The sequence below is a fragment of the Bufo bufo genome, chromosome 2, assembly GCF_905171765.1.
Source record: "Bufo bufo chromosome 2, aBufBuf1.1, whole genome shotgun sequence".
Taxonomy (NCBI): Eukaryota; Metazoa; Chordata; class Amphibia; order Anura; family Bufonidae; genus Bufo; species Bufo bufo.
The window spans coordinates 42,454,830-42,582,834 of NC_053390.1; the positions used below are offsets into that span (position 1 = coordinate 42,454,830).

At 44.0% G+C, this 128,005-nt stretch overlaps 1 protein-coding gene across 1 annotated transcript; it reads left to right on the forward strand.

Annotated features, from left to right (window-relative positions):
* The first annotated feature begins 537 nt into the window (after window positions 1–537).
* Window positions 538–78,247, forward strand: SLC45A2 (solute carrier family 45 member 2). Its single transcript, XM_040420142.1, has 5 exons — window positions 538–1,000; window positions 4,927–5,109; window positions 62,600–62,743; window positions 64,571–64,694; window positions 78,111–78,247. Exons 1-4 carry the CDS (start codon window positions 556–558, stop codon window positions 64,603–64,605), a joined length of 807 nt encoding a protein of 268 aa, XP_040276076.1. The 5' UTR covers window positions 538–555; the 3' UTR covers window positions 64,606–64,694; window positions 78,111–78,247.
* Window positions 78,248–128,005: the final 49,758 nt, after the last annotated feature.

The following is a 128,005-nucleotide window of genomic DNA, read 5'->3' on the forward strand; positions in this document are numbered from 1 at the left end:
GGAGACACATGGACAAAATGCTTATAGTAATGTGCATGAGGTCCAACTATGAGGGTTTTTTTCCGGCTGCGGGGGCAGATACTCTGTGGATTTTCCACCAGGCTATTGCGTATTTCGCAAAGGTAGAATAAATTGACGTACAGTGCTGATTGTAAATCTGCGGCATGTCCATGTTTGCTGGGAATCACCTCAGTGGAAATTTACCCTATCATGCGGTGAAATTTCCGGAAATCTGCAACAATATCCGTCCCGTGTGACGTCTTAATCCCATATGACGCGCATTCATTATGAAAACCTCCAGGAGGTTCAGTAACGAGGCATCATGGAGACGAGGCACTTTACACATGATACCTCGTCAGAACCTAAGCCAGTGAACTGTGTGGAGTTAAGACGTCTCGGCCTTCACATGACTTTTTTTTTTTTTTTTCTTCCCTCCTTTCTCCTAAAACTTGTGATCTTCCAGCTCAAAAAGGGAGTCACTCCTTCCTCCAGCCTGGAAGCTGAGAGCTGCCCCACCGCAAAGGAAATACCATCTGACTCCCTGACCATACAATAATGACTCTCTCCAAGGATGTGGAGTATCAGGCCCCTACTACTACTCCCAGCACCGGGAAGGTGCCCGCTCTGGATGGCATGGATTACAGTAGCAGTAGCAGTCTTGAGCAGATGGAGGGGGTCTTCAAGTCGGTGGAGCCCCCCAGAAGGTCCACTGGCAGGCTGCTTATGCATGGCATGGCCATGTTTGGGAGGGAGTTTTGTTACGCGGTGGAAGCTGCTTATGTCACCCCTGTCCTACTGAGCGTTGGACTCCCTAAGAGCTTGTACAGCCTGGTCTGGCTCATCAGCCCCATCTTGGGTTTCGTTCTGCAGCCGGTGGTAGGATCTGCCAGTGACTACTGTCGGTCTCGCTGGGGCAGACGGAGACCCTACATCCTGGCGTTGGGGATTCTGATGGTTTTGGGTATGACGCTCTACCTCAATGGCGACACTGTGATAACCGGTAAGTAGGATGTCTGCTTTATGATACTGGGTGAAGTTTGGGGGAGGTGAGATTTATTGAAATCGGCGCTGTTGCCAATAGCAACCAGTTGGCTCCGCTCTCATTTCAAGGGCCCTTTGGAGAATGAGAGTTGGAAGTTCATTGGTTGCCATGGGCAACACTGCCGCTCCAATTCTCTCCCAATTTGTGTTATAGGGCCAGGGACCGCTACCAATAAACCGATGCAGCAAATCTGAATTTGTCATGTAAAGGGCCAATTTGTAAGTGTCTCAGATGGCAGGGGTCTGACCACTGGGTTCCCTCCCATTTAAATGTAGCGCATGCTGCACGCCACCGGAGAGAGGTGAACCTCCCATAAGGTGGAGCGGAGCAAGAGAGTCTGCTACTCTATTCAAATGGTGAACACGGGCCCCCGTTCTTGTGTTCAGCTGGGGCCCCAGTGGTTTGACCACCACCTATTCTGTGGATACGGGATAAGTTGTCTTAATGGGACTACCCCTTAAAGTCACCGGGAAACGCTTACAGCCTTGTCTAAAAACAAAACTGTCTTTGTTGCCCCTAGCAACCAATCACAGCTCAGCTTTCATTTTGTATTCCGCTCTTGAAAAATGAAAGCCGCACTGTGATTGGTTGCTATGGGTGACCAGGACAGGCTCAGAAATCTCCCCTAATTGCTCCTACAGGTGTAGCCCGGGCCCTCAGCTCTGACTGTCTGGTTGCTATAGATACACTTGCCTGACAACGACTACACACAACTCTAGCAACCAGGGTCAGATTACCCAGCTTGACACAAAAATGCGTAAGGAGACTTGGCAGCGCTCCATTGTTTTTATTGGCTTGTCGTTTTTTTTTTTTTTTCTACTCAGAAGTCCTAATTTGTGGCAAATTTATTATTGCCGTTTATACAGCGTGCGCCAGTGTGATTTAGATTTGGCGTGTCTTTCCGATTTAGGGAGTGTGGGCCAATGTGTTGTGTGAAATGACAAACTCAGCTCTGCTACATTTAACAGATGAGCTGTTGATCTGCTGCAGGTGCAGTGGGATTGTGATTGTCATATAACCACATGGGGCATTAGGCAGCACGTGCTCAAACCGTGACCCCCTGTGGCAGCCAATAACCATGAATTTTCCCAACATTTTTTTTGAACCCAGCCGTGTCATAGCTTTGAGGTATGACCTAGCGGTGCCACCGCCTGCATGCGACGAAGCCATGACCACCCCGGGCAGCCATAAAATCGTATGGCTGTTGGCCGCCTCAGGTTGGAGTAGTTTGGCCACCTACGATTAGGAATGGACCCATTGGGTCCATTCCTAATTGCTATGAACCAAATGAAAGATTAGCTCTGCTACATCAGGTACAGAGGAGCTGAATTTGTAATCTGTTTCTTTTTCATATAGACATAATTTAATTAAAGCGGTCTCTGCTTGCTGTCAGTGAATGAGGTTTTTAGAAATACTCAGATAATGAAACTCTATACAGACCCCCAGTTTAGAAGGTTATTCTCTGAGCTAAACACAAGAATCTCCTCTGTCCTGATAGTTTGTTACAATGGATCAGTGCAGGTAAATGCATCAGTCTGGAGTCCGGGCTGTTTAGCTCAGGGCTCATGCACATGAACGTATATTCTTTCCGTGTCCGTTCTGTTTTATTTGCGGACCATATGCGGAACTATTCATTTCAGTGGGTCCGCAAAAAAAAACAGAAGTTACTCCGTGTGCATTCTGTTTCCGTTCTGCAAAAAAATAGAACGTGTCTTTTTTAAAACTATGTCCTATTATTGTCCGCATTACGGACAAGGATAGGACTGTTCTATTAGGGGCCGGCTGATCCGTTCCTCAAAACACAGAATGCACACGGATGTCATCCTTATTTTTTGCAGATCTGTTTTTTGCGGACCGCAAAAACTGGAAAAGCCATACGGTCGTGTGCATGAGGCCTCAGTCTGAGACCAGAAAGAAATTTTTTATTTTTTCCTCCTTTATATTCTCTTTATCCTTTCAAGACCTCCGTTTGCTGACAATTTAGGGCTGTATTTAATAAAATAAATAAAATCTGCAGATTCCTCACCATAGGTGCATAATTTGACAGTTGTTTTTATTTTTTTTATTCTTCAGAAGTGGTGTGTCACTTCTTTTGAATCACATTTTAGCAGAGTTCCCCATTGAAGTGCGCTAAAATACGTTGCGTATTTGGTGCATATTGGCGACCTTTACGCAGCCAAAAATGAACCGTTCTTAGATAATTTTCTGATCTGCCACTTTTTTTTTTCTGCACACGTGTGATCGTAGCCTTTGGGGGACAGTTACTAAGATGGCTTTTACGCTGGTCTTAGTTGTCCCCCTTGCGCTGTTGTAGCGTATGGCTAATTTTGATAAATTAGGCACATCTACAGCACTAGTCTTTGCGCCTGTCTTAGAAAGTACACCAGCTCCTACCTGGAATCGTTTTTCGTCTTTTTTGCATGTTTCCAGGTGAAAAAGTAGTAAATTTGCCGGGGCTGGAGTTCTGACACACCCCCATCCCGCCCATCTATGGAACTTACCATAAAAACTCCTGTGCGTCTAAATATTGTTGCATGGCCCTTTAAAATAGTCAAAAAATTGCGACTTTTAAGGCTAGACAAACATAAATGATGTGTTTTTTTTTTTTAAAAACAAGAAAATGTGTGATTTTAGTTTTTTTTATGTTGCGGATGTTACCTTTTGGCAACAGGGGGTGATAAAATGCTCTACTTGTGCTACGTTCACATATAGGCTTTTTAAATGGCGTATTTCTTTTATTTTTGGTGTGTTTTAGTGAAAACACTGCAAACTGAAGGGAATTATGACGCGCTGGAAACATAAGTGTTTTTTACTACTGGCGTTTTTGTTCATTAGGCGGTGTTATTTGGGTCTATTGCAGTTTTATAAAAATGCAGCAACTTGAAGCTTTTGTTTTTCTGCCATTTTTACGTTTTTCTCTATAGGGAAAAAAATTCGGTTCACACAGCTATTTAGAAGAAAATGCTGTTAAAAAAAAAAAAAGCGTGCGGTATAAAAATCTGTGGGCGTTTTGTTAGTAGTAGTAGTAGTAGTAATAATAATAAAATGAAAATAAAAAAAAATGCCAGTACAAAATCATGTGTAAGGACCTTGTGGGTGTGTTCTGAAGAAAACTATGCGGAAGATGCACTTCAATGTGTCCGCCAAAAATCCCTGAATTGACTCTGTGTGCATTCCGTTTCTGTAAGTCCGTTCCAGAAAAAAAAAAAAATAAACATTTTCTTTGTAACAATGCCTGTCCATGTGTTTTTGTTTTTTTTTGTTTTTTTTTTTTGCATGTTCCTTTTCATCCTGCCCATTTCTATGGGAACTTTTGTCGCTGAATCTGAATGAGGGTTCACAAGTCGTTCAGCCGTTACGTGCATTGGGGGCCGCAATTTGTGGTCTCCAATGCATGGGCACCATACGTGCGGCGGCTGCGATGGATCCAGACCCATAGAACTTGAATGGGTCTGTGATCCGTCCGCACCGCAAAAAAATAGAACATGTTCTATATTTTTTCTCGGGTGCGGAGGCATGGAGAGAAACCCCACGTTACCGTGCCTCCATTTCGCACTAAACTTCCGGATTGCGGACCCAATCAAGTGAATGGGTCCACATCCGTCATGCTGAGTCCACACGGCCGGTGGCGGCATATCGTGGACCCGCTGTTTGCGGGCCGCAATACGGGCACGGCCGGGCATGAGACCTTATTTAGGAACCTTCACCAGTAGGACATCAACATGGTAGGACAAATAGTAGATAAACCGGACTAGCAGAGCTGACTTGCGCCTGCTATTACAAAACATAAAAAAATCTGTTCCATAACACATTTAGCTCTACTACATCTTGATAAAAGCCGTCATGCGGTTTCCCCATTTGTAATTCCCTTTCTTCTGTTGCAGCTATATTTAGGAACCGCAACAGCCCGGAGAAGAGGACGTGGGCCATCGTCATCACAATGCTGGGGGTTGTGGCTTTTGACTTTGCTGCGGACTTCATTGACGGGCCGATCAAAGCCTATCTGTTTGATGTGTGCTCGCACCAGGACAAGGAGAGAGGCCTGCACTACCACGCGCTGCTCACTGGTAAGAGCTTCCCTCAGGCCAGTACTTATTCCCGGGAAGGAATGGGCTTTGATCATGTGAGCCGGTCACACGTGTGAAACCCATGACTGTACGAACACCGGCTGGCCTCACTGACTCTGCACCGCGAAGCCGCAACATGTGAACTTGGCCTCAGCCTTTATCATAATGCAAAGCAAGGGATGAATCGGCAGCAAATTCACAGCCTAATCCGTGGCACGGTCCGCATGTAACCCATGCCAATTTTGCCAGGGATTTGTCATGAATTTTGTAACGGATTTTCCCTGTGTGAACATACCCTAGAAAAGGATTTTCCGGTTATGTAATGTCACCACTAGGGGGCGCTAAGGAGCATATGGCATACGGTTTATACATTGAAGTCAATAGTACATCACCTTGCAGTGGGCTCCAAAGCTCCCCCTAGAGGTGGTGTCGTGTGACCATCCAGAATATCTGATAAAAACCGACTCTGTTTGCTGACAGTCTGTCTACACTGACCTACGTGTCCGATTGTGCACTGACATCCGAGTCGAATCCGATGACAATCAGCATGTAATGAGGTCTCTGCAAATTTTGATAAGGTTTTTTTTTCCCCATGGAAAAATCCAAGTGTCAGCCTTGTAGCTCAGTGGCAGAAATAATCTACACGTACATGTTAGATTTAATGCTGACCTGTGGATGCATCTGAATATTGCACCTTGAATCAATAAGGTTTTATGGATCTGTTTTGCGCAGATGGTAATGGGGCTACCATAGAATTACACGGGGTCTCTACTCTATCGCCTGATTTTATATGGAGGCATTCAGAATTTTTTTTCTGCTAGATTCTGTACAAATACCACAAATCAAAATGTGACATGCCCCGTCGGGCACTATATGGAGGTATATGGGAGCAAAGTAAGGACAAGCCCCATGCCCTGTCATACAGTTCAGTATATGGCCGCACAGGCTCCATGCTGTACTGCATAGGCTCCATGCATTGCTCTAGGGCAGGGATGCTCAACCTATGGCCCTCCAGCTGTTGCAAAACTATAACTCCCAGCATGCCCTAATAGCTGTAGGCTGTCCAGGCATACTGGGAGTTGTAGTTTTGCAACAGCTGGAGGGCCGCAGGATGGGCTTCCCTGCTCTAGGGGCTCCATGCCTTTCCATATGGGCTCCATGCCCTACTGCATACTCTGCCGTATGGGCTCCATACATTGTCGTACAGATTCCATGCTCTGGCATATGAGCGTCTTGCATTGCCATACAATGTATGGGCTCCATGCATTGATGCACGGGCTCCATGCCCTTTCATATGGGCTCCATAATTTGCTATAGGGGCTCCATGCCCTTCCAGATGGGCTTTATGCATTGATATATAGGCTTCATGCTCTTCAGGCTTAATGCATTGTCATAAAAGCCCCCCCTCCCCGCCGTGCAGTTCGGTGCACAGGACTCTGCTGTGGGCATTTGCCCTAATAAAAAACAGTGTGAACCAGGACTGACTGACCGTTCAGGATCCCAGCCTTAAATACCGTGAAGCATTATCTCATTGATGGATTTATAATTACCCAGCCGCTTGTTTTAGATTTAATTCATGTTGTCATTTGCATAATGCAGGGTAACAGTCATTTGCACCTGAACCTGTGATTAATGCTGCGCACCTTCCATCTCCCAGAGGCCGAGTAATACAAGGAATATGCACTAGACAAATGAGGCTTAATAGGACGATAGTATAGAAGTAATTGTATAATGTTTAATGGTGGCTGCTTATTCTCTGCCTGCGGTGCTGAATTGTAAGAAGTAGCAAGGGGCGCAGATTAAAGGGAATAAATGTGAGATTTGAAGCTAAATACAGTACAGACCAAAAGTTTGGACACACCTTCTCATTCAAAGAGTTTTCTTTATTTTCATGACTATGAAAATTGTAGATTCACACTGAAGGCATCAAAACTATGAATTAACACATGTGGAATTATTTACATAACAAACAAGTGTGAAACAACTGAAAATATGTCATATTCTAGGTTCTTCAAAGTAGCCACCTTTTGCTTTGATTACTGCTTTGCACACTCTTGGCATTCTCTTGATGAGCTTCAAGAGGTAGTCCCCTGAAATGGTTTTCACTTCACAGGTGTGCCCTGTCAGGTTTAATAAGTGGGATTTCTTGCCTTATAAATGGGGTTGGGACCATCAGTTGCGTTGAGGAGAAGTCAGGTGGATACACAGCTGATAGTCCTACTGAATAGACTGTTAGAATTTGTATTATGGCAAGAAAAAAGCAGCTAAGTAAAGAAAAACGAGTGGCCATCATTACTTTAAGAAATGAAGGTCAGTCAGTCAGCCGAAAATTGTGAAAACTTTGAAAGTAAGGGCTATTTGACCATGAAGGAGAGTGATGGGGTGCTGCGCCAGATGACCTGGCCTCCACAGTCACCGGACCTGAACCCAATCGAGATGGTTTGGGGTGAGCTGGACCGCAGAGTGAAGGCAAAAGGCCAACAAGTGCTAAGCATCTCTGGGAACTCCTTCAAGACTGTTGGAAGACCATTTCAGGGGACTACCTCTGGAAGCTCATCAAGAGAATGCCAAGAGTGTGCAAAGCAGTAATCAAAGCAGTAATTTGTTATGTATATAATTCCACATGTGTTAATTCATAGTTTTGATGCCTTCATAGTCATGAAAATAAAGAAAACTCTTTGAATGAGAAGGTGTGTCCAAACTTTTGGTCTGTACTGTATATGTGAATACATTGTAATACCATGTACGTCTGTATAAAAGGCTTCCTTAACGTGAATCTCTCAACCTCTCTCGCCTTATCTTTAGGTTTGCAATTCTGTGCTGTTTTCATTTTATAGTATATCCTCAGCTGGAGTTTTGATTTTTCTATTGGCTTACTACATACAAATATATACAGCCACCACTAGAGGGAGCTCAGGAGAATACTGCATACAGATGTATACAGTCACCACTAGGGGGAGCTCAGGAAATTACTGCATATAGATGTATACAATTATCAATATGGGGAACTAAAAAGATGTGTGTGTAATATATAGATTAAGTATATTATGCTGTTACTGAGTTCAGTGGGTCAACAGTTTGCTTTGGGCTCCTGCTTTAAGCTCCTGATCTCCCCCTAGTGGTCACTGCTCTAATTTTACATTTTTTTATTTTTTTTTTACATTTGTTCAATGAATTGTGCATATTCTCCTATTGGACTTGTCTTTTAATTAGTATGTAACTTAATTATTATGCAGTGAAGTTCGTGATCTGGCATCTTCTTTTTCCAGTTTATTTTAGTATTTTTCTCCCCCAGCTCTCTAGTGCATTTTCACAATGTATAATTTCAGAGAAGCCGGCTCACTACGTAATCAAACATTGCGCAGCCTTGAAACGTAAAGATAAATATCATCATTAAATCCAGTATAATTCCCTTGGAGACTTTCTTTAAACTTTTGAAAAAGCTATTTTCATGAATCATATTACATCCTTTCATAGGTGCCTTGTGAAGGAAATTAAAGCCCATATCTACTGTACTTTTGCAACTTTCCTTTTTATCTCTCCAATGCATCTAAAATATAAATGAATAAACTCTGCAAAAAGTCCTCAACCGCTTCGTATCTAGAACTCCTCTGCAGACCAATGTGTCTCCATGATAAATCCTCTTTTGAAGTTCCAACCCATAGCCCCAGTTCCTCATAGCCCTATTCCATATGCCCTACTTGGGTATGAGGTGAGTTCCTCACTTGAGGCTCTTTGAAACAGAACAAGCAATGGCCATCACTCCTGGCGGAGCATCCCATTTATCTATGAGAGCATGTGTGAGAGAGAGAGCTCATGTTTAAAAAAGACATTCAAACCAGTTTCCTTCCAAAAGGACAAGAAAACTGACTGTTCCACACCAGCAAATTAACTATCCAAAATTAAAAGGGTTTTCTGAGACTATACAATTGATGGCCTATCCAGAGTATAGGTCATCAGTATCTGATCGGTGGGGACCCACCCATTAGCTATTTTAGAAGGCACCTGCGCTTAAAGTAGCACCACAGTGTTTTCCTGCTCATTAAGCACAGCGCCCTCCATTTGATAGAGGCTCAGCTCCATATACTTCAATGTGGTTGAGCTGCGCCTTGGCCATGTGACCAATGAACTTGATGTCACGTGGCCTAGGGAAAGCTAAGAGATGGCAGCACGGTGAGCACCACTGCTTTCTCAAACAGCTGATCAGTGGGTGTCCCTGGTGTCAGACCCCCACAGATCAGATACTGATGAGCTATCTTGAGGTCAGCATCTCATCTGCACACAGCTCTCTCCAGATGATTACCCTTTATCAAAACAGACAAAATTGGTTTAATCACATTATGTTTGGAGGGGTACTCTTTCTCACTTTAAGGCCTCATATACACAACAGTTTTTTTTGCGGTCCGCAAATTGCGCATCTGCAAAACACGGAAGCCGCCTGTGTGCCTTCCGCAATTTGCGTAACGGAACAGGCGGCCCATTGTAGAAATGCCTATTCTTGTCCGCAAAACGGACAAGAATAGGATATGTTATTTTTATTTTTTTGCTGCGCCACGCAACGGATGCGGACAGCACACGGAGTGCTGTCTGCATCTTTTGCGGCCCCATTGAAGTGAATGGGTCCGCGTCCGAGCCACAAAAACTGCGGTTCGGATGCAGACCAGAACAACGGTCGTGTGCATGAGGCCTAAGGAGTGTGAAAAATGTGTATATATGAATTTAAATGTCTTGCTTCTTAGAGAGGCTTAGATTTCTTTTCCTTTTGGAAGGAAAGCTACATTGGACATCTTTGGGTTTATCGGAAAGATATTCAAACTAGCATCCCTGAAAAAAATCTATTATATAGTGGTATCAGAGATGTACACAGATCTCATAGGGCCTCTTAACAAAACTTAGTATGGGGCCCCTGCACCTCAGGAAATGCAGAACATCTGCAACGCCCCTGATTTCTGATAAATTTACATTTATTTTTATTTTTTTTAAGTTAAATACAAATTATAATTTTAAAAAGATTCTTTGGCCTAACCCACTTTAACTGACTTTTATGGGACAGATGATTCAAATATATGACGCTCATTCTGAACACCATATTTCTCAATGTATTTACATCAGAAAACTGGTAAAAAATACATTGATAAATCTCCTGCTTCTCTTATAGTACAAAGCCTGCAGCCACCACTAGAGGGGGAGGGGGGGGGGGGGGCCTGTGAATAGGAATTAATACAACTACCATGGAATCTGTAATAATCTCTTTGCATTGAGCTCCCCCTAGTGGTGGCTGTGTGAAAATGCAGTGTTTTCAGTTGGGCTTCCCCTACCCCCTGGAGCCATAGCGGTGGCATGGTATGCCTCTACTGCAAGTATGCCACCGCTGAGGGCTATTCATTTGAATGGCAGCTTATAACACCTACATTTCCCCAGTACACAGTGTCAGGTGTAGCCTATATAATTGCATTTTCGGTACAGGGTGATGGAATATGATGGTGCTACATAGGCAATTTTCACCATGTAAACATAACCTACCACCTATCTCTGCATTTGTCCTGCAGGACTAGGAGGAGCGTTGGGTTATCTCACTGGAGCCATGGACTGGGGGTCCACATTTCTTGGAAGATTGATGGGTTCAGAATTTCAAGTCATGTTTTTCTTCTCCTCTTCCGTTTTCCTGCTGTTCCTTGTGGTACATCTGTGCAGCATTCCGGAGACTCCTCTAAAGGTCGAAACATCTGAAACCAAACTTCTCCTCAGACATGAAGGGCTTAAGGCTTATGGGTCTATAGACCCAACACAGAATAATAACTTCAAGAAGAATGAACCCCGAATAAGATCTCTGTCTTACGTAGAAGGCGAGGAAGAAGACGTCACAAAGGTATGAAGGACACAATGTATCCCTTTTATTATCTGGTGTCACTTGTATCTCCTGTTTCTGTTTAACAGGGGTATGGTTGACTGTAGTGCATAGTTACCAACCAAGTTTGTCCTTATTTTCCGAGATGGCCCTCTCAAATTCTGGGCCAAAAGTGAATGGGGCAAATGTAATCACCGCCCTAAGTGGTCATTCCCGCGTGAGTCTGGGACATTCCTAGGAGCATTACTTACATCCCTTGAATTTACCAACTAAAATGTTGGTAGCGTTCTCAATGGGATGACTGACTGGAAGTCCAAAGAACCCAAATGTACCTCCTCCCCCTGCCCATAAGACTATTACTTGACTGCTTAAAAGGGTTGTCTGGTGAGATAAATTATATAAAAAAAATGGTATAATTGTTTAAAAAAGAATTTATAGGGGGTTTTCTAAGATTTTGATGACCTGTCCTCAGGATAGATCATCAGTATCTGATCGATGGGGGTCTGACACCCGGGATTTCCGCTGATCAGCTATTTGAGAGGACATCGGCGCTCCTGTGACCGCCGCAACCTTCTCTCAGCTTACCAAGTGCAGCGCCGTACACCGTATAGCGGCTGTGCTTGGTATCACAGTTCAGCCCTATTCACTTGAATGGGGCTGAGAGTGATACAAGGCACAGCCGCTATACAATGTATGGCGCTGTGCTTGGTAAGCACAGAAGGCCGCGGCGCTCACAGGAGCTCTGATGCCTTCTCAAACAGATGATCAGCGGGGGTCCCGGTTGTCAGACCCCCCATGGAACAGATAATGATGACCAATCCTGAGGACAGGTGATCAGTCGGGATGAGCGAATCGACTTCGGATGAAACAACCAAAGTCAATTCGGATAAAACTTCGTTCAAATGCTGTACGGAGCAGGAGCTACGTGCAGTATTAGAATGTATTGGCTCCGATGAGCCGAAGTTATTGCTTTGCGAAGTCTTGCGAGACTTCGCGCAGTAACTTCATAAATGAATTTATACTGTAAAAAATAATTTCCCGAACCAGAGTCTGGGAAATGTGTTGTGTTTTTTTTTTTTTTTACAGTACAAATTAATTTTATGAAGTTATTGCGAGAAGTCTCAAAGCAAAACCTTTGGCTTATCAGAGCCAATACATTCTAATACTGTATGGAGCTCCTGCTCCGTACAGTATTAGAACGAAGTTTTATGTGAATCGACTTCGGATGTTTCATCCGAAGTCGATTCGCTCATCCGTATAAAAATCTCAGAAAATCTCTTTAATGAAGCGTGACTTATCTCACCGATTCCCTGTCAATTCTGTTCCAAGATTTACTGCCCCCTGCTGGTCTATGCTTCCTGTTCCTGAAAATACACAGGCAACCAGCGGGTGAACGCTGCAGCCGGTGATGGGCTTGGCAGGCATCTCTTGCCATTTCCTGTATATTGAGCGGGGACCAGGAAGTTGAAATCAGTAGGGATCTGGTAAGCATCAGAATGGCAGCAGCGAGGGATGAGTGAGGTCACCATATTGTTTCCATACATGGCTGCAGTGGTTATCAGGGGACTCGGGACTCAAGTTCTCCATATTGGTAAGAGTCCCAGAGATTGGATATTTGGTGGGGTAACGATAGCCGTATTGTTTACATAAATGGTGCGGCACCTGAGGGGTTAATTGTGCGGATCACAGCCCCCTGTAAGAGATCAGGTGCTGCCAGGCAGCAGGGGGCAGTCATGTACACAGTTCTTAGTATATTGTAACTTGAAGCGTCCCCATCACTATGGGAACGCCTCTGTGTTAGAATATACTGTCGGATCTGAGTTTTCACGATATAACTCAAATCCGATGGTATATTTTAACAGAGGCGTTCCAATGGTGATGGGGACGCTTCAAGTTAAAATATACCATCGGATTGGAAAAAAATCAGATCCGATGGTATAATAGGGACTCCTGACTTTACATTATAAGTCAATGAGAGACGGATCCGTTTGCAATTGCACCATATTGTGTCAACGTCAAACTGATCCGTCCCCATTGACATGCATTGTAAGTCAGGACGGATCCGTTTGGCTCCGCACGGCCAGGCAGAGACCAAAATGACTTTTTTCCTTCATGTCCGTGGATCCTCCAAAAATCAAGGAAGACCCACGGAAGAAAAAAACTGACACGGATCACGGAACTACGGAACCCATATTTGCGGACCTCAAAAAAAAAAAACGGTCATGTGCATGAGGCCTTTGCCTGTAGTTTCTGCTTTCTTCATCCAGCAGAGTTAAAGGTGCTCAGACTGGGTATATGGACACGTCTCAGCCGAGACTAGGTCCTTGCTGTCTTCCCTATGCAGGGGGTAACTAAATCTGGCTCTAACAGGTTTTTTTTTCACTCCCTTGCTGCAGGAAGAGGGACTAGCCCAACCCTCTATAGGAGAGGTTGGAGCAGAATAGAATAGAACAGAACAGGATTGTTCCATTCTGAACTGCCATAACATTAAGACTATCTCTGTCAATGATGCTGCCACCTGCTGGTAACAAGGCTAATTACATGAACCATTACATTTAACATAGGTTTATATGCACATTTGTGGAGGACATGAGCAAAATCATATCTGATGACAGTATAAAAGCTCTTAGGAGATAGTAGTGGGGTAGAGGAGTGTAGTAACACAACTCTGGGGTGTTACATGATCATTGACCAATCACCACTAGCTGTTTATTCTTGGCCAATTTCAGCTCCATTATGTTCTTTTTCCATTTTCTGGTAATGTAATTCTGTTTAATTGATTTATGTGATAGAGCTCAATTACCAAAATGTCTACTTTTCAATATCTTGCTTCTTCTGAGGATGATAAACTTAAAGGGACTTTCGAAGATATTTTTATTGATGACCTATCCTCAGGATGGGTCATCAATATCAGATTGCGGGGGTCTGACACTCTGCGCCCCCGCCAATCTGTTAGTTGAGGAGAAGGCTGCTCGCTGTCAACATCGCAGTGGTGAGCAGGTGTAATTACAAGAAGCCATCCCATTTACTTCAATAAGATGCTTGTTCATTTCCAGTGGACCTATGAGGATAGGAAATGGTCCAATGGGATTGGTCCAATTATCATGGGAAGGGGGAAAAATTACAAACTCTTAGGCCTAGATTGGAAAACCCAAGCACCGTAATTGGCGGGCCCATTCTGTTGTGAAGCTTTAGGGTATGTGCACACTGGACGGGCCTGCAGGAAATATGCAGCATGTCTGCCGGAATTCCTCAGAAGCAGAATCTGCTCCAGGGTTGAACTAGCCCACCAGAGTACCAGAGGATCCTCCAGTGGGCCCAAGCTCTGACAATAATGGACCCCTGCAGTGGCTATGCTGGGTCTTCCAGAATCCATCAAGGTATCGCCATATGTTGTTGCTCTCTCGAAGGGATGTTAAGCCGTGGTGTACCGCAATGGGAAATAAGTCCAGAGAGTCAGGGTCTGCAGTAAACCAGTGCACTTCTTTACTAGAGAAACTAAAGTGTAAAACAATACAGGCAATGCACTGAGCTGGCTTATCCAGTGTCCTCCCAAGCAGAAGAAGGTTTCATGCTAAAAAAAAAGGCCTGAGCTATCCACATCTTAGCGTCTTCTACTGGTCATGCATGCAGTCTGCCAGAGTCTCCCCTACTATGCACGGGTCCCTATCTACAGACAACTAAGGGATCTAACTGCTCTACTTATATGCAGTTTCTAGTTCTACTAAAACCTTCTAGTGGGAAGGGTGGAGTGGAGAATCACAGCCTAAACAGAAACATTGTTGCAATTTCTGTCTATCATAGACTTGTATAAAGCTCCAATGCAAGTCAATGGGAATGAATGAGCGGTTTTTCCTAACATAAACAAGTCTACAGACAAACAACAGAGCTAAACCAGTCAGATGGTTAGTTTGTCTTTTCTCTTCAAAACTTTGCTTAGGTAGAAAGTCATACATTCTTTCAGTATTAGATGGCTGTGAATTAACCTTTTACAGAGTGCAGCACTGCTATAGTGTAATAACAGTGCAATTGAACCAGATATAGAGGAGGAAAATAAGAAAAAAAAAAATCGGCAGACCCCCCCCCCCCTCCCCATTCCACCTTGGATCAGACCACCAAGCTCTATTTGACCATAGATCAGATGCCCATCGGAGCTTTTTATCGGACCCCCCCCCCATTCCTCCTCAGATCTTAGATCAGACCCCCCATGCTCCATTTGACCTTAGATCAGACCCCCATCAGATCTCTGCATCAGAATCTCATTCCTTCTCAGACCTCAGATCAAATTGACATGCTTAATAAAAATCTTACGCCCTTTGCTGCTACTGTATAGGCTGCGGATTTTCCACACGCAGTTCTGCTAAAATGTGAACAGGAGAATGTAGTCAATTCAAGTTAATAGAAAAATAAAACTCTTAACATAATTGTAGACTTCAAAGCTTTGTGTTTTTAGACATAGCGTGACTCATGGAAGTACCGTCGTCAGGCTTGCGTCTTGGAGACGAGGTGTGCTGTTGTGGCCATTGTCAGTTCTTTTCACCATAATAGATTTTCTTAGGTTTTGTCTTAGTCTTTTTCTAAGAGGAGCATATTGAACGGTACAATGGATAGGTGGACTATTGTCACCTCGGCCCCTGGAGGGGCCCCAACGCAGTACTCCCATGTTGATGTTTATTACCATTTTAACAACCTTTCACAGTGTAAATTTACATAAAATTTTGTTTAGGGCTCATGCACACGACCGTATCTATTTTGCGGTCCGCAAAAAATACAGCTGACTTCCACGTGCATTCTGTATTTTGCTGACCCCCTAGTAGAACAGTACTATCCTTGTCCGTAATGCGGACAATAATAGGACGTGTTCTATTTTTTTTACAGAACGGACATACGGAAACGGAATGCACACTGAATAACTTCCGTTTTTTTTTGCAGACCCATTGAACTAAATGGTTCCGTATACGGTCTGCAAAAAAAGAAAACGGAACAGACATGGAAAAAAAATACATTCGTGTGCATGAGCCCTTAGAGTGAGGTAAGTGCTGACCTGGGGCTAGATAGAGGAGTAGGTGGCATAGGGGACCATTTTGGCTACCATTAAGGTGGGAGCACGATGACTGTATGCACCAAGAATATAGAGGAAAGAAACTTATTAACCCCTTCATGACCCAGCAATTTTTTTTTATTTTATTTTTTTTCATTTTTCATTTTTTTACTCCCAGCATTCCCAAAGCCATAATGTTTTTATTTATTTTTATTTTATTTTTCCAGTCACATAGTCTTATGAGGGTTTGCTCTTTGCAGGACAAGTTGTACTTTTGTAATGGCACCATTTACGGCTGCATACAATGTAGTGGGAACGAGGGGAAAAAAAATCCAAATTGGGTGGAATTCTAAAAACTGACCTGTTAATTTCATTCTCCGGGTCAATAGGATTACAAAGATGCCAAATGTATAGTTTTTCTTGCATTTTAATACTGGAAAAAAAAAAAAAAGGAAAACTTTGGGGAAATTTTTTTTTTCTTTGCGTCTCTATAGTCTGACCCCCCCCCCTTCTTCTCTTTTTTTTTTTGTGTGTACGGAGCTGTGTTGGCTCATTTTTTGACAGGTAACTGTTTAAGTGTAATGTGCCTGGTACACCAGCAGATGGCGGCAACAATGGCATACCTATTATATCTAGAGTGGAACCCTTCTTTCCATTCTAACTCCCTCAAGGGAGAAGTTTAGTCTAGTTAGGAGTCTAGTTCAGCTTACCCCCTGCTAAGGGAGGGTGTGAAGCAGGAGCCTGTCCCTCCTGGACGCGCCTTGCCTAGGACAGAGCACCTTTAGCTCAGCTGCATCTGGAGGTCACAGTACAGAGCCTCAGAAACCAGGAGTAAAGTTCCCTGGACAAAGTTAGAGATAGACCAGATTACCAAGCAAAGTACAGCCTACAGCTAAATTCTACAGTTATCTTGTTAGCACAGCAGAGCTAGAGAGCAGCAGATGTAGCAGGGGGGAGTTTGCCTGCCACAGTTAATGCCAATGCCTGGTGGAAACCAAGACAAGGCCCGTAAATCGTTTGGAGAAGCGTTTATTCAAGTAAAGCTGTTGTCAACTTAATCACAAGATGGATCTGAATTTATTCTTCATCCCTTCATCAACAACCCCCTTTTCATTTGCTGCGGAGCCAACGCCTAGGGTCCAGCATATCCAGGTAGGAGCACCGTGACAAGTAAAACATCATTAAGGGACATTTAGGCCACCCACCACCACTGGCATTCCTACCCTGGGTACCATCCATATCACTAAAAGGGGCCCTGTGCCCTTGTTGCTTCACTGCAACTGGCGTCACAACAAACACTTATCCCAACTTAAAGGGCCCTGGTGGGTGCCCGCTGCAACAGTCTCAGGGGAAAGAAGGATTGCACATGTCAGATTTCCACATGCCCAGTCCTTTTGTTCTTACAGAAGGTGAGGCTTGCTCCCCTCTCTCCATTGAAAAGCATGCATGTGTATGGGAGGTTGGAAAGAATGTGCATGTTTGCCTGGCAGCCATTGAAGGTGTATGGGAAGCTTTAGGAGTATCAATTCACGCAAGGATACAGCAACCTTTTCCAGATCAAGAAGTCCTATCCTTTATCCCTTGAACAGTAGTAGTCTTGTAATGTCCGTGAACCGTGGAGATCCCTTCATCCCATCCTGTGTGCTCAAATTTTCATCACTTTAGCGTGTCCGCACTTGATAAATCGCTCGTCCTTCTTCCAGAACTTCAAAAAAGGCCAAGATATAACATGAGGCCAAAGAGACGCGTGATGGTGACACACGAGAGGATTCGGAATTAGAAATGCCTGGAGATGAGCTCTTCTCCACGACCCTGTAACATTGGAGGATGGTGTTTCATGGTGGGATGATGTATTATGCGTTTGTGGTGTTAGCACGTGGTTGATGATACTAGATGGTTGTGTATATACCTTTCCCCATCCACTACATACAGATGTAGCAATCTTTAACCTATTGGAGCAGACTTGGAATTGCTACTTAATACAACAAAGCCATTGAAAAGTCAAGTTAAATGGGTTGTCTGGGTTCAGAGCTGAACCTGTACCTAATCCCTTCTTCCCCCAGGCACCCCCTCTGAGTTGAGCATCAGAGTATTTCATGCTCCTCTGGTCTCCCTTGCCCTGTGCCGATTCTTGCAGGACAAGGGCTTTTTCAGCAGATCCTGTAACATACCAAGTCTCTGTATGGGAATGCTAGGTGGAGGCTTCCACCTAGCAGTGAGCATGGTGACGTCACCAGCACTAATGGGCGGGCTTTAGCGCTGCCCTAGCCTGTGAAACGTGCTAGGGTAGCGCTAAAACCTGTCCATTAGTGGCGGTGAAGTTGCCAGCAACACTGCTAGGTGGAAGCCTCTGCCCAGCAGTGTAGAAAAAATGTAAACAAAAAAGCCCTTGCCCTGCGCGATCCAGCACAGGGCAAGGGAGAGCATCAGAGCATGAAATATTCCTATGCTCGACTCAGAGGGGCTGGGTGGGGGAAGGAGATATGTCTGGGTTCAGCTCTGAACCCAGACAACCCCTTTAAGGTTTAGGAGCTATGAACACCTTCGGGGCAATTTGTTTTTGTGATTTCATTTTACTAATTTTGGGCTAAAAAAAATCATTTTTCCAATTGGACTTTATTAAAAATGTTTAGCCTTTTCTGAGATACAAGAGAGATATGTCTACTTTTAGGTTTTAGACCATTTTGTAAATGCCATTTTATTATTTTGGGACGTTAAGAGGTTTAGAAGCAAATCTTGAAATTTTTAAGAAAATTTCCCAAATCCAATTTTTTTTAAGGACCAGTTAAGTTATGAAGTCACTTTGTGGGGCTTACATATTGGAAACCTACCATAAATCACCCCATTTTAGAAACGACACCCCTCAAGCTATTCAAAACTGATTTTACAAACTTAGTTAACCCTTCAGGTGTCCCACAAGAATAAAAGGAAAATGGGAATGAAATTTCAAAATTTCACAATTATTATTTTTTTTTTTAGCAGATTTTCCATTTTAATCCATTTTTCCAGCAACACATCAAGGGTTACCAGCCAAACAAAACTCAAAACCTATTACCCTAATTCTGGAGTTTACAGAAACACCCCATATGTGCTCAAAAACGGATGTATTGGCACACAGCAGGCTTCAGAGTGGAATGAGCACCATATGGCTTTTGGAGAGCGGATTTACTGTAGCTGGAATGGTAATTGGGAGCTATGTCGCATATGAAGACGCCCTGAGGTGGCCCTACAGTGGAAACCCCCATTTTGTAAACTACACCCCTCAAGGAATCGTTCAAGGTGTGTAGTGAGCACTTTGACCTCAAAGGTATTTCCTAGAATTACAAAACACCTGGCAGTGAAAATGAAAAATAGCAAATTTTATTTCTAGAAAAAGTTGCTTTACACCCACATTTTTCACTTTCTCAAAGGGTAACAGGACAAAATGCATACCACAATTAGTTCCTCATTTTCCCCCCGAATACGGCAACACCCCATATGTACTCAAAAATTTATGTATGGGCTTGACATGAGCGAATCGAAGCTGACTAAGTGGAATTCGCTCCGAATTTTCTCACTTTGTGGTAACGAATTGCATTTTTTCCTAAAATGGCTGCTGCATGTGTGAGGAGATGGAGCAAGGAACTCTGGGAACGAGGTATTGCCCATAATGCCATGCATGCAGTCAATCCGCAGCAAGCCAGCACTGTGATGTCACAGCCCTATAAATAGCCTCAGCCATCTTGGATTCAGCTATTTTCCAGTGTACTTGGTGCAGGGAGAGACGTCAGCAGGCGGTAGGGACAGTGCTAGGAAAAACTTGAAAACTTATATATTTTGCTCAATAGAAGTTCAGGGAAAGAGCATTAGAAATGTAGGGAAAGGATAGGGAGGAAATATTCCACAGTATTGAAGCAGAACAGGGTTCAGTAGGGGAGTTTACAGCCTGGGTGATAGGAACATTCCTATTACACCTTTCTGCACTGACTGGGGATCCAAATTGCCATTATACTGCTGCTCATTTCAGCAACAACCGTTCTTGTTATTGGGGTCTTATTAGCCCTTGTGCGGTGCAGTTATATATGTTCTAAAGCCTTTTTTCCCTACGCCTCCACAACGGCAGTAAACATGGAGATTATCCCGCCTTCTCAGGGACAGGAAACAGCTTTGTGGATCAGCCCATATAAGGCCCCCTCCCTCTTACCTCTCCAGTTGTTTTCCTGTCCCTCAGAAGGTCAGGACTTGCCGGATGGATCAGTCACGCGCCCAGCCTTTTCGGTTTGTTATCCCGGCTCTGGCCGGAGGGCTGAGGCAGGGGATAGGGTCGCGGAACTCTGCAAGAAGTTCCTCCTTCCCTGTGGTTTAAGCCCAGCGTTGCTGGCCACCCCGGGCTTTTGGACCCGCGTCCAGTGCGGACCGGCCCTGTTTCTGCGAGCCGGGGGAGCGTTCCTGGGCCTGGGAGCGCTCCCCACACATTTCCCCTATGCGCGCGCGCCGGCAGTTGAATTCTATGTGACGTCGGAGGCCGGCGCGTGACGCGAGGGGGGGCGGAGCATAATGTCGTCATCGGTGGGAACCAGGAAGTAAAAGAGCGCGGCTGCCGGCGTTCCATGCAGCTCCTGCGCTCTTCTCCTGAGAATGTCCCAGCAAGCTGACGATTCGCCCAGGCGGCCCACAGATTCCTCCAGGCCCTCTAGCCCGGTAAGCCTCCTCCCATTACTAAATAACAGGGTGCCTTATCCTGTATGGGGGTCTCCTTGGTGGTGGTTCTTTACCCTTCTCTTTAGAGACTAAGGATAAAACTTTCCTCTCCAATTTTGTGTCTCTCAGGGTAAAGAATCCTCAAAAAAGGATCCACCTTTGAAGAAAAAATGCGTAATGTGCAAGAAATCGCTGTCTGGTACATACAAGAAATCATTGTGCCAAAAGTGTTGTGACAAGGTTGTGTCAGAAGAGACCCCATCTTTAATTGAGAGTCTGAAAACCATAATCAGAGAAGAAGTGGGTGCAGCTGTAGAAGCTAAGTTATCTACATTGTCTCCCAGACCATCTACCTCAGGAGCCATAGTCCCTAATGTGCAGGACTCTGACCTGGATGAAGGTGAAATTTCCTCTGGGTCTGACTCTGATATTTCAGATCAAGCAGGCGGTAAACCTCTCTGTTCAGTTGAGGAAACGAATTCCCTACTGAAAACCATTAGGGCTACAATAAGCCTGGAAGAGCCCAGAGAACCCCTTTCAGTTCAGGACCAATTGTTTGCTGGATTAGGGGACAAGAAAAAACGAGTCTTTCCCGTCCACCCTAACATCCGAGCTTTAATACACTCAGAATGGAGAGACCCTGAGAAAAAACAATCCGCCTCTAAGTGGTTAAAGAGAAAATACCCTTTCGCGGAAGAAGATTCTGTGGCCTGGGATAAGACCCCTAAAGTAGATGCCCCAGTAGCAAGAATCTCCAAAAAAACTGCCCTTCCATTTGAAGACCTCGGCCTTCTTAAAGATCCGATGGACAAAAGATGTGAAAACCTCCTTAAAAAGATGTGGGAATCCTCTACGGCCACTCTAAGACCAGGGATCTCTGCAACTTATACGGCGAGAACCCTGGGCCTTTGGTTGGGACAGTTGGAGGAACATCTAGAGTCAGGCACTCCACGAGATGAAATCCTAGCTTCTATACCTATGCTAAAACAGGCCGCTAATTTTATGGCAGACGCGTCAGCAGACATAGTGAAGCTTTCAGCCAGATCTGCTGCCCTCTCTAACTCTGCTAGAAGAGCAGTATGGTTACGCACCTGGTCCGGTGACACAGCCTCCAAGAACAAGCTGTGCACTCTGCCATGTGAGGGAGATAGGGTGTTCGGTACGGCCTTGGACGACATTCTAGAGAAAGCTTCAGATAGAAAAAAGGGCTTTCCTACAGAATCAAAATTTTTTCAACAAAGGCGGTCCTTTCGGTCTCAGAACCGGGGTAGGCCGGACCAAAAAAGAAGGGACACTAGACCAGCCTGGCAGTCCAATAGGGGTAAAGGCAGAGGGTTCCTGTTTAACCCTGACAAATCGGCCCACACCTCTACTCAATGACGCCAAAAGCGTAGTGGGAGGAAGGCTGTCCCAATTCTATCCTGCCTGGGTAAATATCCAGGCCTCTCCATGGGTTCTGTCAGTCATAAAAAACGGGTACAGTCTAGAGTTAAAAACCTGCCCACCAGACAGATATATGGAGAACCCTCGTCCGGGGGAGATAAGCCAACAAGGATGGGGAGCCCACATGGAAGGGAAACTAGCTCAAGGCCAGTGGAGTCTTGTTCTGAAAAAAGCCTCCTCCAACAAGAGAGAATTGTCCGCGGTTTGGGAAGCCCTGAAAACATTTACACCCTCCCTCCTGCAGAGGAATGTAAAGATCTTGTCGGGCAACTCTACAACAGTGGAGTACCTGAACAAACAGGGCGGCACAAGAAGCCTATCGCTAGCCCTGGTGGTGAGAAAAATCTTCAGTTGGGCAGAAAAGAATATTCAGTCCCTTTCAGCAGCCCATGTGAGAGGAAAAGAGAGTCAGGTGGCGGATTTCCTCAGCCGGGACCAGCTAAACGCAAGAGAGTGGATGCTAAACCCTCAGGTATTCAAGCAGATCTGTTCCAGGTGGGGAACGCCGAAGATCGACCTGTTCGCCAGAAGAAAAAACAAACAGGTTCCGAATTTCTACTCTCTGGCAGTAGAAGATCAACCCTTAAAGGTGGATGCGCTCTCGGTACCCTGGCCACCAGTCCTGTTATATGCAGTCCCACCATTCTCCCTCATACAGCGGGTCATAGCAAAGATTTTGGAAGAAAGAGTACGAATCATTCTGATCACTCCATTTTGGCCCCGCAGATCATGGTTTCCGATCCTGAAGATTCTAGCAGGAGAAGAATTCTGGATCCTCCCTCCTCGCCCAGACCTTCTATTTCAGGGTCCGGTTTCTCATCCTCAAGTCACCCAACTCCGTCTGACGGCCTGGAGGCTGAAAGAAACATCCTGAGGAAAAAAGGTTTCTCCGGGAAAGTGATCTCCACCTTACTTCTTAGTAGGAAACCGGTCACCTCGAAAATATATCTAAGGGCCTGGAAATCCTTTCTGCTCTTCGGGAAGGATAAATACGACCCGTCAGGAGAACCTCAGATGTCCCTCATACTGGACTTTCTCCAAGCAGGGTTGGATAAAGGCCTCGCAGTAAGTACACTAAAAGTTCAGATAGCAGCCTTGAGTGTATTTATGGACTGCAAACTGGCTAACATGGAAATAATAAAAAGGTTTTTTAAGGCGGCCGTCAGGATTCGCCCTAGGTTAAGATCCCTAGTGCCTCCTTGGAACTTAAACTTGGTACTGTCCAAGCTTATGTACCCTCCATTTGAGCCAATTACAGATATACCCTTAAGAATTCTTACTCTTAAGACATCATTCCTGCTAGCCATCACTACGGCCAGAAGAGTAGGCGAAATACAAGCCTTTTCTATCCTGCCTCCATACCTTTCCATTTCAGACGACAGGATCACGCTAAAACATGCTCCAGAATTCCTTCCGAAGGTAGTCTCAAAATTTCACTGCCAACAGGAAATTATCCTTCCCTCCTTTTGTTCTCAGGCAAAGAACGAAAAAGAGAGACTTCTTCATAACCTGGACGTCAGGAGATGTGTCCTCCAATACCTGGAAGCCACTAAGGAGATTAGGAAGACTAATCAACTTCTAATTCAATACCTGGGCATGTTGAAGGGAAAAGCGGCCAGCAAGACTTCAATATCAAGATGGATCAAGTCCTGTATCTATCTAGCCTACCAGACAGAAGGTGTTCCTCCTCCACCGTTTCTCAAAGCTCACTCTACCAGGGCCCTAGCCACATCCTGGGCCGAGGGTGCTTCAGCTTCCTTAGAGGACATTTGCCGTGCAGCCACATGGTCCAATCCATGTACTTTTTTTAGACATTACAGATTAGATGTTTCTGCAAATAGGGATTTAGCCTTTGGGCGGAGGGTCCTATCTGCAGTTGTCCCACCCTAGGCTGTTATCCTATGTTACTTCCTCCATGTTTACTGCCGTTGTGGAGGCGTAGGGAAAAGACTTACATTACTCTTACCGGTAATCGTTTTTTCCCTTTAGCCTCCACAACGGCAGGAGGAATTCCCCCCCCCCCCCCAAAAAAAAAATAAAAAAAAAAATACTATATATAGATATACATTATTTAATACGTATAAATACTTATGTGTATATTCTATTGATGAAATATATGTTCTTCTAAGTTAGAGCAGACTGGCTCTGATATTTGTTACTTTTGATCTTTATTAAACCTTCCTTGCATTTATCTCTGAGTACTAGGTTACTAACTGGAGAGGTAAGAGGGAGGGGGCCTTATATGGGCTGATCCACAAAGCTGTTTCCTGTCCCTGAGAAGGCGGGATAATCTCCATGTTTACTGCCGTTGTGGAGGCTAAAGGGAAAAAACGATTACCGGTAAGAGTAATGTAAGTCTTTTTGGTGCGTATTAGTGGGGAAAAAGAAAAAGGGCTTATTAGCCGTTGTGTGGTGAAGTGAGAAAATTACAGCCCTTTTTGGCGTGTAAGTCAGACAGAGGAGTGCCAGGCCCTGCACAGGGGAGTGGCAGAGGCCCAAATGTTTCTGGCGCAGGCACAGGTCGCAGCAGAGTAAGGGGCCGTGGCAGCAGGAGCTAGCGGTCGTGTCTTGACCAGCAACCCTGCGGTTTTTGAATGGTTGACTCCATCTTCGACTTCGTCGCAAGTAACATCAGACACCCCCAGCCAAGAGTCTGTGGGTTTGTCAGACACAACCATTAGTTGGCATGGCCTGGGAGCAGGCCCTGTGCCCTCACCTGTCCTCAACCTGCTTCTGTCCTTTTCTGTTCCCTCAGTCAGAGAGGTATTGTATGCTGTAGACTCAGCTCCTTATACAGTGAGGACGAGCTACTTGAGGATAGTCAGCAGCGACTGCCCAGCCAAAATCCGGAGGAGACATCCACCGCTTCCTCCGGTAGACGGCAAGTAATGATGAGGAGAGTGGCGTGGGCGCTGGTGTTGCGAGCGGTCAGGCTCCTGGCTCAGACACCGTTGAGGAGGACATCATAAATGTGTAGACAGTACTCGATGATGATGTAGCCGATCGCAATTGGGAGCCGGGTGATGAAGGGGCTTCATCATCATCATCATCATCATCATCATCATCATCATCGGGAGAAGAGGGTGGCAGCTTGCGCGTGAGGCAGCAGCGGAGCCAGCAAGTCGGTAGCGTGGTCTGGAGTCAGCAGGGTGGCAGCAGTGGGAGGTCGGGAGCCAAATGTGCCCGGGGTATAGCACCCGCTTCGCAGGAACCTACCGGCCCGGAAAGAAGTGGTGCAGGGGTTCACAGAGGCAGTGGTGGTAGAAGTTAATCAGTGCAGAGTGTTGGGGGTAAAATCACCTACTTGGCGGTGTGTCCGTTTTTTGTTAAGCCACCGGAGGAGGTGAACATGGCCATTTGTTGGATCTGTGGGCAGAAGGTGAAGCGTAGCCAGGGTGCCAATGTTGGCACCATGGCCCTGCGTCAACATATGCAGCGTGACCATAAAGTGGCCTAGGAGAACTGTGGCTCCGATGTGGTGGTCCAGCCTGCCGAAGCAACAGCAGTGGCACGCACCCGATTTCAGGCAGTCAAGGCTCCACCGCCTCAGCCAAAGGAAGCTGTCTGTCCTTCCCATCATCTGCTGGTCCTGCTCCTCCTCCTCCTAGTCAGTCATTCCGTCAGCAATTGATCACAAAGCGATTGCCAAGAGACAACAGTATGCGTGCACTTATCCAACGGCGCAAAAGCTGAGTGTGCTCCTGGCCAAGTTGCTGGTGCTGCAGCCCCTCCCTTTCCAAGTGGTTGACTCTGCACCTTTCAGAGAACTGATGGCTTGTGCCAAGCCGCGGTGGAGAGTCCCAAGCCGTCATTTCTTTGCCAAAAAGGCAGTACCAGCCCTGCACACGTGAAACAGAACGTGGGCCAGTCCTTAAGCCTGTCTGTGTCTGCCAAAGTGCACGGCAGCACTGACGTGTGGAGCTTTAACTACGTTCAGGGACAATATATGTCCTTTACGGCCCAATGGGTAAATGTGGTTCCTGCCCAGCCAAACCAGCAACTTGGCCAGGTGATGCAGCTTCCGCCTCCACGTTCTCATGTCGTTGGTCCTGCGACAATGTCCGCCTCTGCCTCCTCATCCTCCACCTTGTCCTCAGCCTCCACAGCATAGACAATTCACAGTGCCCCTCCAGCATAACACATGTGCAGGGCACTGCGGTGTCGCGCTGTTCTGCACCTAGTTTGCCTAGGCGAATGGAGTCGCACAGGGGTGGAAGTGCTCTGCGTCCTTCATCAAGAAATTCAATCCTGGCTTTCTCTGCGACAACTCAAAATTGGAACCATGGTGACCGACAACATGGTGTCGGCGCTGTGTCAGGGAGGGCTGAGCCATGTGCCCTGCATGGCGCACGTGTTCAATCTAGTTCTCAAACATTTCCTGAAGTCTTCCACCCAACTGCAAGACATCCTGACAATGGCAAGGAAACTTTGCATGTACTTCAGCCACTCGTACACCGTTAACCACACCCTCCTTGAGCTACAGTGGCAGAACGGTGTCCCCCCAACATAGGCTGATATGTGACGTTTCCAACCGTTGGAATTCCACCCTCCATATGTTGGACCGACTATACGAACAGAGAGAGGCCATAAACAATTTCTTGACGATACAGGCGGACAGAGGTACTCCCCTGTGTAACTTCGATGTTAGCCAGTGGCAGCTCATGCGTGATACCTGCCCTTTGCTCGGCCCCTTTCATATCCTGGAAAAGATGCTGGTAAATCTGGTTGGTCAGGGGACTGGAGACATGGGGCCAGATTTATCATTACTCTGACAGCACACTCCACTTTAACATATGGCTAAAGTCAGTTTTAGCCAAGTCAGATTTATGATCGGCCCTTTAAGACTGTAATAAATGTGGTTTGACGGTAGCAGTTTATCCGTCAGTAAGCAGCTTTACAAAAGTCGCACATCTTTACGAAAAAGTCGCACGTTTTTATGAAAAAGTCGCGTGTTCGATTAAAAAGTCTCATAAGATAAGCATGGTCCTCACTGGAGTGAAATTGCGACTTTTTTGCGACTTTTTAAATGGTCCCAATAGTAAATCTGTCTAGAGATTCATTTACATAAGAAAACACACCCACTTTCAGAAAACTGGCGTGCATAGTGCAGAGCAGAAAAAAGTCGCAAATTTGTGCGCAGTTTTAGCGTCTGGGACTTTTTTTGGGACTTTTTCACTCCATTATTCTGACCTGAGCTAATGATAAATCTGGCCCATGGTGTCTACATCTCACGGACACGTGAGCCCTGTGGGGGCTGAACTGGAGGAGAAGGACTTTGGAGCACAAGCAATGTGTAGCAATTTATTTAATTTATTTATTTTTTTAAAATTTTTGAGAGATAGATATATATATATATCTATCTCTCAAAATTTAAAAAAAAATAAATAATAGGAAAAAGGGCAGCACTCCACTGGATTAAAATAAAATAAACTTTATTTACCCAAAGGCTGTAGCGACGTTTCGGCTCTTACACAGGAGCCTTCCTCAAGCAGTGTGTACACATCAAAACTCTGAGTATATATAGTGTTACAACCAATCCAAGACAATTACATATTAAGTGGACATAATTAATAAAAAATCAAAATACATGATACATTATAAATATATAAAGCAATGAAATCAAACATACAGAGACATTGAATCGTGATACATACAATTGTGAAATAATATAGTGAATATAAATAGTACAATACATTTGTATTCCATAAATCACATAACGAGTGCCAGCTGTAGATAATTACATAAAGTGCAAAGTGCTTACTGTTACAGGTGATACATATGATGGATGCAGGAGGGAGAGCGGCTGTAGTCCATGTAGACATGTGCGATCCGGCGTACCTGAATCGCCAATGCGCATGCCCCTATGACGCATAAACTGTGCTTCCGTCTGGCATTAGCCTCGTCACGTGACGCGTGCGCTCTTGGGCTGTAACGCTAACGCCGCCATTTTGGATAAGGGCAGAACGCCCACTGAATTACGCTGCTACTGAGAACAACTAGTAATCCCGATATACCGCAGGCTCAGGGTGAAAAAAAGACAAATAACAATGTCCGAGTGTCGCAGTGGCTAAGTGGACTAGGGAGAGGGCCACACCTACAAATTGAAGTGGAGCACCCTACTATGACCATAGAGCGGTAGCGCATCCGCATGTAAATGCAGAGTCGCACCGCTACACCGGTCAAAAATCCATCCATCGCCACCTCACTCTGAGGGTTCTCCTCATCACACCCCGCCATACTAGTAACGGAATCCAAATAAGAAGATACAGAAATAGTTATTTGAGGAAATACACAAGTCTAAACGACCGTATAGTGCATGAGCAGACGTGTCCAGATATCGTGATTGCACAGCCCCAATGGACATAACGCCACTTCCCCATATCCCGAATCCAGTGAAAAATTATCTGAAAGAAAAAAATAGGAATGCATAAAAGTTAAAAATCAAAAAACTTGTTTTTGACCAGAGAAAACTTGCGGAATAAACCTAGGATATATGTTTTGTGTACACAAATCACATACTTTACAACAAGACAGTCGACATTTAGAATGCAAAGAGAGAGGGCAAACCACACAGCTAACCCACTCCAACCCTGTAGTCCACATTGAGACCACATGGCTGCAGGGAATTGAGCGTATAAATCCATTTGAGCTCTCTCTTTTTTAGGAGTCCGATTCTGTTACCACCTCTCCTTGGCATTGGTATATGGTCAATAATATAACACTTCAGATCTTTCTCAGTATGTTTGTAATTGGCAAAGTGTTTAGAGACTGGTAAGTCCAGTCGTTTCTTCCTGACACTAAGTCGATGATTATTGAATCGTGTCTTGAAATCAGTTGATGTTTCTCCAACGTATAGCAAATTACACGGACAAACAATCACGTAAATAACGTGATTGGAGTCACAGGTCAGATAATGTCTTATCTGATATGAGACTCCGGTTTGTGGGTGTACAAAGGACCTACCCTTTGATATATTTGCAATTTACGCAGGACAAACATGGGAAACAGCCAACACTGGCAACAGTCAGTGTACGTTGTCTTGTCACTTTTGAGGTTCCTACGTCTGCCCTAACCAATTGGTCCTTAAGACTCTTGGATCTACGGTAGGACATAATAGGGGGAGAATGGAATTCCTTAACGGTGTTGAGACAGCCACCCAGTATGCCCCAGTGACGTCGAATAATGTTGTTAATGTCGACGCTCTGTTCACAATGGGTGGAAATAAAAGGAATCCTACTGGTTTTCACTTGTTGCACTTTCCTTTTAAGGATATCATCCCTATTGAGTTGACCGACCAGTTTCTTTTTCTCATGCAGCAATTTGGTTGGGTAACCTCGTTGCTCAAATTTATGCAATACTACATCAAGCGTGCTACTCGATGTGGTGGGGTCAGAGACTATACGTTTGACTCTCAGAAACTGAGAGTATGGGAGAGATTTTACCATTGATCTAGGATGATTACTGTTGTAAGTCAGTAGTGTGTTCCTGTCGGTAGGTTTCGTGAACAGCTCTGTCTCTATTTTACCCGCCGACAGGATCACGCGAGTATCGAGGAACTGCATCTCAACAGGAGAATGAACCAAGGTGAACTGCAGTGCCTCATCAACTCCATTAAGGTAACCATGGAAATCAAAAAGTTTCTGCAGATCGCCCGTCCAGATGAGGAAGATGTCGTCTATGTACCGCCACCACGCCCTGATATGTTGGAAGTGGTGGTTTCCATAGACGACATCTTCCTCAAACTGACGCATAAAAATATTTGCGTAAGTTGGGGCCACATTGGACCCCATCGCTACGCCCTGTTCTTGTACATAATATGAGTCCTGAAATAAGAAGTAATTCTGTCTGAGTACAATTTCAAGTAGAGATAATATAAACTGTTGAGCGCCATCTGTAAATGTGGATTTATCCAACATAGAAGAAACCGCTGTCAAACCCTTATGATGATCTATTGATGTATAGAGTGAGGTCACATCAAATGATGCTAATGTCACATCAGATACATCAACCAGATCAATCTCCTGCAGTTTAAGCAAAAAATCGCTGGTATCGCGAATGTATGAACTGCCTCCACATGCAAAGCTGCACAGAATTTTATCAAGGAAAATGGATATGTGACTAAATATTGAATCGGAGCCCGAAACGATGGGGCGGCCAGGTGGATCAACGAGGGACTTGTGGATCTTAGGCAGCACATAGAGCACCGGAGTGACAGGATGTGCCACCGTAAGATACTCCACAAGCCCCTCGTCAATGACCCCCTGCATGAAGGGCTTCCGTCAATACACTGTCAATCAACCCTGCAATTTTAAATCTTGGGTCAGAGTCAATGTGTCTATAGATGGTTCTATCACCCAATTGCCGCTTAATTTCGGCGATATACTTATGGGTGTCAAGCACGACCACCGCACCGCCTTTATCCGCGGCCTTAATGGTAAGTTCGTGGTCGAGCTTGAGTTCTTTAAGAGCTACCATCTCTTCTGTTGTCACATTGGGATGACTAAAGGGTTGAGAAGAATATACAGCTTTCAAATTCTGAATGTCAGATTTAACAGCAGCCATATATGCCTCAACTGCAGGCTCATTGATGACTGGGTTAAAACTACTTTTGGGTGAGAGATCGAGCATGCCAAGAGAGAGTTCACTCATCTTGGCATGCTCGATCCGCTCCCTACCATGAAACCAAATTTTCAACTTGATTGCACGAAAAAAAAGTACACAAATCAAAATCAAGTTCGAACCAATCTGCATTGGCTCGAGGGCAAAATGAAAGCCCCTTACTCAGCACTGTTGCACCCTTCTCTTCCAAGTTCCATTGTGACGGTGCTGCCATCCCCCTTTTTTTCTATATATATATATATATATATATATATCAGGAGAGGAGGAGCAAGAGGGAGATGAGGAAAGCGAGGCAGATAGCCCATACACACCATGGCAGTATGCAGTGGAGATGGAGGCGTTATACCTGACGCTAACATCGACCTGTAAGGCTGAGTTCACACTTGAGTTATTTGGTCAGTTTTAGCCCTGTAACTGCCCAAAGAAGTGAAGTGTGCAGTGATTCTAAGAGCGACGCCTGTCATCTGCATGTCATACTGACTCACAGCATTGTTTCACTACCACAGCAGACTCCCTATGCATGTTGCTGCAAGGCACAGTGTTCTACACCACTATACAGGCTCTCTGCAGCCAGGAAATAGCTGTTTTTTAACGCGATTCACCACAAATTAATTTGAATCGAATCGTTTCGGTAAATTCGGCGAACCAACCGAATCAAATTTTTTTGAAATTCGCTCATCTCTAGTATGGGCGTACAGCAGGGCTCTAGAGATAAACGGTAAAATATGAATTTTGCTGGCAGGCCTGAATTGGCAGACATGGATTTTAGGTGCCATGTCGCATTTAAAGAATTTCTAAGGTTCCCAGAAATTAAAAACCCCAAGAAGTGACCCCATTTTGGAAAGTGCACCCCCGTTCCAACATTTTAAGGGGTGGAAAGGGCACTTCTGACCTAACAGGTGTTTCACAGAAACGAATATGTAGTGGTTCGTAAAAAGTGGATCTGTAAGCTCTTCAGACTAAATCGGATATAAAAGGTGGTAAAACAGGGTACATCAAGGATGAAATTCAATTAATACTCTATGGATCAGTGGTAGATTTTAAAACACTCCTGCATGCAGAGGCCAGGTTTTTCAGGGCATGTTTCGCAGTGGTAAATGGTGTCTTTCCTTACCCCCCTTTTGGAACACACCCTGCATCTTTTTTGGGTCCTTTCCTTCCTCACTGTTTGGGGGACTTGACCTGGAAAATATATAAATAACAGTGGCTCAACCAGCACGAACTCGCAGAATAGGTGCATTCTCCCTTGCCAACACCCTCTGCCAATAGATGACCGTATTAAGGAAAATAGTGTGGAGGGTACTCAACTATCTGGCTGTTGCATGGATTCAAAAATGATGAAATCCATTTGGACCTAAAAAAGTGTGTGTGTGTGTGTATGTATATATGTATGTGTATATACAGTACAGACCAAAAGTTTGGACACACCTTCTCATTCAAAGAGTTTTCTTTTATTTTCATGACTATGAAGGCATCAAAACTATGAATTGACACATGTGGAATTATATACATAACAAACAAGTGTGAAACAACTGAAAATATGTCATATTCTAGGTTCTTCAAAGTAGCCATCTTTTTGCTTTGATTACTGCTTTGCACACTCTTGGCATTCTCTTGATGAGCTTCAAGAGGTAGTCCCCTGAAATGGTCTTCCAACAGTCTTGAAGGAGTTCCCAGAGATGCTTAGCACTTGTTGGCCCTTTTGCCTTCACTCTGCGGTCCAGCTCACCCCAAACCATCTCAATTGGTTTTAGGTCCGGTGACTGTGGAGGCCAGGTCATCTGGCGCAGCACCCCATCACTCTCCTTCATGGTCAAATAGCCCTTACTTTCAAAGTTTTCCCAATTTTTCGGCTGACTGACTGACCTTCATTTCTTAAAGTAATGATGGCCACTCGTTTTTCTTTACTTAGCTGCTTTTTTCTTGCCATAATACAAATTCTAACAGTCTATTCAGTAGGACTATCAGCTGTGTATCCACCTGACTTCTCCTCAACGCCACTGATGGTCCCAACCCCATTTATAAGGCAAGAAATCCCACTTATTAAACCTGACAGGGCACACCTGTGAAGTGAAGACCATTTCAGGGGACTACATCTTGAAGCTCATCAAGAGAATGCCAAGAGTGTGCAAAGCAGTAATCAAAGCAAAAGGTGGCTACTTTGAAGAACCTAGAATATGACATATTTTCAGTTGTTTCACACTTGTTTGTTATGTATATATTTCCACATGTGTTAATTCATAGTTTTGATGCCTTCAGTGTGAATCTACAATTTTCATAGTCATGAAAATAAAGAAAACTCTTTGAATGAGAAGGTGTGTCCAAACTTTTGGTCTGTACTGTATGTGTGTGTGTATATGTATATAATATATATATATATATATATCTATCTCTATCTATATCTCTCTCTCAAAAGTAAAAAAAATAATAATTTAAAACTAATAGATCAAATATATGGATAATGTGTGTATGTACACCTTATCACAACATGTTCCTATTTCTTTAAAATAGTCATAGTAGGTACATAATAATTCCACAGCAAACTATTTCACACATAGAAACACAAATTACTAGTTATTAAGGTAAACGAATAACCAGCAGTGCTCTATATAAAAATATTATATTGCCTTATGATTGCAAAATATCCAGTTTCTGTTAAAACAATGTCCTTACACCTCGCTCAATTTCACCTGCTACTTTGTATCGGTGTTGTATTCTGAATGGTAAGTATCCATTTTATGAGAGTACAGTTAGTCGATGGTGCAATTAGTTAATAATTGATACTTCACTGGATTATAGTTATTGCAATCACCGCTTTAGTAGATATTACTACTCAGATGGTTACATTATCAGTGCATTCCTGTGACCCCGGAGCCTGGATGCAGAGAAAAGGCGTTCGCTGCAGCCGCTATACCTTTGATACCTCCGCTGTTCTCGTCTTCCCACGTTTTTTTTTTTTTTTTTTATTTATATATTTTTTTTAATATATTTTTTTTTTTCCTGCTCCAGAGTACTTGACTGGTCAATGAAGATTACGGAGCGCTCCTATTTAGGGCTTGTTCACATGACCGTGCCGTGTTTTGCGGTCTGCAAATTGCGGATCTGCCAAACACGGATGCTGCCGTGGTGAGCGAGGTGTAAGGACAGAGTTTCAACAGGAAACTGGATATTTTGTGATCATAAGGCAATATAATAACCTTTTTAAATAGAGCACTTCTGGTTATTCGTTTACCTTACTAACTATTGATTTGTGTTTCTATGTGTGGTCAATCATATATTGCTACAAACTGAAATAGTTTGCTGTGGAATTATTATGTACCTACTATGACTATTTTAAAGAAATAGGAACATGTTGTGAAGGTGTACATACACACATTATCCATATATTTGATCTATTAGTTTTAAGTTTTTTTGTTTGTTTTTTGTTTTTATACTTTGTGTGCGTATGTGTGTGAAAAAAAAATAAAAAAAATAAAATATATATATATATATATATATATATATATATAGGGGCAGCACTCCAGAATAGCGTGAAAGGGTGAAGACCCCAAACTTTAATCCCCCAGCAACGTTTCGGCCTACTCAATGAGGCCTTTTTCAAGCTATACAACAGTGTAATCACAGGGTGTATGTATATATATATACCCCAAAACAGGTGCAATCAAATCGCATGATACAAATTAGTAAAACCACATGATGCAAAAAGTGCTCCATCAAGTGACATCACAATCAATTATAATAAATACATTTGGTCACAAAAATACATAAAAAACATAAGTAGTTGAATAAAGCGTGAAACAAATGTGCTGTAAGTATACATTAATCCTCTCCTATCCCAATTATGGATTCAAAGGCCTGTATAAAAATGTAAATGTGCAAAAGGGCTTGGTTCAAGTAATTAAAGGGTTAAAAGACATGATCTATAACAAAAAGGATACAGTCGTATCCCATTAATATATTAAAATAGCATCGCATACCATTAGTGGTTCAGTGTAGCCGCAAATATCTGGCGTCTCCATCCGCACTGTGCGCATGCGCCGAGCCCGACGGTCAGTCCCGTCCTCCCCGCTGAGTCACATGGTCCGCTCCCTCCTCTCCTCACGATACGAGCGTTGCGTTCCACGTCACTACGCCGCAGATCGGGTGAGCGTGTGAACGTGGTAACGCAACCAGGGCTGAGGAGGACTGGACTGACTGTCGGGCTCGGCGCATGCGCACAGTGCGGATGGAGACGCCAGATATTTGCGGCTACACTGAACCACTAATGGTATGCGATGCTATTTTAATATATTAATGGGATGCGGCTGTATCCTTTTTGTTATAGATTATGTCTTTTAACCCTTTAATTATGTGCACTTTTAACCCTTTAATTACTTATGTGCACTTTTGCACATTTACATTTTTATACAGGCCTTTGAATCCATAATTGGGATATGAGAGGATTAATGTATACTTACAGCACTTTTGTTTTACACTTTATTCAACTACTTTATTCAACTACTGATGTTTTTTATGTATTTTTGTGACCAAATGTATTTATTGTAATTGATTGTGATGTCACGTGATGGAGCACTTTTTGCATCATGTGGTTTTACTAATTTGTATCGTGATTTGATTGCACCTGTTTTTGTGTATATACACCCTGTGATTACACTGTTGTATAGCTTGACAAAGGCCTCATTGAGTAGGCCGAAACGTTGCTGGGGGATTAAAGTTTGGGGTCTTCACCCTTTCACGCTATTCTGGAGTGCTACCTCGTTTTTTGGGATATTTTATATATATTTTTTTTTTATACACTCCCTTAGGTCCAAATGGATTTTTATAATTTTTGAATAAATTATCTTATTTTTACTTTTATATTTGTTACGTTTCCCTGCAACAGCCAGATAGTTGAGTGCCCTCCACACTATTTATTGACCTGGAAAATGTTGCCCTGATACAACACGGGCACCATGACTTCCTGAAGTACTGGGACCCTCCCCGCAGTGGCAAGTATTGGGCCCCCCCCCAACATGTGACCACGCCCCCTTTTTTTAAAAACAAATAATGCAGTAGATGTCACCTGCAGTCCTACGTAACACCACAGATAACACTGTGATAACTCTCTGAGTACAGATAATGCAGTAGATGGGTGTGAGGCTACAGAATTCAGAACACGTACAGTGTGACCTGAAGTCTGGGGCCAGGATGTGGCAGGGTGGGCCAAATTCTATATCCACCCCACCCCCCCAAAACAGATATTTGGATGGACATAACGTACATTGCTATGAAATACACAGGTATTATTATACCTGTTACATCCAGTGACCTCTCCTGTGATGTAGACTTTCCTCAGCGTCTTCATTCGGAGATAAGACCGCCATGACACCTTCTTTCAGCCGCGTTTTATCTCTGCAGAGTTTTCACAGAAATGTTTTAGATTTTTCACTTTACTATTCTCCTCAGATAACAGACCTCCCCTCCCCCCGTAGTGCCCATAAAGTATTATGCCCTCTGTATAATTATAATATATACTGGCCCCTCATTATTATTATTATTATTATTATTATTATTATTATTATTATTATTATTATTAATAATATTGTAATACTACTACTAATACAGAGGGGGAGATATTAATAATAATAATAATAATATTAACAGCCCCCTCTGTAGTATTAGTATAGTAATAATTATGCCCCTTCAGCATACAGTCCCATGTAAATATCACACTCCCTCTCTTTGCCGTCTGCCTTCAGCCCCTCCAGCATACAGTCCCTTGTAAGGTACATCACACCACTGCCTTCCAGCCCTTCTTGCAAACAGTCCCATGTACAATGCATCACTCATCCTGCCTTCAGCCCCTCCAACATACAGTCCCATGTAAGATACTACCCCCACCTTCAGCCCCTCCAGCATACAGTCGAGGGTGTTTCATTTTTCCAAAGATGTGATTTTCATATGACTTTGCTTACGCCCTGAGTCTCAGTGATGTAAAAGATATATATGCCAGATTTCAAAAAGATTGGATAATATTTAGAGGTTGCACACATTGATCAATTATTACTACTCTCACTCCTGTACCTAAGAGGTTGGTCTAATAACGACTTCAGTTTCAGGCTCCCAGGGGCTCTGCATCCAGCAAGGTGGATGGCAAAGGCAATATATGCACTTAAAATTGTCCTCTTCACTAAACAGTCTAATATTCCTCAACGAGAATTGATAGGAATGAAACAGGTTGCACATTTTGTCAGCCTCATATATGTTCGCTTTTTGCACGAGGCAATTGTAAGTCGATGGGCTCCAAAGAATGATTTGGATATGCTCCAGCTCCTGAGCACTTACCCAGATGCAGACGTCAAAAGAAGTGCTCTCACAGTTGCTAAGAGACTCCTTTTGGTATCTGTCAGAAACAAACGTAGGATTGGCTTTTTGGACGAACGTATAACTCAGGCTGTTAAGGAAAATAGGACTAAAAATTTAGAAACCAAACCTGCAAAGAAAAAGGAAATTAAACGATTAGAGGGTGAAAACCTAGTTTTTGAAGGAAAAAGATCTGAGCCATTTCGTTACTAATAAAACAAAGACGTTCTTTGAATTGTTTGGGATCCACGACGTGACAGAATACTGCAGTGATTCTCTAAGAAGCCATGTGAACGCTCTTAAGGTGGTAAATGATACCGCAGAAAGAGGAATCGCTCTGATAAAAAAGTTTAATGAATCGGTCAGGGACGATTCTATGTTGAGGATAGTCTAGCATCACAGAAAAGTCGTCACCAAGCTAACAAAAGAAGGGATTGCATCGTTCAAAATTGATAGGCAAAACATGTGTTATATTAATCATACTGCCTATTAATCTTAGTGTCTAGTTTAATATTATTTTAAGTTTGTGATTTCTAGTTTTCCCTATAAAAGTAATTAACATCGAAAAATCTTATTTTTTGCCTACTTTTACAAAACTGATCAAGTGTGCAACTTCTAAATATTATCCAATCTTCTAGAAATTTGGCATATACAGTGCTGCCCATAATTATTCATACCCCTGGCAAATTTTGACTTAAAATTACTTTTATTCAACCAGCAAGTAATTTTTTTCACGGGAAATGACATAGGTGTCTCCCAAAAGATAATAAGACGATGTACAAGAGGCATTATTGTGGGAAAAAAAAACCATTTCCCAGTTTTTATTTACATTTGAGCAAACTTGCTGGTTGAATAAAAGTAACTAAGTCAAAATTTGCCTGGGGTATGAATAATTATGGGTGCGTGCCAGAACCGCAGGGGCTACACTTGAGGTGCACGGTGGGCCGATGAGGGGCCAATAATAACAGTTCATTGGTTTACTCACGGTTAGCAGAAAGCCTCCCTGGGCCAGCAGCACAGTGATGAGGAAGACAGCACGAAATCCTCCGGGGCACGCTCTGTGGTAGGGAAGCACCAGCCTAGATGGAGGTTGAGGTGCACTTGATGGCAGTGGTGTTTAGGGTGCTTGTGGCAGCTGGGTCCCTTGGTGGTATTTGTCGTGACGCCAGTACTAATTATGCCCCCCCCCCAGCCCCCACATATCTATCGGGCCTCCCACCACCCCTTCCAGAGCTCCCACCCAAACACCCATCCTAGATCTCCCACTGCTCAATGGGGACGGAGCAGCGGTCCAGCAAAATAGCGGCAGGACGGATCCGACAGGCTGAACACCCTGCCGGATCCATCCTGCCACAAGTGTAAAAGTACCCTTAGTCTGTCATATAAGGAAGGGGGGAAGAAACCCCAGAACTAGAGTGTGCCACCCAAAAGAAGGAAGGGGCGCCCTCCTTATCACTGCTGGCATCTCTTTTTAACTTCAGATCATCAGACTCTCACTTACTAATTACAGCACACACCCCTGTAGTGTCCACCATCAGACAGGGGAGGGAAGAAAAGAAACCCCAGAACTAGAGTGTCAGTGTGCCCCCCAAGTTGGGGGGCACACTCTAGTTCTGGGGTTTCTTCCCTCCCCTGTCTGATGGTGGACACTAGAGGGTGTGTGTGCTGTAAATTAGTAATTAGTGAGAGTCTGATGATCTGAATTCTGAAGTTAAAAAGAGCTGCCTGCAGACCTGCAATGATGAGGAGGGCGCCCCTTGCTTCTCTTGGGGGCCCCACTCTGTCTTTTTAACTTCAGAATTCAGATCAAGTAACTCATAAATCATAAGTTCTCACTTTATTTCACTTACTTTTATTTAGGGCACACTAGTCACAGCAGGCATCAGGCACAGACTGGCAGGACTGGAGACTGGAGACCAGTTAAGGAGGAGGCAGGAGCACCGAGCAGAGAGAGGAGGACCGGTCCAGTACAGCGCAGGCAGGCACAGGCTGGTAGCAGTAGCAGTGCGAGACTGAGACTGTGACACTCTCACTCAGTCAATCTCAGTCAGACACTGCTGAGCTGCTCAGACTGGTTTCCGGCAGTCAGAGAGCGGGAATCTGACTGGCGCCAGTGCAGCCGGCGGGACCACGCCCGACTCCCTCCACCGCCTGAGTCCGCCTGCCTCTGCTGATTTTCCAACCTGGTGGCTGGCTGGCTCCAGTCCCTCCTCGCTCCCTCCACTTAGGTATGCCCCCACTCTGGCCCCCTCCACTGCCTACCTCTATCTGTGCTGCTCGCCTGCTCTGACTGCTCCTGACTCCTCCCCAGACAGGCCCGAGCCGGCCTGGGCCACGGACGGACCGCCTACTAATTGTGCCAGCCCTCGGCCCTCCCCTAGCCTGCCCTGCCACAGGCCTCACCCCCCCCCCCCCCACACACGCCCGCCGCGGCTTCAACTGAAGATCCGGAGTTTAGGATTCCTGCGCTGCGGACCTGCGGCGCTGGTGGCTGGCTCCGTCCCTCAGGTACGCCCCCGTCCCGGCCCCCTCCACTGCCTACCTCATCTGCTGCGCGTGCGCCCTGCTCCAGTCCTGACTCCTGGCAGCCTGTGTGTTGTGTGTGTAAATAAAAAAAATCAACAGAAGGCGGCCCGGACGGGCCCCCAGTGGCGTAGGGCCCCATAGCCACTGCTATGGTTGCTATGGCGATCCCTACGCCACTGATCCAGACAGAATACAGTCTTTTGTTCTTTAGAGGAATTCTGTTGATCCACTGTTAAAAGGTTTGGCTGGGTTTTAACTTGGCTTCAAGTATAATTTGTGAGGTTGCCTGTGGCTAAGTATCCTTCACCTGGATTCCCAAAGGTCTTTGATGCCTGGGTAGTGGCTTTTATCCTTTTGGTTTTTTAGTCTCTTTTCTTTGTCCCTTTCTGGACTAGACTTTTACCTAAGCAGTTTGGTGCTTGATCTGCACTCTCTCTCAAACCTAAAGGGAACCTGTCATGTGGATATTTGATTATAATCGAACTAATTATATACAATCATTAACTAACTACTAAAAAGTACCTTTAGATGTATTCACTTACTGGTGTGACAGATGGTTACCTCATAATATACACACAAAGATGCCGCATGCTAATGAGCTGATTTGAGTCCAGCGTATATTTAATTCAGAGCTATGGCCACTCCCCTGCCCACCTGCTGCTGATTCATATGGAAAATAACTGTCAATCAGCAGCAGGTGGGCGGGGAGAGTCAGGAGCTCATGAATATTCAGGACTCATCATTATCAGCTGGAGCTTTTCAATACAAGATGTTGGCAGATTGACTGGGTCAATTAAAGAAAGTGATCCAGCATTTTGCTAAGAGAATCAATCACTTATTTTTGTTGCCCTTAGTTAGGACACCATAAAACTGGTGACAGGTTCCCTTTAAAGGGGTTCTGCACTTTCATTTAACTGATCTATCCTATGGATAGATCATCAACTTCTGATCGGTGGGGGTCCGACACCCGGGACCCCCACCGATCAGCTGTTTGAGAAGGCAGCGGCGGTCCAGTAGCGCTGCGGCCTTCTCACTGTTTACCGTCGGCCCACTGACGTCACGACTAGTATCAACTAGCGTGGGCGCGGCTAAGCTCCATTCAAGTGATCAGAGCTTAGCCCCAGGACCCCCGCTGATCAGAAGCTGATGATCTATCCAGAGGATAGATCATCAGTTAAATGAAAGTGCAGAACCCCTTTAACAACAGACTGACTACAGATCAGACCTGAGCTGGGCTGGATATCCCAGAGTAGTGCTATCCCCATCTAGTGGTGGGATGTATAAACTACACCTAGCCAGCCTATGAACAGGGATACAACAGGTGATATAATGCAAATAACATGCAACATGGTTACATTAATTTTGCAGTTCCCATGTGTCCTGAGTGGGACGCTGCATGGGCAGCACTGTATATCTTTTACATCACTGAGACTCGGGGCGTAAGCAAAGTCTGCAAAAATGTTACATTTTATTTTTTTCCATTACAAAATGAAACACTAATTCAGCCCCCAGCATACAGTCCCATGTAAATAATATCACACTCCCTCTCTTTGCCGTCTGCCTTTAGCCCCTCCAGCATACAGTCCCATGTAAGATGCATCGCACCCCTGCCTTCCAGCCCTTTTTGCAAACAGTCCCATGTAAAATGCATCACTCGTCCTGCCTTCAGCCCCTCCAGCATACAGTCCCATGTAAAATACATTACTCCCCGCTAAACACAAGATGGACAACATTGTGTACGCAGTCCAGTGCAATGTGGAATGCTCAGAACTGTATATCGGCGAAACAAAACAACAACTACATCAGCGTATGGCTCAGCATAGAAGAGCCAAAACCTCTGGTCAAGATTCAGCCGTGTACTTACATCTAAAAGAAACAGGTCACACCTTTGAAGACAGTCAAGTACGTGTTTTGGATAAGGAGGCCGATTGGTACAAACGAGGTGTGAAGGAGGCCATCTACGGGGGGGTGGGGGGGGTTAGACATCTATTGTCTGCCACATACAATGCTGTCTTGACACCTTTTTCTGGGAAGTCTTTATCACCTACTGACTCCAATTAGGATAATGGAATCAAGACCTTTGACCCCATGCTGGGTATAATTACCAGATGTTGATTCAGTTACATATTTATTCCCAGGGAATTCTTGTACAGTCACTCAGAATTGAGAAAGCTCGTTGGAAGAACGAGTGAAACGTTTTCAAGAAATCTACAGTACGTCCAGTTGCCTTGATTTATTCTTTACAGATATTTACTCCCCGGCTTCAGCCCATGTAAATAATATCACCCTCCCTCTCTTCGCCGCTGGCCTTCAGCCCCTCCAGCATACAGTCTCATGTAAGATACATCACTCCCCCTGCCTTCCAGCCCTTCTTGCAAACAGTCCCATGTAAAATTCACCACTCTTCCTGCCTTCAGCCCCTCCAGCATACAGTCCCATGTAAAATATTATCACCCCCACTACCCTCTCTTCAGACCCCTCTAACATACAGTCTCCAGTACAAGGATTATTCCTCCTTCCTTCAGCCCCTGCAAAAAGCCCCCTAAGTAAACCTACCAGTCATATTCTCCTCCACACACCGACCTGCTTCCTCTGCTCCTCTCTCCAACAACCTGCTCTGTAGAATCTCCTGCAAATATTAAGGCCCTGCCCCCTGGATGATGAGACTCCGCCTCTTCCCCAACATCATACCTCCTAGGAGCAACTCCATTCTAGTCACTACGGTCGCTCTACTGCCTCATAGGCTTCAGGCCACTAGCCTGAAGCCTATGAGAAAGAACGGAGGGGACGGGAGCCATAGGCTCCCGTGGCCCTCTTTGAAGTGCTTGCTAACTGGCGCACCCCCACGCTACGCCACTGCCTCCCCGGCCTGGCTTTGAAAAATTAGGGCCTTGATAACCACCTCTTGGAACTGAAGGAAAGTTCCTCTGTGGCCTGCAGAATGAAATGGCACATTCGCATTGCACATTGCCATCTGTACAATGTGTACGGCCAGCTTTTTGTACCACACTTTTTTTTGTTTTTCGTGTGGCACTGTAGGGCTTCAGAAGTTGATCTGAAAGATCCACCCCTCCCATGTGCCTGTTGTAATCAAGGATGCTAACTGGTTTGGCGACAGTGGCAGTGGTACTACAGCCCGTCACCCGACTGTAAATATGGATTTGGGGTGTTGATGCTTAGATGCTCGTGGCCACTGCTTGCTTTAATAGTGCAGATATGTCAGTGGGGGAGGCCCATAGCAAAAAATCTAACCTGGCCCTTCTATTATAGAGACTTTTGCAGAAGAGCCTGTTGTTAGTCCCCAGGTTTGCTAGCAATAAGTCCTGAACCCAACGGCAAAAGGGATCGGGCCATTTGGGGCTAGACAGTAGATACCATCCCTCCTGAGATAGCAGACACCGGGTCTGCTGCTATGGTATGTAGGTCCTTGCCTCAGTGAGTGCAGCTCTGGAGTATAGCTCAAGAACAGTACAGGTTAAGTAATGTAATGTATGTACACACTGACTTCACCAGCAGAATAGTGAGTGCAGCTCTGGAGTATAATACAGGATGTAACTCAGGATCAGTACAGGATAAGTAATGTATGTACACAGTGACTCCACCAGCAGAATAGTGAGTGCAGCTCTGGAGTATAACTCGAGAACAGTACAGGATAAGTAATGTAAGTGTAACACCCCAGAGTTGTGTTACTACACGCCTCTACCCCGCTACTATCTTCTAAGAGCTTTATACTGTCATAAGATATAATTTACATTATGTCTTCCACAAATCTGCATATAAATCTGTTAAATGAAATTGTTCATGTAATTTGCCTGGTTACCAGTAGGTGGCAGCAACTCATTGGCAAGTACAGCTTAGTGTTTAGTGAATCTAGGCTGGAATGGATTATTCCAGCTTGGCTCCCCCTCTGTGAGCGAAGTGGGGTTTTCCCACATCCTGCAGCATGGGTGTAGAAGGAAGTTAGAGTGAGTGTAGCCCATCCCCTGCTAGGGGTAGTGTGTGTGTGTTTGTGAGGAGTTCCCCTGCATAGGGGCTTGGCTGAGACTTGGCCATATTACCAATCTGAGCACCTTCAGCCTCAGCTGGATGAGAAAAGCAGAAAACTACAGACAACCTCCAGAGTTCCAGGAAGAAAGCATCCCCTGAGAATCCATCTGAGAGATAAGTCCAGAGGCCTAGGAGAAGCTATTTCCTCCTCAGCTAGTCTGTCTACACACAGCAGAGGTCACATTTAAAGCAGAAGCACTCATTCCTGCCAATGATTGCCAAGAGACCAAAGCTGTATACTGCTTGGATGAAAGTTATTTCAAGTAAAGAAACGCTTGCACTTCATCTAAAGGTCTGGACATCATTTACTCTGCAAAATTCCTCTATTACTCCTACTATCACTACACTCAAATTTATTGCAAGTGAGCCAGGAGTCTGGTAGGAGACATCGTGACACAACTACCACCAAACTATAGAGACATTATAGGCCGCTACACCACTCTGGCATTCCTAATTTGGGACGTACGTCATAACACCTTGGAAGGGCCCTGGGATAGTACCCTGCGCACGCTGCAATTGGCGTCACAAAAAAATACAGATTATTTCCCCGTTCCTGGTCGCTGCATTAAAGAGGCGTCACGAACAGGATAAAGAATATTATCCACCTGATCTGGCCACTGCATTAAATTGGCGTCAACGTCCCGTATCCTGGCCATTGCATTTTTGGCGTGTAGTAACACAACTATGGTGTGTTGCATAAGTACACAGTGACTCCAACAGCAGAATAGTGAGTGCAGCTCTAGAGTATAATACAGGATGTAACTCAGGATCAGTACAGGATCAGTAATGTAATTTATATACAGAGTGACTCCACCAGCATAATAGTGAGAGTGGAAAAGTTGCAGATTTTGCCTAAAACATACCTTGCGAAAAAATCTGGGATTTTAATATGCCAATAAGTGGTGTATATTACGTAATAAATGTCCCCTATATCGGTATATACTGTGTACTGCTATGGGTTTCATGAACATTATTTTCTACAGCCTTCACGTTGTGACATGGCAGAGCACTGGAGGGTATAGTGAGACAAGTACAATGCCTTCTCCTCTGAGATCAGGTCACATTTCTGAGCAGATATTGATCTTCCAGCACGATTTCTAGCAATGTCCCTGCTGTAAAGAGCTACAACCATTATTTCAAGCATTGTTCATACACAGAGAAATGGAAGAGCGAAAATTGCCTAAAAAGTCATTACATTTAGCCAACCGCAGTCTGGAAAATTTAGTTCAGTCATCGGTAATGACCCCCAGTCATACAACCCAAAAAATAAATATCATAAAAGGGCTCATGTACACGGCCTTCTCCCTTTTTGCGGAACCACAAAACACGGATACCTGCCGTGTGCGTTCAGCATTCTGCAAAAGGAAACGTCCTGACCTCTGTAGAGCTGTCCTATCCTTGTCTGCAAAACGGACAAGAATAGGACATGTTCTGTGTTTTTGTGGGGCAGCGGAACAGACATGTGGATGCGGACAGCACACGGAGCGCTGTCTGCATCTTTTGCGGTCCCATTGAAGTGAATCGGTTCACATGCGACCAGCAAAAAAAAAATGCAAATCGAACACTTAATAAAACCACGGTCGTGTGCATGAGCCCAACAAAGGTTCTTATATACTCAAGAAACGGGGACTTTTCCCTGTTCCCCCAAAATTATAGTGGGATTAAATGAGGAGATGTCTGATAGGGCCATCAGATCCCTAGTAAAGGGTTAAAAAATAGTTGTTTTTTTTGTTTTTTCTTGTATGAGCCGAAATGTGATTTATATGATCGTGTCCCTGTGGACTAGTTTATGTTGTACAAACCACTCTGTGCGTTCGCATGCGGATCAATGAGAATCGACCTGCCATAAGGGCAGCCATACAAGCGTTCGAGAATAAAGATGTCCAGAGAACAATGACTGATGATGATAGTGCTAGAAAGCAATATGGTGAGACAAAGATAACCCTTGAACGTTCTTGAAGAGTTTGATAGGGTTGATGGTCATCATATGAAGATTAAAGGGCATCTGTCAGCAGTTTTGTCCCTATGACACTGGCTGACCTGTTACATGTGCGCTTGGCAGCTGAAGGCATCTGTGTTGGTCCCATGTTCATATGTGCCCGCATTGCTGAGAAAAATGATGTTTTAATATATGCAAATGAGCCTCTAGGAGCAACGGGGGCGTTGTCATTACACCTAGAGGCTCAGCTTTCTTTGCAATTGCCACGTCCTCTGCACTTTGATAGGGCCAGTGGTGATGATGAACTTTGTCACTGCATAGCCCTGTCAAAGTGCAGAGGGTGCGACAACTGCAGAGAGAGCTGAGCCTCTAGGTGTAACGACAACGCCCCCGTTGCTCCTAGAGGCTCATTTGCATATATTAAAACCTCATTTTTCTCAGCAATGCGGGCACATATGAACATGGGACCAACACAGATGCCTTCAGCTGCCAAGTGCACATGTAACAGGTCAGCCAGTGTCATGGGTACAAAACTGCTGACAGATGCCCTTTAATAGAAACAAATACTGGATCGTAACTTTAAATGGCAACCATCTGAACGGCCTGAATGAGTTATGCAGTTTCTGCTCCTTCTTATAGTATGGAGGGCGCTGGTTAACTTTGTGGTCACACTTGAGTGTTATCAGGCTTAAAGGGGTTATCCTATCATAATGATCACTGAAAATTTTTGTAAATATATTTGATTAACCCATTCCCACCGTTTACGAGAAAATTCACCTCTACTTACCTCCATTGTTGTCATTCGGTCTGCCCTGGTTACGGCCACCGCTCTTCTCCGGAATCCCGGTGGCCGTGCTTGCGCAGAAGACTCCTTCTTTTCTCCCGGCCGGGCCGCTTGCTGTCCTGAACGCGCACACCGCCGCGAATGCGCGATGGTGACTTCTTCCTGGCCAGAATAGTACAGAGCCGCGAACGCGCACGCCGGCTCTGTACTATACTGGCCAGGAATATACTGTACTATACTGGCGCATGCGGCGTTCAGTCCAGAGCGCGGCCCGGCTGGGAGAAGACTTCAATCAAGATGAAGCCCGCCCCCGGCCAGAATCCAGGAAGTGAACGGCGCGGTGGCAGCAGGTAAGTATGAAAATGCAAAGTGGGATAAACAAGGGGGCATGATGTGGGCAAGGAAGGGGGCGGGCCGGGAGGCCCATCTCATGTTTTGGGTGTAGAAAATGTTCTAAATCTATGCCGGCAAGGGAGCTCACGTGGATTTAGACAGGCAGTGGATACACAGAAGTCATGTAAAGTCCAGTACCTCTACTCGGCGGATCCACCACCAGTTAAAAGGTATTAAGATCGGCATCTTAAAGGGAACCGGTCACCTCAAAAATGCATCTACACCCCCCAGCAGTACCTCATAGTAGCCCGCAGTCTATTAATAATCATATGTTTCATCCTGTTGTCCGATGCTGCATAAGCTCAAAAAACACAGATTTATTCTCCATCAGCGCTATAGTGCCGGCCAGCTTGAAGTCAAGGGGGCAGCAGCTTCCTTGCTTCAAGTCAAGGTAACGACGACCCCTAACCGTCCCCTCTTGTCTGAGAGTGACAGCCTGCAGTGCGGCCGCGACTCCCCAAGTCTCGCGCAGGCGCGGTGCGCCCTGCAATAATGAGCTATTCCATCTCCTGCTGCCGCTGTTAGCTGGCTTTTAGCGGCGCAATGCGCATGCGCGAGACTTGGGGAATCGCGGCCGCACTGCAGGCTGTCACTCTCAGACAAGAGGGGACGGTTAGGGGTCGTGGTTACTGTAACGGACCGTTTCAGCAGACAAGGGGTTAAAATCCGTTTAGGCGATGTGCCCCTTTCTGAGAGACAGGCACAGCTACTGCAGAACACCAACTCCCGAACTGGATACAAAGTAGCACTCCAAACTGGAACCTCACGAATAGCTGCTAGCAGACGAACAGGAATCAGCTTACACCTCTGGCAATCGGTCCTCTAACAGCATACAGTGAATCCCCCCAATAACGAGACAAGGCTCCGTGTTGAGGGTCAAGCAGTGGACTGACTGTACTTGAAGTACAGCCTCTTTTATTCACAAAAAACAAACATAGTACTGCCCACAGGGGTTTGAAATACAACCAATCAGTATATTACAAGACATACAATGTAACTACAGCAACCAATCGTTCACGCCCCCAGAGGACCAGAATGAAGATTGTGACATAGGACAACATATCCCCACAATGCATCATGGTTTCCTCCTCTCTGTCCAGACAACCTGAAGAGCAATCCAATTATCTCTGAGGACAAAGGGAGATCGCCAATACACATGTGCAGACAACAGAACAGACATCACCATTTTAAACACACAATGGGACAATAGAAACACACCCAGCATATTCCCTCCCCTTATCCTGAGAGGAGACTCAATTATACATACAGTTAAACATACTTTCTACCCAACTTTCATAACTCTAAAACCATACATCACAATTACATATTCGCAATCAATCCATTCAGGGGAACAACATATTAAAAAATGGCATGAATCAGACCAGGGGTTCAAAAGTTAGTAAAATATCTTTTGGGCCCTGGCTGGCACATGGCTATTTGGCTCAAACCAGTTTTACAGAGCCCTCTTTCCTGGAGACAATGGGAAATAATCAAATTATATCCAGGGATAGAGGCAGATTCCATTGAGCACATGGTTGCAAAAAGACATAAAATACAATAAAATACACAAGGTTACATTTACTACATAAAATAAAGACATGCAACATATCCCCAGATAGCTTAGGTCTGAGCCCATATTATTGAATGGCGCTCAGACCACACACATACAGTTCAATTGTCATGGAGCTAAAGTCTTTCCCATAGTCTTTCATTATATGAATGGGCTCCATGGCATAGCTATCTGGGGTATCAGCGCTCACACAGGGCAAGTACCGAATGACCCCTCTGTATTTAAAGGGCCAGAATGAGTGACATGCACTCTGTTAGGGCTGAATATGGTTTTTAAGGGACCCAATCTTCCAGGGCCATAGTCCAAAGGCAAGAGGCTGATAAACAGGCCTCTCCAAAACCCAGTGGCGAGGTTGGTTTCGCCACAGTTACCTTGACTTGAAGCAAGGAAGCCGCTGCCCCCTAGACTTCAAGCTGGCCGGCAAATTGTAGCTGTGGGCTCCCTGCCTGATGGTGGTTCAGGGGGTGCCCATGGCGTTAGTATCCATGTGGGTGCAAAGCAGGGCACGTGTAGGAGATGCAAAGGCCAGAATGTGGCGTTAAGAGAGTCAGAGACCAGGTCAGATTGACCTTAGGCTCTCTTTACTGTGCGCAGGATTGGAGTTGTAGTACTTCCAGCAGTAGATTGTATACAATACAAAGTCCTCCCAAATGTCCATGACTTATATGGGGTAACCCAGAACTTGTGGGATTCCTCCGCCTTCCCCTGGTTGGACGGGTGTCATTTTTCATCTGATCTGTAACTTTAGATGCAGCAATCTTTAACTTGACACTTAAAACACATTAAACACTATTAGGTAATTTATTGAATAAAAATACACCTAAATTAGGCCTATTTCTGGCGCAGATTTCGGCAATCTGTGCTTTCTCCCCGCTCATGCCAGGTCTAAAAAAAGTGGGCGTGGTGTGGATGGGGAAGGGGAGGGGCCAGCAGACCCATCTCATTCAGCATTTTCTACACCTGTTTTGGGCTCGCGCACAGAAACGTGCCGTGTTTTGCAAAACACGGATGCTGCCCGTGTGCGTTCCCCAATTTGGGGAACAGAACGGGCCACCCATAATCGAAATGCCTATTCTTGTCCACAAAACATTGAAGTGAATGGGTCGGCATTCGAGCCGCAAAAAATGTGCCAAACCACGATCATGTGCGTGAACCCTTAGGCGTAGAAAATGGTCTAAATATAACACAGCAAAGAAGCGGTAAATCTGCAGAAGTAACTTCAGCATTCGATCCGAATTTCAGGATAAATTCGATTTGCCTAGAAGCCGAATTTCCTCGTGCTTCGTGTCAGCGAATCGATTTAACCTGAAATAATATAAAAAACTAAAAAATTCAAACATCTCCTCGATTTTGCTCGCGACTGGACGCCAGCCTCCATCTTGCTTAAAGATCTCGCCTGAAATCCTGTGCGGCGAGAGATTACATCCTGTATGAATGTGGCATCTAAGTGGTACAATGACGGGGGCGGCGCTATCGCAGCTCCCTGTCATTGCACCTGCTACTTACAAAAAAATGCGCTTTGTGATGAAGTAATTCGTCACAAAGCGAATTTTTTTTGTGAAATTCGGCGAATCAACTGAATCGAACTTTTAAAAAATTCGCTCATCTATTACTAATTTTAGGCTTAAAATCATGTTTCCACTTGGTCTTTATTAAAAATGTTCAGCCTGTTTGCAAGCTGTCAGTTTTTTTTTGAATCTCATCACCTGAGGCTCAGGTGTAGCTCTTATCTCTGATCTCCTGACCTCATAGACACTTACTTATTCAAGCCATAGTCGGGAGATCAGAGATAAGAGCTACACATAAGCCGTCAGATGAGATTTAACCCCTTAAGGACCCGCGCTGTACATATACGGCACAGCTGGACGTGACTTAAGGACCAGCGCCGTTGCAAGGTCTGCCGGGTTCTGGGGGAAGATTTTGGGGAAAACTGGGCGCGATAGCTGCTCTTACTGGCTCTTGCCGGGTAAGGGCAGCATCATGTATTTCCGCCCCCCTGCAGCTCCAAGCACTGCGATTTGCCCGTCAATGAAGACCGACACATCGCAATGCCGTAAGCAGCATGGAACTGCAGGGGGGGGGGGGGGGGGGGTGGTCATGTGGAGGTGACCAGTGCTGAAGTAGTCAGCACCTGTCTCCTCTGAGGTCAGGCAGTGGACTCCAGTGTTTGGCGTCCCCTGCCAGCACCTGCAATTGGCTGGAACAACGCTCCAGCCAATGGAAAGCGCTACAGCACCAGAGGGAACCGGAAGAATTGCTCTGCATGCAGGCATTCTAGCTGGAGACTGCATGCAGAGTGGACCTGTGCCCCTCTGTGCTGTATCTGCCCAGCTGGGACTTGTGGTTCTCCACCACAGTTTACTTCAACCTGTGAAAAGAAGAACATCTGGAACATCTGCTGCAGTGATTATATATTTAATTTTTTGCAGAAGTTCCAGATCCCTAATCCCTGTTCCTATGCCCCCCCTCCCCCCCCCTCCCGTCCGATTTTGCCCATGGCAAAAAAATTGTGACTTTTTTTTTTTTTTGTCACTTTTATCTGGCTTATTTTAATTTTTTTTTTTTTTCCTGCTCTGCACCACTTTTTCTGCGTGCGAGCTGTGAACGCCAAGCGCTGATCAGTTTGTACTTCACTGTTCAGCACCTGGGCTCCTTTTTTTTGGTGCAGATATTTTTTTTTTTCATCTGTGACTTTCTTATTAGTTTTTTCACAAAAAATAAATAAAAATCTAGTGTTCCATAGAAATTTTAGGTGGTGTTAGTGTAGATTTTTGAACGCACACGCGTCCTGCACCTGCTGAGCGCTGATCAGAAACATCAATTTTTCTGACCGGTCTGCTCAGTTTACTGTGCAGATAATTTTTTTTGGATGCATCTATATATCCATGAGGAAAATCTGGCAGCAAGCGGTGGTCCCTCGATTCAGGACGGAAGATATAGAAGAAACTCTGCAGCACTCCTTGAAAAATTAAATGTGCTCTTTATTCACGCATATCAAAAGTTGACAACGTTTCGGTTCTCTCACAGAACTTTTCTCAAGTCAGCACATTTTATTTTTCAAGGAGTGCTGCAGAGTTTCATATATATATATATATATATATATATATATATATATATATACACACGCGTTCATAAATATTGGGACATCGACACAATTCTAACATTTTTGGCTCTATACACCACCACAATGGATTTGAAATGAAACAAACAAGATGTGCTTTACCTGCAGACTGTCAGCTTTAATTTGAGGGTATTTACATCCAAATCAGGTGAACGGTGCAGGAATTACAACAGTTTGCATATGTGCCTCCCACTTGTTAAGGGACCAAAAGTAATCGGACAATTGGCTTCTCAGCTGTTCCATGGCCAGGTGTGTGTTATTCCCTCATTATCCCAATTACAATGAGCAGATAAAAGGTCCAGAGTTCATTTCAAGTGTGTTATTTGCATTCGGAATCTGTTGCTGTCAACTCTCAAGATGAGATCCAAAGAGCTGTCACTATCATTAGGCTGAAAAAACACAACAAACCCATCAGAGAGATAGCAAAACATTAGGCGTGGCCAAAACAACTGTTTGGAACATTCTTAAAAAGAAGGAACGCACCAGTGAGCTCAGCAACACCAAAAGACCCGGAAGACCACAGAAAACAACTGTGGTGGATGAGCGAAGAATTCTTTCCCTGGTGAAGAAAACCAGTTGGCCAGATCAAGAACACTCTCCAGGAGGTATGTGTATGTGTGTCAAAGTCAACAATCAAGAGAAGACTTCACCAGAGTGAATACAAAGGGTTCACCACAAGATGTAAACCATTGGTGAGCCTCAAAAACAGGAAGGCCAGATTAGAGTTTGCCAAACGACATCTAAAAAATCCTTCACAGTTCTGGAACAACATCCTATGGACAGATGAGACCAAGATCAACTTGTACCATAGTGATGGGAAGAGAAGAGTATGGAGAAGGAAAGGAACTGCTAATGATCCTAAGCATACCACCTCATCAGTGAAGCATGGTGGTGGTAGTGTCATGGCGTGGGCATGTATGGCTGCCAATGGAACTGGTTCTCTTGTATTTATTGATGATGTGACTGCTGACAAAAGCAGCAGGATGAATTCTGAAGTGTTTCGGGCAATATTATCTGCTCCTATTCAGCCAAATGCTTCAGAACTCATTGGACGGCGCTTCACAGTGCAGATGGACAATGACCCAAAGCATACTGCAAAAGCAACTAAATAGTTTTTTTAAGGGAAAGAAGTGGAATGTTATGCACTGGCCAAGTCAATCACCGGACCTGAATCCGATTGAGCATGCATTTCACTTTCTGAAGACAAAACTGAAGGGAAAATGCCCCAAGAACAAGCAGGAACTGAAGACAGTTGCAGTAGAGGCCTGGCAGAGCATCACCAGGGATGAAACCCAGCGTCTGGTGATGTCTATGCGTTCCAGACTTCAGGCTGTAATTGACTGCAAATAATTTTCAACCAAGTATTAAAAAGTGAAAGTTTTGATTTATGATTATTATGTCCCATTACTTTTGGTCCCTTAACAAGTGGGAGGCACATATGCAAACTGTTGTAATTCCTATACCGTTCACCTGATTTCGATGTAAATACCCTCAAATTAAAGCTGACAGTCTGCAGGTAAAGCACATCTTGTTCGTTTCATTTCAAATCCGATTGTGGTGGTGTATATAGCCAAAAATGTTAGAATTGTGTCGATGTCCCAATATTTATGAAGATAGAGATATATATATATATATATATATATATATATATATATATATATATATTAGAAAAAAGTGGCAGCACCGTCTCTAATGCAAACAAGGGGGTGCAACTGGCCCAATATGGATATTAGCAAATCCAATGTATAAAAGTCAAAAAAGTGGGCAGCACTTTTTTATCTCATGGAGTGCTGCATACTTTTTTGATATAGATGCGAAAGTTTGGGCAACCTTGTTAACCGCCATGATTTTCCTGTATAAATCGTTGGTTGTTACGATAAAAAATGTCAGTTTAATATATCATATAGGAGACACACACAGTGATATTTGAGAAGTGAAATGACGTTTATTGGATTTACAGAAAGTGTGCTATAATTGTTTAAACAAATTAGGCAGATGCATAAATTTGGGCACTGTTGTCATTTTATTGATTCCAAAACCTGTAGAACTAATTATTGGAACTCAAATTGGCTTGGTAAGCTCAGTGACCCCTGACCTACATACACAGGTGAATCCAATTATGAGAAAGAGTATTTAAGGGGGTCAATTGTAAGTTTCCGTCCTCTTTTTTAATTTTCTCTGAAGAGTAACAACATGGGGGTCTCAAAACAACTCTCAAATGACCTGAAGACAAAGATTGTTCCCCATCATGGTTTAGGGGAAGGATACAGAAAGCTGTCTCAGAGATTTCAGCTGTCTGTTTCCACAGTTAGGAACATATTGAGGAAATGGAAGACCACAGGCTCAGTTCAAGTTAAGGCTCGAAGTGGCAGACCAAGAAAAATCTCGGATAGACAGAAGCGACGAATGGTGAGAACAGTCAGAGTCAACCCACAGACCAGCACCAAAGACCTACAACATCATCTTGCTGCAGATGGAGTCACTGTGCATCGTTCAACCATTCGGCGCACTTTACACAAGGAGATGCTGGATGCGAGACTGATGCAGAGGAAGCCTTTTCTCCACTTGAGGTGGGCTAAAGCACATTTGGACAAGCCAGCTTCATTTTGGAATAAGGTGCTGTGGACTGATGAAACTAAACTGGAGTTATTTGGCCATAACAAGGGGCGTTATGCATGGAGGAAAAAGAACACAGCATTCCAAGAAAAACACCTGCTACCTACAGTAAAATATAGTGGTGGTTCCATCATGCTGTGGGGCTGTGTGGCCAGTGCAGGGACTGGGAATCTTGTCAAAGTTGAGGGACGCATGGATTCCACTCAGTATCAGCAGATTCTGGAGACCAATGTCCAGGAATCAGTGACAAAGCTGAAGCTGCGCCGGGGCTGGATCTTTCAACAAGACAATGACCCTAAACACTGCTCAAAATCCACTAAGGCATTTATGCAGAGGAACAAGTACAACGTTCTGGAATGGCCATCTCAGTCCCCAGACCTGAATATAATGGGAAATCTGTGGTGTGACTTAAAGAGAGCTGTCCATGCTCGGAAGCCATCAAACCTGAATGAACTAAAGATGTTTTAAAGAAGAATGGTCCAAAATACCTTCAACCAGAATCCAGACTTTCATTGGAACCTACAGGAAGCGTTTAGAGGCTGTAATTTCTGCAAAAGGAGGATCTACTAAATATTGATTTCATTTTTTTTGTGGTGCCCAAATTTATGCACCTGCCTAATTTTGTTTAAACAATTATAGCACACTTTCTGTAAATCCAATAAACTTCATTTCACTTCTCAAATATCACTGTGTGTGTCTCCTATATAATATATTTAACTGACATTTTTTATCGTAACAACCAACGATTTATACAGGAAAATCATGACGATTAACAAGGTTGCCCAAACTTTTGCATCCCACTGTATGTATGTATGTATATGTGTGTATATATATATATATATATATATATATATATATATATATATATATATATACATACATACATATACACATATATATATATATATATATATATATATATATATATGTGTATATGTATGTATGTATATATATATATATATATATATATATATATATATATGAGAGAGAAATCAAATTTAGGTAGTGTTAGTGTAGATTTTTGCACGCACATAACATTTTTGTGTGCGTGCGTCCTGCATTTTTTTTTTATTTTTTACTTCTTTTTTTTTTCTACTCCCTTTTCTCAATTTCAAATTTATTATTTATTACAAGCCCCTTCACGTGTGAAAACACAATATACACACCCCTCACAATAAATAAAGGTTTACACAATTCACACGTCGCACCCCAATAAAATAAAAATGGCCAGTCCGTCCCAATGAGTTTACTCAGCTGAAGAGGCATACGCGTATCTTGCCTCCGATACTGAGTCTGCCAATGAGAGAGGAAAGTGGCATCCTCTTCTCCACTCCTCTACCGCCTCCTCATCATTCGCTGATGAGGGACCCTTTAGAAGGCGCCCCAGAACAGCTGAGGCAGCCACCTAGAGTGAGCCCATATGGACCCCACCCCCTGACGATTATCAGCCCCAAATTCTGGATTTTGAGGGCAGCTCCAGAATACAGATAGATTGTGCGGGCTTCAGTGAACTAGATTTTTTTCAAAATCTTCTTCTCTGAAGATTTTGTAAATTTAATGGTGACCCAAACAATTCATTGATTAGAACCCTACATCGGCATACACTAGACCCGCAAGGCTGGACCCCAGTAAATGCAGCAGAGATGATGACGTTTTGGGGACTCGTGCTGCATATGGGCGTTGTTAAGAAGTCAAACGTTAGGCAATATTGGAGTTCGGACATTTTCTACCAGACTCCAATTTACAGTAAGACCATGACCCGGAAACGATTGCGTCAATTCGGAAATTCCTACACTACAACGATAATGCACAGTGCCCACCCCATAACGACCCAACATTTGACAGTCTGTTCAAGGTTAGGCCTGTCCTTGACCACTTTAACACCAGGTTTGCTGAGGTGTACACCCTAGATAAAAATGTCAGTGTAGATGAGTCCCTATTACTTTTCAAGGGGAGGATTAAATTTTGCCAGTACTTATCTAGCAAATGGGCAAGGTATGGCCTAAAGATTTACTAACTTTTGTGAGAGTAGCTCCGGGTACACCCACAAGTTCCGCATTTACGAAGGGAAAGATTCCAGGATAGAACCCCCAGAATGCCCCCCTCATCCTAGGAGTTAGTGGGAAGATTGCGTGTGACTTACTGCACCCACTGCTGGATAAGGGTTACCACCTCTATGTGGATAACTATTATACCAGCATACCCCTATTCATGTCCCTAACTGCCAGAGGCACTGTGACTTGCTGCACAGTGCGCAAAAATCACAGAGGCCTAGATCCCTGGTAGGGCAACCACTGAGACTGGGCGAAAGTAGGGCTCTCCTCCGTGAGAACATGCTGGTGGTTAAGTACAAGAACAAGAGGGACGTCCTTGTACTGACCACCATTCACGTTAACACCAGCTCCCCTGCTCCTGTACGAGGTACCACGGCACACTGAAGCACAGGACAGACTCTGCTACATCTGGCAAGGTCAGCTTTGCTACTTCTGCAATTGCTAATCTCAGTCCACGTTCCCCCGCGCTTAGGGAACAGAGATGTATTTATAAAAAATCACAAGGGGAAAGCAGATGGATGGACCGAACAAGCGCGCTGATGACAGATTATCAGGGGCTCATTTACTTTCAGGCCTGAGGTGTGAGACTCCGAGAGCACATTTTATTCGAAGCGTGCAGGCAAATCCCCTGGTACAGGAGAGCTAAATGAAAAAAAACAACCCCAAGGCTGCGAAAACTTCCAGAAAGTGTAAAAAGCCAGACTTGTTCTTTAGTCACAGCCTCCGCTGTTCCCTAGCATCGACTCCCTCCCCCGTCTATTCTGCAGGTTGTCAAGAAATCAATCCTCCCGAATAGTAATAGCTGAGTCTATGAGAACATTTCACGAACCTCAGACACCACCACCACCACCTTTAAGATTTATATGGTGAGACGATCACTTAAAGGGGTTGTCAGAATTGGACAACCCCTTTTAAGGAATTTGCTTTGCAGACCCAGTAGCAGGGTTGCAGTGGCAGCAGTTAGTTCCAGACCCTGCAACATGAGGGTGACCAAAGGACCCTCTTTTACATAAGAAGACCCCAATATTGTAAAGGGCCTATGGTAGGTGGGGGCCCGCGTGTACAAACTTTGCATTGGGGCCCAGAAGCTTCAAGTTACACCTACAGGCATGAACTTGGGCACTTGAATTTTCTCTTCTTGCCAAAACCTGGATGGCATCAGGACAGTTCAGATAATATTGACCTCAGGGCTCAGGCAAATTTGAATGAAATTGCACGGGAAAATAGAATTTTTTTTCTTACCTATTGCTACCACTAGGGGGAGCTTGCTCCCTATTGTTTTCTGTAGCTAGCATTGAGTTGAATGGTAACTGTATGAATTTGAATGGAGTGAGCTCCCCCTAGTGGTGTCAGCGAAAGGACAGCTAATTCTATCTTTCTATAGAGAAGATTTGGAGCTGTGTATCTGAAAATCTTGCAAATTGTGCACATTCACACAACCGCGCCATGTTTTGCCGTCCGCAATTTGTGGAACGGAACGGACGGCCCATTATAGAAATTCACAGACAAGAATAGGACATGTGTAACGCCCCAGAGTGGCATTACCACCTTTGCACCTCGCTACTGTCTTTATTGATTAAAGGGGTTGTCCGGGGTCAGAGCTGAACCCGGACATATTCCTATTTTCACCCAGGCAGCCACCCTGACTTGAGCATTGGGGCAGTTCTTGCTCCGATGCTCTCCTTTGCCCTGCCCTAAATCGCGCAGGGCAAAGGCATTTTTTGGAGATCCGGGGACGTACCGGGCTCTCCATGGTGCTGCCAGGAAGCCTGGTGACCTCACCGGCACTGATGGGCGGGATTTAGCGCTGCCCTAGCCAGTAAAACGGCTAGGGCAGTGCTAAAGCCCACCCATCAGAGCCGGTGACGTCACCAAACACACTTTCCCCTGGCAGTGTGTTATGATAAACAAAAGAGCCCATGCCCTGCGCGATGGAGCGCATAGGAGCATGAGATTCTCCGATGCTAGCCTCAGGGTGGCTGCCTGGGTGAAAATAATGGTATGTCCGGGTTCAGCTCTGAACCCGGGCAACCCCTTTAACCTAATGTCGTCATTTTGTATTTATTCCAGGTCCAAACACTATGCATTCCTATTTCTAATGTAACTGTTATGTTCAAAGGTAATGTGCCTGGTTCACCAGCAGGTGGCAGCAAACAAGGCAGAGCTATAGTTACATAGAATGGAGCTTTCCATTTCATTCTAACCGCCCTCTGTGGAGGAGTGGGCGAGTCCCACTTCCTGCAGGAAGGGTGGGGACCACTTTCTAGTGCAGTCTAGCTTACCCCCTGCTAGGTGAAGGAAGCAAGAGCTGGGCATGTCGCCGTTTGACGTGCCCCAGCTAAGCAAGGCAAGCCAGCTAGAGCACCTTCAGCTCTGCTGGATATGGAGGCCACAGCTTAAAGCCTCAGAAGCCAGGAGGAGTTTTCCCTGGACAAATCTAGAGACAGACCAGACTACAAAATGAATTTGTCACGGACACTTCCGTGACAGGGGCCAGGAGATCAGAGAGACTGGCAACACGTGGGTTAATCTGAATGGTTCCTTGTGGATCTGTTGTGTCTGTGTTGTTTTGGTAATGACCACACCTCTGGCAGGTGTTGGTTTGGTCATTTAACTTCCCCTATTTATTACTGCTTACCCCTTCTAGGGGTGCGGTTTATAGCTTCAGTTTATGGACTCTGGGCTTGCTGGTTGTTGGATCTCGGTTGTGCTTCTGGCGCTGCCTTTGCTCCTCGTGAAGTTAATTGTCATCTTTTCCTATTTGTATTTATTTTGTTGTATTCCCCTGTCTGTTGTATCCAGGTCTGAGGGAGACTCCTGTTCATCCTTCTGGTGGAGGAATAGGTTGTCTCAAGGCCCTATAGGGTGTGTTAGGGCTCTAGGTTTGTGTATGAACTTTCCAACCATCAAGGTCAGTTCATACTTATGAGTCAGGACTTGGATTAGGGTTGTTCTAGGAGGTGACCTTCTCCCCTACCCTAGTTTCCAGGCCTCCTTCCTATCCCCTTCCTTCCTGTGCTCTGTGTGGAGTGTTCCCCCACACTCCATCCGTGACAGAAGTACAGCATAAAGAAGAAGCTGAGTTCTATAGCCAGTCTGTCAGTACAGCAGAGCCAGAGAGCAACCGATGTAGCAGAGAGGAGTTTGCCTGCCAGAGGTTTAATGCTAAAGCCTGCTGGAACCAAGACAAAGTCTGCAACCCATTTGGAGAAACGTTTATGCCAAGTAAAGCTGTTATTGAACCTCATCACAAGGTCTGGACTCAATTTATTCTTCATCCCCAAGTTAACTACCCCCCTTATTTGCTGCTTCGGAAGACAATGCCTGGGGTCCAGCGTATCCAGGTAGGAGAACCGTGACACATACGAAACAGTAAGGGATATTGTAGGCCACCCTATACCACTGGGCCATTCCTACACCTGGGTACCACCACCAACACCATTTCTTAAAGGGACTCTGTCCCATTGTTGAGTCACTGCAACTGGTGTTACGAATATTTCTTAAAGGGACCCTTTGCCGCTGTTGGACGTCGCACATGCTCTATATTTTTTGCAGGGCCACGGAACGAAACAACGGATGGGGACGGCACATGGTGTACTGTCTGCATTTTTTTGTGGCCCCATTGAAACAAATCGGTCCGCACCCGTTCTGCAAAATTATGGAACGGATGCCGGCTCATTCATACGGTCGTGTGAATGAGCCCGTAAAAATATATTACGGTAAATTCATCAATGGAAAGAAGGACAATTAAAGGGGTTCTCTGGGAATTAAGAAAATGAAAATACTTAAATATTACTTTGTTATAAATATATTCCCAAATATATTAGTATAATGGCTCGTTTTGTCTAGGGAGCAATTATCAGGGGGAACAAAATGGCCGCCGTCCTATTAGTTAACGCAAAACCTGTCCTAATCACACAGCAGGACAAGTTACTTCATAACACTAAACTAAAGAGTTGCTGCCTCCTCTCTGCTCTGAGAGGAGGGAGGGGTGTGGATAATGTGAAGCAGCTCTTGTATGCAGTCTCCATTACCACTGTCTGTCCTGTCCCTCCTCTCTGTAATTCATGTCTCCTCATGAACTCCATTCCTACAGAGATTGAGCTGAACATCTTATCTGTATTCAGGATCATAATCCCTGACAAGTAGAGCAGAGAGGAGGATGAGGCAGATCTTTACCTCAGTGTCCTGAAGTAACTTGCCCTGTTGTGCGATTAGGACAGGTTTTCTGTGTACTAATAGGATGGCGGCCATTTTGTTTATCCTAATTGTTGCTCCCCAGACAAAACAAGCCGTTCTAACAAATAAAAAAGGTATTTGGGAATATATTTATAGTAAGTATTTTAATTTTCTTAATTCCCGGAGAACCCCTTTAAACTCGAGCTACAATTACCCCTCGAAGGCCCTAGACCACCACCGGAATTTTAACCCCTTAACACCCCAAACCACAGGGATATTCCTCTCTGAGGGACATTTATCAGAGCAATAATGTATACCTACAGGCATGTCTCCCATTTAAAAAAATATATAACTGGCCGGTCAGATCTGATTGGCTGCTGCGCTTTTCCTCTATAGCGCTGTAATATATAAAGCCTCCTATACATGCAGTGCGCTGTGTCCATTTATAGCTATGCATTTGGGTTTAGAGATGTCCCGAACTATCCGCCGGCGAACAGTTCCCGGCGAACATAGCTTGTTCGCCGCGGCGGGCGAACATATGCAATGTTCGGTCCGCCCCCTATACATCATCATTGAGCAAACTTTGACCCTGTACCTCACAGTCAGCAGACACATTCCAGCCAATCAGCATACCCTCCCTCCCAGACCCTCCCACCTCCTATCAAAAAGCAAGGACAGCATCCATCTTAGATTCATTCTGAAGCTGCAGTGTCACAAATTTGACTAAGTTGTAATCGCAATGCGAATTCAACTTAGAGCTGGGTTCCTAACGGTTGTATTGCTAGAATATAACAAAGATTGAGACTATAGTGCTATATTCGTTATATTCGTCAATTCTAGCAATACAACCATTAGGAACTTAGCTCTAAGTTGTAATCGCAATGCGATTTAATGCAGGTTATATTAATCGCATTGCGAATTCAACTTGCCACACTCTGCGTCAACTACGTAATTTTCCATGGGAGTTTTGCCATGGATCCCCCTCCGGCATGCCACAGTCCAGGTGTTAGTCCCCTTGAAACAACTTTTCCATCACTATTGTGGCCAGAAAGAGTCCCTGTGGGTTTTAAAATTCGCCTGTCTATTGAAGTCTATGGCGGTTCGCCTGTTCGCGAACCTTCGCGGAAGTTCGCCGTCCGCGAACGGAAAATTTTATGTTCGAGATCTCTATTTGGGTTTAGCTGCACACCCAAGTGTTCTGTTTACCGTACGGATCTGAATGGAACTGACAGTCCTGATAATTGATGCCATACAATATGCACTGAGAGTGGCAAATGGCTATTATTCAAACATACAGAATGCTAGTAAAATGTAATCTCTGCAAGACGTGGTCAGTAAAAGCTACGGAGCATAGAGAGGAGCTGACTCCCCCCCCCCCCCCCCCCCCCCCCCCCTTCTCCTGACATGGCTGTCTTAGTAAATACTTGTATTCCCCCATGTAATAGTTCTGGAGCATCTTTTCTTATGACCCTATGCTGTCCTTCCTCTATTATTCCTACTAGAAGTTTATAAATAAAGGTCCATCTGGGTTTTTCCAGTTGGCGGGTGTGTCCCTGCACAGTCTGTATAGCGTTAAACAATGCAGGGATACACCCCCAATTGGTTTGTTTTATATCCTTGTAGCAGGAATAATAGAGGAATGGCATCGTCATGAGAACAGATGCTCCAGAATTCCCGTTACACAAGAAATGCAAGTAGTTACAAAAATACACACAGCAGGGAAGATGACAGGTCCTCTTTAAAAATGACACAGGAAGTGGATTATTGTATAGACACCGACATGGTGTACGCTGATGTACTCTGGTGATGGTGGATGATGGGGGCTGTAGTACAGCTGGAAGAATAGTACAGAATATTAATGCATGCTAGTTTGTATCAGGATCTTTGGGTATGTCCCTACAGGTGATGCGTCCCAGTTATTTCATAAACTGTGGTGCATGTTTTTTCCTTCAGTGGATTCAAAAGCCGAAAAATTGTTGTTACCTGTTGGGGGATGACGACGACGACACCATACAGACGGTGACAACATACAGACGTACTACAGTGCATTTTTACATTTTTATAAAGGCATTCTGGTAAAAACAAAAAGTGCTGTAGGACGTCTGCATGTTGGTGTCTCTGTCTCTGCCACTTGTATTTATTTTCCATTGTGTTTGATCCTAAAGAAGGAGTCAGTTATCTCTTGATTTCTGTTATAACCAGCGGGAGGCCATGATAGGACAATACGACTCTTGGTGGTAGATGCTGTTACATCATATTTTAGCTTTGTATTGTGTTGTGTTTTTCAGGTGCAGAAGCGAATGACTCTGAAGTCTCTGGTCCGCGCCCTCCTAACCATGCCGTCTCATTATCGTTACCTGTGTGTGAGCCACCTCATCGGATGGACGGCCTTCCTCGCAAACATGCTTTTCTTTACCGATTATATGGGGCAGGTGAGTTATGAAGACCAAAGCTTGGACATGAATGTGCCCCCTTGAGTACCATTTAATCTAAATTGATCCCAACTTCTGTGCTAAGGAACTTCTTAACCCCTTCTTGTCCACGTCATGTAAATGAATGGGCTAACAGGCTGGTCCCTGCGCCTTCAGCCCTGCAATTTACATGGACAATGCTGTTGGCAGGATAAGGCAGCCACATTGGCAGCCCAGTCCTGTACTATATTTCAGTTCCTTGCCCCCCCCCCCCCCCCAAAAAAATAAAAAATAAAAATAAAAAAATATATAAAAATAAAACCACTTATATTTATCTATGATCTCAAAAGCTGAGGCACTGCTTCTGCTTTGGGGTAGGTGCTGGTGCTAGGGAACCCTGTGACATACATCAGTGATGACATCACAGGGATTCCCAGTGCAGAGGGGGCTTGAAGGCATGCAGAGAAGACAGGATCTGTACTTGGATGATTATCCTCAATGTCCAGAGGCTGCAGCTAAAGCTAAGGGAAGGGGATGGTAAGGTTTTTGTTTTTGGCCCTGTAGTGATGTCATAGTTACGCCACAGATGTCAAACTCCTGGCCCTCCAGCTGTTGCAAAACTACAACTCCCAGCATTCCCTTATAACTGTAGGATGTCCAGGCATGATGAGAGTTGTAGTTTTGCAACAGCCGGAGGGCTATGAGTTTGGCATCTCTGGCTTACACCATGTGCACATTACTATGCATGGGAGAATTACAAGAGCCATTTTCAGGGTAAATTGGATTCATTGAACAAAAACATGACATAACATTTTGAAAAACAGTTTTTGATTTGGACCATTCTTCCCCTTAAAAAAAAAATTACAAAATTACAAAATGAATTGATGCCAACTTTAAAGAATAATCTCTGTTGGAGATCTCTGAGCTACTAGAAGAAGTATTGTACCTAATTCAGGACCCTTATCTAGTAGCCAGGGTGGACATCGGGAACAAAAAATAATCTCTGTCTCTCCAGACATTTCATTCACAGGTCATTGGTAATAATGCAGTACTTCTTTTCACCTGTGGTGGCACTGCAGGAAAATTGAACACTTCCTCCCTAGTAGATTTCAGCTGATCGCTGGGGTACAGACAATGAGACTCTTTAAGATCAGCTGGTTTTTGGGGACCTTTTCTGACAAAAGCGGACAACCTCTTTAAGGGAAACTCATTTTTTTGAAACAAGGAGCAGAAAAGTAATTTTGTTTAACCCCTTAGTGACCACCAATATGCCTTTTTATGGCGGTCACTAAAAGGCCTTAGGCTGGGCCACTTTTTCTCTGTGGTACTGTCTAAGCACTATTCGGGTCAGCCCCCTGTGCAGCGGAGAACAGGGGCTCGGCTCCTGCTCTAACAGCCCAGACTGGCTGGAGTGCCGATCCGGGCTGTTTAACCCCTTACATGCCACGGGCAATGGTGCTCGCCGCATGTAAGCGGTGACAGAGGGAGCAGACATCGCAGGGGGTACCTATGTGTGTAAAGGCTGGCTGGGGCGTGGTGTAGGCCCCAAGTCAGCCTTGAGTGCTTCCCAGGAGGCTGTGCCTGTGCAGCCTGCTGGTCAATGTCAGTATAGCAATGACATTAAAAAGCAATGCACTATATGGATAAAATATTACCTGGCATAGTCCCCTTGTTGGACTATTAGGTAGTAAAAAAAACAAAAAAACAAACGTATTAAATTTAAAAAATCCAATAAAAATAAATACTTTTTTTTTTTTCCAGGAAGAAAAACGCTTGCTCAATAAGGCCCAAAACAGGCCGGTCACTAAGGGGTTAAACTTTTCTTCTTTTTTTTTTTTCAATCTGCAGATTGTTTACCATGGAAATCCATATGCACCTCATAACTCTACCGCGTACCTTATCTATGAGCGAGGGGTGGAAGTAGGATGCTGGGGCATGTGTATTAATGCCATCTCTTCATCCTTGTACTCCTGTAAGTAATGGATCTGTTGTCAAGTCTGTGATTTCTAGAAATCTGAAGATGTCTTAAGCTGATCACAAAGTGTCCTCCTGCTGGGACCTCCAGCGATCAGCTGTAATGTGTGAGGAACCTGGCAGTAAGTGTTCAGTTTCCCTACAGCGCCACCCCAGGGAAAATAAAGTATTACATAGTGTCCATTCATGTCAATGTGTTGCCTGCATAATGCAGGACAGGACAAGTCCTCCACAGTGAGAGACGCTCTATGTAACCACTCTTCTATTGGGACAAGAGATGATGGCCCTGAACAGACGACCTCTTTCCCCCAAAAAAAGAAAATCTATTAGGACATCCTGAGTGGAGAGAGGAGGTGGGTGGCAAATCTTTCTCTGTGGTTTATATTGATTTCAACAGGCAACCTAATAATACTTAAAGGGGTATTCCGGCTACCATAAATATAACCTCTGTTTCAGACTTATTCATCATCAATAATTACCTAATATAATGTAAATTTCACATATTTACCATTCAGTAGCTATAAAAGTAGTTTTCTTCCTCTGCTACCCACTGTGTTTCCGAATATATTACCATGGCATCGACCTGTAGTTCTGAGCCTTTGTTAGGTCGAGCATGCTCAGTGTGTTGCTATCAATCCTCTAGCTAAATGTCTTGTGAAACAAAGGGTGTGTCAGTGTGCTGCTGATTACTGAGTAGAGGGGGCGTGACCACACTGTATATCAGGCAGCCAATCAAGCATCAACACTCAGGAACCAGCACAAACTCACAGCAGGAAAGCTCGGCATTGTGGGGATTGTAGTTTTGTGAGGGAAGATCAGACGCCATGACACTCTCACACAGCAGCTACACAAATGTAGCTACGCAAGGTAATTTAGAACTCTGGTTATATGTATAGATGTGGGTTCTGGTTGGGTCACAGCTTGCAACCTTAAGGCCCCTTTCACACGGGGCGTTGCGGGAAAATGTGCGGGTGCGTTGTGGGAACACGCGCAAATTTTCCGCGCGAGTGCAAAACATTGTAATGCGTTTTGCACTCGCGTGAGAAAAATCGCGCGTGTTTGGTACCCAAACCCGAACTTCTTCACAGAAGCTCGGGCTTGGGATCGGTGTTCTGTAGATTGTATTATTTTCCCTTATAACATGGTTATAAGGGGAAAAAATAGCATTCTGAATACAGAATGCATAGTAAAACAGCGCTGGAGGGGTTAAAAAAATAAATAAAATTTAACTCCCCTTAGTCCACTTGATCGCACTGCCCAGCTTCTCGTCTGTCTCCTTTGTTGAACAGGACCTGTGGTGAGCATTCATTACAGGAACAGGACCTGTGGTGACGTCACTCAGGTCATCACATGATCCATTCAATGATCTTTTACCGTGTGAAAGGGGCCTAATGCAGTTTTAAAAAAAAATAAGTCACTTAAGGAATACCACTTTTAATAGTAATATTTCATTCCTTCTCTGGTGGCGCCATAGGAAAACTGAACACTTGTTGGGTTCAATCACAAATTATAGCTAATTTTTGGGGAACTTAATAGCGGGGTGCTCTGTCACAAATTTATTTTAGGGGATCCTTGAACAAAATGGGACTGTCCAAAACTCTGCTTTAAAAGAACATATAGACTTGAACCAATATAGACAAGATTGTTGTAATTCACTGGGAGCAAGCAAAGATCTTGTAAAAACCAAAATCGGCCATTTTTTATACTGTTATAATGTTCACAGGGCGTGATATATATGTTTGTTTATGGACATGTAACCATTTATTTTTTGAGACTCGTAGCACATGAAATAAATGTTGCAGCACGTTACACCATGCTTTTCAAAGGCTTAATGAAGCTAGAAATGGCTCCATCTGTATTTTAATAAGTTTGGATGCCAATGATGTTTACATCTTCATTGTTCATTTTTATATGCAAAATTGGGAGAGGGGTGATTTGATTTTTCAATATATATTATTATTTTTTCCTTTTTTTTTTTTTTTTTTTTTTAAAGGGGTTAGGGTACTTTCACACTTGCGGCAGAGGATTCCGGTAGGCAGTTCCGTCGCCGGAACTGCCTGTCGGATCCGGCAATCCGGACGCAAACTGATGGCATTTGAAATACCAGATCTGTCTCTCCAGTGTCATCCGGAAAAACAGATCCAGTATTAATTTTTCTTTTTTGCATTTTTAAAGGTCTGTGCATGCGCAGACCAGAAAGCCGGATTCGTTTTGCCGATACACTTAGTACCGGATCCGGCATTAATACATTTCAATGGAAATTAATGCCGGATCCGGCAAGTGATCAGTATTTTTGGCCGGAGAGAAAATGGCAGCATGCTGCGGTATTTTCTCCGGCCAAACAACGTAAGAGGGACTGAACTGATGCATCCTGAACGGATTGCTCTCCATTCAGAATGCATTAGGATAAAACTAATGAGTTCTTTTCCGGTATTGAGCCCCTAGGACGGAACTCAGCGCCGGAAAAGAAAAACGCTAGTGTGAAAGTACCCTTAGCCTGAAATTTACATTGATGACCTATCCTCAGGACAGGTCATTAATATCAGATCGGCGGGAGTCCAACACATGGGTGCCGTGGCCTCTTCCTAGGCCATGTGAGGTCACTGTACATGATTTGGTTTAGATATTGTGTCAACTTTATTCTATGGGCTACCACCATAAAATGTTTAAAGTTTAAACTTAATTGATCTTGATTTAATTTGTTTTTGTTCAATGGAGACAGATTGACGCTGAATTAATTGATTACTAAAGTATCCCAAAGCATTATGATCAGCGACAGGCAATCTGAGACCTCAGAGTATGGGCTGACAATGTGGCTAAGCCACACACATCCACGTCAACCAACTGGGGCACAATTTTGAAATAAGATTTTGTACCCAAGATTTTGTGGATGGCTATGGCTTGGTCACATGCGGCCAGCCATGCTGTTTGGGCATACCCTACCGGGTATGCCACATGAAGTTTTTGTTAACCCCCTGACAGCAATGGTAACCCATTGGCACCCTGGAATTGTGTTGCAGAGTGCCAATGTCCTGACAGTTTGCTGGACGTCCTAGATGCCATGGTTGCTATTGACTGAAGCATCTAAGGAGCTGTATGGCTGTCCAAGTGGGATGTTGGCTGCATATTACACCCTCTACTACAGTTCCTGGGTGAAATTTGGCCAGTGCCAATGAAATATAAAACTTCACTTTTATTGTATACTATTAAAATCCATAGAGCGTAACTTCAGGCTTGCGCGTTTCAAGAGCCCAAGCTCTTGTATACACTATTCAAGGGGAAGTCAAAAAATTGTAATGTGTGTGTCCTCTCCATACGATAGAGAATAATTGTCTGATGATGATCATGAGACTTGTGGTCTTGTGTTATCCCCCTCCTTGGTATGAATTGAATGAAGATCAAGCATGCACACTGCCACACCATTCATCTCTGTAGGACTGTGGAAGACAGAGTCCAACGCAGTCCCATAGAGATGAATGGGCTGGCAGTGTGCATGGTCATCCACCACTCCCATCATACAGGGGGCAAAAACCAGCGATCAGACCCACAAAATAGCCAGCAGCTCATCCTCCACCAGGCATGGTAACAAACATGGCTGACCTCCTTTTTCAGAGCAAATTTTGGATGTTTTTGGTTTCTGGAAATGAAGGATGATTGGTTTTCACCATAAATTTTTATCATTTTGCTGGTTATGAGCTACAAACCTTCTCATTGCAGTTTAATTGTGTCACACAGCATTTTACAAGTGAAGATGTTCTATTCGATGCCCTTCATTTGCTCTTCTTGATTATATACACTGTATATATTTTTTTCATCCCTCCACAAGTCAATTTAATGTAGCCTCATGGGAACTGACATGTCTCAGAAGCTTTGATCTTGACTATAGCTGAAGGAGAGCTTTTAATCTCTGCTGGAGCAGTGTTCTATCCTGACTGAGGTGGAAGGTTTGATGGACTCGAAGTAAAGTTTACTTAAGATGTCTTCTTCACAGTAAATGACTGTTTTATAAGCACTCCGGGATTTTTTTTTTCCCTTTTATAGAGCAGAATAGGCTATTATTAACCCTTTCAGTACCTGGCCACTTTTCACCTTAAATCCCAGGCCGATTTTTGCAAATCTGACGTGTCCCTTTTCAGGGGTGCACAACCTTTTCTGGTTGGGGGCCACATTGTCAACGTGAACCAATTCCAAGGCCCGAAAATAAACTTTAAAGGGGTATTACCAAGTGAAATACTATATTTATGGTATATTGAACATACAGTATATATCATAAATGTCAAGTTATACAATAAATCATAAATGTCTAGTTACTCCCATCTAATGGGACAATACATGAAAGATTCATGTGAGCAGCCACAAGACATAGACATACATGTCTGCTACCAGATGATTGGGGGCCACATAGAATGGTATTGAGGGCCTCATGTGGCCCACGGGCCGCAGGTTGTGCATCCCTGCTTTATGTGGTAATAACTTTGGACCGCTTTTACTTATCCAAGCCATTCTGAGACTGTTTTCTCGTGACACATTGTACTTCACGACAGTGGTACATTTGAGTCGATATACACTCACCTAAAGAATAATTAGGAACACCATACTAATACGGTGTTGGATCCCCTTTTGCCTTCAGAACTGCCTTAATTCTACGTGGCATTGATTCAACAAGGTGCTGATAGCATTCTTTAGAAATGTTGGCCCATATTGATAGGATAGCATCTTGCAGTTGATGGAGATTTGAGGGATGCACATCCAGGGCACGAAGCTCCCGTTCCACCACATCCCAAAGATGCTCTATTGGGTTGAGATCTGGTGACTGTGGGGGCCATTTTAGTACAGTGAACTCATTGTCATGTTCAAGAAACCAATTTGAAATGTTTCGAGCTTTGTGACATGGTGCATTATCCTGCTGGAAGTAGCCATCAGAGGATGGATACATGTTCTCATTCTGTTTACGCCAAATTCGGACTCTACCATTTGAATGTCTCAACAGAAATCGAGACTCATCAGACCAGGCAACATTTTTCCAGTCTTCAACAGTCCAATTTTGGTGAGCTCGTGCAAATTGTAGCCTCTTTTTCCTATTTGTAGTGGAGATGAGTGGTACCCGGTGGGGTCTTCTGCTGTTGTAGCCCATCTGCCTCAAGGTTGTGCGTGTTGTGGCTTCACAAATGCTTTGCTGCATACCTCGGTTGTAACGAGTGGTTATTTCAGTCAACGTTGCTCTTCTATCAGCTTGAATCAGTCGGCCCATTCTCCTCTGACCTCTAGCATCCACAAGGCATTTTTGCCCACAGGACTGCCGCATACTGGATGTTTTTCCCTTTTCACACCATTCTTTGTAAACCCTAGAAATGGTTGTGCGTGAAAATCCCAGTAACTGAGCAGATTGTGAAATACTCAGACCGGCCCGTCTGGCACCAACAACCATGCCAAGCTCAAAGTTGCTTAAATCACCTTTCTTTCCCATTCTGACATTCAGTTTGGAGTTCAGGAGATTGTCTTGACCAGGACCACCCCCCTAAATGCATTGAAGCAACTGCCATGTGATTGGTTGACTAGATAATTTCATTAATGAGAAATAGAACAGGTGTTCCTAATAATTCTTTAGGTGAGTGTATTTCACCTTTATTTATAAAATTAATCCAAAATTTACCAATAATTTTCTAAATTTTTAATTCTCTACTTTTAAGACAGATATTAATACCTCATAAAATGGTTATCGATCAACATTCCCCATATGCCTGCTTTATGTTCGCATAATTTTGTAAATGTCATTTTATTTTTTTAGGACGTTATAAGGCTTAGAAGTTTAGAAGCAATTTTAAAAATTTTCAACAAAATTTCCAAAACCATTTTTTTAAGCACCAATTCAGTTATAAAGTGATTTTTAGGGGCTTACGTAATGGAAACCACCCATAAATGACCCAATTTTTAGAAACTTCACCCCTCAAATTGTTCAAAACTGATGTTACAAACTTTGTTAACCCTTGAGGTGTTCCACAAGAATTAAAGGTAAATGGAGGGGACCTTTTAAAATTTAACTTTTTTGGTAGATTTTTTTTTTTCTTGCTGCACAGCAAGGGTTAACAGCAAAATAAACCTCAATATATATTACCGGTACTCTGATTCTGCAGTTTACATAAATACCCCATATGTGACGGTAAATTGCTCTAGTGGTCAGAAGGAAAGGAGCGCCATATGGATTTTGCTACAGTGGAAACCCTCAAAAAGTGACCCATATTGGAAACTACACCCTTTAAGAATATATTAAGGGGGGTACTGGGCACTTTGACCCCCTAAGCGTTTTACGCTTTGACCCCCTTGGCTGTAAAAATGAAAAGTTTCGTTTCTTCCAATAAAATGTTGCTTTAGCCCCAATTTTTTTATTTTCAAAAGGGGCAACAGGAGAAAAAGCACCCCATCATTTGTTACCCATTTTCTCCTGAATACAGTAACACCCCATATGTTGTGGTGAACTGCTGTGAGGTTACATGGCCATATGGCTTTTGCAGCACAGATTTTGATGGATAGGTTTATGGGTGCCATTGGCTTTTATTTTTTTAAGTGATTATCTTATGTGGGGGCTCATTTTTTGTGGGATGAGGTGATTTAATTGGAACCATTTTGGGGTACATATGACTTTTTGTGATCGCTTGGTATTAAACTTTTTGTGAGGCAAGGTGAAAAAAAAAGGCTGTTTTGTTATAGTTATATAGTTTTATATATATTTATACACTTATCTAAAGAATTATTAGGAACACCTGTTCTATTTCTCATTAATGCAATTATCTAGTCAACCAATCACATGGCAGTTGCTTCAATGCATTTTAAGGGGGTGCTCCTGGTCAAGACAATCTCCTGAACTCCAAACTGAATGTCAGAATGGGAAAGAAAGGTGATTTAAGCAACTTTGAGCGTGGCATGGTTGTTGGTGCCAGACGGGCCGGTCTGAGTATTTCACAATCTGCTCAGTTACTGGGATTTTCACGCACAACCATTTCTAGGGTTTACAAAGAATGGTGTGAAAAGGAAAAAACATCCAGTATGCGGCAGTCCTGTGGGCAAAAATGCCTTGTGGATGCTAGAGGTCAGAGGAGAATGGGCCGACTGATTCAAGCTGATAGAAGAGCAACGCCGGGTACCACTCATCTCCACTACAAATAGGAAAAAGAGGCTACAATTTGCACGAGCTCACCAAAATTGGACTGTTGAAGACTGGAAAAATGTTGCCTGGTCTGATGAGTCTCTATTTCTGTTGAGACATTCATATGGTAGAGTCCGAATTTGGCGTAAACAGAATGAGAACATGTATCCATCCTCTGATGGCTACTTCCAGCAGGATAATGCACCATGTCACAAAGCTCGAATCATTTCAAATTGGTTTCTTGAACATGACAACGAGTTCACTGTACTAAAATGGCCCCCACAGTCACCAGATCTCAACCCAATAGAGCATCTTTGGGATGTGGTGGAACGGGATCTTCGTGCCCTGGATGTGCATCCCTCAAATCTCCATCAACTGCAAGATGCTATCCTATCAATATGGGCCAACATTTCTAAAGAATGCTATCAGCACCTTGTTGAATCAATGCCACATAGAATTAAGGCAGTTCTGAAGGCAAAAGGAGCTCCAACACCGTATTAGTATGGTGTTCCTAATAATTCTTTAGGTGAGTGTGTGTGTGTGTGTGTGTATATGTGTATATATATATATATATATATATATATATATATATATATATATATATATATACAGGGAGTGCAGAATTATTAGGCAAGTTGTATTTTTGAGGATAAATTTTATTATTGACCAACAACCATGTTCTCAATGAACCCAAAAAACTCATTAATATCAAAGCTGAATATTTTTGGAAGTAGTTTTTAGTTTGTTTTTAGTTTAAGCTATTTTAGGGGGATATCTGTGTGTGCAGGTGACTATTACTGTGCATAATTATTAGGCAACTTAACAAAAAACAAATATATACCCATTTCAATTATTTATTTTTACCAGTGAAACCAATATAACATCTCAACATTCACAAATATACATTTCTGACATTCAAAAACAAAACAAAAACAAATCAGTGACCAATATAGCCACCTTTCTTTGCAAGGACACTCAAAAGCCTGCCATCCATGGATTCTGTCAGTGTTTTGATCTGTTCACCATCAACATTGCGTGCAGCAGCAACCACAGCCTCCCAGACACTGTTCAGAGAGGTGTACTGTTTTCCCTCCTTGTAAATCTCACATTTGATGATGGACCACAGGTTCTCAATGGGGTTCAGATCAGGTGAACAAGGAGGCCATGTCATTAGATTTTCTTCTTTTATACCCTTTCTTGCCAGCCATGCTGTGGAGTACTTGGACGTGTGTGATGGAGCATTGTCCTGCATGAAAATCATGTTTTTCTTGAAGGATGCAGACTTCTTCCTGTACCACTGCTTGAAGAAGGTGTCTTCCAGAAACTGGCAGTAGGACTGGGAGTTGAGCTTGACTCCATCCTCAACCCGAAAAGGCCCCACAAGCTCATCTTTGATGATACCAGCCCAAACCAGTACTCCACCTCCACCTTGCTGCCGTCTGAGTCGGACTGGAGCTCTCTGCCCTTTACCAATCCAGCCACGGGCCCATCCATCTGGCCCATCAAGACTCACTCTCATTTCATCAGTCCATAAAACCTTAGAAAAATCAGTCTTGAGATATTTCTTGGCCCAGTCTTGACGTTTCAGCTTGTGTGTCTTGTTCAGTGGTGGTCGTCTTTCAGCCTTTCTTACCTTGGCCATGTCTCTGAGTATTGCACACCTTGTGCTTTTGGGCACTCCAGTGATGTTGCAGCTCTGAAATATGGCCAAACTGGTGGCAAGTGGCATCTTGGCAGCTGCACGCTTGACTTTTCTCAGTTCATGGGCAGTTATTTTGCGCCTTGGTTTTTCCACACGCTTCTTGCGACCCTGTTGACTATTTTGAATGAAACGCTTGATTGTTCGATGATCACGCTTCAGAAGCTTTGCAATTTTAAGAGTGCTGCATCCCTCTGCAAGATATCTCACTATTTTTGACTTTTCTGAGCCTGTCAAGTCCTTCTTTTGACCCATTTTGCCAAAGGAAAGGAAGTTGCCTAATAATTATGCACACCTAATATAGGGTGTTGATGTCATTAGACCACACCCCTTTTCATTACAGAGATGCACATCACCTAATATGCTTAATTGGTAGTAGGCTTTCGAACCTATACAGCTTGGAGTAAGACAACATGCATAAAGAGGATGATGTGGTCAAAATACTCATTTGCCTAATAATTCTGCACGCAGTATATATATATATATATATATATATATATATATATATATATATATATATATATATTTTTTTTTATTTTATTTTATGTTTTTACAGCATTCACCTGAGGGGGCATATAATGATATTTTTATAGAGCAGGTTGTTATAGATACCTAATATGTCTATCATTTATTTTTGTTAAGTTTTACACAGTGAAATCCTTTTTGAACAGAATAGAATCTTGTTTTTGTGTTGCCATTTTCTGAAAACCCTTTTTTATTTTTTTTTGCGATTGTCTTAGGTAGGGGCTCATTTTTTGCAGGATGAGATGACTGGTACTATTTTGGGGTACAAAAGATTTTTTGATCACTTGGTATTATACTTTTTGTGAGGCAAGGTGACCAGAAAATAGCTTTTTTTTACACAGTTTTTCTTAATTTAAAAAAAAAATGTTTTACTTTATTTTGTGAAAAGGAAATTATTATTATTTTTTTACTTTAAACTTTTTTTGTAAAACTCTATTTTTTTTTTAGCTTTTTTTCACTCTAGGACTTCAACTTTTGGGGGTCTGATCCCCTTTACAATGCATTACAATACATTGTAATGCATTGGCTGTAAGTGTATTACTCACTGTAATACACTTATAGCTAACTGCCTGTGAGATCCAGGGGGCTGGATCTCACAGGCTCTCACGGAAGGCAGCCACAATGCATCCCTGCCATCGGGTCCCTTTCACAGCAGTGCGGGGACCCGATGGACACCCTGCACCCGGCAGGATACCGCACATGCTGCAGTCAGCACTGACCGTGGCAGCGCAAGGGTTAATGCGCCCGCATCAGTGTTTTCACCGATGCATATAGCAGGGTTACGGCTATTAGTGACTGCAACTGAGTTAGTGCGTTACAAATCACACAGCTTAAATACTGGTGGTGAGTTAGTAATATACATAAAATATAAAAAAAAAAAAAACTTGCCTCATATTGTGTAGTTACCCCTTGTCATGGCACACATGACAAATGCCCCCTTCACCCCTTGGCGAAGTCTATATGCTTGCTTCCCTGTGGGTTGATATACTGAAGAAGGCTGTCCCCAGAATACCCCAAGCTACACAGAACCAGATATCATGCTCTATCCTATGCGACCCCACCCTTTTCTGCTTGGACTCCTGACTATATGTTTTATAACATGAATTCAAAATATGTGAGAATAAATAAGCTTACGCAGGATGTAACGGATCTCCTAGCACCCCGACCGGGTACCTCCGTTGATAAATGCTCCCAGTGCCTCCCGAGGACTCCAAGCACTCCGCTCGACACCGATACCACCACGGGAACCAGGAACAGGAACAGCTTTTACAAGAGCTAGGAGTAATAGCCAGGGGAGTATACAAGTATAGCAATCCCCACACACATGAGACGGGGCTCTATGTTGAGTGTAAAACAGGAACTCTTTATTGAGGGCTACCCGCCCGTATTTATGCAGGTCCCCATCTGGTGGACACACCCCTAGGGGACCAGAAGGAAGACTGTGACACAGGACAGATATGCAGCAATTCAGGATACACAGACACAAGACATCCCCACAATGCATCATGGTTTCCTCCTCTCTGCCCTGGAGACACCTGAGGAGTAATTCAATTATCTCTCAGGACAAAGGGAAATCGACAATACACATGTGGGGACAACAGGACAGGAATCACCATTTAAACATAAAATGTCACAACCCTTACAGTAAACACAGACATTTAACATATCTCAGACAGCTCAAGTCTGAGTGCATATTATTAGCTATCTGGGTACCCTCACATAACATACAAATCAAATTCCAAAGACAGATGGTTCTGTCGCACCTCAAAACCCCACATATCCCCATATGGCTTGGATCTGAGTGCTCAGATGCCACAAACACAGTCAAATCGCCATGGGGTTTAAGTTTTGCATGGGCTGATGAGAGGGCCCATAATCCTGGGGCAAGAGGCTGGCAACCAGGGCCCTCCAAAACCCAGGGGCGAGGTTATTTTCGCCACACAGGATAAGTGAATAATAATAATAACTAATAAAAAAAAATATATAAAAACAGACCACATACAAAGTAGTAAAAGTAAATAAATAGCAATCACTGGCCTGCAACACAATACAATATTGGAGAAACTCCTGCCACTATAGCACATGGCTGACACCCCATGATTATACAAGAGATTGGGATAGGGTTACAACATCCTACCTGGATATTGTTCCTCAATGTAATTCCCAGTCTGTGTGCACCAGGTTTCTACCTTTCTTCCACCTTCTTCTAAGGATGTCCAGTGTACAGCATGCATGTTTGTGACACACAACCCACATTGTAGGTTAACCATATGATACCACAGTGCAGAACAATATATTGCCCTAAAAGCTGTCCCTCTGTAGTGGCCATCAATGGCTGCCATTTCCTGTCCTCCTCCTTCAGTTGTCTCTGATTAAAATATGGAGCACGGGGCTTAGGAGGTGAGATGTGGACTGAACAGTCACTGGGCCTGCTGGAGAAGCCTGAGGGCCAGTCTCCTTCCTAGCGACTACGGACCTAGGATTTTGATGATCCCCCTTGTTTGGTTGAACCGTGTGTCCGGGGCACATGGACGGCTGTTGCAGTGGAGTCTGTCCCTACAGCCGTTCACTTTCACAATCTAAGATCGGCCTGGGAAACAGAATGTGAATGCTGATGGACTATCTCTCCAAACAGAACTGGAAGGGTGACTAACATGGACATCCCCAAGTGGACCCGTAGAGGGTCTCACCGGGTCTGCCATCCTTTAACTTGGGGGAGCTATTTGATGACATGGTCATCAGTTTGAGTTAAATGTGTATTGTTGTTGGATATGTGTAATTATGTTATACTGTGTAACTTGTGTGGGGTTTCGCTCTGGTAGATGGGGTAAGCGGGCGCAGTACAGAGGCAAAATACAAGTTCTTAACTCAAAACGTCAGTGTTTATTCACACTTGAGGCAATTGCACAAAACAGAACGTAACTTTGCAGTCTTGGTGTTAATTCAAACACAATGGAAAGTTCATACAACACAAGTCACCTTGCTGGCAGTTCTGTCTCCAGTAGCCCACAGCAGGCTTTAGGGGGCCTGTTTCCCCAGCATGCGTCTATCAGCCCTCCAGCATGGCACAAAGCCTCAGATCCCAAAAACAGAGACCTCTCTGCCGAGCCCTGCTGCCTATTTAAGGACAGCCAGGTGCTGCCAAAACCCGGACCGGCACTTAAACTCCGCTTCGGTATTTGACCTCATCTGGCTGGAAACCAGCCCAGCCGCACATGCTGGGAGGAAAATACCTGCCTTGCCAGACACAACCCCTCACTGTGTCACACTTGTTATCAATAGACTGTCAGGACCCCCCTTTCGTTATCTCCCATTGTACTCTGAAAGAGCTCGGGACAATGACATTTTGGCCAGGCTCCTGCTGGGGCTATCTGGAGCTATTTTAGCAGATAGACCCCTGTGGTGTGGTGCAGACAGAATGTCCGGGGAGGGGAAGGGGGATGTGATGGGATGGGATTGCAGTTTCATCTGAACAATTTCTGTATATAAGTTTGTGCAGTTGCTCAATAAAGCAAACTTTATTTCACCTACACCAGTGACTGGGGAAAACTGGGAGCTACAGATAAGCGGTTTGCAATATTTCCTGACTAAGGAAGAATACAGAGGCGGACATACTCTTCCTGAGTACTGAGGGGTCTGTCACATGGGCCACAGCAGTTGAATTCAGGAGGACATGTGCGGCCGCTGGCCGGGTACACGAGTACCTGATTCTCACAGCGTTAATTACTGCTGAGAGATCATTTCCCTGTAAGGTCTGTGGCCAGTCCACTCCTGCTGAGCAGACACATTATTATAAAGCTCCAGATCTGTAAAATAAAAGTAAAGCAACGTGACTAAAAATTTGCTCAATACATTTTATAAATTTGAACTCCTAAACATCGAAGATTGATAAGAAGCAACTAAATTTTAGAAAAAATGTAAGTGACCAATTACAGAAAGTTTTTAGGCACATTTTTGGAGAAATGTTATTGGACTAAATGCAAATATTTTGTGGCATTACCAGTCCTAATGAGTTTAAATTATTTCTTCAACTTTTTTCTTTGCAGACTTACAGAAGGCTCTTCTACCCTACATTGGATTAAAGGGCCTTTACTTTGTTGGCTACCTCCTTTTTGGATTAGGAACCGGCTTCATAGGGTTGTTCCCCAACGTTTATTCTACACTGGCCCTGTGTTCGCTCTTTGGGGTGATGTCTAGTACGCTGTATACTGTGCCTTTCAATCTGATCTCCGAATACCATAGAGAAGAAGAGGTAAGTTACAACATAATGTATTTACTTCCTTGAACCTTGTCTCAATCTTAGGGCTCATGCACACAAACGTATTTTCTTTCTGTGTCCGTTCCATTTATTTGCAGATCGTATGCGGAACCATTCACTTCAATGGGTCCGCAAAAAAAAACAGAAGTTACTCCGTGTGCATTCCTTTCCGTATGTCTGTATTTCCCTTCCGCAAAAAAATAGAACATGTCCTATTATTGTCCGCATTACGGACAAGGATATTACTGTTCTATGAAGAGCCAGCTGTTCAGTTCCGCAAAATACGGAATGCACACAGATCTGTATTATTTGCAAATCTGTTTTTTACAGACCGCAAAATACATACGGTCGTGTGCATCAGGCCTTAGTGAAGATTATGCCTTAAAAGCATTGTCTTTTTTTTTTTTTTTTACATACAGTCACAACTTAAGTAGATCACAATGTCTTCTCCTGCCTGGACCCAGTGGCGTAGCTATAGGGGTCGCAGCGGTCGCAATTGCGACCGGGCTCCTAAGTCAGGGGCCCCCCAGGAGATAAGGAGTAAAGCCCTGGCCCGGGTAGTTTACAATACTTGTGCGCTGCAGGCGGCGCCGGCAGCTAAGTTCAGAGAGGCGGAGGCAGAGCAGTGTATGCAGGTGCAGGCTCAGTCAGAGGAGGGAGTATTCCCGCTCCCGTGGCAGTAATGGCCAGAAGTGGAGGAGAAGATGCGACTCGTGAGTGAGGGAGGTGAGGGTGGTGGCGTGACGAGCAGAGACTTGGAGATCACGGTCAGCAACCTGTGTATGAGGAGCTGTCTGAATATGAGGAGGGGTCTCTGTGTGTGAGGAGCTGTCTCTGTATGGGGAGCAGCACATGGTTACATCCGTTCCCTGGATAGCTGACACCTATTTGGCTGGGACTGGACTGTGACTTCATATGTGCTCACCAGTTCAGTGGGAGGCTTTGATGCAACTTGATCCTGCATGTTCTGTCCTTGTTAATGCTGGAAGTATTGCCCTATTAACACATTGCTGTGCCCCACACATTTTATAAGTGCTGCTCACAGTAAGGATGACTCAGTAGTGCCCTCCTCACAATTTCGCTTCCTTTAAGGCTACTTTCACACTTGCGGCAGGACGGATCCGACAGGCTGTTCACCCTGTCGGATCCGTCCTTCCGCTATTTCGCCGGACCGCCACTCCGTCCCCATTGACTATAATGGGGACGGGGGCGGAGCTTCGGCGCAGCACGGCGAAAGGCCGCCGGACTAAAAGTACTGCATGTCCAACTTTTTAGTCCGGCGGCCTCTCACCGCAAACTGCCGTAGCGGACGGATCCGACTGGGTGAACAGCCTGTCGGATCCGTCCTGCCGCAAGTGTGAAAGTACCCTTAGTGACCGTCTTGCAATAATGTTGCCCCTTTAATGCCCCTTAGAATAGTATTGGCCCTTTGTGCAGCCTTACAAGGCCACCTATACAATAGTGTGGCACCCTTAGTGCCCCCCTTACAGTAGTGGTGCCCCCCTTAGTGTCCCCCACAATAGTGCTGCCCTGTAGTTTTAATAAAATAAAAAAGTAATACTCACCTATCCCAGTCCCCAAGATGATTGGAGCTTCATAAGAAGACACCGGTATTATAGAAGGCGCATGCTGGTCAAGTTACACCTCTGGCTAGAGAGAAGGGGTTAGGTCAAGATTTGGCTTGGGTGGTGCCGTTTCAATTTTCTCCTCCCCTGCCACTGGCCTCAAAGCACAGAGGGAAGGGGGGCCCAAGCTGAATTCTTGCACCAGGGCCCATGAGCCTTTAGCTACGCCCCTGCCTGGACCTCCAGTGATCAGCTGTGATCTGTGGGGAAATCTGGCAGTAGGTCTTCAGTTTCCCTGCAGCGCCACCACAGAAGAAATGAAGTATGACGCAGTGTTCATTCACGTCCTGTTTCCGTTATGCAGGGGAGGACTCCTTTGGATCCGTTTTGCAGCCCATAGACTTTTATTATGATGGAATTAATAACGGAATGTCTCTAAAGGCATTCCGTTATGCATTCAGTCATAATTGCGTTAAGGTCCGTGGTACTGGAATCCATAACGCAATTCACCTTTAACCAACAAACGAAGTGTGAACAAGTTTCATAAGCAGAAATTCGCTCATCTCTACTTGCATGTAATGACAATTCAGGGGCATCTATTTTTATGGCTATGGGTTGTGCCATTCCTATATTATTCCTGCTAAAAATTACAATATGAATAAATTACCAGCAGTTATCAGTGACGGTCCAGTTGGGTGTTACCAGTTGGGGTTGTCGCCCTGCACAGTCTGGCACTATCCAAATAGGGCTACCAGAATCAGACTGTGCAGAGACACATCCCCAACTGGTAACACCCATCTGGACCTTTATTGCAAACTGCTAGCAATTCAAAACATAGAGTCATAAGAATAGATGCTCCAGAATTGTTATTACATGGGGAATGAAAGTAGTTACTAAAACGGACCTGTCAGGAGAAGGGACGGGTGCTCTTTAAAACAACTGGATAGGGAATAAGTGTCTGATCAGCGGAGGGCCCCCTGCAGATCAGGAGAACAGGGGCTCCATGTTCCCCCATTTGAATGGTGCGGTGGTCATGTATGTGTCCTGCCATTCATTTCTATGGGACTGCCAGAGATGGTAGAGCGCTGTACTCGGCTGTCACCAGCTGTCTAGTGAGAATTAATGGATCGGTACTGCATATACATGACCACTCTTCCACTTATTTCGGGGTACAGGGCTGCCGTTCTTGTGAACGGTGGGGGTCATAATGCTCGGACACCCATGGATCTAATAGTCCTTCCAGTAATCCCCCTAACCTACCCTTTTCATGAAACCTTTTAAATAGTGATGAGCAAAGTATCGTCTGCTTTGCCGAATTTTACAAAAAAGTTTGCTTTGTGACTAATTACTTTGTCACGAAGCGCATTTTTTTGTAAATAGTGGGTGCAATAAAGGGAGCGGTGATTGCGCCGTTCCCTGTCATTGTACCCCTCAGGTGCTGCTTTCATCGCTGATCGCAGAATCTGACATTAACATTAAAGTGTGAAATAAAAAATAAATAAAACAAAATCCTACTTGCCTGATCCATTTGATTGCGAAGAGCCGGCCACCGCCTTCTTGATTGAAGGTCTAGCACAAAGTCCTGCGCGGCCCGTGATGACGTCATCGCGTCAGCCTGCGTGGTGATGTCATATGTCACCTCACACAGGATTTCATGCGAGATCTTCAATCAAGATGGCGGCGGCCAGCTCTTCACGCTCAGAAGCATGATTTCAGGGGAAAAACGATTTGTTACCACGAAGCACGTGGAAATTCGGCTTCACGGCAAATCTAATTTTCCTTGAAATTCGGATCTAAATGATTTGCTCAACACTACTAAATACCAGATGATCAGACTGCCATAAAAAAGTATATAAAACTCGAGAAGCAACAATATAATGTTGTTTGTGCCTTGTCAAGTATATAATTGATGAGCGTCCAACCGCTGGGACCTCCACTGGTCATGAGAAGGTGGGTCCTCGAATAAATGGATTCATGGCTGACCATGCATGCTACTGCTCATTTCCTTCTCTATGGGACTCCCGGCTATCGTTTTCTGATTTATACGATTTTTATACTATTTTCTGAATGGTCTGTGTTACAAACAAGTGCCAGGCTTTCGGGGTTTCTGGACTACTGGATGCCAGATGATGGGAATGTTAATGGATTTTGCATATTGTTCTGCACTGCCCGGTCCATTTTACTACTCAGTACGGGTTCAATCTATAAGCTGGCTATACTATGTATATTTCATAAGAAGCAGACGGCTGTCTACTTACATTACCATTGCTTCTTCTCCTGCCTTTCATCTCCAGTCTCACAGGACAGGCCGAGCTATGAGACTACAGACAGGTCCAGAGAAGAGATTAGCATTTAGAGTAGAGAACATAAAATAATTCTCTTTAATCCGTCATCCAGTTTTTACATCTACCGATATCATTGACCAGAAGTCAGCGGCTGCTGAAGCCCTGCAAAACTCAATGAATGCAAGAGTGTGGTGGAAAAAAGGGTGCCTAGTACAGCATCCTGAAGTATATGGATGGGTATTTTGCATGGTATACTGTATGTCTGTATGGACAGAACCATGACGACTCACTGTTGCCTTTGGATCCTGGGTTTGAGGCCACCAAGGGTAACATTTGCATGATGTTTGTATGCTTTCCCATGTTTGTATGGGTTTCCACTTCCAGTTTCCTCCCACACTCCAAAAACAACCAGATAGGTTACTTTAGAATTTAGATTGTGAGCCCCATATTGTAACACAATCGAGTGTGGATCTACTGTGTCACTGAATGGATTTGGCTTGGGGCTACTGCGAATGGCATTATCTAAGTCATACTCCTGGTCTTTGCCCTTCCACCTCAATACAGGGTCCTGGACTTTGCTGCAGGGCAACCACCAGGCCTCTACCGATTTGGAGTCTGCTCCGTTAAATGACAGCTGACTCAGGCGGGTCAAGAGACACTGCACCGAGTGGACACACTAGAGTGTAGTCTGTGGGCAGGCTTAGGTCAGGGCAGGGAAAGTTTGTTCAATCCTTAAACAGGCCAACGGTCAGGGCAGGCAGCACAGGGTCAATACGACAAACAGGCAGAGGTGAGGTGTGGGAGCTCAGAAGACACAAACACCTTTGCCGGTACTAGCAAGCTAAGAACCTTATTGCTTGGGTACCTTTTCATAGGGGAAGGCGCCCTAAATAACCCAGGGACAGCAGCCATCGGCTGAGGACTAATTAGGCTGCACACTGGCTCTTTAAGAGCCGAGGAGAGAGCGTGTGCTCTAAGGGAGCAGGCAGGAGGTGAGAATGGCCCGAAAAGGCCTACAAAGTGGGACCAGCAAGTCAACACACACTCCAGTACATTGCATGGTTACACCCCAAGTTGGTGCATGCATTCAAATTCATTAACTTTGTGATGCCCCGGTAATATGAGGTCAAGCCAGGTCTGGTTTCAGAATTGGACATTCAAGCTTCCACCAGATGTTTTGCCAAGGGCCCTCCACTAACCTTGGTCCAGCCATGTATACGAATGTCATAGAAGGGGTCCCCTGTTTTGCTTATATGGACCAGGCCTGTCCATGTACTTCCTATTCATTTGGTTTATCGTCATGGTAGGGAACATATACACAGCCGAGTAACCTTTATAAGCACCAGCTAATATCCATGTAGTAATGTGCAGCACGGACAGCAGCTAGACGGGTTGGGAGGGACTCAATAATGTCTTGGTAGGTTGTCATAGATGTCTGGAGCCATGGTGACTGCAGTGCATCCCACAACTGCTGGAGGGGGCATGGGAAGGATCCATGGAGAGAACATGACCATCGAGGTGGTCCTACAGATGCTCAATTGTGTTCAAGTCTGGGGAATTAGGGGGCCAGGGTAGGACTTAGAGGTCTTGGTCATGTTCTTCCCACCAGTGTCAGACATTTCTAATCGTCTTTATTTTATTTTTTTCTGACGTATTTCCAAAACAATTAAAAAAAATATCAACAAAAATGTCTAAAAAGCCACAAAACCACGTATGGTATGAAAAAAAAAAACGAAAGCATGTTTTATGGCATTTTTTTAACTGATAAGTGAACCCCAGTCCAAATTTGTGTGTCTAGGGACCCTTAAGCATCCAAACTCATGTGAAACCAAGGGAACACAAAGAAATATGACTGAATAACCTATCTGACCGCAGTACTATTTTGGACCAATATATTGACTCCTTTATTCATCTGGGATATTGTTTATCCTTCTGGTGAGCTCCAGAACTGGCATAGGGAGCGTTATAGACCCTGCAATGCTCCCTGGGAAAAAGGAAATGCAGATTATCTCTACATAGAGAAAGAAAGCTTTCTCTGTATCGCCACCTAGTGGAGGTAGCCAAGTATCTTCCACTAGGTGGCACTGCTGAGGCCGATTTTTCTCTCTTGGAAGAGCTCTAATCTGCATTGACTTCTTTAGAGACAAATCTGCAATGCTGGAAAATATAGAAAAAAATGATTTAATATCAGACCACAAGAAGGAAGCAAAAGCTGCTGACGCACAATATTATGCTGGACCCAATGAGGAAGCTGAGATGGACACAACTGCAGTGACCGGTCCGCAGGGGCAATATGTAAGTTATGGTGGGCCGATGGGGGTAGTAGCAGAGCTCCCTGGGCCGGCGTGCAGTGAATGGAAGGACAGCGCCAGTTCCTTCGGGTCACACTCTGTTGTCCAGGGACTCCTGCCAGAGATGGTGGTTGAGGTGCCCATGGTGGAATGGGTTTAAGGTGCCGTGGAGGCAGGGTCCCTGGTGTTCGTGACGCCAGCACCATAAGGTGCAAATAGGTGATAAGTTCGCACAATGAGACCAGTTCTCTTAACAAATTCCCAGTACTTTACTGAAGCTGATCCAAAGGTTATCAATGTGCGCAAAAGTCATTTACAGCAAGGCGGCTTCTACAATGGTTCAGGTTAGTTCCCAAAAGTTGCATAAGGGGTAGTTTTCCTCTATAACAATCAATTCCTTGTTTCTCCAGGCTGGAGGGATCACTTTAATGGAGGCGAACCTGAAAAACATTCAGGTCATATTTGCAGCCACCAAATATTTACTAGAAGTGCACAAATAGTCCCACAACATGGACAGTGACATACCAGAGGGGGATCAATGCCAAAAATTCCCACAAAAAATATGTATTTTAATCAGGGGCCATTTTTATGCATCTTAAAGGGAAACTATAAAAAATGTGCCCTGCTGGAGCCTAGAAAATTAGTATTTTAGGCCACGGGAGTACAGGATCAAAAAATTAGGCATTCACCTGACAGAAAAGAACAAGTGATTATGTGGCTGGAGGTACATTAGGCGGTCACTGTGGCAGGCGCAGCACTATGAAGTGCTTTTTGCGCTGTGGCATTGGAAGAATTTTGATAGCTCTAACTTTTAGTCTAACCAGACTGTCTATTACTCTGTAATTCCTCTAGCGCCGTTCTTTGGAAACTGCTTCAAATGCTTCAAATAACTTCTTAATTAACTTTAACTTTTCTTCATATATAACACTGCCACCTCCGCAGCAGATAGTCCATGTACAAAACACGTGTTGAAAAGATATCACAAAATGGCGGTATAATTAAGATGGTGGTTCAACTGTTCAATCTTGTCATTCAACATAAAATGGTTGATATATTTCTCTTGAGTATCTCTAGTCTCACTTTAAGTTATTTAAGCACTTTATGATCTCTCTGAGAGGTATATCTGAGGTCTAACTAATAGTTCACTTGCAGTTAGCAGTGACTATTTGCAGATTGGTTGAGTATGATCTGGTATGGTTGTATGCAATTTGGATTGCAATATGGAATCTGAATGCTTGCAATTGTATGCTTGCAATTGAATTTGTATGGTTGCAATTGGTGGAACTGTAAGTAAACACATATATATATATATATATATATATATATATATATAGTTTAGTATACAGTTCTAAACACAATACTAACAATATGAACACTTTATAACTGTTTTAAATAGCTATATTGGCCTCTTGTTCCCATAAAAATTTAGCTCTCAGTGGAGTGAATGTCTCTTCAACTCCTGTCTCTGGTGAATAATGATTATAGCAGCAGGAGCTGGGGGAATTCCCAGACAGGCTGTGTGTGAGGCTGGCTGTGATTGGTGAAAACTCTTGCTGTGTGAGAAGCTAGCTGTGATTTGGTCTAGACTTCTGTCCAGCAAGAACAGATTAACACTATACTTTCTGTTGTTTCTGCTGTCACTGAGCTTACCTTACATTACAAAATTAATTTTAAAGGCATATTATCTTTTTCTGCTTCTGTGAACACAAAATATAACAGTAATATGACATCCAAAACATGATGTCACAGTAAATAACTCTGCTTTTTTCTTTAACACATAAACATAGGAACTGTATTAAGGTTATTAGCGGGTTTAGCTGTTTACACATATAAGGCTATGCTAGCAACCTAGGACAGGTCCTAGCTGGCCAGCTACAGTCACTGAATAACAATTTTACTGTAGGCCAGTGGAGTACAGGCCCCAAAAATTAGGCATTCACCTGACAGAAAAGAACAAGTGATTATGTGGCTGGAGGTACATTAGGCAGTCACTGAATACAAATTTTACTGTAGCCCACTGGAGTAGAGGCCCCAAAAATTAGGCATTTACCTGACAGAAAAGGCATTTTATGCTGCTGTATAAACAAAAGACAGTGGTGGCGGATATGTGTGGGCTAGCATGAGGAAATTCAATTGCAAGTGGTCGTCACAGGTGTTGAATTCCTCAGAGATCCATGCCTCATTCATTTTTGGAAATGTGAGGTAGTCCACATTGTCGTGAGCTAGGCGAGTGCGCTTTTCGGTCATGACCCCCCCCCCCCCCCCTTTCCCTGCTGCGCCGAACGTACTTCGGACAGGACACTCTCTACGAGGGGCAAGCCAAGAGTTCCATGGCAAATTGTGCCAGCTCTGGCCACAGGTCAAGCCTGCACACCCAGTAGTCCAGGGGTTCCTCGCTTCTTAAAGCGTCCACATCAGCCGTTAACCCGATGTAGTCGGACACCTGTTGGTCTAGGCATTCCCTGAGGCTGGATACAGAGGGGGGCTGTCGATGAGTTGGCTGCAAGAATGATCTCAAATCTGAAGTGACCAACACATCTTCAAACCGCCCTCTTCTTGCAGGCGTGGTAGGATTGGTACCCACACCTGTTTCGCTGTGGGTGGAAATTCCTCTGCCAGCGCCCACAACAGCAGAATGCAGCATCTCTTGCAGCAAGGCCTGGAAATGCTGCATTCTGCCAGCCCTCTGTGATGCTGGCAACATGTCCACCATTTTGTGTTTGTACCGGGGGTCTAAGTACGTTGCCACCTAGTACTGGTCCTTGCCCTTTATGCTTTTTATACGGGGGTCCCTCTTCAAACACTGGAGCATGAAGGCCCCCATTTGCACTAAATTGGAAGCTGTGGAGCGCCCTGGCTCCTGCTCATCGCCCAGGAGAATGTCGTCCTCGGTCTTCTCCCCCCAGCCACTGACAACACCAGGGTTCCCCGAAAATTTTAAAGTCCCCCTAAAAGCCTGCTCTTCTTGCTCCTCCCCCCCAGTCACCATCCTCATCTGCCTCCTCTTCACACTCCTGCTGACTTGTCTCAGATGGAGTAGGCTGCGACTTCCTTATCGTCCCGCTCCTGCTCCTTGAATGCTTGATCAATGACATGACGCAATGCACACTCCAGAAAGAAGACATAAGGTACGATGTCACGAATGGCGCCCTGGCTGCAACTGACCAGTTTGGTCATCTCATCAATTGGCCGCAGAAGTCTGCATGAGTCGCACCTGAGCAGCCACTGGCGCGGTGAAAAGAAATCAAGCTCCCCAGAACCTGTCCTGCTGCAGAGTTCGTACAAGTAGTTGTTAATGGCACGTTGCTGCTGAAGCAGCCTATCAAGCCTATACGTCGGGCTGTCACAAATCAGACGTCTGGCGGGCAGGTGGTGTCGCCACTGAACGTCAGCAGAGCCATGGCCGTGTAAGATCATCTAAAATGGCCAGAGATTTTCCTGGCCTGCCGCAAGACGTCCTGGACCCCGAGGTATTTGGCAATAAATCGCTGAACAACTGAGTTCAGGACGTGTGCCATGCATGAGATGGTGTGCTTGATTACACTGACCTGTCCATAATCTGAAGGATGTTTACTGAAAGCTTGATGATTATCCTTCACGACTTTTCAGACTCCTTTAATTTATTATTCAGGTGTAGAAGTATCTCCCACGTGCAGTTATTTCGACCGTAATGTATTTGGAGTGTGATCTTGATTATTTAGCTTCTGAGTAGAATGTCCAGCCATAGCTGCTGTTACACTGATAACATCTTGAAAAGTAACTTGGAACAGTTGAGCAACAGGGTAGTGCTTGGTCAACGTTATACTGCTACTACTTAAGTTCAGGAGATGAATTGGCACTTCACTTTGCGAAACGATCACTAGGCTTCTTGCATCTCGGACCAGAGGATGGTCTTCCAGGTTGATGGGTTCTACCAGGGCCTGATATTCTTGACCTTGGATTCCAAGAGCAGATCAGCACCATAGGAGTGTTTCAGTATTGGGTTTCAGGATCACTGGTTGGTTACCTTTAATGTGAGCACGGCAAATCTCTACTTTCTCATTAGCAAATTTCTGTTGTGCACTTAATACACAGATGGTCTGTTGTATCACCTTTTTGGAGGCCGGTGAAGTGGTAGGCATGGACTTGTGTAAAGCTTCAAACATTTCAGTATAACAGTTCCTAAGGACTTTTATTCCTAGGACTACTGGAGGGTTGTTATCTTCCCTGACTTGCACGACATTAATACCTTGTTGGGGTAGGGTGGTTCCTCCCACTTGAAGAGTTGGCTCCCAGTACTCACGCACTGGCACGGGTTTGCTGTTGCTGGCTATAATGCTCAGCCAGGATTCTGGTGGCTGTGTCAGCTGGTCATGGTCCCAGTAATACTCAAATGCAGTCTGTCGGATAGTTGTGACTTGAGACCCGGTGTCCAATAAGTCAACAAAGGGAATCCCATTGATTCGAAGAACCACTTCTGGGTCCTACATATCTGGGCATCCAGCTGGGATCTTCTGGACCTACTGCTCTACCTCCCGAGGGGCGGTCCTTGGCCTTGGAGGTCGACCTTTTAACTGCCAGCACATCTATTCTGTATGGCCTGGCTTGTGACCGTATCTACAAATGGGTAGCTTTTGCTCGTTAAAGTGGTCAGTGGGTCGTCAACCAGGGTTTCTGGGGTAAGTCTTTATCATCCGGAGGGAAACGTTTCCTTGGTAACAGTGTCTCATCCTCCAGCAATAGGGGTTTCTTTCACTGTTCCAGTTTTCAGCATACTTTCTCCAGACTTTTGTTTAGGAAGTTGACTTGACCTGTCAGGGCAGCAACTGCATCGTGAACTGGAGCTTGGGCTTCCTGGCTAACTATAGGGTGGTGTTTTGGAGATGTAGAAGGCTTATTCACAGACATATCAGCAGGCCTAGCTGGTTGTGGGTCTTTCCCCAGAATACTGATGGCTAGCTCTTTGAAGTCTAGGAAACTAGAACTTGGGTGATGTGCAGCTAACCTCTTTAACTGGCTCTTTAAGGTTTCTGTCCTAACACCTTCAATTAATTGTTCTCTCAGCGTTTTATTTTGATTCTCTGCTTCACGGGGGTCTACCTGTATAACAGCTCACAGGGCTTCCTGTAGGATAATGCATAGTCTCTGAGTGACTCACCAGGCTGCTGTCTCTTGCTGAAGAATCTCCTCTTGACCTCTGACACATTCCTGGGTTCAAAAGTGGCGTACAGTCGTTCAAATATCTGCTCAACTGTTCTTTTCTCTGAGCTTGGCCAGGATTTCACTTCTCTGAGGGCAGCACCTTCCAATTGTGCAATGAGGATTTCAATTTGTTGTTCTGCTTACAGAGTACATTCTGAATAGAGGCAATTTTTTTAATTTAAATTCTCTTAAAATATGAGCTTCCCCAGCGTATCGTGGGAACCAGGGTGTTCCTAAAAAATAAGGCATTGTTAAGAGCATCATTATTGGAGCTGCGGTGGTTGGTGATGGGCCGAGACTAGCTGCGGCTGTTGCAGGGAACCTGCTAGGGTCAACCTGCTCACTATCTCCTTGTTCAGATATGGCAATGACGACAGTTTCAATATAATGCAAGTTAAATGCAGTTTTATACACTTTTTATGTTGTGTTGCTATAGGCAACTGCCGTTATATAGGAATCTGGCCCTTTAAGGCTGGGTTCACACGGGCGTTGCGGGAAAAGGTGCGGGTGCGTTGCGGGAACATGCGTGATTTTTCTGCGCGAGTGCAAAACATTGTAATGCGTTTTGCACGCGCGTGAGAAAAATCGGCATGTTTGGTACCCAAACCCAAAGAAGACGACAGAAGAGATGCCGGCTGCGTGAACAAGTGGATTAAGGTGAGTTAAATTATTTTTTTAACCCCTCCAGCGCTATTGTACTATGCATTCTGTATTAAGAATGTAATTATTTTCCCTTATAACCATGTTATAAGGGAAAATAATAATGATCGGGTCTCCATCCCGATCGTCTCCTAGCAACCGTGCGTGAAAATCGCACCGCATCCGCACTTGCTTGCGGATGCTTGCGATTTTCACTCAGCCCCATTCACTTCTATGGGGCCTGCGTGGCGTGATAAACGCACAATATAGAGCATGCTGCGATTTTCACGCAACGCATAAATGATGCGTGAAAATCACTGCTCATGTGCACAGCCCCATAGAAATGAATGGGTCCGGATTCAGTGCGGGTGCAATGCGTTCAACTCAGCCTAAGAGTTACTGTGACAGCCTGATATAGAGGAGTATGGTGCTCTGTATGGCAGATTTTGGCCCCAAACAGTCATTAGTAAGGTTAATTTCCCCAACTGTACTCACTCAGACCTTCTGGGCTGATTCTCAAGATCCAGTGAAGCTTTTTTTCCTTTCTCTAACATGGCTTCAGCTTCCGTTTCCTGTAGGGGTACAGTTGGTTTCTTTGTACTCCTGGGAACTTGCACTCAGCACTTTGTTTCCTCCTGCTGCAAGGATGGTTCCTCTGTCGAGGCGGGCCGCTTGTTTCCTGCCCCTCTGCTTTGTGGAACAATCCTTTCCCGCAGCATGTGAGGAAATCCAAGATGGCTGATTAACCCCTATTTTGCCACAGTGCTGCAATTGCTGCATATTCACACTTTCTAGAAGCAAATAATTGCAATAAAGTCACTTGTATGGGGTTTTACAGATGCTGTGGCCTTCAGCAATGTTCTGAGAGCACATATATATTGTCTATGATAAGGCACAGAGGATATTAATATCCTGTTTACATAAGGCGCAAGGGATATTGGTCCTATTCACACAAGGAGCAGAGGATTTTGATCCTGTTAATGACGCCAATTTATGCAGTGACTGGGGAGTTATGGTGGGTCGATGGGGGCACAACTGCCTGAGGATCCAAGAATTGGAATATTCTCGGCTGATATGAGATAATTTGCTTACTTTTTCCCATGGATCATTGCCTGAAAAATACATCTCTATATGCCATTGTCTCTTCAATGATGAATAATACCAACCTCCCTTCGAGCTATGTGCTTCCCAAAATACACATGGGGAGGCCAATCGTCTCACACATGGAAACCCTCACTGAATAGGTACTTTCAATTTAACATGTTACACATATCCATTTTCTAATCTGTTTTTATTTTTTGATTGTAGATTTTTTATATTTTTTTTATTTCTGTGTTCTGTACTTAATTATGGGGGCTGCCATCTTGACAAATCACTGCAAAAAATGCACCAAAATGATACGCAACTGACAATACTAGCTAATTCCTCAGGCCGATGTTAAAAGCTGAGAACTTTACCAATATCTTCCAGTCAGGAACATATCGGAGCCCCTCATGCACCACGTCACGGTCTCTCAGCACGCATGGGGTCCTACCACTAAACCGCCTGTGGTGTGTGTGTGAACAGGGTCTGAACAGTGCAAGAAACCAACTCACATTCGGACTCTCATGCCTCCATAGTGGTATCACCAATGCACTGTGAGGTAGGATAAGGCCTCTTTCACACGACCGTTTCCCCCCCCCCCCCCCCCCCCCCCCCCCCCCCCCCCCCGTTTACGGGCCGTTTTTTGTGTTCCGTATACGGAACCATTGATTTCAATGGTTCCGCAAAAAAAACGGAATGTACTCCGTATGCATTCCGTTTCCGTTTTTCCGTTCCGTTAAAAGATAGAACATGTCATATTATTGCCCGCAAATCACGTTCCGTGGCTCCATTCAAGTCTATGGGTCCGCAAAAAAAAACGGAACACATATGGAAATGCATCCGTATGTCTTCCGTATCCGTTCCGTTTTTTGCGGAACCATCTATTGAAAATGTTATGCCCAGCCCAATTTTTTTCTATGAAATTACTGTATACTGTATATGCCATACGGAAAAACGGAACGGAAAAACGAAACTGAAACACAACGGAAACAAAAAAACGGAACAACGGATCCGTTTAAAACGGACCGCAAAACACTGAAAAAGCCATACGGTCGTGTGAAAGAGGCCTAAAGCTGTGAGCCGCACCCACAACAGACCATGTGACAGAAGCGACCAGGTGCAAAAGAATGTTACCAACAAAAATAAATTGGCACATTCCATACACATAAAGACAAAAACTCACTGAAAAAAGTGGCCTAAACGGGTAAAAATGCTCCAAACCCAGACACTGTAGCGCGTCTATAACCGGGGGAGCAATTACTCTGCATGTGGTCCGCAGACAATGGCAATCTCCAGCAAAAAATGCGTACAATAGAGGATGACGCCACAAAAAATGCGTACAATGGTTCCGTATACGGAACACAAAAAACGGCCCGTAAACGGGGGGGGGGGGGGAAACGGTCGTGTGAAAGAGGCCTTATCCTACCTCACAGTGCATTGGTGATACCACTATGGAGGCATGAGAGTCCGAATGTGAGGATTTTGATCCTGTTAATGACGCCAATTTATGCAGTGACTGGGGAGTTATGGTGGGTCGATGGGGGCACAACTGCCTGAGGATCCAAGAATTGGAATATTCTCGGCTGATATGAGATAATTTGCTTACTTTTTCCCATGGATCATTGCCTGAAAATACATCTCTATATGCCATTGTCTCTTCAATGATGAATAATACCAACCTCCCTTCGAGCTATGTGCTTCCCAAAATACACATGGGGAGGCCAATCGTCTCACACATGGAAACCCTCACTGAATAGGTACTTTCAATTTAACATGTTAACATATCCATTTTCTAATCTGTTTTTTATTTTTTGATTGTAGATTTTTTATATTTTTTTATTTCTGTGTTCTGTACTTAATTATGGGGGCTGCCATCTTGACAATCACTGCAAAAAATGCACCAAAATGATACGCAACTGACAATACTAGCTAATTCCTCAGGCCGATGTTAAAGCTGAGAACTTTACCAATATCTTCCAGTCAGGAACATATCGGAGCCCCTCATGCACCACGTCACGGTCTCTCAGCACGCATGGGGTCTACCACTAAACCGCCTGTGGTGTGTGTGTGAACAGGGTCTGAACAGTGCAAGAAACCAACTCACATTCGGACTCTCATGCCTCCATAGTGGTATCACCAATGCACTGTGAGGTAGGATAAGGCCTCTTTCACACGACCGTTTCCCCCCCCCCCCCCCCCCCCCCCCCCCCCCCCCCCCCCCCCCCCCCCCCCCCCCCCCCCCCCCCCCGTTTACGGGCCGTTTTTTGTGTTCCGTATACGGAACCATTGATTTCAATGGTTCCGCAAAAAAAACGGAATGTACTCCGTATGCATTCCGTTTCCGTTTTTCCGTTCCGTTAAAAGATAGAACATGTCATATTATTGCCCGCAAATCACGTTCCGTGGCTCCATTCAAGTCTATGGGTCCGCAAAAAAAAACGGAACACATATGGAAATGCATCCGTATGTCTTCCGTATCCGTTCCGTTTTTTGCGGAACCATCTATTGAAAATGTTATGCCCAGCCCAATTTTTTTCTATGAAATTACTGTATACTGTATATGCCATACGGAAAAACGGAACGGAAAAACGAAACTGAAACACAACGGAAACAAAAACGGAACAACGGATCCGTTTAAAACGGACCGCAAAACACTGAAAAAGCCATACGGGTCGTGTGAAAGAGGCCTAAAGCTGTGAGCCGCACCCACAACAGACCATGTGACAGAAGCGACCAGGTGCAAAAGAATGTTACCAACAAAAATAAATTGGCACATTCCATACACATAAAGACAAAAACTCACTGAAAAAAGTGGCCTAAACGGGTAAAAATGCTCCAAACCCAGACACTGTAGCGCGTCTATAACCGGGGGAGCAATTACTCTGCATGTGGTCCGCAGACAATGGCAATCTCCAGCAAAAAATGCGTACAATAGAGGATGCCGGGGCGGACCGCATGCACCACAAGAACATCTTACACAAAATGATACATTGTGCAGATGAAAAAATATACATACACAAATCACACAAATATTTAGACAGCACTCCGTGATGATGATAAATAGTGGTTTATTTCAGATTATTTCAGCCGGAGACAGTGGTATATCAGTTGCGTGCAACGTTTCGGGCTAACATGCGCTCTTCATCAGGCACTGTTGGGACCACAGTAGGTGTGCAGCCGGGGAAAACGGCCTGCAAAAAACTGTAAAAGACATACGGTCATGTGAACGAGCCCTTAGTGTGAAAAAAAGGGCTTATTAGCCGTTGTGTGGTGAAGTGAGAACATTACAGACTTTTTTTGAGGTGTTTTAATTTGCTTTTTATCTATTTATTTGATCTAACAGTATGTCAGACAGAGACAGGCCCTGCACAGGGGAGTCGCAGCGAGAGGTCTGAGTTCCCAGTGTCGGCTAGCGGTCGTGTCTTGACCAGCAACTCAGTGGTTCTTGAATGGTTGATTCGATCTTCGACATTGTCGCAAGTGACATCAGACACCCCCAGCCAAGAGTCGGTGGGTTCGTCAGACACAACCCTTAGTTGGCATGGCCCGGGAGCAGGCCCTGTGCCCTCACCTGTCCTCAACCTGCCTCTGTCCTTTTCTGTTCCCTCAGCCAGAGAGGTATTGTATGCAGTGGGCTCAGCTCCTTATACAGTGAGGACGAGCTACTAGAAGACAGTCAGCAGCTACTGGCAAGCCAAGATGTGGAGGAGACATCCGCTGCTTCCTCCACAAGGCGGAAGTAATCACGTCTTAACCCCCTCTGACGAAGGGGCTTCATCATCGGGAGAAAAGGGTGGCAGCTTGACCGCGAGGCAGCGGCGGAGCCAGCAAGTCGCTACCGTGGCTGGGAGTCAGCAGGGTGGCAGCAGTGGGAGGTCGGTAGCCAAACGTGCCCGGGGTAGACCACCCGCTTCGCAGGAGCCTACCTGCCTGGGAAGTAGCGGTGTACGGGTTCAAGGAGGCAGCAGCGGTAGCAGTCAGTCAGTGCGTAGTGTTGGGGGTAAAATCGCCTACTCGGCAGTGTGGCAGTTTTTTGTTAAGCCACCGGAGGAGGTGAACATGGCCATATGTATAATCTATGGGCAGAAGGTAAAGTGTGGCCAGGGTGCCAATGTTGTCACCACAGCCCTGCGTCAACATATGTAACGTCACCATAAAGTGGCCTTGGAGAACCGTGGCTCCGATGTGGTGGTCCAGCCTGCCACAGCAACTGCTGCATCACCAAGTGGCACGCAGCCGATTTCAGGCAGTCAAGGCTCCACCACCTCAGCCGAAGGGAGTTGTCTGTCCTTCCCATCATCTGCTGGTCCTGATGCTCCTGCTCCTCGTCACTCATTCCATCAGCAATCAATCACCAAAACGATGCTCCTGGCCAAGTTGCTGGTGCTGCAGTCCCTCCCTTTCCAAGTGGTGGACTCTGCACCTTTCAGAGAACTGATGACTTGTGCCGAGCCGAGGTGAAGAGTCCCAAGCCGTCATTTCTTTGCCCAAAAGGCAGTACCACAGAACAGAACAGAAGGTGGGCCAGTCCTTGAGCCTGTCGGTGTCTGCCAAAGTGCACGGCAGGGCCGACATGTGGAGCTGTAACTATGGTCAGGGACAATACATGTACTTTATGGCCCACTAGGTGAATGTGGCTCCTGCACAACCACACCAGCCACTTGGCCAGGTCAAGCTGCTTCTGCCTCCACGTTCTCACACCGTTGGTCCTGTGACAATGTGCACCTCTGCCTCCTCATCCTCCACCTTGTCCTCAGCCTCCACTGCAGGAACAATTCACATTGCCCCTCCAGCATACCACATGTGCAGGGCACGGCAGTGTCACGCTGTTCTGCACCTCGTTTGCTCCACAGACTGGATCCGTTTCTTGGGCAAAATAATCAGTGACGTCAACACAAACTTACTGCTGACACCCTCTCCACTCTGTCGGGGGGCTCTACTGTATAAGCGTTTATTAGAACATGTTCTGTAGACATCTATGTGGAATCAGCTGATGAGGGTGTAAAAGGAGTGCGCTTCTTCTTGACGCTAACATTGACCTGTAAGGCTGGGTTCACACTTGAGTTATTTGGTCAGTTTTGGCCCAGTGACTGCCCAAATAAGTGAAGTGTGCAGTGATTCTAAAAGCGACGCCTGTCATCTACATGTCATACTGACTCTCACAGTATAATTTCACTACCACAGCAGACTCCCTATATGTGTTACTACAAGGCACAGTGTTCTACACCACTATACAGGCTCTCTGCAGCCCGGAAATAGCCATTTTGTAACGCGATTCGCCGCAAATAAATTCAAATGTTTTCGAAAACTTCTGCGAACCGGCCCCAATCGAATTTTTTTTAAATTCACTCATCTCGAATTGTAATCCTTCCTGTGATAATGAGATGACTGCTGAAAAGTGATTTGTATAGAACAGGAATTGGCGCCTATCACTAAAGGGGTTGTGTCACTTCAGCAAATAGCATTTATTATGTAGACAAAGTTAATACAAGCCAATGTATTGTGATAGTCCATATTGCCTCCTTTGCTGGGTGGATTCATTTTTCCATCACATTATACACTGCTCATTTCTATGGTTACAACCACCCTGCAATCCATCAGCGATGGCCATGCTTGCACACTATAGAAAAAAGCACCAGCCTACGGTCCTGGCCACCAGAGAAACCAGCACCTTTTCTTACAGTGTGCAAGCACGGCCGCCACTGCTGGATTGCAGGGTGGTCATAATCATGGAAACGAGCAGTGTATAATGTGATGGATGAATAAATACAGCCAGCAAAGGAGGCAACATGAACAATTAGAATACATTTAGTAAGTGCCTTGTATTAACTTTCTCTTCATTATAAATACAAATTGCTGAAGTGAGACAACCACTTTAAGCTTAGTCGTCAGTGCAAAAACTGGAGGTTTATACAATAAATGGAAAAAAAAAATTATATATATAATATAATAAAGAAAAATTCAAGGCAGCACAAAATTGTAACCAGAGTAAGGAGTGCTCGCAATAAGACTTAACCCACAGTCTTAAAATACAAAGAAGAAAAGACTGCAGCACTTCCAATTGGTGAAAAAAATGTGAGGTCCTTTATTCACCCATGCGACGTTTCAGTCCGCTTTCTGGGACCGTTCTCCCTAAAACAATAGGTCACTTTCTGATGACTTCTATCTTTTAAGCCCCAGGTTTAGATTTTCTACATCTATGGAGAAATGTCCATAAGTGTCCCAGAAAGATGACTTATCCTTTGGTGTCAACACTCAAAACAGCCCTGGTTAGGAGTGGATTAATATTCACTTTGTTTTTGGAATGTTTTTTCCTCCCTTTTTTATATTAATAGTTGCAGCTTTCTCTAGTATTCTTTGATCTTCATCTTGGCGCTAGCACATTCGTGGCTTGTCACAATGGCCGCTATCTCAAAGCATTTAGTTAAACTTTGAATGCAAGCCGTATAGCCAGGAAGACCATTCATTCCCAGAAATAACCCCAAAAAAGGAGCTTTTGTTGTTGTGATTCATTTAATGCTCGTCCTCTTCTCTTTTCAGAAACCTATTGATACAGCCATTAATAATGGACCTCTAACAACATATAAAAAAAAGTGAGAGATGATCGCTAAGAGACCGGGCTGAATATAAAATCGGAGCCCATTGCAAGCCTTGCAGGAAGAAACCGGCATTCTTACTGCAGTGCCCCCAGGTGCTTCTGAGCACGATGGAATTAACATTCGCTTAAAAATTTAGGTTAATTCGTCCTTAATTGTAGCCTCTGTCTTCCATAATGAATACAGGAGCAGGAGACATTGAAGAGGTATTGTCACCTCTCCTGACATGTCTGTTTTAGGAACTACTTACATTATAATTGCATGTCTCTCTCTCTCTCCCTCACATATACTGTGCACATTGAAGTATGATCCCAAGGTGACCGACGCAGTCCCAGCCAAAGTCCTTGTTAGATTGGGGCATGTTGTTTAAAGGGAACCTGTCATCAACTTTATGCTAGCCATACTTACGGCAGCATAAATTAGAGACAGGTCATTTAAAAGTAAGTGTTTGCCGAGAACCAACATCACAATCATTGCAGACTGGGCCTGGAAAAGAGTCCCGGCCACCTGAGAAGAGTCATGGTTATTCATAAATTCCTTCTCTCCCTGCCCACCTGCTGATGGCTGACAGTCTTCTACCTTGTTTTCTCTCTTTCTCTCTAGGAGAGAACTGCAGATGGATGAGAGAGCAGAAGAATATGAATAACCATGACTCTTCTCAAGTAGATATGACTCTTTTCAAGGCCTGGGCTGCAATGATTATGATGCTGGTTCTCCGCAACCACTTACTTTTAGCTCATGAGTGACACCCCGCTGAAATCAGCATTTCTGTCACTATTTTATGTTGCCCTCAGTGAGGTCAGCATAAAGTTGATGACCGGTTCCATTTAAGGAACTGGTTAACCTAAAGGGGTTGGCCTATCTCAGACATTGATGTCAGAAAGGTGTGTATCCCACCTTTGGAGCCTGCTCCTATCTTGAGAATGAGGCCCCTCAAAGTGAAGGAGAGCACACTGTGCATGCACAGCATACTCTCCATTCACCGCTATGTGCGCCCTTTAACCATGTTCGGGAGTCCCATAGCATTGTATGGAGAGTGCACTGCTCGAGAGTGGCCACCTCTACATTCACCGCTATGGGAATGCCGGAAGTAGCCAATGCTTGCCAATTTTTGGAATAGAGGATGGGCCCTGTCCTGGAGATAGAAGCAGGTCCCAGAGGTGGAACCCACACCATCTCCTCCTTAAATGGAGTTTATACTGATTATAAAGCTGTGTGGGACACAAGTACATGACGCTAATGTTACCTTTGTTGCGTTTGTGAGAGTCTGCAAAGTGCCAAAAATCTAGTTTTAAAGATATGTAAATGAGCCTTTGCAAGTGCCCAGGGGCAGCATGGTTGCTGCAAGAGCCCAGGCCCCCCAGCCTTACTCGCGCCTACCTTCTCTCCTGTGTATCCTCCGGCCAGCCCTGTATGCTTGTGGCATCATTCTTTTTCTGCTGCCGAAATCTGACGCCTGCCCATTGTGTGCAGTGGCATAGTGATATGCAGTGCACCAGATAAGTAACCTCCACGCCCAGCGGTGATGCCCACAGGCCTGGGCACTTGCGCCGGGGGGGCCTGGGCACGTGCAGCAAACATGCTGCCCCTGGGCACTTGCGATGGCTCATTTGCATATCTTTAAATCTTGATTTTTGGTGCTTTGGAGACTCTCACAAATGCAACAAAGGTAACATTAGCGTCATGTTCTTGTGTTCCACACAGCTTTATAATCCGTTTAAATCGTGGCCAGTAGGTGACGGACTCCCTTTAAAGCTGGCACCCAGCAAATCATGTTTCCCAGTGCCTAGCAACTTTAACGGGGTTTGGCCTAATAAGGTGCACATGTAGATAGGAAAGTGGGGGGGGGGGACTGGGCAAAGGGGAGCACACACACATGCGAAAGTGGGGAATGGATGTGTGGAGTCTAAAGTGCCAGACTCTGTCTTCATACTCCTTGAGATGTGCAGTAAGCCCCAGAAGAGCTGGTACAGAGGATAGAAGTGGTAGTGACCCTGATGAGATGTTGTATCATGGTATAACCCTCAGGCCGTTGCTTCCTGGGGATCGGTGCAGTGGAAATGTAGCTTGAGTTGCACTTTAAGTGCAAAGTATAATTTATGGTACATCCAATAGCAGCAGATTCAAAGTGCAGTTTCTGGTACCAGTTAAGGAGGTATGGAGGCAGGTTGCAGATGATCACTTGTTGGTATAAAAGTCCACTTATACTGCACACCACCTTAATGAAAGTCGGGCCATCCTCTGGCTGTGCTTGTGGTCCCTCCTATTAGCCTGGAAACATATGCCCAAAGATGCACATTACACTGACTCTCTTCCTCCCATTACTGTGGCTATACCATGTTAAGGGCATAAGAGCATACACTTCAAAAAACAATGCCTAGGCTATCATGCTGGCTACTAGGGGGACATAATTGGCTAAGGTCCTGAGGGACAGTCCAAGATGTTACTTAGAAGGGAGTCTAACTAACCTGTACAAATAGAGAACGTGAGTGGTGGTGACTGTGTTAGTCTAATGAGGTTCACATGGGGACCAGTGGACAAAACAAGACCAGTCAAAAAGGTAGACCCTCAATTAGAAGCGCCAAATCTAAGAGTAGTACAGTTGGATCAGATAAGCGCGCAGAATGATCTAGAGAGTATTTGGCTAGCGATTTAGTGCTACAAGGAGACAAGCATGAAGAAAGTGACCCAAAAATTATGGGTATTGGTATACCAGGCGATCGACCCCCCCCCCCCCCCCCAATTGAATCTGCAACTATGGGGTTCGCTGGTATCCAAAAATCCCATTCGATTGTTGTATAAACACTGAGGTATACAAATGTACTGGGTGTATGATAACGAATAGTAATAATAAAATAGGATAACTCGCTTCACAGGGGGGTGGCCCGCTGGATAAACTCAGAGCACCAGACAGGACCAACAACCCCCCAAGCCAGGATCGCCTGTAGGATCTCAAATGCTGATCGTTGCCCAGTGTGGAAGAAAAGGCTTCACTTCAGTATTATTAATGAAGACTTTAGCTTCTTTAATGAGGACATAGAGCTCAACGCATTTCGGGGTGTGCAAACCCCTTCATCGGGAGCAAATACATAAAAGCATGTGTATATATTAGAACAATCTTTACCTTGTAGCCCTATTTAATTAGGGCTGTAAAACCAAATGGAGAACAACATCCCTGGCTGTGGGGCTCAGCTGCATTAGAATCCACAGCCTGGTGAACCTCAAGGGCCTGCAGTTCAGAGTCCTGGAAACACAAGACCCAAGCATGTCACTGCTCAGGTGCGTTTGAGTCCTAGCAACATCTACATAGCTTTGAATGTTGCTTAAAGCAGTGGATCCTCCACTTGTGGCTATTAACCAAGAGTCCTGAAAGCACAGGTGAGGGGTGCAGGGAGCTCTAGTAGATCAGATTTTCTTCCTTGGGTGCTTTGCTTAAACGTTACGCCCCCTCCCTTCTCAGTCCAGATGGAGCAAGGACCTAAGGCTGGTTAGGGAAGGCGCAACAGGTGCAAATTGGTGAAATGTAAAGGGGAGACCCTTTGAAACACGAGCTAGGAGGGTGAATAAATAATGACCATAAAAGAAAAAGGCAAAACATGTGCCAGTCCAAGTAATTTCACCCCTTTGAGTCCCCTAGGGCTCCTGGATCCCAAATTAGGGAATGGAATTCTACGCACTCTTCTCCCTAGTCAATTAGCGGATCCTCTTATGGTGACTCCTTGTGATCGCTTGTGCAGCTGGCAGCATAACTGAAGCACTGATGACCTCCAGTGGCCACAGTTGGTTGTGCAGGCTCTACGGCTGCGGAACACAAACGCCCCCTGGCTCCAGAAGCTACAGCTGGGGGCCTGTGTGTGAAGTATCTCCTGCTCCATCAGTGATGGCTAGCAGGCCTTAGGATATGGTCAGGCAAGACATTCTTGCTGGTAGTGCTTTTGCTCCTCCAGTGGCAGCTTTCATGGTAACCAGGGGGTCTGCGATGGCCCAGGTGTGAAATTAACCACTGGGTTGATGCTGACCACGTTGGTAGATGGTACTGTGGTGGCTGACGGGGAGCTCTGGAAGTCCCACGATCAAGGGCCCCTGTTTGGTTGCAGAAATGGCCTGTAGCAGAGAGTCCCATTGGTTGCAGATCTTCCAGCCAGACTTCAGACAATCAGTCCGCAACCATCTGCTTGGCTAAATGCATCAAGCCAGTGGCAAAAACGCCCCAGGGAACCTTGTAAGGAAGTGAACTCCACTTGGTCCCCTACGAAAAAGACTGTAGGTGTGATGGCAGGTACGACCTCTTCACCTGACGATAATTTCTTCTTTGTTCTAGTCATCCAGCAGGAAGCCTCTCTGATTGGCCTCCCCGAAAAGGCGGTGCTTCAATGCATCGGCGCAGGTGGCGTTGATCCAAAATGGCCGATTAAACCCTTCTGTGCTGCTGCACAATAAATGGAGAATTTCTGGGCCTTAGCAGGAAGCGATAGTCAGTGTGAAACACTCACACAGAGTCTTGTTGACATGATATGGCTGTAGCATCCGCTGAATTCCCTCCTGCAAAGTAATAAAGTCTCATTTAGGTAGTCCCTCATCTTACAGCAGTGTCTGTAACTTAGTTCTCAGCTGTTCACTCAGATGTCCTGTCTCTCAAGTGCTTTCCTTGAGGTAGGATTCAGTTGGTCTCTCTGGAAAATCTTTACCAGGAGCAGGAGCTCTGCAGTGGGCTTCCTCTCTCTTCTCGGTCTACAGAGCAACTCCCCCTACTGGCAGGAATTGGGACCAGCCCACTCCTACGACGAGGGGAGAAACAGGGTGGTTAGCCCTGATCCTGCCAACCATTTGCCATGAATACACTGGTACTTACAACAAAATATGACATAAAATACATAATATTATATAACAATAAAACTATTTGTAGATACCCCTAGGTCTGGGGTACTGGAGATGTAAGTCCAGTACTGATCTTATGGAGTTTCTATGTATAAACTACCCTTTTAAAGCAGCATTCCAGAAGTCTAATATTGATGGCCTCTACTCAGGATTGGTGGGGTGCAAGGAGTTGTACACCCACCAATCAAATATGGATGACCTATCCTGAGGCTAGTCCATCACTAATGAAATCCTGGAATACCCCTTTAAGGTGTGCATTCAGTAAGACTCATACGATTTGTTGATGCAGAAGATCTTGGCATGTTTTGCGTTGCTGGAAACCATCTTGTATTAATCCGTTTTCCTCCCGTCATCAGGACCGCGCAGCCTTTGAACTTGACGCTTCACTACAAATACTGTGATAATCTGTCTCTCTGTGACAGGCGGTCATTCTAACGTTATCTGGGCTGCCAGGTAGCTTGCTGTTCAGTCAGGGGAAATAGGTCATGTTCTCGCTTTCAGCCCATAAACCATTCATGATGTCTTATTCCACATGTAGCTTTACTGAAATTTACTGTATATAATGTAAAAAAAATAGGCGCCAAATTCATTGGGCAATACATGAAAGTGCAGAAATGGAGCTAAATCGCTACTGTTCGGAGCCACCATCAGGAGATGATGGGACAGGTTGACATTAGGGGTCTATACAAAAAGTAATCCACCAAAAGCCTTGCGGGTGCTGAGGCATGGAGCTTACTTTGTGGTTACTGCACTCACATGCATAGATTGTGTGTGGTATCCAGTCTGGGTATTGTGTGTTCAGCGGGCACCTCCCCTGAGCATATCCCTGCCCATCCTGCTGTGACACTGCGGGGGGAAATAAAGCTCACATTGAAATAAACTGACCTTTCATGTAACGCATGGGGCTCATCTAAAGTGAGACACTGTGTATGTAAATTATGCAACAAATACAAGGTCTGCGTTTTTGCGGCCCGAGTGGAGGATAGGAGTGGTAGTGGCTCTGGCTGAGACAGCTATTCACAAAAATCACAGTGGCAATTCTCAAACTGAGGGACAGGAGGGCACACCTTTTCTTTGTTCAGGGCACACCCTGATGTTGGGGATTTTGTCTGATGGTAGAGTATTGTGAGGCAGGAGATGTACAGTAGGTGCTCATAGTTGCCAACTGTCCTAAATTTGCTGGGACTGTCCTTGATTTTCAGAGACCGTTACAGCAAATTTTGCATATCCCAGGCTTTAAATGGTGTGTGGCTAATGATAAAGCCAAAGTCGGGGAATTTCAATGGGCAGGGTTTTGGATGCCCCAACTTTACCCATACTATCGTTGGTTAGTATGGGTGCTATGGCCGGCGAATGGTGAAGGAGTCGGTAACCAGGCCAGTTGTAGAAAATATATGTCTCTCTTTATTAAAGTGCAGAATGGGAGTTGTAGTACATCCAGCAGTATCAAAACACAGTTCCAAAGAATTTACGGTGCAAATCTTCCCTGATGGCAATGTATGGATATAAGCAATGATTGGAGTTGTAGTATTCTTTCCATTTTATCCTTCTCTGTCTTTCTGCAGAATCTAAGGCTTGTTACAAGGGTGTCGCAAAACTTGTCTCTAGTTCCCAGCTGAAGGCTACAGGATTAAGACATGGCTGGCCAGGCATGTGTCTAAGTGTGGAAGGGTGTCTTAGTAATGTCCCTCTCACAGCAGTAAAGTCTCTATCGGCCTTAAACAACTAAGGCTCTTTCACACTTGCGTTGTCCGGATCCGTCGTGCACTCCATTTGCCGGAGGTGCCTGCCGGATCCGGAAAAACGCAAGTGAACTGAAAGCATTTGAAGACGGATCAGTCTTCAAAATGCGTTCAGTGTTACTATGGCAGCCAGGACGCTATTAAAGTCCTGGCTGCCATAGTAGTAGTTGGGAGCGGGGGAGCAGTATACTTACCGTCCGTGCGGCTCCCGGGGCGCTCCAGAATGACGTCAGAGCGCCCCATGCGCATGGATGACTGATCCATGCGATCACGTCACCCATGCGCGTGGGGCGCCCTGACGTCACTCTGGAGCGCTCGGGAGCTGCACGGACGGTAAGTATACTGCTCCCCCCCTCCCCACTACACTTTACCATGGCTGCCAGGACTTTAGCGTCCTGGGAGCCATGGTAACCATTCAGAAAAAGCTAAACGTCGGATCCGGCAATGCGCCTAAACGACGTTTAGCTTAAGGCCGGATCCGGATTAATGCCTTTCAATGGGCATTAATTCCGGATCCGGCCTTGCGGCAAGTGTTCAGGATTTTTGGCCGGGGCAAAAAGCGCAGCATGCTGCGGTATTTTCTCCGGCCAAAAAACGTTCCGGTCCTGAACTGAAGACATCCTGATGCATCCTGAACGGATTTCTCTCCATTCAGAATGCATTAGGATTAAACTGATCAGGATTCTTCCGGCATAGAGCCCCGACGACGGAACTCTATGCCGGAAGAAAAGAACGCAAGTGTGAAAGAGCCCTTACTGTATCTGCAGATATACAGATTTTGGATGTTCTAGTTCTTTCCTCTCTTTCTGTAGTACTGTAAAGTAGAGGTGATTCTCTAGGACTTGGGTCTGGTCTTCAGAGGTGTGGCAAATGTAGCTCCTCTCTCTTCCTCAACTTGAATGTAGGGGGGGGGGGGGGGGTGGACCTATGTCCATGTCCTAGCCTCCTACAAGGGCAGAGTCAAGATTGTAAAATCTGACCTATCCATACAAAACTATGCAGGTAATAGATCAAATAACATAAAATAACAAAAAAAACTACTTTTGCAAGTACCCCATTCTAGTGCACCGCAGGTATGCATGGATTACGTTGTGCGTGCTTGGCCATCCTCCAGTCAATTAAATGGGACTTCTGAAAATTGCTGAGCCAGCACTCGCCTATTTTCAGAAGACCCACAGTTTTAAATGAAGAGAGCGGCTATGCTTGCGTAACTTGCTCACCATTCACTGCTGTGGGACTTCTGAAAGTAGCTAAGTGAGCATTCACAACTATTTTTAGAAGTCCAAAAGCATTGAATAGAGAAATGCTGAGAACACGCAATATGCTCTCCATTCAGGAAAGGTTTAGAGGTGGGACCTGCACCTTGATCACATATCCTATTGATCTGCCATAAATGTCCCAGATGGAAGAAGACTGCAATACTAGACAGCTTGGCCCCTTCATTGTGCTGGGTAGGTCATCAATGTTTAAGTCCATGAGGAAACCCTTAAAGGCTATGTACACCTTCGGGGCCATTTTTTTTCCTATGATTGCATTTTACTCATTTTGGACAAAAAATAATTTTTTCAATTGGTCTTTTATTAAGCACCTCACATCCGCCCATAGGATATAAACGTGGGTGGATGTTTAACTCTGAATCGACGTTCTGGAACGTCCATTCAGAGATGGCAGCTGCACGCTAATCGTGCAGCTGTAGAGCGGGTTGCCTGCTTGTCAGTGACAGCAGGGCACCCCAGAGAGAAGGCAGGGACAGTTCCCAGGTGTCCCTGCATTCTAGATCACTGCATACACAGCGCTCACCGATCAATGTCCTGGCCTGGTGGTCATGTGACTGCTGGGGCCGGGAGAGTGCAGGAGCGGTTGGGTCTTTCACAGACCTCGATCAGCCCTGCACTGAGGCTGTACAGCACAGTATAGTGCTGTACAGCCTCTCGGGGGGGGGGGGGGGGGGGGAGATTTCCCCTGTAACTGGGTAAATGGGGCTACTATGTCAGCCCCAGTTACAGGAGAAATCACTAGTGAAGAAAAAAAAAATAAATGAAGTCAAATGTCCCCCACAGGTTTTGTATGACCTTATGGGGGACACAGAGTGTAAAATAAAAAATAAAAACAATAGCGTTTTATAAAAATAAAAAAAGTTTCACATGTAAAAAGAAAAATTCCCCAATTAAGTAATAAATAAATAAATAGGAGAAAAAATAAAATAGACACATTTGGTATTGCCGCGTCTATAAATATATCCCATGATCCACCCTGTCCGATAAACATCATAAAAAATAAAAACTGTCAAAAAGCCATTTTTGTCACCTTACATCACAAAGTGCAACACCAAGTGATCATAAAGGTGTATGTCCCACAAAGTGGTACCAATAAAGCAGTCGCCTCATTCTGCAAAAAATGAGGCCCTACATAAGAAAATCGCTCAAAAAATTAAACTATAGCTCTCATGGAGACATTAAAACATCATTTTTTGTTTCAAAAATGCTATTGTGTTATAGTGAAATAAAAAAAAAAGTAGACCTATTGGGTATTGCCGCATCCATAACAACCAGCTCTATAAAATCACATGACCCAACCCCTCAGGTGAATGCCGTAAAAAAAAAAAAAAATTTTAACCGTACCACAAAAAATACATTTTGTCACCTTACATCACAAAAAGACAATCGCCCCAAAAAATAAAATAAAAACTTGTTTCAAAAATGCTATTATTGTGTACAACTTAAGTAAATAAAGTATACATATTAGCTATCTCCGCATCCGTAAGAATCTGCTCTATAAAAATATCACATGACCTAACCTCTCAGGTAAAAAAAAAAGTGTCAAAAAAAGCCATTTTTTTTTGTCACTTTAAATCACAAAAAGTGTAATAGCAAGCGATCAAAAAGTCATATGCACCCCAAAATAGTGCCAATCAAACCGTCATCTCATCCCACAAAAAATTAGCCCCTACCCAAGATGATCGACCCAAAAAATAAACTATGACTCTCAGACTATGGAGACACTAAAACATGATTTTTTTTATTTTTGTTTCAAAAATATTACAGATATAGCAGGGTTAGCACTCCAGCTCTTAACTCAAATTTCTTAACTCATTGCGTTATCTTGAGACAAAAGGCATTGAAAAGCAATTGAAGGAGTTTGCTTAGATTAGATAACACAACTCAGAAATCTCAGAAAACAGAAGTGCTAACTCTACTCCATCCGTATGTAAAACTTAAATAAATAAAAGAAAGTATACATATTAGGTATTGCCACGTCTGTTACGACCGGCTCTATAAAAATATCGCATGACCTAACCCCTCAGGTGAACATCATCAAAAAAATTAAATAAAAACTGTGCTAAAAAAGCCATTTTTCTATCACCTTACATCCCTAAAAGTGCAACACCAAGCGATCAAAAAGGTGTATGCCCCCCAAAATAGTACCAATCTAACAGTCCCCTCATCCCACAAAAATGAGCCCCTACTTAAGACAATCGCCCCAAAAAATAAAATAAAAACTTGTTTCAAAAATGCTATTATTGTGTAAAACTTAAGTAAATAAAGTATACATATTAGCTATCTCCGCATCTGTAAGAATCTGCTCTATAAAAATATCACATGACCTAACCTCTCAGGTAAAAAAAAAAAAAAGTGTCAAAAAAAGCCTTTTTTTTTTGTCACTTTACATCACAAAAAGTGTAATAGCAAGCGATCAAAAAGTCATATGCACCCCAAAATAGTACCAATCAAACCGTCATCTCATCCCTAAGACAATCGCCCAGAAGATAAAAAAAACTATGGCTCTCAGACTATGGAGACACTAAAATGATTATTTTTTTTGTTTCAAAAATATTTTTGTGTAAAACTTAAATAAAGTAAAAAAAAAATAAGTATAGATATTAGGTATCGCCACATCCGTAAGAACCTGCTGTATAATATTACCTAACCCCTTAGGTGAACACTGTAAAAAAAAAAAATTTGTGTCAAAAAAGCTATTTTTTTGGTCACCTTAAATCACAAAAAGTGTAATACCAAGCGATCAAAAAGTCATATGCATCATAAAATAGTACCAATCAAACCGTCATTTCATACCAAAAAGAATGAGACCCTACCTAAGATAAAAAAACAAACAAACTATGGTAATTATAAAATGTAGGTTAGTTGTGCACACCTCATATGGAAGTATATTTATATACGTAGACTTTTCTGGTATATAACATTCAATATTTATTATACATATATATAGAAAGTATCTTGGATGTCTATATATTGCTGCCAGTACCCAAAGTAGTCACAAAGTATGTTGTTATACTCCTTCCATTATTTATATGTGAATATCCATGTGATTTAATTAGAATAGAAAAATAAAAAAATAAAAATTTGATAATTTTTTTTCTTAGAAAAAAACTAAATATTTTTTGAAAAAAATTTGTGCAAAAATATACCTTGTGAATGAAAAAAATATATATGTGAAAAAATATATATAAGTGCTCCAATGTGGTAAAAAATAGGAGTATTCCTTTCTGATGGTATTCCTTTCTGACAATATTTTTAGAATGCAGCAATATATAGAGACATGCAAGAAGACAGCAAATAAGACATTTAATACAATATTAGGGATTCAATATAAAATGCAATAAAAAATAAAATTCAGGATGTTATAATATAAACTGCAGTATTGGAGGTAAAAAATGCAATTTTGTTATACTATAGATGGGATTAAAAGTTCAACACTATTACAATGTAAAATCACAATCTGCTATACTTTATCCACATTAACGATAATCTCACTATGTGGCGTTAGCTTAGATATTTGTATCTTATCCAGCAATTTAGTCACAGTTTATGTGCTGTCTATAGTACTGTCAGGGTTATAATTTCTCCTGTAAGGTGAGGGTGTAGAAGGCACTTTATGATGTGAAAATGGTATTTCTTTCTTCAAATAATGGTGTTCTCCAAATAATGTTCTAGTATAAATATGGAATCAATCTTATAGTTATATGGTTCCCATTTGTCGGCCGACTTATTATTAACATTCATATGTTGGAGGGAGTTGAGTATTGTCTCATATTACTCACGATTGATTGTCTCCAGATCTAGCTCCTGACTTGGATAACGTAGTAATGTTATGTCGCTTATAGTGGCCCGTTGTATGTATCTTTCTGTGACCGCGGCGTCCCACGTATCTACAGAGCTTTTTCCTGCTCGTCTCTGCCAAGGTATTTCCACAGTCGTGGGATGATTGCAAGGTCTGGACTGCAGGTTTGCTTTTTAGGGCTGTAGTAAGCTTCCAATATTAGGTCAGGAGACTTTCATTAGAGCGCTCTTTCAAAGCATAGTGGTCTGGTGTTGATGAGGGATATTCAGCTGGTGGTCCTCTATCACCAGACGCGTTTCGGAGCTCTCTGTCTCCTTCCTCAGTGGTCATAAGACCCCCAGATGTAATGGACTTTTTATAGTCTTATTCGGTAGACGCCTGATGTCTACTGACAAAGCTGATCTGAATTAATTTGGATTGGTATCCTGGGTCATCTGCAAAACCTGTTGTGGATTTACTTTTAGTATTGTAGGCATTCTAGATGTGTTGAAAATAATTATAATTTTGCTGAGTACATTGCGGTTTTGATGCAATCATTCATATATATTCAGTCTATGTCAAATAAAGTGCTTATTAGATTGCGGTTTTGCTGTAGTCATTCATGTAATTGGTCCACATTGAACAATGACTTATTTAACATGGTTCTAGTTGTATATAAAATTCTTTATATAAAAATAAAAATTGGAATATAAAATCTCCCTATATAATTCCACATAATATAAACAAGATTTAATCAAAGCACATGTGAATATAGTCTGGAAACATGCATATGGTTACGATATAACATCTAAAAATCCGATGCGATTCTATGGTGTGTTTAAATGAGTAAAAAGCCTTAGCGGTTTTAATGCGTTTTCTTCTATAGTATATATATTCGTTAAAATTCAAGGTTAGAATTTTAATCCTGTACGGCGTTATATACTCTATCTCTCTTGAGTCATCTATCGTTCTTACAGCGGGCAATGGGAGCATATTAAAAAACATATTCAGGATATCTTGATAGAGGTGTAGATATATGGATGTGGACGCTAAGTGCGGAGGGGAGATAGCAGTGCTGGTAAAACAGCCTGACTGCTATTTCACATCAGCAAGAAGTGTCACACATCATGATAGATTCATATGAAACCAAAAGTCCGGATTCATGGGAAGACACAAATTTGAATTCATAGAAAGCCAAAAATTTCTAAATCGGCATTCAGTCCATTGGGGAGGAGGGTGCCCAGTTCGTAAATTCTTCTAGATTCGAGTCTGGACATTCTGAAAATATTACCTCCTCTCCAATGTATAGGCACCTGTTCAAGTGCAGTAAATATTGAACCTGCCGGATTTTGATTGTGGTGCGTTTTGTAGTGTTTGGATAGGGAGTGGTTCTCGTACCCTTTTTTTATATTGTTTATGTGCTCAGCTATACGTTTTTTGAGGGGTCTTTTTGTTCTCCCTACATATTGAAGCTTGCAGGGGTATTGAAATACGTATATTACACTACTGGTATCGCATGTTATAAAGTCTCTTATTTTGTGTACATAATTGTTTGCAGAAGATGTAATGGAATGAGTAGTTAGAGGATCTAAGTCCAGCTGCTTTATCTGTCATCCATGAGGGCCTGGGCCTAATTTCCCAGCCGTGCTCTCCCCAGCAGATGCGATGCAATGACATAATCACGCCTACTGGGCTCATTAGAAGAGCACACAGGCCGAGGATGGTTCTTTGGCCCTTCCCTGGCATGTGTGCTCTGCTACTCAGTTCAGCAGGCGCCATGATGTCACTGCATCACACCTGCTCGGGGAAGCTAGATGTGCTCCGTTCATCTAGGGAATGGGGCTAGGTGAGTATTACTTTTTTACATTTTAATAATGCCAGAGGGGCTTTACTGTAAGTGGGGCACTAAGGGGGCAGCAGTACTGTAAGGGGGCACTAAGGGGGCAAAACTACTGTGTGGAGGAACAAAGGGAGCATTTGGGGGCACAAAAAAGGCATTCTACTATGTGGGGGCACTAAGAGGGACCGGGCAGCATACTGTATGTACACTCTTGACTCCTCCTATCCAGCACAGGACTAGCCACAAGGGTTGGATTGTGGGGAGGTTGGTATGGGGCCAGATTTTCTAGGTTCGACGAGCTCTGTTGATGCTCAAGGTAGTAGTTTCAGATTGTCCCCTGAGGGAAACACTGATTAAAATGAAAAACTATATTCTGTCTTTTTAATTTTTCTACCAAAATGTATAAACTGCACCTTCCATCTCAGTGTCACCCTAGGCTCTTTCCTGCTCCACCTACCCTTTATCCCATTGCTGGATGGGGTCCTTATGCAATGAAATTGTCTTCCCTTGTGGTGCCCAAGAAAATAGACGCTAGCTAGTAGATAAAAGATGATGGAGGCCATGAGGCAATTGCCGCTTCTGGATCTGTGAACCTGCACTGAATGCATATGTTCCTTGATCCTGTCTTCTCGCATTTGAGAAGATAGGTAAAGATGACCCAGGGAATGGGCACTGCAGTTCATGTTTCTGCTTTAAACCCATTTTAAATAATTCTTGTTCCACTGTGGATGGTGATCAGGGATAGGTGATATTATTACAGTAAATAGAAGATGGAGTGTAATTCTTATTCGTATGAAGATGGTAAAGCATCCAAGTGGGAGAGGAGAGGAAGAGTATGAGCTTAACCAACGAGAATGTAAACCAGTTCATTCTCCAAAAGGAACTTGAATCTACTGACTATACTCCGTAAGAGACAAGAATGCAGTCAGGGTAATGGGAAAGGCAGACCGCAGGCAACGGCTGAGGCAAGGAGGAGACCACTTTCCCCTAATAAGATCATCACTAGTGATAGGACACATGGGAAATCACTGAGCATGTAGACCTGAGATTAAGCAATAGGTGAGTATAGCAAACGGTAGAAGGACTGAAAAATTAAAAATGAACATGCTTTATGTCTAAAACTCTACATCGGGATAAGCAACCTCCAGGAACTCCAGCTGGGGGAAAAATGTAAGTCCCACCATGCATACTCTCTCTCAGCTCTTCTCAGAACTCCCATAGAAAGGAACTGAGCATGCTGAGAATTGTAGTTTCACTACAGGTGGAGTGCCAAATGTTGATGACCCCTGCTCTAAATGATTTCTGTTTTAACTTGGCATGTCCTACCACATGGAGGATATTGGGCATCATGTTCATAGCCATGAGCATGATGGGTGTGCTGAGGCACATGAAGGAGTCCCAATGCTACAAAACTGTAGGCACTGTATGTGATACCATATGGCTCCCTTAGAAGCAGGGCAACTTCTATTATATGGCATCTGATTGAGCATGCCAGAACTTCAGCTGTAAACTAATGGCCTCATAGAAAGCCTAGGTTGAACAGAGCTATAGTATGCCTGTGGTCCCATACTAAGGTACTTTGGCCTGCAGAAATTCTCTGCAATGAGCAGGTGCAGCCTAAATACAATATTAAGATTAATGGTTCTTCTCCGAACTTTTCAGTTGTTCCTTCTGGTTTGTTGTCCTCTGCAACCTCCTCCTTGTCCCTCCTTGATATTTCAGCATTTGTGCATAGATTCTTCCCATAAAAACCTCAGTCATAAAAGAGCTTTCCCCTGGGTGTCCTCCTTTACATTCTTCTACTTGTCCCTCCTCTTCAGTCTTTGCCTTTTCTCTCCCTGGACATCCTGTGCAGCTTTCTCCTTCTCCCTCCCTGGATATGCCCTCCTTCACATCCATCCATACTTTGCTCCTCTTGTACCTTCTTCTGCTTGTCCCTTTCCAGGGTGTCCTCCTCTTACTATCACATGTAGAACATCTCAATAGCTCTGCTTCGGTCTAGACACAAGTAGGAACTTCCTCCACAGGCAGACCTAGGTCTCTTAGCATCCTAAAGGGCTGAGTCAAGGTTGTTAACCCTGAACTATCCATACATTTCCACTCGGTAAGCAAATCTAGTAAATGAAGACATTTTATTAAAAGGGGTTCTCCAGAAAAAAAAAAAATGAAAATACTTAAATATTATTTTATAATAAATATATTCACAAATACCTTTCATTACTTAGAATGGCTTTGTTTTGAAGGAAATCTAACAGATTTTGGTGTTAGAGGCTAAGATGGTGAATAGGCCAAGAACCAAGTCAAAAGGATTAGACCCTAAATAATGGGCATACTATATGGAATATACAGTGAAACTAAGCAATATTCCCACACAATAGTGAATATAAATATATTAAAAACATTACATGATAAAATAATAAAATCAATTAATAAAATGAAATAAAACCAGGTGAGTCCAGGGACTTACTTCACAGGGGAAGAGAGCGGATAGGATAAACTCAAGACACTTGTCCCCCTAACCTCCCCCGCCGAGATCGCCTATAAGATGAATGCACACCCAGTCCTTGTTGAACAGATGACCTTGAGGACTTCCACAAAAAAGGATGCTTATTATTATTATTATTATTATTATTATTATTATTATTATTATATAAGAGCTCGACGCATTTCGGGGATTACATAAAAGTCTCCATCAGGAGCATATAGACAAACATAACATGACAAAATGAAAACTCCGTTGTATAGAGGGAGGTATACCTCATTTGTTTAATGAATTCCATGTGGTGTTTTATTGTGGGCAGTAGTTTCCTGGTCACATGACCATTAGGGCCGGAAACGGGAAGTATTCAAATATTTAAAATAATTTAATGAAAAAATGGGTATTAAATGGATAAATAAACTGGTCATCCTGTTATTGAAGAGAGCGATGAAGAGAGTATATGGAAAAATATAAGGAGTATACACTAGGGCCAAGTCTTAATGAACTGAAAAAAATCCCGCCGCTAGGCTGGCCGGGTAGTCTCTTGATCCGCAGTGCATTCCAACCTGGAACTCACCGTGATGTATAAGCTTCCTGTGGGAGAGAGTGACTATGGCCGCTAACTTGGCCGGATATTTTTCTGGTTTGCGATGCGCTCCAGCCTGGAACGCATCGCGATGTATGGGGGAGTGGTTGTGGTTGCAGTTGGAATGTGCGTTCCACACTGGGATGAATCGGGGCTTCCCCATCCGGAACCGAAATGGCTAAAGTAGAAATAAATTAATAAAATAACTATAGAACATTAAATAATATGCCCAATATATCTATAAAAAACCATTATGATATTACGAAGTAAAAATTTAAAAAAATATAAAATCTATTTACGTGTAGGAGGTTTTTATAGGACTAAAGTATGTTCTCTTAATAATTCATAAATATTCTAGTGATTATACAGCCCATATATAATAGTCATCATATTAGTAATAAATTATCTTTCTTACTAAAAATAAAATCAATGATGAATGGATAATAAGAAAAATTGGAATAATAAAATATCATGTATAATAAATGATAGAATGATCCGAATAGTAAGATGATCAAAAAGATCATAGGAAGTTCAGCCGGACTTATTCATAAGATCCATAATTAATATCAAAAGAGGCTAGGTGTTAACGCTTCCGATAGTGAAAGTGCATATATTGAACAAAATATGGTATTATTCATGTGGATCTCCTGAGTTGATATAATCTAGGATCGGAAGTAAGGTTTAGAATACAAGTAAAGAAAATATATAAATATAGATAATAACAGCTGTATCGCAATAAACGTGTTTGTACAAATTCTTACTCATTAAGTCCCTATTTATGTCAAGGCAGTGGAGACATGAGGGATTCAATAATTACAGTACTCAAGGGCCTCATTAAGTACAAAGGGGGCCAAGGTGTTGAAGCGAAATATCCAAAACATTTCTTTCTTGTATAATTGGGCATATGAGTAAGGGATCCAATCTATTGGTGTTAGTAACCGCTTAAAGGCTCATTTGCATATATTAAAATATCATTTTTCTCAGTAATGCGGGCACATAGGAACACAGGACCAACACAGATGTCTTCAGCTGCCAAGTGCACATGTAACCGGCCAGCCAGTGTCATAGGTACAACTCTGCTGACAGATGCCCTTTAACCCCTTAGGGACACATGACGTACCGGTACGTCATGTGGTGTTTCGATCACCGGTGGGCGGTGATCGGAACAAGGTGCCTGCTCAAATCATTGAGCAGGCACCTAGGCTAAATGCGTGGCAGGGGTCCCGTGACCCCCCCCGTGTCGGCGATCGCCGCAAACCGCAGGTCAATTCAGACCTGCGGTTTGCAGCTTTTACCTGGTGCGGCGACTGTGCCATCGGGTCCCCATGGGGCTGTGGGGGGGACCCGATGGCATGGAAGGCAGCGCGATGCCTTCCTGAGGCATCTGCGCTGCCTTCCGGTGAAGAGCCTGTGAGATCCAGCCCCCTGGATCTCACAGGCCCCGGAAGCTGTATGAGTAATACACACAGTATTACTCATACAGCCAATGCATTCCAATACAGAAGTATTGGAATGCATTGTAAAGGAATATACCCCCAAAAGTTTAAGTCCCAAAGTGGGACAAAAAATTGTGAAAAAAAAGTTTAAAAAATAAAGTTTTCCCCCCAAAAAATTTAGTTTCAAGTAAAAATAAACAAAAACGTCATTGTCCCCAAATAAAGTAAAAAAAAATTGGTAGAAAATAGGGGAAAAAAAAAAAGTATACATATTGGGTATCGCCGCGTCCGTATCAACCGGCTCTATAAACATATCACATGACCTAACCCCTCAGATGAACACCGTAAAAAATAAAAACTGTGCTAAATAAACCATTTTTTTGTCACCTTACATCAGAAAAAGTGTAATAGCAAGCGATCAAAAAGTCATATGCAACCCAAAATAGTGCCAATCAAACCGTCATCTCATCCCGCAAAACATGAGACCCTACCTAAGAAAAATTTAAAACTGAAAAAACTATGGCTCTCAGAATATGGAGACACTAAAACATGATTTTTTATTTGTTTCAAAAATGAAATCATTGTGTAAAACTTGCATAAATAAAAAAAAAAGTATACATATTAGGTATAGCCGCATCCGTGACAACCTGGTCTATAAAAATATCACATGATCTAACCTGTCAGATGAATGTTGTAAATAACAAAAAATAAAAAACGGAGCCAAAACAGCAATTTCTTGTTATCTTGCCTCACAAAAAGTGTAATATAGAGCAACCAAAAATCATATGTACCCTAAACTAGTACCAACAATACTGACACCCTATCCCGTAGTTTCTAAAATGGGGCCACTTTTTTGGAGTTTCTACTCTAGGGGTGCATCAGGGGGGCTTCAAATGGGACATGGTGTCAAAACAACCAGTCCAGCAAAACCTGCCTTCCATAAACCTTATGGCATTCCTTTCCTTCTGCGCACTGCCGTGTGCCCGTACAGCTGTTTACGACCACATATGGGGTGTTTCTGTAAACTACAGAATCAGGGACATAAATATTGAGTTTTGTTTGGCTTTTAACCCTTGCTTTGTTACTGGGAAAAATTTATTAAAATGGAAAATTTGGCAAAAAATTTAAATTCTGAAATTTCATCTCCATTTGGCAATAACTCTTGTGGAACACCTAAAGGGTTAACGATGTTTGTAAAATCTGTTTTGAATACCTTGAGAGGTGTAGTTTATAGAATGGGGTCCTTTTTGGGTGGTTTCTATTATGTAAGCCTCGCAAAGTGACTTCACACCTGAACTGGTCCCTAAAAATTGGGTTTCTGAAAAATTTCAAGATTTGCTTCTAAACTTCTAAGCCTTGTAACATCCCCAAAAAATGTAATATCATTCCCAAAATGATCCAAACATGAAGTAGACATATGGGGAATGTAAAGTAATAACTATTTTTGGAGGTATTACTATGTATTATAGAAGTAGAGAAATTGAAACTTGGAAATTTGCAATTTTCTACAAATTTCTGGTAAATTTGGTATTTTTTTTATAAATAAAAATGAATTTTTTTTACTTCATTTTACCAGTGTCATGAAGTACAATATGTGATGAAAAAGCAATCTCAGAATGGCCTGGATAAGTCAAAGCATTTTAAAGTTATCAGCACTTAAAGTGACACTGGTCAGATTTGCAAAAAATGGCCTGGTCCTTAAGGTGAAATACGTCTGAGTCCTTAAGGGGTTAAATAAAGGACACATCAGTATCTTTACACATTGGATACTGAGAGAGTTATTTTTGTGCAAATTTTTTTGCAAAGTTTGGGAAAAGAAATTCGACTTTATTTTTTACTCTATACTTTTTTTTTTTTTTTGCCATGTGCCACAAAAAATATTTACCCTTAGATAGTCATTTTCTGAAAATGTTGGAACCTGATCTGGACATTTGGGCACCAAAGCCTTGGTCAGGACAAGTGGGTTGAGGAATTTTCTCACGATGTAGGACCATGAATGGAAAACCTGGTCCTGGTTCGGCTCTGCACAGTATTTCAGTAATTTTGATTGATTTTGAATGTATTGTTTGACTTTAAGTTAGAAACATAGAAACATAGAATGTGTCGGCAGATAAGAACCATTTGGCCCATCTAGTCTGCCCAATATACTGAATACTATGGATAGCCCCTGGCCCTATCTTATATGAAGGATGGCCTTATGCCTATCCCATGCATGCTTAAACTCCTCCACTGTATTTGCAGCTACCACTTCTGCAGGAAGGCTATTCCATGCATCCACTACTCTCTCAGTAAAGTAATACTTCCTTATATTATAAGTTCATATAATTATTTATTTTTTAATGGAAACATTCAGTTTTCTAAATTTCACCCAGAGGCATCACTTACAGTAGACAGATATTTTTTTTCTGGAGTTTAATATTTTGTGCTTTTTCACATTTTGCGTTTTTAGACTGTTTCTTAGATTTTCTTAAAACCTTTATAAATTTCTTAGATAATGGCGCTTGTTCATATCAAAATCCTATCTCAGTCGTCTCCATGGAAGTACGTGTGGGCATTTTTTTTAGCTGATTTCTAATACTTTTCTTATCCGCAATGACAAACGTGTATTTTTTTTTTTTTTAGGCGTTCATGATGTATAACTCTAACAGGGTCTGACATAGTTTGTGATCATGCTTTTCAACTGCTGACAGGACTAGGTAGGCGCTGGGGAGAGCAGTAGAAACATAACTTTTTGGAGATTTCCTCATCAGGAGTAGTATGAATATGAAGTTTTATTCTGCCAGATTCTGCTCCTGCAAGTGCCAAGGAGGCGGAGCTTTACTGAGAACTGCTCTTTGTGCATTCAGCTGCCTTATATCCCCTTCCCCCTGCAGCTAGTCTTCTGGATAGATGCTCCAGCTGTCACGCCGGGTGTTTTTCCTTGTCCTTCAGTGCGATCTTTCTAATGCAATAACGCCAATCATTGACTTTTAACACCTCGGATGCCATAGTCAATTGTGAACATGGCATCTTAGCGGCAAAAAGTGCTCTGAAGACCTGAATGGATCCCCACCCTGAGATTGAAGAAGCCATTTGTTTTTTATGGCAGCCTTGGGCCTTTGGAAAGTTCCAAGGCCTGTCAAAGTAATGCCCTCATAGGCAGGGCTCCATAGGAACAGAGTAAATGTCCTATAGGCTGCAATGATAAATCATTGCAGTCTATGGGAGAAGCGATCAGATGATCCCAAGTTAAAGTCTTCTAGGGGAACATAAAAAGCAAGTGAAAAAAATGCAAAATCACAGGGTCAGGAAAGGCTTAAAGGTACAGTACATTTTAAAACGCATATGATAACATGGCACATAATCATGGGTGGGGAGATATAATAGCATGCATTTACATAAGTCACATCACAGTTCAATTACGTGGGATTGTCGCCACAATAGAAGCAAACAGTAGCAACCATTACTGTAAAGGTCCAAGGCTGATCCACTGTCTTACGAGCCTATATTTTTCCTTCTGGGGAGTAATTTGCATATATTTCCCAGAGACCATTGCATTTGAGACTCCCGACAATAACCGGATCTACACAAGGCGAATCCGAAACCCATTGAGAGCAGATAATGGATATTACAATAGCAATCTTACAGAATTACCATTCATACAATGTCCTAATAGACCATGGCAGATTCCCTCTGCTGTAACATTGCATTACTATTCAAGTCATTTTAATCCTATGCATCCCGATCTACGGTACATACAGGATTAGGTCATTGTATACCTGCCTGTTAGAAGACTATGTACGTACGGCCACTCTGCATTGAAGCTGTTATTACTGCAGTCCATTTGCACTTTTTTGGCAAATAAGGCTTTAATTTAAACTGCGGAGATTTTCATCTACGAGCCGACGTTGCCTTTTCATGTCGTGAGCATTCCAGCTATTTAAAATTGATTTGGAAATGAATCTTTGTGGCAGAACGGAATTATTATACTCACTGAACTGGAATATTTTATGATTTTTTTTCCATTATTCCATTACTACACATCGGTTTTCTAAAAAAGCCTCTGTTACAGAAAACGTGCTGTTATTTTTATGTTTTTTTTTCTTTTTTTCTACTTTTCTACTTTAATTGGAATTGAAATGGCAGAAATTAAATCCTTTGCTTTTAAATGTAATCTTACATGTTAAGTGCAAAAAAGACAAAAAAAAACAACATAAAACTTTTATTGTTTTTATTTTGTGGAGGATTGATTATGGCTTCCTGGGGAAGAAAATGGAATCATCAACCCATTAAACAAAAAAAAAGTTCTTGAGGTTTTAGACTAACTTTGTTAAAGATGCATTATGTAGTGGGGGGGGGGGGGGGAAGGAATACTGCACATAGTATTAGTGGATTGTAAGCTGAAATGTAGCAACCAATGCTAGGTGGCTGCTGCCAAGCCAAATAAAACAATGGGATGATTCAAAAATGTATCTACAGTAAATGATGCCACGTTAGAGGAAAAATATGTGGAATTGTATGAGGTTGAATGAGGAGGAATTAGGGGAGTATGGCAGGCTTTTAAAAGGGCCAACGAATTGAAATGGACTGCTGTGTCTTTTTGTAAGATCCTACATATCTAAACTATACAGGAAATGGAACCTGTCACCAGGAGATTCACTGTTACCCCAGACACAACCCCTTGTAGGGCTGATTGCAATGATATATTTCACTAAGTGATCCCCCATTGCTTTATTCTGGAGAAAATGAAGCAGTTAAGTATACCAAGGATGGGCCCAAGCTGATGTGCACCTTTGCTTCTCCTGCTTCCTCGGGCAGGTCCTCCTTTCGGAGAGCAATTTTTGTTTTATTGAATCGTACTCCTTTTGTACTTAGCTAAAAATAATTTTTTCAATGGGCCTTTATTACAAATTTTGAGCCAATTTCTCTGTACAGCCTTGAGATTCTCTAGTACCAGGCTCTGTGTTTTCACTGGGTTCTGTCAGGCGGCTCAGCTGGCAGCTCCCTATCTCTGACCTCCTAAACACTCATTATAGCACAATTCCTATCCTACTGGTAAGAATATCACTTAATTTAAGTCTGGTTCCTATCTGCATTGTGAATTCTGGCACTGTAATCCTGGTCACTATCCGGCATACATGCTTGTTTTCAGCTGCTCAAAAAATGCTACATGCAAAAAATTTTGTCCGGCTTAGTCGGCATATATGCCGGAAAGCGACCGGATTACTGCTGTATCCCATTGCAGTGAACAAGGATTCTACGGTACACTGTGGTATCCGGCTATGCTGCATACGGTGAACTCCGGCAGTCTGTTCCTCCGCTGGGGTAATTTAGACCTAAGGTTTATGAGATGACTGGCATAAAGTGAAAGTACCTTTTTCACAGCTAGGCAGAAGTTAACCGTTTATGACAAGGTTGCTGAATATTTTTAATAAAGACTAATTGAAAAAAAGAAAAAGATTTTAAGTCCAAAATGAGTAAAATCCTGCCCCGTGGCTTCCGGTCCTAATCGGACCAGAAGTGAAGATGTGACGGCCATTGTTCACCTGAGCACTAAGCCAATCGCTGGCCTCACATGCTATTGAAGCGCACGCTACCACTGAGGCCAGTGATTGGCTGAGCTGTCACATAAATGACAGACTTGATGTCATCACTTCCAATTCCACGGGGACCAGATCTACAGTGCTGGAAAGAGGGATCTTTATCAGGTGCACAAACATTTTTTCTTTGTTTGTAAGCCTGTCTGCTCCCATGAAAGTTTTTAAAACTCTCAGAAAACTCCATAAAAGGGGTTGTCCAGGATTTTTTTTTTTAAATGTCCCCACCCCTGTACCCTGCTCCTTGCACTGATGGGGAGCACATGATTCAGCGGTGACGTGCCACTAAGGGACACATCACCATTGAGACCAATCAGTGGCTCACCAGCTCAGAGTTTAAAGTTTTAAAATGATCTGCCGCCTACTAGATTAATACAGTAATAGCACCAAGCCTACTGTACATGTGCCTATCGCAGAAGAAAAATATCTCCTGGACCATTGCAAAAAACTAAATAATGCAAGGATCCATCAAAAACATCTGAATACGATTTTAAACACGTTCACTTTGTAATACAGACATCCACACACAGGCACAATTTTATATACTGTATACACACAGGGACAACTCACAACCAGTGGAGCATGCAGCCTCAGTGGAGCTCTGTAGCTGCAGCCGGCATAGAAGGATCGGAGGGGACTGAGGCGCTGCTGCTCGGATATAAAGCCACCGCCAGGAACACTTCCAGCCGCCCATATTTATTAGGCCTCTTGCACACGACCGTATGCCCTCTGAGACATATGGTCCGTGAGCGGGCCATATGTCCCAGAGCGCCATTGATCATGCGCAAGGGAGTACACAGCATCATAGATTACAATGATGCTGTGCACGTCGGGCCGCCCGCTAGGCTATCGTCCCGCACTCATAAGATCGTATGAATGCGGGACAATAGCCCCGCGTGCTGCCCGATGTGCACAGCATCATTGTAATCTATGATACTGTGTACTCCCGTGTGCACGATCAATGCCGTTCCGGGACATATGGCCCGCTCACGGACCGTATGTCTCGGAGGGCATACGGTCATGTGCAAGAGGCTTTAGTGTATGTGCCATTGGCAGCAAGAACTATAAGGCGCCTGGGGTTGTTTGTGTGAGGAGGGTGACACAGCGAGGCACCTGCTGCAAAGGAAAGCAGTGAGGCAACTGGGGCAGGGAGGGGAAGGGACATTAGGCACCCGGGGCGGAGAAGGAACAATGAGGCATCTGCAACAATGGTGCAGAGAAGGGACAGTGAATGACCTAGTGCAATGGGGAGCAGAAATGGCAGTGAGGCACCTTGGATAGGGAATATCAGAAGGGACAGTGGGGCACCTGGGGTAGGAAAGAGCAGAAGGGGCTGTGGGGCACTTGGCGCAGAGGGGAGCAGAAATGGCAAGTGAGGCACTTGGGAGCAGAAATAGCAGTGAGGCACATAGATCAGGAAGAGCAGAAGGGGCAATGAGGCAGTTGGTGTAGAGGCAGCACTTAGGCAGTTGGGGAGAAGGAAAAGTGAGTGCAGGGGGAGGTATCGCTAACCTAAGGAGGAGCTTGGGAGGTCTCCTGCAGACGTCCCTTCAGCAGTGTAAAGAGCCTTTCCCTTTTCACAGCAGCGCACACTTCCCAATCAGCACTTCCTTTATTATCCTGATGCTAATTGTTTAGTGAAAAAAACCAATAAGTGTTTGTCAGTCTCATGAGGGAAGCGCTTATTGGTTAGCTTTCTCCTTGGTAAAGGAACGGCCCCCTTACAATGATGAACAGTTTCCTGATGCCCGCGCCGCGATCTCCGCCCCAGCAGTGCTTCTGGAAGATTTAATTTCTATTGCTGAGATTAGGACAGGGGCACCTATCTCCACCTATTCTTCATCCCGGCCTTGATTACACTACGCTACCGCTCCACCAGATACAACACGTACAACGCACTCGCATGGAGAACCGCCTCCTCCTCGAATAGCTGATCGGTGGGGGTGCTGGGAGTCAGAACTCCGCCGATCAGATATTGATGACCTATCCTGACAATAGGTCATCAATATTAATGTCAAATTAATTTTGTTTGAAGAGGCTCACCCGCTAGTGAGGGTAGGATCAATATTAATGACTGGACAACCCCTCCGAAGAAAGCAATGGATCGCTAAGTGAAAGGTATTATTACATTCAGCCGAGCCAGCCCTACAAGGCCTTGTGCCTGGTTTACCAGGAAATATCCTGCCAACAGGCTCCCTTTAATGTAGTATTTCTGCTACTAGGGCCGGCCTTGGTGAGTGAGGCAGTATTATTTTGGTGTCCCTTACTTCCTGCTAAACCACCTGTAGGAAGGCACAAGGGACCATTGTTGATGGTAGATACGTGTCACAGAGGTTCCTGGCCTCGGTGAAGTAGGAGCCAGTATTTCAGGTGTCAGTGGCAGTAGCTGGTTGACATTTCATTTATTTAGTATAGCTGATCTGGGACAGCTCTGGGAGTAGTCATAGTGCTGGGTGGGTGACTACTCCCCACGTTCCAGGCCGGGTCTTGACTAGCCTACAAAACAGCCAGCAGTGTCAGGTGGGGGTGATTACCTCTTTCTGACAGTGAAACTCCGTGGAGTGCCGTGTTGGATCAGAGTTACAGTGCCTGTAAGACTGAGGACAAAGCGAGGTCCACATACACCCCGTGGGCTTACGGTACTATGCACAACCATATCTGTGTTGTGCTATAGATACGGGACTTTGTTTCCTTTTAAGACCGGCTGGAGCAAGTTATTGTTTTGTCAAGAATAAAAGACAAACGTTGCTTTGCTTTCACCGCTAAAAGGCTGCTGCTGTGGCCCTGAAGGCTACCATTGAGGCAGATCCCTACACACCATAGACGGGAAAAATAAAACCTATATCTACCTTCGTGACCATGGCGGTTTAGTGACGCAAGAACAAACACATTTATCTTGATTTTCCTCTGCTTGATCTTTCAGGCTGAAGCAGAGCTGGATGTGAAGACGAGCAAAGTGCACCGTGGAAAAGGAATAGACTGTGCGGCTCTTACCTGCATGGTTCAGCTGGCTCAGATTATTGTTGGTGGTGGCCTTGGCTTTTTGGTCAGTCTCGCTGGGAGTGTGGTGGTTATTGTCATTTCTGCCTCTACGGTGTCATTGATTGGCTGCTGCTTTGTTGCAATATTTGTCAGATATGTTGAATAAGCCACAATCCTTGTAATAAAAAAAAGTTCATAAAAAAATGACAAAAAAATAAGTGTTTTTTTTTTGTATTTTGTTGTTCTCAGAGGTGCAACTTACAGATCCTGAGCCCCCAGCTATTACACTTGGTTTACAACTGGTTTCCTCTTTATATGGCAAAGGGACCTTTGGGGCCTCCTAAGGCTACACAGCCTGGAAGTACCCGTAACCTGTGTACCCCCACATAGTTATGCCCCAGGTTGCGTCCCATGTTTCCTTGCACTATCTGGGCTTGAGGTGGCCCCAGCACTACTGGGTGGCCATATAACACGTTGTTGCTCCCTGGAAGAGATGGTATGTCCTGGTGCACCCCAAAGGGAAATATGTTCAGGGTTTGCAGTATACCAGTGTGCTTCTTTACTGGCGGCACTGAAGTGCAAAATAATACAGGCAATGCACTGGGCAGACTTCTCCAGTCTCCTCCATGACAAAAGAAGGTTCTGTGCTGAGGAAAGGCCCGTGTTAGCTGCCCCTCTCTCCCAGAAGGCTGGTACCCTGATCAAAGGCTGGTGACTGGGGGCCTGTGGCAAGGTATCCCCATCTTAGCTTCTTCTGGTCACTCGTGCAGTCTGAGAGAGTCTCTCCTACTAAACATCAGTCCCTCTCCTTATATACAGTTTCTAACTGATCTAGAACTTTTGAATGGGAGGGGTGGAGTGGAGAAGCACAGTCTGGATGGAAACTTTGTTGCAGTTTCATTCTGCCATAGACTTGGATAGCATTTCAATCGAAGTCTATGTCAAGTTTCGGTGTGGGAGGGAAACCCACACCGAACGTAGGAGGGGAAAAGGGCCTGGAAACTAGAGAAAGGAGCTGGTCACCTCTTAGAGAAACTCTAATCAAAGTCCTGACTGCTAATATGAACTGACCCCACAGATAGGTGAGTTCATACACAGGATCCTAAAGTACTATTTCACCCTGTAGAACCCTGGTACTAATGTCAGGACAAGGGACAACCTGTTCCTCCAACCGGTAGGATTAATAGGAGTCTCCCTCAGGCCTAAACCCAAATGACAGCGAAAAGACACAAGAGAACACAAACAATAAACCAAAAGGGAAAGAAGCACAGGAACTCCGCCGAGATCCAAACCCCATCAATCCAAAACCAGAGTGAAGTTATAAACCGCACAGCATGGTGGGAGAAGCCACAATAAATAGGGAAGGATAAATGACCACATAAGCAACACCTGATGCAAGGGGTGTGGCCATCACTAGAAACAACACAGACACGAATTGATCCATAGGAACCTGTCAGATCAAACCATGTGATGCCAGTCTCACTGATCTCCTGGCACCTGTGACAGGAACGTCCGTGACCGTATCCCCCTTTCTATGGGTGATCTCCGGGCACCCAGGACCGACCTTATCCGGGTGAGACCTGTGTAAAGCTTTCACCAAACTACTGGCATTCACGTTGGATGCTGGTACCCACATCCTCTCCTCTGGTCCATAACCCTTACAGTGAACAAGATACTGAAGAGATCTACGGAGAACTCTAGAGTCCATTATCTTGGCGATCTGAAATTCCAAACTACTGTCCACCATGACTGAAGCTGGTGGCAAGGAAGACTGTTCCAAAGGTTCAACATATCTCTTTAACAAAGACTTATGAAACACATTATGAATCTTTAGAGCCTGAGGAAGTTCAAGACTAAAGGCTACGGGATTAATAATGGCAGTGATCTTATATGGACCAATAAACCTTGGACCCAACTTCCAAGAAGGTACCTTCAACTTAATGTTTCTTGTGGACAGCCACACAGAATCACCCACCCTTAGGTCCGGACCATTCATACGTTTCCTGTCAGCCATAAATTTATATTTGTTGCCCATATTCTTCAAGTTATTTTGAATTTTCCGCCATATAGATGACAGGGATGATGAAAAACATTCCTCAGGAATACCAGAAGTATCAGAACAAGAAAATGTGCCAAACTGCGGTTGAAACCCATATGCCCCAAAAACGGCGACTCATGTCTACGATTGTTTATGACAAACAAAAATGAAGACCACTCCTCGTGGTTTTCAGAGACAAAACATTTCAAGTAAGTCTCCAGACTCTGATTAGTGCGTTCCATCTGTCCGTTCGACTGAGGATGAAAAGCAGAAGAAAAGGACAGTTGTACCCCCAGTCTAGTAAAGAATGCCTTCCAGAATCTGGAAGCAAACTGAGTCCACGATCCGAGTCACGTCAGAGGGAATGACATGTAGTTTCACAATGTTATCGACAAACACTTGTGCAAGAGTTTTAGCATTGGGTAGGCCCGACAATGCTATAAAGTGCTCCATCTTACTAAAGCGATCAACTACCGAATAACTGTCTTTTCTGAAGAATTAGGTAGATCAGTGATAAAAATCCATGGAAAGAATGAGTCCATGGTCTGGACTGGATGGGCAACGGAAGTAGAGATCCGGAAGGTAGAGTATGTGTCACCTTAGCTTGTGCACAAGTGCTACAGGGTGACACATAGTCCTCAACACACTTACGCAACCCTGGCCACCAAAATCTACGAGAAATTAGGTCAGCAGTGGATCTGCTCCCAGGGTGTCCCGTAAGAACCGTACAGTGATGTTCCTCAAAACACCTTGTGACACAATTCCGATGGAACAATTTCCCAGAGGGACAGGAATTCGGTGCATCTCTCTGAGCCTCTAACACCTTCACCTTTAGATCAGGGTATAGAGGGGGATATCACCACCCCCTCTAACAGTATCGGACTCGGATTTTCAAAATCACCACCTCCAGAAAAACTGTGACAAGGCATCTGCCTTGACGTTCTTAACCCCAGGACGATAAGTGACAATGAAATTTGAATCTGGTGAAAAACAAAGACCATATGGCTTGTCTCGGGTTCAGTCGTTTAGCTGACTCCAGGTTAGCCAAGTTTTTGTGATCCGTGAACACCATGATCGGATGAATCGCCCCTTCCAACCAATGACGCCACTCCTCAAAAGCCAACTTTAAAGGGAACCTGTCACCGGGATTTTGGGTATAGAGCTGAGGACATGGGTTGCTAGATGGCCACTAGCACATCCGCAATACCCAGTCCCTATAGCTCTGTGTGCTTTTATTGTGTAAAAAAAAACATTGATACATATGCAAATTAACCTGAGATGAGTCAGAGCTTGAAAATATGACTCTTCTCTGGTCACACAAGTAAGATATGACTCTTTTATGTTAATTTGCATATGTATCAAATCGGTTGTTTTACACAATAAAAGCACAGAGAGCTATGGGGAATGGGTATTGCGGATGTGCTAGCG

What these genes read in the sequence shown, in the direction of transcription:
- SLC45A2 (XM_040420142.1), top strand. Translation starts at nt 556, where the DNA reads ATGACTCTCTCCAAGGATGTGGAGTATCAGGCCCCTACTACTACTCCC. An exon ending in TGGCGACACTGTGATAACCG is followed by an intron (nt 1,001 to 4,926) that starts GTAAGTAGGATG and finishes CTTCTGTTGCAG; the next exon opens with CTATATTTAGGAACCGCAAC. An exon ending in CTACCACGCGCTGCTCACTG is followed by an intron (nt 5,110 to 62,599) that starts GTAAGAGCTTCC and finishes TGTGTTTTTCAG; the next exon opens with GTGCAGAAGCGAATGACTCT.